Source organism: Stylophora pistillata, chromosome 7, assembly GCF_964205215.1.
Source record: "Stylophora pistillata chromosome 7, jaStyPist1.2, whole genome shotgun sequence".
NCBI lineage: Eukaryota > Metazoa > Cnidaria > Anthozoa > Scleractinia > Pocilloporidae > Stylophora > Stylophora pistillata.
Window position 1 is genome coordinate 6,793,333 of NC_142525.1, and position 144,179 is coordinate 6,937,511.

At 38.8% G+C, this 144,179-nt stretch overlaps 6 protein-coding genes, 1 long non-coding RNA gene and 2 pseudogenes across 14 annotated transcripts in view; 2 read left to right on the forward strand and 7 right to left on the reverse strand.

The window, feature by feature from the left end:
- Window positions 1-2,264, forward strand: part of LOC148726371 (uncharacterized) — a 447,217-nt gene extending 444,953 nt beyond the window's left edge. The window contains exons 1-3 of one of the 3 annotated variants that reach the window (XR_015989483.1): window positions 1-161; window positions 724-781; window positions 1,347-2,264. The exon at window positions 1-161 is cut by the window's left edge and continues 28 nt beyond it. This is a non-coding gene — a long non-coding RNA (uncharacterized LOC148726371). Of the gene's footprint in view, window positions 162-723 lie in introns of all 3 variants that reach the window. The other 2 variants (XR_015989484.1, XR_015989487.1) reach the window with 2 other exon arrangements.
- Window positions 2,265-11,957: 9,693 nt separating this feature from the next.
- Window positions 11,958-27,047, reverse strand: LOC148726399 (elongation factor G, mitochondrial-like; annotated as a pseudogene). The gene is made up of 18 exons (XR_015989944.1): window positions 26,937-27,047; window positions 26,453-26,485; window positions 25,637-25,813; window positions 25,302-25,412; window positions 23,732-23,806; window positions 23,031-23,088; window positions 22,686-22,774; window positions 22,423-22,499; window positions 21,472-21,510; window positions 20,630-20,746; window positions 20,318-20,391; window positions 19,630-19,706; window positions 17,876-17,956; window positions 17,056-17,129; window positions 16,421-16,496; window positions 15,740-15,877; window positions 14,566-14,667; window positions 11,958-12,111 (listed from the first exon to the last, which is right to left on the reverse strand). The product of XR_015989944.1 is annotated as an elongation factor G, mitochondrial-like (transcript).
- Window positions 27,048-30,073: 3,026 nt separating this feature from the next.
- LOC148726400 (uncharacterized) lies at window positions 30,074-40,528 on the reverse strand. Its single transcript, XM_088726317.1, has 6 exons — window positions 39,871-40,528; window positions 39,277-39,570; window positions 38,792-38,992; window positions 38,160-38,453; window positions 35,786-36,079; window positions 30,074-33,135 (listed from the first exon to the last, which is right to left on the reverse strand). Exons 1-6 carry the CDS (start codon window positions 40,526-40,528, stop codon window positions 30,476-30,478), a joined length of 4,401 nt encoding a protein of 1,466 aa, XP_088582443.1. The 3' UTR covers window positions 30,074-30,475.
- LOC148726401 (uncharacterized) lies at window positions 40,489-55,929 on the reverse strand. The gene is made up of 5 exons (XM_088727365.1): window positions 54,524-55,929; window positions 53,809-54,140; window positions 51,181-51,257; window positions 45,295-45,367; window positions 40,489-40,553 (listed from the first exon to the last, which is right to left on the reverse strand). Exons 1-3 carry the CDS (start codon window positions 55,887-55,889, stop codon window positions 51,225-51,227), a joined length of 1,731 nt encoding a protein of 576 aa, XP_088583491.1. The 5' UTR covers window positions 55,890-55,929; the 3' UTR covers window positions 40,489-40,553; window positions 45,295-45,367; window positions 51,181-51,224.
- Window positions 51,442-52,900, reverse strand: LOC148726402 (uncharacterized). Its single transcript, XM_088727401.1, has 2 exons — window positions 52,769-52,900; window positions 51,442-52,667 (listed from the first exon to the last, which is right to left on the reverse strand). Exons 1-2 carry the CDS (start codon window positions 52,877-52,879, stop codon window positions 51,603-51,605), a joined length of 1,176 nt encoding a protein of 391 aa, XP_088583527.1. The 5' UTR covers window positions 52,880-52,900; the 3' UTR covers window positions 51,442-51,602.
- A 1,717-nt stretch (window positions 55,930-57,646) lies between the features above and the next one.
- On the reverse strand, window positions 57,647-60,282 carry LOC148726403 (NACHT, LRR and PYD domains-containing protein 3-like). The gene has a single exon (XM_088727367.1). The coding sequence runs from the start codon at window positions 59,641-59,643 to the stop codon at window positions 58,060-58,062; it is 1,584 nt and encodes a 527-aa protein (XP_088583493.1). The 5' UTR covers window positions 59,644-60,282; the 3' UTR covers window positions 57,647-58,059.
- A 4,862-nt stretch (window positions 60,283-65,144) lies between these two features.
- On the reverse strand, window positions 65,145-76,513 carry LOC148726404 (fibronectin-like). Of its 3 annotated transcripts, none has more exons than XM_088727360.1 (8): window positions 76,177-76,511; window positions 75,106-75,246; window positions 73,245-73,927; window positions 72,611-72,904; window positions 71,355-71,648; window positions 70,130-70,423; window positions 68,925-69,218; window positions 65,145-65,808 (listed from the first exon to the last, which is right to left on the reverse strand). In XM_088727360.1, the coding sequence occupies exons 3-8, from the start codon at window positions 73,900-73,902 to the stop codon at window positions 65,462-65,464; spliced, it is 2,181 nt and encodes a 726-aa protein (XP_088583486.1). In that variant the 5' UTR covers window positions 73,903-73,927; window positions 75,106-75,246; window positions 76,177-76,511; the 3' UTR covers window positions 65,145-65,461. The 3 variants fall into 3 exon arrangements, with proteins under 3 accessions (XP_088583486.1, XP_088583485.1, XP_088583487.1); XM_088727359.1 differs by having other exon boundaries at window positions 75,106-75,283; XM_088727361.1 differs by lacking the exon at window positions 75,106-75,246 and having other exon boundaries at window positions 76,177-76,513.
- A 16,433-nt stretch (window positions 76,514-92,946) lies between these two features.
- On the reverse strand, window positions 92,947-115,876 carry LOC148726405 (uncharacterized; annotated as a pseudogene). The gene is made up of 9 exons (XR_015989495.1): window positions 115,730-115,876; window positions 114,596-115,317; window positions 107,318-107,974; window positions 106,340-106,528; window positions 105,043-105,066; window positions 103,913-104,206; window positions 100,707-101,000; window positions 97,479-98,056; window positions 92,947-95,632 (listed from the first exon to the last, which is right to left on the reverse strand). The product of XR_015989495.1 is annotated as an uncharacterized LOC148726405 (transcript).
- A 7,586-nt stretch (window positions 115,877-123,462) lies between these two features.
- On the forward strand, window positions 123,463-126,699 carry LOC148726406 (uncharacterized). Of its 2 annotated transcripts, XM_088727426.1 has the most exons (3): window positions 123,463-123,924; window positions 125,421-125,560; window positions 126,189-126,699. In XM_088727426.1, exons 1-3 carry the CDS (start codon window positions 123,582-123,584, stop codon window positions 126,231-126,233), a joined length of 528 nt encoding a protein of 175 aa, XP_088583552.1. In that variant the 5' UTR covers window positions 123,463-123,581; the 3' UTR covers window positions 126,234-126,699. The 2 variants fall into 2 exon arrangements, with proteins under 2 accessions (XP_088583552.1, XP_088583551.1); XM_088727425.1 differs by lacking the exon at window positions 126,189-126,699 and having other exon boundaries at window positions 125,421-126,149.
- The last annotated feature ends 17,480 nt before the right edge of the window (window positions 126,700-144,179 follow it).

Here is a 144,179-nt window from a genome sequence, read left to right on the forward strand (position 1 = left end):
TCAGAGTTTTAGCCTAGGTATGTCTAAGTTTCTACACTTGTTGTTTAGTCTTGTGATTTCTTACTTTAAGAAGTAACTAAAGGTAAAATTTTTTGAATTGTATTTTTATTACAGCCATGCAATTGAGTCTGTAAATGGAAAGTAAACACAAAATAATGATGGTAAGAAACGAATTGCTTGCACTATAAATTATTGAAAGTAATCTGCACTCTCCATATTTGTTATTTTTAATTGACATGCTTTGCACAGGTGTTGTGTGATAAGTGTGAATAAGACTGTGCAGCGAATTAGCTCGTGCTGCAGCATCCCATATCCAATAAATTCAATAGAAGAGCCTTCGGTCATTTCACGCCTTATTGGATCTTGACACGTCCTTAAAAGAAAAGTTGCTTGAGACATATTTTTATCGTAAACATTTATGAAGCTTTCTTCTGATATATAGTTTGCTAAGATTTTATTGAAACTACTGTAGTGTGCAAACAATTTTTTTCCTGAAGGACACCCGCAAAAGTGGGAAGTAACCTTGAGCTTGTCCCTTGCGATTAAGTCATATCATATAAATCTGCCCTAAAAACGAAAAATTTACATTACTTTTATATAATGAGGTGAATACTTTGACACACAGTGGCTTTAGCCTCTGCATATTTTCTATGTTTTTCTCTGAATACCTGGGAGCCGAGCAAACTGGTAACCACCCATATTCTCTCGTTCTCTTTAAAATAGGATTGTTGATCAATTTTTGCTGACTTGGCTACCATGGCTCAAGATGGAGGACCACGTGGTGAGATAAACTAATTTCTTCTCTGCCATCCTGAGAGGGTTTCTCATACTTTCAGAATAGAACAGAATTTTGGCTAACCTAACAACTCAACAGGAAATCGTCCCTTTTAAATTGAATGTTCTAAGGGAGTTCTAGAAGTTACTTTGAGGTTTATCGCCTATCATGAAATAAAACCAGTGAACAAGGCTGTTGTGAATTACACACAACTTCAGATGAGGGTGTCTGGCGTAGTTAAGTACTGGTGCATTTCATCCCTGAGAAGCAATCAAACTACTGTTTTCTGACCTATAACATTACTTAAGAATTATTAATCAGTGACTTAGGTATCAGGCATATCAAGGAATATTGGCACTCTCCCTAATGGTTCATGTGCACATTCTGGGGTGAACGTTATTGTATCTCTAGTATGAACATTGGTGGTGATATTTTTGACAAAGGCCATCACTGGACGGCCATGTTTACGGATTTTGAAGGAAGTATTAAACCACAGAGGCTCAGGGCTAAACAGCTTTGTAAAATGTCGTATATTGATATTACTAAGTGATACATATCTTATGTTTTGAAGAGCATGTGATTAACATGGACTGGCTGGAACAAGAAATAGTTATGGAAGAGCAGCTGGAAAGAGAAGAGAAGAACAAAGAAAAAGGGAGGAGCAAACGAAAAGAGAGAAACAAAGAAAGGGAGAAGATCATTTTTCCGACACATACCTATACTTAAGTTATCCCTTTTAAAATATTCAAGCTATATATCTATTTTACACAGTAATTCCTCTTTTTTTCAAATATGTGAAATCATAATCTCTTGGAAAACTACTCTATCAGGGATATAAATTTAATGTATATTGTTTCTATTTTTATTTTTAAGTGAGCTTAATGATCTTGTTTATAGGAAAGCCATATTAGTACGTCAATGTCATCGGAAGACATTAAATATTTGGAAGAGAAACTTAAAACTTGTCCTTTGCTTACATATATTTTTCTTTTGTGAAGCCCTACTAAGTGACTATTGATGTCATGTTAAGTTCTCCTTCGGTTCCACAAGTAAACAGGCAGCACGTTGGAATGGGACGACAGTAGTTCATCCTAAGTCACCAGGGGCTTCTTTTGCATGAACCCTTAAATTATTCTGTTACAATGTTTTATCTGGCGGTGAATAGTACCCGTGGGCCTCACGAAGACGTTCACTTTGCTTGTCAAGCAAAGATAAATCAAGAGTTTGCCGTCAATATATGCACATGCATAACTTTTGAACTTTAAACTTTTGAACTTTATTTTTTATTTAGACACGGTAAATCTATCAGATAAAATAATATGCACATGCATAACTTTTGAACTTTATTTTTTATTTAGACACGGTAAATCTATCAGATAAAATAATAAAACAATCTATTATTACAATTACAATCTACTTTAATCTATGTAAACATGATCTAAAATTCAAAAGTGAAATAGAAAAAAATAAAGAAATTCTGCTTTACATAGATGCCGTGTGCGTTTTGTCGATTCAGACGAAGAAATTGCGACAACCATTTGGAAAAGATTGAAGTGATTTTGCTTGCTGCAATTCAGGGGACAAGCTATTCCAGATAACCGCACCGTTATAGCTAAAGCTATTTTTTGGAAATTGGTGCGGGGCAATGGAACAGCTAGTTTGTTTTCAGAGTTCCTTAGATTATATGGAGGATCATATTTAGTGAAAAGAGAACCAAGATAGTCGGGCGCAAGACCATGTATAGATTTATAGACCATGGTGGCCACTTGTACTTGTCGCTGAGTGTCTAACCGTCTCCAGTTAAGTTGCACAAAAAGAGGATCAGCGCTTGTGTCATAACCGGAGAAGGTCAGAATACGGGCAACCCGGTTTTGCAACTTTTGGAGCTTATTCGAAAGACCCTTGTTACAATGCCCCCAGACCTCGCTGCAGTAATTAAAGTACGGTTGAACTAAGACACTGAAAATGGACTCAAGCGTTGTTCGATTAACTAAAGGCCTAAACGTTTAATTGCTCCAATGCCCGATGCGATTTTCTTGGCTATTTTTTCAATGTGCATATTCCATCAAAGGTTTTCGTCTATATGCACACCCAGAGATTTGACTGAGCTAACTTGTTTAATTATGTCACCACCTATGATTAGTTTAGGGGAAGTATCGTAGGTACCTATCCTTTGCCGCGATCCAATTAACATGAATTCAGTTTTAGATGAATTTAGAGTCAATTTAACATTGGATAGGTCGTGATTCATAACATCATTGATCATTTCTATGTTGTTAGTGGCAAAGGTCAGGTGAGTATCGTCGGCATACATACGTGCATCTGTGTATACAGCGACTTCTGGGAAAATTTCCCATTGCCTGAAGACTTTTTAACGCTAAATTGACTTAAATTCCAAGGGTGTGAATAATATGCAGACCCTTTTCAACAATCGGAACATCACAGTGGTGAAACATAACACCAAAACTTGCATACGATAAATCAATAATGGGGAAGGCTACATTCTCTTTTCCAGCAAAATAATCTCAAACTAAGTGATATTTGTCGAATAATCCTAAGGCTTTGTGGAGGGGATCCTACAAAGTACCGGCTAAAATTATTGACTTCACCCGGGGATAGCCTTCCGTCAACTACCCCCCGACCCAAAATTTTCTTACGCGAATAAAGGGTGCACTTCCAGCGATCTAACTTACAACTGCAATATAACTGTTTATCCCTATTTCCATGTTTTGATTGCATTCGAAAATCAAAACAATTTCACAGCTCGTACTCTGCATGTGCAATACATCCAAACTTGACATATCCATTCTTAACCCCTTTTTCCATTTGAAAAAAGAGAATCAAAACAATTTCACAGCTCGTACTCTGCATGTGCAATACATCCAAACTTGACAGATCCATTCTTAACCCCTTTTTCCATTTTTCACTGAATGTGGAAATTCTCGTAAAAAGGCAATAAATTCTGACAATTTATCCAGCAATTAGATTATATCCTAACATGCCAAATCCAATCTTCACCCCAACTTTCCACTTTCTCGATCAACTCTAGAAACACGGGGTTAATTATAACAATTCATCCGACAAGTGGATAATATCATAACTTTTCCATATCCAATCTTTACCCCGATTTGTTCAATTAACTGTAGAAAAACGGGAATCGTGAAAATTCGATTGGTTAACATCATGACTTGCCGTGTCCAATCGTTACCCCGATTTTCCATTTGTTCAACGAGTCCAGAGAAAGCCGTGATAAGTTCTGACAATTCATCACGCAAGTGGAATATAACCTTAGTTGCCATAGGAAATCTTTACCCTAATTTTCCATTTTTTTTTTCGTTTATTAGAGACAAATAAGGTAAAATCTGACAATTAATCCCACATGTGGGATATGCCAAAAATGGGGTAAAATCGGACAATTCATCCCGCAAATGAAACATATTGCAACTTGTTATGTGTAATGTTTATCCGACTTTTCATTATTTTCAGAGAATTCTAAAGAAAACACAATTCATGTCATAAAAAGAATATATTCCACCGCGCTGATTGAATTATAACTCTGTACATCCCTGATTTTCCGTTTTTTCTATAGTAAATTCGGAAAAAACGGGGTTAATTCTGAAAACTCACCTCTTAAGTAGAGTACATTTTAAGTCTCCATATCCAATCTTGAACCCGCTCTTCTATCTTTATTTCAAAGAATTCCAGAAAAAAAGGGGACGGTAAGTTATGAGAATTTATACCGTAAGCGGAGTATATCCTAAGTTGTCATATCCATTCTTTACCCCAATTTTCGAATTCCTTTTTTTTCAGTGAATCAATTCCAGAAAAACAGGACAAACTCTGACAATTCATGCTACAAGGAGATAATACCCAAAGTTCCCAAATGCCATCTTTGCTTCGATGTTGTTCCAATTTTTTTTTTTAAGTGAACTCTAGAGAACAGGGGTAAATTCTTAGAATTAATACCGCAAGTGGAATATAACCTACGTTGTCATGTCAAATCTTTCCTGATTTTCCTTTTTTTTAATGAATTAATTCTAGAAAAACGGGGTAAACTCTGAGAATTCATGCTACAAGCGGATAATACCAGTAGTTCCCTTATGCCATCTTGCTCTGATTTTGGAATTTTTTTTCAAGGAATTACAGAAAAACAGAGAAAATTCTAGTAACTCATTCTCCAAGTCGAATATATTCCATTGACTTGCCACATCTCATCTACCTTACCCCGATTTTCCATTTTTTTTCAATGAGTAGAAAAACGTGGCTCCCACTAACTCAATCTTTACCCGATTCAATCTTTACCCGATTTTCCATTTCTTTTTTCAGTAAATTCTGGAAAAACGGAGTAAATTCTGAGGATTCACGCTACAAGTGGATGACTCTAAGTTCCCATATGCCATCTTCAACCCGATTTTCCATTCTTTTTTTTCAATGAATTCTGGAGAAATGGGATTAATTCTACAAATTCATCCGCAAGTAGCTAACACGCTAAGTTCCCATATTATGATCTTTACCCCGATTTTTCATTTGATGAGCGAATTCGAGAAAAATGGGGTAAATTCTGAGCCTTCATGTTACAAGTGAATAATACCCGAGGTTCCCATATGCCCGAATTTCCATCTTATTCTTCAGTGAATTTTACAAAAACGGGGTAAAATCTAAGAGTTCATTCTCCTAATTAATAGATCCCAAGTTGCCATAGCCAATTTCCCATAAGTTCCCATATACCATCTTTACCCCGATTTCCCATTTGATCAGCTAATTCGAGGAAAACGGGGTGAATTCTGAGCCTTCATGTTACAAGTGAATAATATCCGAGGTTCCCATATGCTATCTTTACCCCGAATTTCCATGTTTTTTTTTCAGTGAATTTGACAAAAAACGGGGTGAAGTCTAAGAGTTTATCCTCCGAATTAAATAGATCCCAAGTTGCCATAGCCAATCGTTAACCCGACTTTCCATTTTTTCTTTCAATGAATTCTAGAAAAACGGGATGAATTTTGAGAATTCGGCCTCAAGTGGCTATACCGGCTAGTACCCTTAGTTCCCATGTGCCATCCTCACCCCAACTTTCCATTTGATCAGTGAATTTCAGAAAAACGAGGTAAATTCTGAGCATTCATGCCACAAGTGGATAATATCCGAAGTTCCCATACGATATCTGTCAATTTTCAATTTTTTTTCAACAAACTCTAGGAAAACGGGGTAAAATCTAAGAATCCATCCTCCCTGATGAAATAGATCCCAAGTTGCTATATCCAGTCTTCAACCTGATTTTCCATTTCTTTTTTCAAAGAATTCAGGAGAAACGGGATTAATTCTGCGAATTCATCCGCAAGTGGCTGACACGCTAAGTTCCCATATGCCATCTTTACCCCGATTTTCCATTTGATCAGCGATCGAATTCGAGAAAAACGGGGTAAATTCTGAGCCTTCATGTTACAGGTGAATAATACCCGAAGTGCCCACATGCTATCCTTATCCCGAATTTCCAATTTTTTTTTGAGTGAATTTGACAAAAAACGGGGTGAAGTCGAAGCGTTCATCCTCCCAATTAATTGGAACACAAGTTGCCATAGCCAATCTTTAACCCGATTCTCCATTTTTTTATGAATTCTAGAAAAACGGGATAGATTCTACGAATTCATCCGCAAGTGGCTAACACGCTAAGTTTCCATATGCCATCCGCTTTACCTGGTTTTTCCATTTGATCAGCGAATTCTAGATAAACAGGGTAAATTCTGTGAAATTCATCCTTAAGGTCCTTAAGGTGGAATGTATCCTAATGACTTGCCATATGCGCCATAGCCATCTTTACCCGATTTTCGATTTGATCATTATGTGAATTTGTCGTAAACGGGGTAAATTGTGACAAATCCGCCCAAAAGTGCAACAAATACGACAATAATTTAGAAACAGTACAAAAAAAGAGCAGCTCAAAACAGCGGAACCGGACCGTAATGAAATTTAGAGACAGAAGTAAAGAAAGTACAGCTAAAATCAGCGGAACCGTAATAAAATCACATCACAATCTACTATTTCAAATTTTCACAATCTACTACTTCAGATTTTTGCCATAGAGAAAAAACCTACGATATTGGAAATAAACAACTGAAGGCCAAACTTCTGTGATTGAAGGAAGACTTCGTGACGCAGACAAATTATCACAACTTTGACCTCTCAGTCGATCTCACCTCCGGCAGATCAGCGAAGCGTCAAAAATATACAATTTTATGTCGACGAACCATAATATATGATCTTCAACTATTAAAGAAAATGAAACAATTGTGAAAATGGTAAAATGTTTTCATTGAAGTCGCAAGTCGAACAATGACGTCTGTAAATAAAGCAAGACTGCAAATGAAGCGTGAACAATAACGCATCCTTTGGTCAAAAGTCGCTTTGTTATTTACGTAGCAAGTTGCTCTTCTACGTTTAGGACGTTTAGATTAGAAGAACGATACGATCACACGGCGTTAACGAAGGAGCGATAGAACTTCAAGGAAAGTAATGTGAGAGATTGCGAACAACATGTTTTCCTGAGATCAGTTGGAAGTTGCTCATACGTGTCAAATTTTCTACTTCTCCCGACCCCTTTGAATGAGCACTTTTGCTTGAAGACATAACTGCAACGGAGCCTCTTAACCAGTCCCAAGCCGCGTGTCGCTCTATAGATCACAGGATGTGATTGGCCATTGTATCACATTATGTCAGAGGACATATCTACAACAAGAGGACATAAGTGCAACGTACAACGCATCAGTAATAACTTCCCTAAGGCCCAGTCAAACGTCGAATTTCACATTCGCGATCGTCATCTTGACTTTTCTTCATGACACTAGTACTTTGACTTCAGTGGTTCAGTTTCCATCATTTCATTGAAATACGACTCACAGATTTTCGTTCTTTCCACCCTGAAGTGTCCTCTTCGTTTTCGAAAACTGAACACCTCATACAAAAGTAATTACCGCTCGACAAACAAGTACATTTTGTGTTTGCGAAGCAAGAACTACAGATTCCTTCGTCTCCCGCCATTTATTTGTGCAGTTTTGGCTGTTTTTCGCGCGGCCAAGAGCGGCCAAAGGATAAAGAAGAGCTGACAGAAAGAGAAGTCCATGCGCTGGATTTTAGCGCGGAAACTCGGATATTGTCATAGCAGCCTTGTTCCCAACGTCTCTCATCTTCCCGCCCCACCAAAGATGAGAGACACTGGGAATGAGGTTGGAGTCATGGTTGATTTTCTATCCTGTAGCTTCATGCTTCGAGGCGTTGTTTCCTTTGCCGCTTTGCTTTTGCATATCAACTTCCAAAAACTTTGAACATTCCCTAAATATTTTCGAAAATTATTTTTCTCCTTAAAAACTGTGGAAATAGGAAAATGTCTCTGACGAGAAAAAAATGCCTCGGTTTTAAATGCCGGCTCCTAGTTTTCGCAAATTTCGCAGAGTTTTAAGCCTCGCACGTTTGAGCCCGCGTTATTGACCGCATACCTTTGAAGTTATTCAGCTCCTTCGAACTGACATGGTCATGGTGAGCATTTGTGCTTTGTTCCAAATCATTCGGTACCCCTCCTCTGGATCCGCCACTGCTAAGGTACACCAAAAGGCTGCTACACCTGAATAAGATATTTTTAAAAAATGCTAAAATCCTGCCATTTCCGGCTCGTTCTTTTTTCGATCGTCTCCACCGAATAAAGGAGGTGATTTATGATTCAATATTTCACCCTAACAACAACTAAGTGGAAAAGGGAAAGGATACTGTTCCAAATTATGGGGTGCACTTAGCCCTCAGCAATTTGCCAAGCTTCCCCCTTGTAGTTTGCCGGTATCCATTCCTCCTCCCGGTTGGATAGAGGTGAGTGAAGGGTCCTCCTCAACAGAACAACGCAATGGCAGTACCAAGGATGGACACTCCACTTCTAGTAGTTTCACAGTCCAGCGCGCTAACCCATGGAGCACAATCTCGCTAGAGATTTACGTCCACCGCTCCCGGAAATAAGTAAGTTCGTGCCGGTATGAGGCGGCGTTCCATCTCAGCCCTGCAAGAGGCTTATCATCTACCTTTCAGAATCGTACTAGCAAACTCGTTGAGAATCATGATCGCACTCAAAGTAGTCCTTCGCAAATTCAATACATCAGGAAAATCCTAGTGGATCGGCGATTTTACTTTTCCTGACCGTACGAAGATGTTACCGATGCATGGAGAGATTGATTGACATCTCTCCCAAAATCTTTCACGCGCCATTCGTATTTACGAATCATGTTGCTGTAGCTAAGAAGTTAGTGGACTGGTACTGAGCTAAAGCTGTCTCGGACGTTGCCGAAGGTGAAAACTGTTTCCACATATCGCGAATGATCGCCGATCATCGCAGAATTACGGGATGCGTCGAGAAAATTAAAACGTTTCAGATGTATTGCCAACCAACTAAGACAATCAGGGATCTCGAGGTTTCGAGTTTTCTCTTGTCGTAAAAATATGGAACGTTCGCGAAACAATGAAGTAGCCAATAGTTTGGGAGTTTTCAGAAAAAAGAAAAGCACCCCTAAGTACTTTGGCCCTCTGTCACAGAAGTGCAGATTCTTACCACACGTTCGCGAGTGACAAAAGGTACAGAAAATTGTCAAATACTCGTAAAAAATTGTTCGTGGCCAATACAACGGAAAATTATGTAGAAGATGAAAATTGCCCCAGTGAGATGAAAAAGATAAACAACAAAAATGCCACATCTTTATTTTTTAAAACAAAGGTGAAACGGACACTGAGAGACGAAAAAAAAAAAGAAATCACAATCTTAGCGCTGATCTATCACGAGAACCACTTACATGTTAAAAAAGAAAAGATCAGGTTAAGACTTTTTTGAAGATCTCTGACAGAAGAACACAACTAAGACAAACAAAGAACCTATAGCAGAGTTGAACCGAGTGGGAACTGGGAGGGACATTTATGTCCCATCCGGGTCCTGCGTACCCCAGCTCTTTCCTCTGCTCCATCATCCATTTGTAAAGAGGCTCAAAGTATTCCGACAGAGCGCCAACATCTAGCGTTTCACTTCCGGTCAGCTTTTTGAGAGCTTCCGGCCAAGGTTTGCTTTTGCCCATCTTTAGCATATCCCTAAAGGTTGAAGGAAAGAGACGCCATTTAATACTAAACGTTGATATCTTCGTTCACGCGAGAGCTCTAAAATTCAGATTTGTGAAAAGCAATTCATTGCATAAATAGCGCTCTCTACTGCGTGGATCGTGCATCATACGTATCTAATACCGCAGTTCAAAAAAAATATATATGAACTTCATATATAAATTGCAGCAATTCATTTGTTACCAATGAACGATGTTTTTATGAATTCTCGGAAAAAGATTGAATCCTGTCCGTTCGTGACGTGCTATTAAGTGCACGTGGCACGTGCACCGTCATGACGTGACTCGCTTTGGGGTTTAGCTTCTCCCTCCTTCTTTTTCGGTGTTAACTCCTCCACCCCCAGATCTCATTAGTAATTCTCCTTACTGTCTGCCATACGATTCTTATGATTTAAGTTCAGAGAATTTTATGTGTGATCACCCAATAATCCCCTAATTGACACTTTTCCTTATCCTCACGACTTCTCTACTTGCCACTGAAAGGAGAAATTCTGTTTTTTCACTCATGGGAGTTAAAGAATTTCTTCGACAGCTTTCAAAATATTTCTACTTGGTTTTTTGGTGTCGTCTTATGCCCAGCAGTTCACATTTGCCGGATCTCTGATTAAAAGGACAGTTGGATAAAAGAAAATTAATTTTAAAAAATTAAATTTGGCATCTTGTATGTTTTCTAATAATGCGCGCCAAACACAAAATTTCTATTTGATTAAGATTCAGTCCGCGTTCATAGCTCTCGCACATCCAGCAAAAAAAAATTAGAAAAATATGAAACGCATTCATAAGAAATAAATGACTTGAAACTTCTCAGTACAGTACACCAATAACTGAAGGAAAAAGCACATTCATAAAAGAAACACATCTTTTGTTGTCTCAATTTACCCGATCTTCTTTCCTGCTGCTTTATACTTGTAGATGGAGCGGGTATGCAGAGGCCCCTTATGTCCGGCTGCCTTACAAGCGGCCTTGTGGAACTGGAATTGTAACACGTAGCTCATAAAGTACCTGAGGAATAATAATAATGATAGAAAGAAGTAAAAATTGACTGGCGACACATTCATTGGAGAAATGTTCTACCAAATACAAAGTCTCTAGGCTAGCTCTCTTCTCGCCCGACGTTCAATTAGGAAATAAGCAGTTCAGAAAGGCATGTGACTACTGCTGCCGCATTCCACATCTTTATGAGTACCCTGTTCCGCAAGAAAAAGATGATTCAGGAATATAGTGTCTAATTGACACTCAAAAAATAATCAAAGTAAATTGGGGCTATTTTCTTATTTCATTGCAATTTCATTTTTGTGAGACTTTTGTTTCAAACAAGAAAGCATTCCGTGTTGTAGGATAATCCTGGCACCCCACCCCCCTCCTGATGGTCCCCTCCCATCCCCCGAACGTCGACTGTGAAAGGGATAAGAAAAAACTCCTTTCCCACTTACAGCATTACCCACCTGATGTATGGTGTATTAGCAGGAATGTGATACTTGCATCCAGGATCAAAGGCTTTTTCTGTCCTTTCCACAGCAGGTTTTATTCCCTGGTACTTAGTCCTCAGTTCCCACCACGCGGCATTGTAATTCTCCTCAGTGATCTTACCACTGAAAACCTTCCATCTCCATTGGTCGATCAAGAATCCAAACGGCAGAAAAGCGACTTTGCGCAGAGCCATCTTCATCAAGGCGCTTATGTCAGATTCTAGGAAATGAAGTCAACGAAATACTTTGTGAGACGACTAGACTTACGCTTAAATTCATACTGTACAGAGCTATCAAACTATCTTTCGAGCAGGCCAATTAAAACCAAACAAGAGGTGGTAAGAAAAGAGAAAAGATCGTAAGAGTGGAAGCTCGGGTAAACGATGTTAAAATTGCTGTAATGATAGAACGGAAATTCACTGTAATTCGATTTTGATTCGTGTGTGGTTCGTTAAAGCGAGGAGTTAAGAGTCGATTATTCTTCCAAACAAGAATTGCCATCTCACCTGTATCATTGCTGACCTCCTCTAACAAACCGATGTTTTTCAAATGCTGTGGCGTATCAACGGACAAGGACATAGTGTTGCCAACGGCTTCATGGAAACCTGGGTTGGCCCCGGTGCGATAGACGATAGATTGGTTCCAGTACTGTAAGTAATACTGGATATGCCCCAGCTCATGGTGCGTGGTTACCAAGTAATTATGCGTTACACCAGTACACTGCTTGACTCTGCAAATAAAAGGAAAGTTTTGAAATTGAAGTATGCTCCAGAAAATTCGCAACTTTACCTCCGCCACCATAGAAGTATGTACTACAAGACACTACCCACTGCGTTTTGCATGAAATTTAAATATTAATCTGACCGTTCGAAGACTGTTTTAAAATATTCTTAATATCGATTGTGTAGGTCACCATTTTGAGAATAACATGGTAACCTGGCCGTTTCAAGTGTCAAGAGGAAACGATTTCGAAGAGATGGGAAAAACAGAGTTAGAAAGTTGGTACGTCACTGCTACCCGGCCAGGTTGCTGAGCCAAATCGAAGATGGCAGCTTTACGCGGCTTCCGAAGTGAAATTTCCGGCGCATTTGAAGTCATCTTCATTATGCGAATCTTTGTAAACTTAAAATGCAGTCAGGATCATAATTTCAAATCTACTTTATAATTGCGGGTACCAATATTAAACAATAGCATCGGAATCAAGTTGTGTTCACAACTTTTGGTGGTCCGAGTCCAATTTATTTCGCGAAATCTACGAAAATAACGTTTCAAAAAAAAAATTTCATTGAGAAGGTGGTCCATAAAAACTGTGACAGTACCCCCTCCCCCGTTTTCCTCAGTTTCTACTGACTGCAAGTTTTTTCAGGCGAAAAATGTTTGCTCGCCTTCATTGAAAAGTTGTCTTTCATGAGATGTCACGTTGTTTAGAAGCGCCCGTCGCATGAAGCTACATGGGAGATTTCCGTGAGCATAAGAGTTCATTTAACTTAAAGGATTGAGTTCGATTCGTGTTAGTTCTCCAAGTATAAGGTAGACGCGTATAATGCTTTTCCTACAACAACAAACATATGAAACATATGTATGAACTGCGGTTATGAAACGTATATATGCACGATCCTTCGCACTAAAGCACTATTTGAGCAATAGTGAAAATCAGACCTGAAAAAAAAAAAAAAAAAAATTTCAGGCCTGTACGGGATTCGAACCACTGACCTCTGCAATACTAGTGCAGCGCTCTACCAATTGAGCTAACAAGCCAACTGGGAGCAGGCCATCAAATTAATTCGACATAAACCCGTAGATGATAAATCAAACAACAACAAACATATGAAACATATGTATGAACTGCATTCATACATATGTTTGAGGCCTGAAATTTTTTTTTCAGGTCTGATTTTCACTATTGCTCAAATAGTGCTTTACTGCGAAGGATCGTGCATATATACGTTTCATAACCGCAGTTCATACATATGTTTCATATGTTTGTTGTTGTTTGATTTATCATCTACGGGTTTATGTCGAATTAATTTGATGGCCTGCTCCCAGTTGGCTTGTTAGCTCAATTGGTAGAGCGCTGCACTAGTATCGCAGAGGTCAGTGGTTCGAATCCCGTACAGGCCTGAAATTTTTTTTTTTTCAGGTCTGATTTTCACTATTGCTCAAATAGTGCTTTACTGCGAAGGATCGTGCATATATACGTTTCATAACCGCAGTTCATACATATGTTTCATATGTTTGTTGTTGTTTGATTTATCATCTACGGGTTTATGTCGAATTAATTTGATGGCCTGCTCCCAGTTGGCTTGTTAGCTCAATTGGTAGAGCGCTGCACTAGTATCGCAGAGGTCAGTGATTCGAATCCCGTACAGGCCTGAAATTTTTTTCAGGTGTGATTTTCACTATTGCTCAAATAGTGCTTTACTGCGAAGGATCGTGCATATATACAATGCTTTTCCTCTTATTGCGTGACGAGGGTACAAAAAACAAAATAAACAAGTTACGTAACTTCGGTAATCGCTTTCGTCGAAACTTTTACATCGTCTTTAAAAAAAGCAACAAATTTAAACCTTTTTCGTAGTCTGCATAGGGTAGCTGTGACGAAATTAATTCTCAAGCGAAAGTACGCAGTTCTAATAAAATAATTTGGATATATCAACAAAGTTAAAATGGTAAATTGGCCACCGTAACGATTACAAAAGCTGACGTTTCGAGCGTTAGCCCTTCGTCGGAGCGGATATAGGAATTGTGGGTTGTGTGTGCTTTTAAAGGCAGAAAATGGAGCTACGTTATTGGTGGGAACATGGCAACGAGAAAAACACGAATAAATTAGTGGAATAAAAAGCGTTCTTTGATCCATGTGGGATTTGGACTGCCGGTTTGAAAGATGAGCTTTTGTTCAAGAGTTTTACGGCTTTCCGTGCTATCTAAGTGTAAGGAAAGACCGCAGGGGATCGGAGGATTAAGGTTATGTCCAAATCAAATTTACCTGAGCCCCCCTATAAGGCTTTTTCATGTTGTTATGATCCCCCAACCTCATCATTGGCAGTCAAGTTTTAATAATCATGACTCTGTTAGCCACACCCTCCTGTACCCACTGAAAACCATGCCACCCCCCAAAAAACCAAATTTCCTCCAATTCCTTCCCCACCCCTCACAGGGCAATAAGTAATGACTGCTCCCTTACCATAGAGAGTAATTTAGCTCCTTCTACAGTAAATGTGTCTCCCGATGCACAGTCCACTCCAAATAAGGCACATATATCACCAGCACCGGCCTCTTGCACATCCTCCGAAGGAATAACAATAATGGTGAAAAAAGTGGGCTACTAGAATATGTGTTCTATGTGCCTACGAACAGGCCCCAACATTATCAGCACTTAAGGCATTTTACCTCCAATGTTTTAATCTACCGGGAAAATGTGAGGCGTTGAGGAAGCGAGTACACGAGAAGTCTGAAAGGTGTCCAGCGTTAATTATCATTAGTGCCAGACCCCAGGAGAACCTCTCCTAGACTCGTGTCAAATCTTCCCGGTAATAGCGATAACGAGGGAGGCTACTGTACCATTAACCAGGCCAATTTCCAGATGCAGAAATCCTCTGGTTAAAAAACGAGAGTAAGTGCTGAGATTTAGATACGAATATTAGTTTGTTACTTTCAAGCTATTATGACGCCTTTTTTCTCAAGAAATGTTTTTCAATTAACCTCAATTTGAAAGTGAGGCTCTTTAAAGCTCGGAAATGGTCTTTCTCTCCTGAGATTGTTAGGTTAGGGGGGAGGGGTAAGTGCACCATTGCCCTGATACTGCTAGCCTCCCGGTTAGCTCAATTGGTTAGAGCGCTGGACTGTTGTGTGGGAGGTCGAGGTCGATGGTTCGATCCCCAGCCGGACCAACACTCAAGCTCTTAAAATAACTGAGGAGAATGCGCTACCTTTCTATAATATCAAGAAATGGATAGACATTCTAGTCTTCTCGGATAAGGACGAACAAACCCTTGGTCCCATCTCCTGCATCTATTAAATAGTTAATTTGGTTAGGCAGGGGACGTCAAAGAACCCACTCACGAGATTACTGTGACGTGGTCTGGCCTGTTTACTGGGAATTGGGGCATCTTCAAATAAGTTTCCTTTGATTGTTAGTAAACTGCTGATTCAGTCCGGCCAAAGTCCCCCAAAAAGTATCGTGATGCGCATTCGATCATATCCACATGTTACTTTGCGCAATATGAATATTAAATTACTATTATTACTATTATACTGACATTAATTCGGCGTGTTTATCACCCTCTTTTCCTTGACTGCATCGTCAGGATTCAAAAACGACAAAAAAAAATTGTGTACCGTCTTTTCTTTTTGGTTACCTCCATTGTGTCTGAATGCACTCGGACGATCCTTGGCACCTTCAGACACTTCCCTGTCCGAGTATTTACGATATACGCCCCTCGCCTTAACATCCCTTGGTACATTCTGAGGTAAGTCAGCTGAACATACCTTCCGGCCTGCAAGATAATCAAACAGAAGAAAACACAACTACACTTCAGTGAAATGGGCTAGAAAATTCAGTATACTTGACTTTCACTGCAGTAAATCTCAAAATCTCTCCGCATCTTAGAATTGCAATGGTTTTGCTTTTTATCGCTCTGTGCTTGGTCCACTAAACTTGCGTCACCCTGTCAACCAATCAGGTGCAAGAGCACTAGAAATATCTAGGCGAGTGAGCGCTCAGTCTTTTCTCGATGAACTGATTATAGCTGCCATCTTTGTTTTTTTTTCAGCAGGGGAAGGGTGGGGAGAGAGAGAAATTTCCACCAAGGGGGTGAGCGACGGTCATAATTAGGAGAGGAGAGGGGGTGGAGCAAAAGAAATTTCCTCGCCCCCTCCCTCCACCGTCCACTCTTCCTCTAAATCGAACACGACCGGTCAAATAAACAGTCGCGCGCTTGTATAGTTCACTCACTCTCATAACACGCTTGCACTGCAGGCTGTAAATTATTTATTCCAAAGAAGTTGTTTATACACAAATATCTTCATTATCATCTTACCTCAAGCTTGAAAGCCAGACCTACAAAAGGGTGAGAAGAATTCCTATCATTGCTCATCTCCACTTGCTCCCCGACACTAAAATAAAAAATCTACTTTTTAGAGTTTATTCTAGAAATGGACCACTTTCATAAATGGCTGCCGGATTAATATTCTTTTGTTTAAATTTAAATTAGCCCTTCTGGCCTCGTTCTCCAGTACAAAATTCAATTCAAAAGAATACATTATCACAAGCAAGGCCAGAAGGGCTAATTTAAATTTATGAAAGTAGTCTCTAATGCCCCAATGTGGGACAAATAGGCCCCCTTCAATCATTTTAAGGAGGGGGTCATCACGCGAACACCCACCGCTAGAGCCTATCTATGACGTATCGCTATTATTTTCATCTGCATTATTTTCTGGTTTCCTGATCCTGACATAAACCCTTACTCCAAATTCCTTTGAATTTGCAGACACGTGAAACAGACTTGTTGAGAAACAAGAAGCATTCCTTTCATAGGAACCTGGGTCTTGAAAAATAATCATTTCTTCTAAATGCAGCTGTCCCAAATTTTCTTGACAAGTTTTACGTCATCTATACATCAACGTATACCTTAAAATGATATTTATATTGCAGTACATAATTTGAACTTCTTACTTTTCAGCATCCAAGGCAAAATTTGTCACCTCAAAAGGTTCAGGCAGGTAATCCACAACACCATCAAGGAGAGGCTGACGGACAGAAAAAGCATTTTTCGAATATTTACACCTTATTACATGGTTTAACATATAATACGCTCCGATATTTTACGAGTTGCTCAGTATTTTTCCTAGCCACAAAGGGGCGAGGAAAGATAAAAGCGATGGGCAAAACGTCCGCTGGTATTATAATATGTTAAACCATCGAATAAGGGATTTATTATTCCCCTGTTGTTTCCTTTTCTAGCATTTGGCTCCTTGTTTGCGAAATACATCCTTCGGCCTTATCTGTGCCTAGTATCGATCGCCTGCGTGAAAAACGCAAACAAAACGAACGAAACCATTAAAGTGTTCTTTATGACCGACAAAATAAAAAAAGCTTAAAAGTTCGTTTCTCTGAAAGTCAACACTAAAAAACGAAAGAGCCAAAATTAGTGTTTGGATTCTTCAGTGTGGCCAGTTTAACACGGTGGCATATTTTCTTCGTCCTCATGACTTTATTTGGCAAAACTAAATAGTGGTGGAATAAGAATAAGCAGGAACCTTTAGGGTCCTGCTTTTGTTTTGTGTGTTCTCTATGTGTGTTTTCAGTGTATTCCTTTCACCTTTGGTAGATGTAATTTGTTTGCTTCACTTTTCATGAGTATCAACACTGTTGGGTTTTGCCGAGTAACACTTTTTTCCCTGGCTAATCCCGGATTTACACGGAGGGGCTCTTCTTGTGAAAAAATAAAGGAATGACTCATCCTTTTTTAACCATTTATCTAGCACAGACTCACCTGGACCCCTTTGTTTTTCAGAGCAGATCCAACGAAAACTGGAGTAAAACTTCTCTTTATGGTCGCTCAGCGAATGGCAGCCTAGGACAGTAAAAAATCATTCAGAAGTGAAACTCTGATAGGGTGTTTGTTGTGTGAGTCTAAAGCTACCCTACAGTATCATCAAGCTAGATTCAGCTGAAGTTACAGGTACCTTAAGCAAGTACAGGTTGCCCTGAAAACAGACGAACCACTTTCAAAGCACTGTTAAAAATTCCAGTTTTAAAATTTCCAAAGACTGCCTCTGATCCATTCGGCACCGTTCTTTCCTTAACCATTGTAAGTTTTCAAAAGTTGGAAGGCAATCATTTAAAAGCAAGCAATGAAGTGAAAACAGAACCTGAAATTTTAGAGGTGTAGAGTTCTAAAAATTCTAACAATTAACTAGAACCAAGAGGTCATGTGTTAGCCCGGTTTCCATTCGCAAGTTATTTGCTCACATAGTACTAGTGCCCAGGAACAAAAACGGTTATCACGGTACTGTTTGGCATCTCACATCATCTAATGTTTTAATTAGAGTTTATAATAGCCTTATTCAACCACATTTTGATTATTGTAACGTAGTGTGGGGAAACTGTAACAAAGGCCTTTCTGAAAAACTGCAAAGGCTGAAAAATCGGGCAGCTCGCATCCTAATGTCAGCGAGCTATGATAGTGATGTAAAGTCTGTTTATGAGCCTAATGGCCCATTAGGCCAGTGCTTAAATCCGGTTTCTGTAGCATGAAACGACTAGGAGTATTTCTACTTCCCCCTAGATGGGATGCCAGTCCATCGCAGGGTTACCCCCCAGCATTAAATTGCAAGTACCCATTTATAAACCTAGGTGAAGAGAGGTACTGTTATAGTAAAGTGTCTTGCCTAAGAACACACTGGTAATTTGGATGATTTGTTACGGGCACTAGGGTTGCGAAGACTCTACTATCAAAGACTGGAACAGAAATCTATCCTAATGTATAAAACATTACATGGTATGACACCTGATTATCTGAGATCAAGATTTGTATATCGTGACAGTTGAAGTGCTTATCGTTTAAGGAATACAGAAAACAAATTAGTTCTTCCACAACCTCGAACTGACTATCTCAAGAGAAGTTTTTTATACAGCGGAGCTCAATTGTGGAACAACTTACCTGTAGACCTAAGACAAGCGTCTTCGCTGACTGATTTCAAATCTAAATTAAGTCGCCACAGTTTAAAGTAAGATCTTAATTCTAAGTAAATTTTAGACATGGCCTCCATGAAAAGCAGAATTTTCTTTATTTATTTCATTAATTTGAATTGTTATTATCAAATTATTATTGTAGTTGGATAGATAGATTTCTAGTATAGAATTAACTAAATCAACTGATGGAAAAACCATGTATAAATAAAGTTATCCTATCCTATCCTGTTAGGTAAACGTATTAAAATGATGGGGGGGGGGGGGGGGGCCCTTCCATGGCACAGCTCCTGAACCACGATAGGTACTAGCGATAATTAGTGGCTTTTTCTTCCAGAAAAATAATGTTGCATGTGTAACAGCACTACTGGTTTTCAAACAATTTATACAATTTCAACTTTGCATTTCAACATTTTTGCAAAAAATCTCCTAAAACCAATCAAAATGCGTGTATAACTCAGCTAATTATAAGAGAGAGGAAATCTGTCAAAATAAACAGCTTTATCCATCCATCCATCCATCCATACACCAGACATAATATTTTTTAATACCTACAATTAATTGTTCTTCTGTTGGTGGTATCTCCTCCAGAAACATCTCCCCAAGTGTGTCATCCACATCTGCCACAGTTTCTGATGAATACAAACCCCGGCATTTAAAAGACTGTAAAAACAGCATCATGCAGAATGCTACAAACTCTTTTTTTACAGCACTTTAGGTAAAAAACGGGGGCTGTAATGTTGCTATGGTAACCTTACACTACATAAGTAACAAAGAGAACTTGTTGAAAAATGATTTGGCCTGTTTTGATTCAATTTTAGAAGAAACAAAATGTATTGATCCATCAAAAAAATTTGTTACAAAATCATATAGAACCACCTTCGGCTCTCGCTTGTAGCTGAGGGCCTGGACATAAAGGACTATGAAAACCCACTAAAATCATTGGAGTTTTTTTTCTTTTTTTTTCAGTTCAGTGCTTTGAACCATGTACTAAGTATTCTCGAATTGTGTTGGCTCCACTTCATCTGACCAGCCCAGAAAATTTACCCTGTTCGCTCAAGCTCTCAATCCATCAAATTCAAAACTTGAAATAACTGAGACTTGATCACTGGCAATTTCCAACACCAGATGCAATTTATTCAATTTCACTTTGGGTTCTCATTGGCTCCCAGCAAAATTTTCCTTTGTTCTAATAGGTCATAAAAAGTGCTCTTATTTCAAAAAAAAAATCCTCAAGTTTTACCTATCAGCTCTTGTCTTCTTGTCGTACACTTATTAACCATGTCTTCAGGGATCACACCCTCTACCACTTTGGACCTGTTAGTTAATAATAATTATAATCAGCAACAGTTGTAAAACACTGTCAAAGATAATTACCATTTTTTGGATAAAGCTTTTTTTCTAGTAAGGGTAGATTTTAGCCTCAGTGTATTGTATCCCAATAATAACATCAGCAGGGTCATTGAATTTCTAGCATTGTGATTTGCTAAACAGAGTCATGTATAAAAAAAAAAAAAACAAACAAAATAAAACTTATGAGAATGAATAATCTTACCCATGATTTCCTTCAAAGTAATAAGCCTTCCATCGCACAAGATCAATGACTCCATTTACCTCTGATTCCAAACCAATCGGCAACTGAGTGAAGGCTGCAGTGTGTTGCAGCTTTGCTCTGTCATGAGTGAAATAATTTTTTTCACCTTTTAATAGGAAGTTTCTCTAATTAAAGACTTTGTGATAAAAAATTAGCAATTTACAAAATGGTTTTTCAAACTTCTCCCAAGGTCATTTTCAAGTTGTAATGAAATATAAAAAATTATCAAATAAATTTGATAGTTAAAAAACAGATGAAAATGTAACAAGCATCTGAAAAAAGACTTTCCTCTAAAATGGTGAGTGATCATTTCCATTTTTGGCTTTGGTCTGGTCTCTTACAAATGTCAAAGTCACCCAGGGTTTTGACACAGCTGTAGAAATTCCATTGCAGCCCAACCGTTTACATGTTGAATGCTACACTCTTCAAGTAATTTTTTTGCACTCATTTTGTCCAGTTTCTCTTTGTAAAATCCATAAAATTTTTTACCTCATTCCTTCTTTGCCACTAAGTTTTAACTTTAAATGGAAAAAAAATGTTTCCCCATACTTTTCCCTCCCTTCCCTAGACCTACCATTTTCATCTTGAGTATTTTATATTTTGAGGTACACAATCAGATAAGAAGTTTGTGAAGAACATTATGCATTGTAATGTTCCCACCAAGTTGTGTTATCATTAACATGAGAATATAAAGTAGAACATTATCAGTATTTTCAAAAAACCAAGATGCTATGCTTGTAACATGCCAATATTCAAACAAAAACAACCAAGAATAAAACAACAAACAGTTTGACCATGTTCACCTGATTTGACTTAAAACTCTGTTTGGATTTGCTCCCATTCTGAAAAAAATGATAGAAAAAAAATACGCATTACTTTAATTTGCACTCTCATATCATTCAAAAAATACAAATTAAACGCCTTTTATCATGGAAAATTCTGAGAGGACTTTTAAGTGACAACAAACTTTTTGCATGCCAGATGTTTATGGTAGCTAAATTAAATTTAGTTCTTATTGTCTACTGCCTACGGACAATGTTGGGATAGTCCAAACTAGGTTCAAATGCAAGATGTCAAGAAGGCAAAGTGCAGCAATTCTGACAGGTTAAGCTTTTAAATATAACAGACCCCCAGATCAGCAACCAGTGCATTCATTTCAAATTTAGGACAAGATGGAGGTGCTTCTTTAAAAGAGGGATAACCCTTGTTTTTTAAATTATGGCCTAATATGATCTTCTCATGGAAGAAATTTGGGTGTTAACAATACAACTTTGTATCAATAATTGATCATACAATACTATTTTTGATAATAGTACAGTGTACAATTATTTCAAACTGAAAATAAGTGCCATGAATGTTTAGGCTACTTTACAATTACACGGTAAAAAAATTTTGCAAACCTGATCACTCATCTGTAAAAGATATTGAAGAAGCAAAGGCACTTTTTTCCATTCAAAATCAAAATACTTTACTAACATTAGCCACATCACTTAGAATACTGACTGTGCTCAAAAAATTCTTTACAATTTAACAGCCACACATACTAAAGTTAATCTTACAAAATTGTTGCCCTACCTAAAAAACTAATTTTACTTGTTTAAGACAGAGAAAACTTAATTTGTGGGGACGGATGTTTGTAGAAATTTTTTGCATAGAGGAATTTTAAGGACACTTCTGTAAGGGGCACTTAGTGGAGGCTCTACTCCGAGGATTTACAGAAAACCAACATGTCCAATAAAAAATAGATTCCTCACCTGTCGAGTTTATTGATGAAGGCAATACAGGGTACATTGTAACGCTTCATCTGACGATTAACAGTTAGTGTCTGACTCTGGTAGCAAAACGAACAAAATGATAAGCAATGTAAAAGCCACCAATTCTCTAGTCTCTGACAGCATCTACTATCTTTTCAATAATGATACTTGGTTATATACAGAGTGGGAGATACAGCGCACGCTGTAGAAAGACAGCAAGATGCCTTACTCTTTACTTAGTCTAAGGATATAACAAAACCAACCTGCACCCCTCCAACAGCACATAACACCAGAATGGCACCATCAAGAGCTCTCAAGGCTCTCTCCACTTCTACTGTAAAATCCACATGTCCTGATAAATGAAAAAAGTGTCAGCAAAGTTATCAAAATTCAATACTCTAACTTAAAACTTCCACATCATAACTACAGGTACATTTGTATGTGATGACAGTTCAAAAGTTTATCCTTTCTGACCAAGGTAGGATTCTCTGTGATAAAGCTGCAACAAGTTCTGGAAAGCACCTTAGGAAATGGATAGAGTACAGGACATGTACTATTATGGGGAACTTGCAAACTGATGTTAGGGTGTAAAGCGTCAACAGACTCACCTGGTGTGTCAATGATGTTGATATTTGTATCTTTCCAGTTAACATATGTTGCTGCAGACTAAGATAAATATTTACAGATAAATGTACTCAGTTATATCAACAAGTAGATGAAAATATAAAAAATAATATCATTTCTATAAACAGATGGTAACAAAACAACAGAACTTGTGCTGTATCTAAAAAATATTATCTTCACTACGCTTTGCAAACATTCCAATCACAACAAAATTTAAGATGCTGCAATGTTGCTACCATAATCATGTATATCATCTCCAAATTGTACATTCATATGATTTTTGTTTCTAGAAGTCCTACAGCAAAATAAATGACCTTGAATTGAACATTCTTGGGAGTTGTAAAAAGATTAAAAAGGATCTCTCCATAGCCAGGCTCCATATTCGACTGTGATTCTGTGAAGATCAACTATTTGATGCCACGGTAATGAACATTACTTAGTCACCAATGAAAGTAATGCCTAAAAAAAATTCAGGACCATACAGGATTTGAACCCATAACCTTTGCAATACCGGTGCAGTGCTCTACCAAATGAGCTAACAACAAGCCAACTGGGAGCTGGTCATTTTGTTGGTTTCTAATAAACCCTTGAGTAATGAATGAATGACTGTGAATATATGAATATTATTATTTATTTCAATATATTTGAACTGCAGATTAATAATTAATAATTACTTAATATCTACCTGTATGGTTATTCCTCTCTGTCGTTCCAAATCCATGGAATCCATAGTGGCCCCTACATTGTCTTTATCTCGCACCTGGTAAGAAAATGAGGATTAATACTGATTCTTTTGATACATTAACATAATTATCTTTCTTGAGCAAAGAATCTGTTTCTCTTCAATAAATCATTAAAAACCTGAGATATACTGCATTACAGTTCATCAACTAGAGTAAGATTCTGTATCTTGCATTTTCACATTTGCTTGTCATAATTACGTAGTTTGATCATGAATGCTGGTGAGAGTTAAGCCCTGGGAAAGACTGTTGTTGGTAGTAATAATTCATGTTTTGAAAGCATCAGTGGAAGACATAATCATCTGACTCTGGTGATGACTTCCACAAGCTGTTGGAAACATGGAGACGCCCCACACCAGAGCAATTTTGTAATCCTTTGAAACCAGATACTGTTTTGACTGTACAGTTATTACTTGACTGATGGACACATGAATGTTTACTACAATAATTGCATGTACATTAGACTTTGATGAGTCTTTTTTCAAAGAGGAGACAAAGACAAGCTTGTGTTTACAAAGTTAGTCGGTTTACGATACTAGGTAAATTTTGTTATATGTTAGGATGATTCAATTAAGAGAACCAATCGCAAATCATACAAGACTTGAAGTTTTACAACACAGGGATGTGCCTAAAGTTTTTAACAGGCCGGAATCTAGGAATGATAGGCAGGTATTTGGGCTGAAGGCCCACTCTAGCCTGCCTTTGGCATGCTGTACCTGGGGGGGTCCAGGGGCATGTGCCCCGTGAAATTTTAAAAATGCGTACTCGCAGAGATCCATTTTCCTTGATTTTGGGGGCAAAATCAAGGGCATTCATTATTTCCGATACATGAACTACAAATGCCGCTGGCCATTGGGCCTGCAAAATAGACAATGTGATGCTAATGATGTGATTATCGCACTAAATGAAGTGTTTACAATCCTTTCAGTTCAAGTAAGACAGCAATAAAGGTGTAAAAAAACGAAATAAATAGATAAAAATCTTCTGACAACATCTAAAATGTTGTAAGAAGATTGTTATCTAACCCAAAGATCAGATAGAATGATCATATATCATACATGTAACTATAAGTCATAACACTTTTGCTACTAAGAAAACACAGGTGTTAGACTGCACCATCTGAGTCAAAAAAGTTTTGACCACTGATGCTAATGATGTGATTATCGCACTAAATGAAGTGTTTACAATCCTTTCAGTTCAAGTAAGACAGCAATAAAGGTGTAAAAAAACAAAATAAATAGATAAAAATCTTCTGACAACATCTAAAATGTTGTAAGAAGATTGTTATCTAACCCAAAGATCAGATAGAATGATCATATATCATACATGTAACTATAAGTCATAACACTTTTACTACTAAGAAAACACAGGTGTTAGACTGCACCATCTGAGTCAAAAAAGTTTTGACCACTGTGATGACAAAATATCGTTGGTGATAAGAGGACAGAGCACGCTACTCCTTATTGATTTGTTAAATTATGTTCAAGCAAACCAATTTTCTCAATTTATTCTCACCTCATGCCTTTGACTGATCCTTCCAGTGTAAAACAACAGTCTTTCTGTCAGTGTGGTTTTTCCAGAGTCAATATGGGCAGAGATACCAATATTTCTAATTTTTGACACATCCTTCAATCAAAATAAAGGAGAGATTGCTGTTTTTAAAGCACAAAGCCAAGGCCACGAATGTTAAAAAAAGCACCCATCCAGAAATAAATAATTCCAAAAGGGGCCTGCATGTATAAAAGTAATGAACACTGCAGAAAAATCAAGGCTTTCCCTAGGTAACCAGGGTTCTTGCTAAAGATTTTCATAAGAGGTAAAAAATAAGAAATAGTAGGTAACTTTGTTACCTTCCCCATGCTGGGGTGTGCGGGCTGCACAGGCCTCCACTAGGGTCTAGGGGTAGGTTTTCCATGTGTGGATGTCACGTTGCTAACTGCAACCTTTCTCCAAAAATGCTGGGCCTTTTCACTTGGCCATGAGAAGAATGGAATGGAAAACATGGTCAAGGTCATTTCATGAGGTGACTACGAGAGATGAATTTGGTCAAAAAAGCAGGATTTCTTTAACATAATTATGGTGTATTTTCAAACCAGTAACATGTGATAGATATCTTCACAAAATTGGTTGGAAGGAGGAAATAGATATTTTTCCAAAAAAATTAAAAACAAAAACATTTGATAACTTCAGTAGACATTTCAGTCCTGGGTCTCAGTGAAATAGCTGGTAACATTTACTTGAACAGCTAGTAAAAACAACCGGTTACCAGCTCTTAACATGAACCCTGAGTAACATAGTAGCAGAAAATACAGAGGTAAACTCAAGAGAACCACCAGGATTTCTTCAAAGGCAGTAGGAAGTCACACTGCATCAAACAGAGGGCACACAACAGAATGTTATGTTGACTGTGACCCTGTGTTTTACTCAGTGTAACAAAAAGAGGCTTACAGAGGTGGGGGGGGGAGTTCACAGGCACCCAGGGACCTCCCCCCCAGCTACATTCTTAAAAGTAATGGGATAATATCACTATTCACGTGGGAATAAAAGACAAGGTAGAAGAGGTGGAAAAAAATTAACATCGGTGGACATTTAACTTAGTTAAAAACTGTTTACATTCCCCGAGGAGGTTGTGTACCTCAAATAATATTAAAGTTATGGGCACTCACCGTTACTCCAGACGCGAAAAAACGAACCTTAACCTGCAAAAAAATAAGCATCTGTTTGTAAGATTCAAGATAAATTAATAACGAAAGATAAGTACAACAAGGTCAAATCAAGTACTGCAGTAGAAATAAATGCAGCTTTTACTCCTTCAAACTCGATCTGGAATTATTCTTTCCTTATAGATATCCAAATACAGGAATGACAATTCAAAATGATTGTATCAAACTCGATCTGGAATTATTCTTTCCTTATAGATATCCAAATACAGGAATGACAATTCAAAATGATATTACTCTTTTGATTTCTGATTCTATCGTTACTTCGATCTCAAAACTTCCAAAACCTTTGACGTAAAACAAATCGCAGTGTTCGAGAAAGACGTGCGATTATGTAAGCTTTTCACTTCTTCGCGATTGAGAATTCTTGTTTCGTTAAAATTCATTAAAACTAATATAACGGTTAAAACATCAAGGTTGAAAATCTTACATTACGAACAAGAAGGCGAAGTCCAGATCGCTGGATCAACAGTGTCGTTAAACCCATTTCTCAGCTAAAGCATTACAGTCCGTATGTTTCAGGGAATCCTTCAAAGTAGTTTTCACCAGGCGCACGTGAACCAGTTAGCGCATGACCAGACAATCCCTACTGCTGCTTACCAGTTTCGTGGAAAAATGAGAAAGCCATTTCCAGAGCTGAATAATGAAATGTCTACGTCAGAGCGAATCCGGTCAACACCGCGGGCTCAAATGTTCTTGGTCTAAAATTTAGCGATGAAAATAATAAGGGCTGACTTTTAAAACTGAGGAACTCTGTTTTCGTCGAAGGCATTTTCCTATTTCCAGAGGTCTTAAGGAGAAAATTAATTTTTGAAAATTTTTAGGGGGTGTACCAAGTTTTTGGAGGTTTTTCGGTTAATATAAAGAAAAGCGGCAAGGAAATGACGCCTCAAAGCAACAGAATAGGAAATCAGCATTATGAACGACTCAAATTCGTATCTCCGCGGCAAAATCCAGCGCATGCGTATACGTTATTCAGCTCTGTTATCTCCAAACACATGTTATGTGATTTTTGATTTTATATCTGTGTTATCAAAACTTTCATTTTAAAATTTCCTGTAATCTGCGTTTTTACATTGCCAATCGCCTTTTATGGGCCAAGAAATACGGTTTTAGGCGCCGCCGATTTTTAAAATAGCTGAGTAATCAGGCCTGACACCTGATGAATGGCGTGCGTGGAGCAGAATTAATGCACAGCTCGCCAATAGCTCCCTCTCTTGTCATCACAAAAAGACAGAAAAATCATAATTTGAATCAAGAATAGTTTTATTTGTGACTCCAACTTGTGCATACAGATATACAAATCGTCAAAAGATAGATCAAAATGAAACTATGATGAACTGGTGGATAACCTGTGCAGAATATGACAAGAATATACAGTAGTGGATTGAAATAAAAGCCAATGATCCTTTAATTTCAAGAAAAAGAAATTTGAATTGAGCCGTTATCCACACAAGAGTCTTAACCAATTCGTCTGCCATGTTCAAATGTATCATATGATCTCTCTAGCCCTGCTGGCGCAATCCCCTAGAAAACCGTACCCAGCTCCCCATTCTTAACCCCCCTCCCCTCCAGAAACACAACTTCTGTCTCATGCAAAGCCTCTCTCACATCAAGACTGACAACAGCCACTGCTCACCCTCCCAATATTTTCCTTTTTCTGTGTCATCTTTGTTAGTAAATTCTCCCTCTTTCTAACTGACAGCTTTTCCTAAAATACTCACCTGAGGGCTTCATGTATACCCAGTTCCCATAGAAAAACAGAAAGGAAAAAAAACGTGCCAACTGGCAAAGATAACATGGACACGATCAATCGGGAATGAATTCAAAGTGAGAATAATTGCATTAGGCCACTCTTGCGCCATTATCTATAGTCACATTAGTCACTCTCGTTCCCAAGGTCTTTTCTACGGAGGCCCATAAGGGTCACTACATAAAAAAGGTCAACTGTATATTAAACACTGCATCATATACACGCAAAAAAAAAATGTGGCTGCAAATAAAAAATATTATCTTGCTGCAACTAAAAAAAAGATGTTGCAAATAAAAAATGTTGCAGCAAATGAAAAAAAGATGGTACCCAGTCTTGCTCCTTTCAAGCCTCGTGCAAAAACACTTCACCGAGATCGCCCTGTTTTGTCCTAGTTGCGGGAAGGAAGCCAGCAAAGAATCAAGGTTTTTCTCAGCTTGTGGCTCTTCCCTACAGCAGTCGAGTGTTCCATGCCCCTCAGGGATCGGCTCTGAAGCGGAGCAACCTGCAGTAAAGAATCCAATAAAATTTCAGGAATTTTAAAAACGAAAGAGCGAGAGCAGATAGGAACATTTGAAGCCAAAATCTACCAGGAAAGTGGAAAGAGATGTTTCTGTAAGCATTGGCATCATGACTGCTAGATGGAAAAGCCACAAACTGAGCAAAACTTTGATTCTTTGCTGGCTTCTTTCCCACATCGAGGACAAAACATGACTATCACAGTGAAGTGTTTTTGCACGAGGCTTGAAGGGAGCAAGACTGGGTACCATCTTTTCTTATTTGCAGCAACATTTTTTATTTGCAGCAACATCTTTTTTTTATTTGCAGCAACATATTTTTTTTTATTTGCAGCAACATAATTTTTTTTATTTCAAGCAACATCTTTTTTATTTGCAGCAAGATAATATTTTTTATTTGCAGCCACATTTTTTGTGTGTATATGGTGCATTGTTTAATATGCAGTTGACCTTTTTCATGTAGTGACCCTTGTGGGCCACCGTACTTTTCCCTTAGTTGGGGGTGGAGTTGGGGTGGGAACTAAGGGAAGAGGCCCTGGGAACGATGCTGTCACATCAGTGACAAACGCCACTAAGCGAGTCCTGTGCCAAATTTCTTTTTTTTTTTCCACATTTTGACGTTATCTGCGATCTATAACGAAGCATATGCAGGGCAACGTGGAATCCGAAGTTCGTAAGTGTTACCATGGCCTAGAGAGCGATTTTTGTATTGAATAATTAAAACTACCCCTGTTAGCGCTCACTCCAACAACTTAACCGTGAGCTGAACTCTCCTTCGGTTTCACGTCACATAACGGTGCATGCAAAAACGAAAAACTACTGAAGGCGTAAATTATTGACCTGTGCGATAAATTGGCTTGGTTAACGCAATAAAAAATTTCATCCCGCAACCTATCTCTGCAATGATTGGCTCGGCTTAAGAATGGCTCAAGAATGAGTTCGAAATCGAGTAAGTGCAAGAAAAAAAGCTTCTTTTCATGTCTGAAACTCTGAAGTCAGAGCCCCTTTTTGATTCACAGTGGCCTCCTCTCAATTTATTCCCAGTCTCCTACTTGACAATGCCAGAAGTGATTAACATGTAACTTCTCCCTATGGTATCCATACATTATCTGGCAAACAGGTAATGAGAATTTAACACTTAGTACTACAAATCTAACACCAAATTCTCGTAACTAATTAACTAGGAAATGTGTATCAACTAGAGGGGAGAATTTACAGTCAGATCTTGAGAGAAAAAGGGTTCAGGCAATTAAACCCACAAACCAAAGGTATAGGAAGCAATATATTACCAGCGAGCAATCTATCAACAAAATCTTTATTCAATGCGATTCTATTTACAACAATCGTTTTATTTTACTCACATTGAGCTATAACAGTTCAAATACTTTGTAACTCTCGTTGACAAAGAAAAAAAGATCTACAAAAAGTTACTTTGAGTACCTATAATAATAAACTATCAAGTCCACAAAAACTATTAACGTTTTCAGGCTTCAAGCTGCTTTCACGACAGCGTTTTACCATAAAGTTCTACTATGGTCAGTAATGATTCAAAATATTTTGTTTCCAACCATTTCGTAACTGTTCCTTTTTCAAGATTTAGCTTAAAATTAAAATCATCAAAATAAGTTGGCGAGATCTCTTGTAAGCTGATGATGTGGATTAGTTTGACGCTGCTTCCCACTTTTACAGAAAGTGCTTTAACTAGCTATATTTCTCAATTATAAGTTCAAAACGTCTGTATTTCTCCACTATGGCTCGAAGAGATTTGTTTTTTAACTCACTAAAACTAAATTTACTCCGAATATCTAGTCTGGTTAGCGTACAGCTTGGATTCTGTAACGCTTCACATAGACTGGCAACACCGGTATCAGTGATATCACTATACGCCAGAACTAGAGAGGTTAGCTTACAGCTTGGATGCTGTAAAGCTTCACATAGACTAACAACACCGGTATCAGTGATATTAACACTCAACAGATCTAGTGTGGTTAGTTTACAGCTTGGATGCTGTAAAGCTTCACATAGACTGGCAACACCGGTATCAGTGATCTTATCACTCAACAGAGTTAGTGTGGTTAGCTTACAGCTTGGATGCTGTAAAGCTTCACATAGACTGGCAACACCGGTATCAGTGATCTTATTAGCCCTCAGATTTAGTGTGGTTAGCTTACAGCTTGGATGCTGTAAAGCTTCACATAGACTGGCAACACTGGTATCAGTGATCTTATTACTACTCAGATTTAGTGTGGTTAGCTTACAGCTTGGATGCTGTAAAGCTTCACATAGACTGGCAAAAGCGGTATCAGTGATCCCATTACGCAACAGAGTTAGTGTGGTTAGCTTACAGCTTGGATGCTGTAAAGGTTCACATAGACTGATAACACCGGTGTCAGTGATGTTATTACTACTCAGATCTAGTGCGGTTAGCTTACAGCTTGGATGCTGTAAAGCTTCACATAGACTGGCAACACCGGTATCAGTGATCTCATAGCCAATCAGATTTAGTGTGGTTAGCTTACAGCTTGAATGCTGTAAAGCTTCACATAGACTGGCAACACCGGTATTAACGACTGATCCTATTATAGTCAATTTAGACACAAGAGAGTGTTCATTGATCAGTGAATTAAGGACTCGTTGTATTCCAGACATTGTTAGGCGGGAAGCTAAAAGTCTCAAATCCTTAACTGGGACGAACTTAAGAGAACATTTGTGTTGTGCCTCTCCAGCTTCCTCTTCATTTAGTTCACTGATAATGTCCAATACAAATGATACTGCAATGCTGTCTATATCTGATAAACCAATCCATTGCATGACGCCGTCTGAACTACTGAACGCTTGCGGATGATTTCTGATCAACGTTTTGGCGAATTCTTTGTCTTGATACTCACTCAGACACTTTGCTCTGAGAAATCGAGTATCATTCCCTGAAACTTGATTACTCGTCAACAACTTTTCCATCAGTTCCTCTTTTCCCTCACTTGACAAAATGCCAGCCATGAATTGGAAAACCATTTCAGAGCATTTCTCGACTGGAATACAATTTTCCTTTACAAACCAATGGGCGGCTAAGAATTCTTGGACAGTGAGATGTGTGAAGCTGAAGTGTTTCGTAGTTCTGATCGAACCAGTCCTATAAGGCTCACCACAGTAAAGAAGACCACTACCTTTCAGTTTGTTGACTTCTTCCAACTCAAAACCCCCTTCTATCTCGCTTTCATCAAAAGTTGGCTTCCTTTCAAGCAGAAGTTTTGCCGCTAGTTTTGATAATTTCCCTAATGTGGTTTTAATGACCGGAGGAGGCTTAAATTTGTTAGGAATTTCTTTGTGTCTGTATTCTGACTCAGAGCAGTGCTTAAGTTCAAAAATCTCAATAAGTTTTGTGTAAATGTCGGTTGTTGAGACAGGAAGGTCGCGAGGATTTCTTGTTTCGTTTAGAGTATACTCCATCTCGAAGCACAACAGATAACAGAGCATAGGAATATGAGCAAAACTGACTAGGTTCTCATTCTTCATGACATGTTCAAGCACAGCGCTCTTCATATTTTCGTTTTTCTTGAAGTACTTTCCAATGTATTCTTTAACCTGTTGTGAAGAAAATCCCACAATTTCTACGTACCGTTTAAAACGGATTCCTCCCAGCTTATCCGATTCATCAGGCCGCGAGGTTACAACAACGACAGAACCTTTCAGTATCTCTCCCTTGATGAGTTTTGAACATAATGCGGCCACCGGCATTTCAGATCTAGCGTCATTCTGATATTCTTTCCCCGAGTTTCCAGTGATGTAATCTTGCTGGGAATACTCATCATAGCCGTCAAGGATAATCAAAACTTCTTCGGGATGGTTTACAATATACTCAAATGTAACGTCATCTAATATTGAAGAAAAGTTTAAGATTTCGCGTAAGGTCACACGCTTTTCCTCAAGCCAATTCAATTGACGGAAAGTAAGCAAATAAGCAAATTTGAAATTTGGAATTTTAATGTTTTCTCTTGCTCGGAATAATTTTTTGTTGGCCCAATCGCGAATCACCTTTTGGCAAAACAGAGATTTCCCAATCCCTGCTTTTCCAACGACAAGAATAGAATTAGGATTCTCCTTATCATTACTCGTGCCAAGAAATATTTCATCGCAGTGCTTAACTGGAGTACCGCTGACTTTTCCGTAACGCTTAAGCTCTTCACTCCTTGAATATGTCTCGTCATTCCTGGTGAGGCCTTTTCTTCCACGTTGTATGAGAAGATTAGTGAATATTTCATCTGTTTTTGCGTTGGAAATGTTGTGAAAGGCTAGCAGTTTGGGTTGGAACTCCGTTTGGTCTGTAATGGAAGTCTTTAAGGCTGTAGTGTAAGCAGTTATGGCTGAAGGATAAGAAAGAGACAATATTTAATAAATAACAAGAACGCGAGGAGGACAGTTTGTCTACTTTACTGAATTCTTACTCCACAGGGTTGAACTTTTAAAGCTGTTGTGTAGGGACTTACGGCTAAACAAAAGGGGAAGGAAAATATCTTATTAATTATGTGAACACGAGTAAATGCAGTTTAAATACTTTCTATCGAATTCAGCACAGGGAGATTAACTAGCAAAGAGCCGAGTGCTTGAAAAGTGTCTATTGTGTCTATCAGTTGAGGAATCCACCCCTATCCAAAGGATAGAAAAGGTTGTTTCGTTAAAGCGTTATTCCTCCCTTAAAAATCAAGTATATCATAGGGTAAACAAACCCTTTCGGGCGGCTGGTATATCAGCTGACAATGTCCACTACTGAGCGACTGTCTGAAAAGTGAATATATGCAGGGGTAATCGGATAGAGCCGAGTAAAATTAAGGATTAATTTCACGGGTGCTTTCAGAAATCTAATAAGAAGATCAATAACGCACGCTGTTACATGTAAGCACGTTCGTGGAAAGCCATTTCAGTTTTCACTTAGTTTTATTTTTGTACAACAACGTCAAAGAAATGAAAGCAATCCTGTTGAAAAACATTTGCCAGCAATGATATCAAAAGTTTTAGGCAAAGGTAACCTATGTTAACGTTTTCTAAATTTAAAAATGCCTTCTGTCTCAGCCAATCGGCATTTGGTAACTTTGCCCTCAGTCTATCTTACAAGGCCTAGAAGCGAAGTTTCGAGGGAAAATATAACATCATTAGGACAGTCTCCGAGCCACGAACATTATCAGTCAGCAAACCAGAAAACAGTTTATTTATTTTGTAGCTCTTAATTTTCATATCGCGCGAAAACCGCTTTTTAAAAAGCTAGAGTTGATCTGACGGCGGATGAGTATATGCGACCAGCATTTTAATACCACTATCACTGGACTCAACAAAACGAGTGTGTTTTTCTTGTGTGCAAAAAAAGAGAAAAAAAAAACAGAGATGAAAAGAGAAAACTTTGGAGCAGGCTTTTTTTCCACTAGCTTTGTTTCTCTCTGACGGAAACAATCAGAGGACAAATATCCACGCAGACGGGAGTTATTGCCTGATAACTTAGGTATCCAATAAAATAACACGAGAATTAATGGGAGGTTGCAATTCGTAATAATTGTTAACAAATCTCTCCCTCCCCCTTTCGCTTGATAAGGTTTGTAACAACAACAATGGATTTCGTGAAGAATTTATCCTTGAGAGGGGAGTGGAGTCTTGTCAGAATAGGTTGACAAGAGTTGCGTGACGTATCATTAAGGACGCTTGACCGGTCCTGTAAAGTCGCTTACAGCCATGAAAGATGGAAAAATCTACATTTCTCAAACTCCATCACACTTAACACCCCTCGTAACTAATTTCAGAAATAGATATTTTCGTCAATTTTGCAAAACCAGATTTTCCTAATTCTGAATCTCTGGTAAGAAGCACTCCCTTGAGTTTAAACATAAGTCAGTGAGGATCTCTCAAGTGCACGATATCTCTGACCTGGTTTATGCTTAAGCAGATTTCTTTTTCTGATTCGTGACCAATCTGGGGCCTTTAGGGAATGGGATACCCTTAACCTAAAAGACCAATTTGTAATTAGAACAGCGTTCCGACTTAGCCGCTACTTTGGAGATCAAGAAGGCCGCCGAGGTGGAGTTAAGAGAAGATTCCTGAATCTGAATACTTTAAAACCATTTTTGAAGTTTTGAAGTTTATCTAACTTCATGGGAAAGTCTAAATCTGCAATTGGCAACAAAATTGTCATCATATTAGTCTTTCTATTGCCCTGGTTAAGTTAACCTATTTGCCTGAATAGTCCCGGGCCCTTAGAGAAATATTTACATCATCAAACGACAGATATTGAAATAGATACTGTGACAATTGGTTCCGTTCTCATCTAGTTTGGGAGTACAGTCGAGGTGAAAAATCTGATTAAAAACCGTTTCAAGGCGGAGCGCTGCTACATTCAGCGATGTGCGTAATGAATTCGAATTCCTTAGCGACAGAGGCCTCCCCTTCCCCTCCCCCTTGAATAGATCAGAGGATGTTTCAGTTTTTTTAATTACTTCTCTGAAACCTTGCAACCAGCTGGTTTTTTTTTAAGTACGAGGAGAGAGGAGGTAGAGTTGAAAAGATCGAGAAGTAATTTGTATGGATTCCCAGGAAAGAACTAGGCAGGAGACATTACCTAGAGGAATGTTAAAGGAGTGCTAAAAATGGATATCATAGGCATAGTTGGCAAAGGAGGAACTATGCATGTGGAACTAACGATAGGGTTGTAGAATTTTTAGGGAAGATCAACTAATGTGACTTGCAGGTAGCCTATAAGTTCAGAAAACGTTTGGTATAGATTTGGCCTACAATCAGGTGGTACATAGTTGAAAAAATGTTTACCGTAAACATATATGCCAGAATATTAATCATTGTCTTTTCTTTAACAAGTGCTGCGGTATGAGTATTAAACGTATTGTCACAAAGTTTCTCAATTCTTTGTTTTACGAAAAGCAGTGTTACTCCTGGATTTAAAACCCAACTATTTATTTATTTATTTATTTATTTCATTTGCAACTATTCTACTCAAAGTTAAGGTACAGTACATACCACTCTTTGTCTTAAATGTTCTGACGTCTGGCTCACTGTCTCCTTGTTTGTTGACAGCAAACAGCTTCACTTCGTACTCTGCGTCATACTCGAGACCAGTTATCTCGCAGTGAGTCTCCACAATGTTTCCCCGTTGAACCAGTTCTGTGTATTGTGTCATGGGTTGTTTCGTCCATTCCAGACGGTATTTAATGCTGCAATTACTGCTATTAGCTTCTACTTCTGACCAGGTCACAGTGAAATCTTTGTCAACTTCACTTTCTACATTTGCGATGACGGGTTTCTCAGGTAAACCTGTTCAAAATAATAATTCTTTTGAGTTTTGTCTCTGATGAAAGTGAAATACTGTAACTAAATTCATCGCTGTGTGTAATGAATTTAAATTCCCTAGCAACACACCCCCCCCCCCCCACTTAAATAAACAAGTGGGTTTTTTAGTTTTTTTAATTACTTCTCTGAGATTAGGCAACTTCCTGATTTTCTTTTAAGTAAAGGAGAGAGGGGGGTGGGGCAGCAAAAACAGAGAAGTCATTCTTACCCCCTCTTGCAAATTCACTGAAAAGGTACAAACTTGGAAAAAATTTACTCAATAAACATCTACCCCAAAATATTAAATCATGACATAAAGTTCACAAAGTTATATCTAAGCTCAACATGTTACTTCAAAGTAAGACAACAAGTATAATGATTGGTACTCAAATGTACAAGTATAGTAAAGCAAATAATTTGGGTGTAATCTCTGAATAAAAATACTCAGACAAAAGATTTTTAATTCTATGCCATGATCATTGAGGTGTTTGCTTTCAGAGGCATACATTTTCAAAATCGTTGGGTGGTAATATAATCAATACCAACAAAAAGATTCAATTAATTGATGCAACAAGAAACATCAATAAAAGATTGATAAACTACTCTTTCCAGCATCAAAAATTAATCACAAGTCTAATATCAGTGTCATTTACAACCAAATCAAAGGTGACCATAGTGAAAAAATGTTGGGCAAATCATTCTCTTTTCTTATATGAGAGCCACAGCATGAGTATTAAGCCTGTTGTCACAAGGTTTCTCAGTTCTTTGTCTTTAAGAAAAAGCTGTGCTATTACTGGATTTAAGACCCAACACTATTAATTTATTTCATTTCAACAATTCCACCAAACATTAAGTGACAAGTTTAAATAAATGTACATGTACATACCACTCTTTGTCTTAAATGTTCTGACATCTGGCTCTCTCTCTCCTTGTCTGTTGACAGCAAACAGCCTCACTTCGTACTCTGCGTCACATTCGAGACCAATTATCTTGTACTGAGTTTCCACAATGTTTCCCTGTTGAACCAGCTCTGTGGATCCTATTATGAGTTCTTTCCTACATTCCAGACGGTATTCTATGCTGCCATTACTGCTGTTAGCCTCTACTTCTGACCAGGTCAGAGTGAAATCACTGTCAACTTCACTCTCTGCATTTGTGATGGTTGGTTTCTCAGGTAAACCTGGGCAAAATAATGTTTCTTTTAAATGTTGCCTATGAAAGCGAAACACTCATGGTAACTAATTAAAACACATAAACATGTAAATTAATCATTTCAACAAGTAATAAAAATGCAGAAGGTCTTCACAAAACAGTGGTTGGTTTGCCAGGTCAACCTATTCAAATGTATGTCTTTAAAATTTTTTTCTGATGAATGTCAAATAGTTCAATCATGTTATTCCTACTCTAAAACATGAGTAATTGTAAATCTGTTAAGGTTTCACAAATAGTATTGATAGAGGGGGATTTACACTGTCAGTGATTTTCATATTGTTTCCATGGCCCAGTTGTATTCAAACTTGTACTAAAAGTTCAAACTCTAAGTTTAATCTACTAATCAACTTAAGAGGTAATTGCAATCAAATGTCATTGAAAAGTAGAAAAAAATACATGCATGAGAATTGTAATTTTTTTCTTGACAAATGATATTACCCCTTCACACCCTGGTACTCTTTACATTTCCTACAGTGCTGACATTAGGAGAGTTTGTTGAACAAGGTTAGGGCTCCTATAGCTTGTGATCATTTCCCTTACTCTTGTGTGATTCAGGGATGATATTTTCAGGAGAAATCACATGTCAGATAATTTCTTTTCGCTGAATGTTAACATGCCCACTACCATTCATTCAAATTGCTTACCATTTTATGTTGCTTCAATTCTCCAAGAGCTCATTTAAAAACCAAAAAGCTACAAAACTCTGTTCTCTCAGTGTGCAATAGTCATGTTGGCATTTTTTTCAGACAGATTACTTGGTTTCCATTAGAAAGCATCCATGTGTTACAATAAACAAAGAGTTCTGAAATGAGGTGGCAAATGTTAAATCAAATGAAATAACTAGGGTACACACCAGTCTTTGTCTTAAATGTTGAGACCTCTGGCTCACTTTCTCCATGTCTGTTGAAGGCAAAGAGTTTCACTTCATACTCTGAGTTATACTCAAGATTGGTAATTTTGAAGTGAGTTTCATCAGTGTTTCCTTGTTGACAAAGTTTGCTGGCTCCTGTCAACGGTTTCTTCCTCCATTCCAGACGGTATTCAGGGCTGACATCGGTGCAGTTTGTATTTGATGTTGACCAAGTTAGAGTGAACTCTACATCCACCTCACCTTCCTCTTTTTGGATGGTTGGTTTGTCAGGTAAACCTTTGAAAATTATTGAATCAGGATTTTTAACTCCTGACAGATGCAACTGTTACCAACAATAGATCTTTGAGGTAATTAACCATATCTCTAAAACATTGAGTGTTCATCTTGTATAATGATCTCTTTCACAAATGATATCAATGCAAAACTATCCATCACAATTATGACATTATGACTGAACAAAAGAGTTACATCACGTGCATTTTCTATGCTCCTTGAACCCTTTGTATTACTTTGCTCTCATCTCATTTACCAATAATTTGTTTAGCAAAAAGATGATTCTTCTTTTCTTAACTCTGCACAATTCCCTGATCCATGTACACTACAATTTAACTCACCTAAGATGTCTTCTACTCTTGATTTCTTGAACCAAACTGGATCATATATAAGCTGCTGCTCATTAACCTCAAAGTTTAGAATTCCAACTGCTTTAGTGTTCCTCTCACCTTGTTCCAGTAAAACAGTCGAGCAACACTCTGCAGGGCTGGGTAGGCAACTACCATCTTTTTCAGGAACAAGTTTCCCATCAGTCACTGGCTCTCAAAATCACATGTCAGATAATTTCTTTTCGCTGAATATTAACATGCCCACTACCATTCATTCAATTTTTTTACCATTTTATGTTGCTTCGATTCTCCAAACGCTCATTTAAAAACAAAAAACCCACAAAACTCTGTTCTCTCAGTGTGCAGTAATCATGTTGGCATTTTTTTGAGACAGATTACATGGTTTCCATTAGAAAGCATCCATGTGTTACAATAAACAAAGAGTTCTGAGATGAGGTGGCAAATGTTATATCAAATGAAATTAATTAGGTACACACCAGTCTTTGTCTTGAATGTCATGACCTCTGGCTCACTTTCTCCATGTCTGTTGAAGGTGAAGAGTTTCACTTCATACTCTGAGTTAAACTCAAGATTGGTAATTTTGAAGTGGGTCTCAACAATGTTTCCTTGTTGACAAAGTTTGCTGGATCCTGTCAAGAGTTTCTTCCTCCATTCCAGACGGTATTTAGGGCTGTCATCGGTGCAGTTTGTATTTGGTGCTAGCCAAGTTAGAGTGAACTCCACATCCACCTCACCTTCTTCTTTTTGGATGGTTGGTTTGTCAGGTAGACCTTTGAAAATTATTGAATCAGGATTTTTAATTCCTGATAGATGCAACTGTTATTAACAATAGATCTTTGAGGTAATTAACCATATGTCTAAACACTGTGTGTTCATCTTGAATAATAATCTCTTTAAATTTAATTAACTAAACAAAAGAGTAACATCACGTGCATTTTCTATGCTCCTTGAAACCTTTGCATTACTTTGCTCTCATCTCATTAACCTTTAATTTGTTTAGCCAGAAGATGATTCTTCTTTTCTTAATTCTGCACAATTTCCTGATCAATGTACACTACAATTCAACTCACCTAAGATGTCTTCTACTCTTGATTTCTTGAACCAAACTGGATCACATATAAGCTGCTGCTCATTAACCTCAAAGTTTAAAATTCCAACTGCTTTAGTGTTCCTCTCACCTTCTTCCAGTAAAACAGTCGAGCAACACTCTGTAGGGCTGGGTAGGTGACTATCATCATTTTCGGGAACAAGTTTCCCTTGCATGTATTCGTATCTATTACTTCCAATATAAACAAACAGGGGTTTGCTTTCCTTTACACCTATCTTAGGTTCGAGATCCCTTAAGACACTGGAGTGCTTGCGTCTAAATCGGTTGTGGTTTAGTTCTGAACACTCAGAATCAACAAAAATCACCACCAATCCAGAACAGACATAAAGTGGACTTTTTTTTATGATACTCTCCAATGGGTAACATTTCAGTTTTGAGTTTGGTTTAGTAAACTCCACTTGGTATTTCTCAGCTTCAAAGTTCTCTTTTGGAATGAGTTTGGAACTTGTTATGATAAAGTACTCACTCCAATCAGGGTTTCGGACCTTAGGCTCATAAAATAAACACCCCCAGCCAACAGCTCCATCTTGACATGTTATTTTGCAGAGTGCCTTGCGTCTCTTCCTTTCAAGTACATCATATGATGACTGAAACATGAACGCTATGAAAGATTCTGCCATTTCACTGGAAAGAAGCCAGGATTACCTTGATGGTGAGAGAAAAAAAAACTTATTAACATCATATCCAAGTTACAACCATAAAGATGTACGTACAGTCGTACTGGATTTGTTTGGTTGAAAGAGTCCTCGCAAGCTACAATTACTACATAAGATCCATGTAATAGCCCTTGCCAAAGGAGTAGTGTCTTGTTAATTATCTTTAAGTTGGTCACTAGATTATGATAGCCATGATGCGATAATGTATTCTCATACTTAAAATGTTCATCATATGTTACTGTTGTGATTCCCCTAACAACCAACCGACCGATCCACAGAGATACAAATGGCCACTGAAACCAAAATGCACTCTACAGTCAGAGGTTTTAATAAATTTTTCCATCAGAAGCTGCCAATGGTGTATTAATAGGTAGATGTGACCAGAAAGGGGCCGTAAAGGCCAAACCCAAACACAAGAGCCTCAGAATAAATCCTTAGAAACCTTTACAGGTATGTTAAAGTATGGATGGTAAACTTTATCGCCCCCGCAAATTAATACTAAACAATTGGTTCATGCTTAACTTTCAACTGGGGGTAAATTGAGGTAATGATAGAAAACTTTTTTGCCCTGCATGCAAATACTCTACAATTGGTTCATGCTTTCAACTGTGGGTAACTATTTAGGGCGACCCTAAAAGCCAGAACGATGGAATGCTAGAGCAACAGAATGCTGGAATGACAGAATGCTGGAACAATGAAATGCTGGAACGACAGAATACCGGAATGCTGGAATGACGAAATATGATCCCAAATGCTAAAACGCGGAACGACGGTATATGACCCCGAATCCTAAAACCCAGAAAGACGGAATATGACCCCAAATCCTAAAACCTGGAACGGATGTCAGGACATGTTGACAAAGACAATAACGCACGTGACTAAAACTAAGTGTTGATTTTTCATTCCTTTGCTGTGTTATGAATAATTATGAACCATTATACATGAAAGGTAGCTGCATTGTAAACCTGTTTATTTATCTTTTGTTCTGCTAAGGAGATGGCTCAGGAGATTTCGTGGTCAGTTTCATTGCATACCGCGAGCATTTTTGGCACATTTGTTTGAAGTACTAACGAATCCATTCTAGAGCAGCTGTAGGTGCACTTAAAAAAAAAATCATATTTTACTTTTAAGGAAAGGTCATGAGTTGGTTCTGCTGCCAATCAATTGCAGAAGTATCAGAAGATTAGGATTAATGTGAAACTAATTGAAGACTTGTGATGAACTGACTCGACAGCGCCACGAATTAGGCCAATTTTGAAGGTTTTGTTAAAGAAAATGCCGTAAGCCGTTTCAATTAGATTTCTCCTATACGAGGGAGAATTTTAACAAACGAAGGTTGCTGTCATATGTATTGGACTAAAGCCTACCAGTGGACAAAGTATGGATGAAATTGAATTTTGAGCTGTTTCCGCGATTTCTTTGATTTTTACTGGCATTTAATCTTAAGTTGTTTATTGGAAAAAGGCATTTCCCCTCAAAAAGTCTATTGATTCACATTAACGAGTATGAAGAGTGAACACTAAATGTAGTGTGCAAGTAAACACAATATTTCATTCATAGAGAACAATCCCTTTCTTTCCTTCAAATTTAAGGCTAAATGAGTGTATAAGTCATAAAAAAAATGCCTATGTATGCCCTATCTGAGAGCTTGATTATGGTACAAGTCTGTTAAGATTGACCCCCTTTCGGTTTATCAAGTAACTAAACTGTTAACAGAAGAGAGCACCTTATAGCATAGTTTTTTCAACTCTTGGCAAATCTCCTTAACTGACATTATTTGCCATTCTATATCTCTTTGCACAGTTAATAGAACACTGCAAATATCACCTTTAGTCTTCTAAGTTTCCTGGGTAGTCTTCAGCATACTCGATTAGTGCTGGTGAGTTAATTTCAGAATATCATCCAAAATGTCGAAGTAATGGCAAGTATGATAGACATTGTAAGAAATATACAACTTTTTTGAGAGACATGTTTGGGCATGCATATGACATCTTCAGTCAATGAGTACTCATTGACTGAGTGAGTACTCATTTACTCATTGACTGAGTGAGTACTCATTTACTCATTGACTGAGTGAGTACTCATTTACTCATTGACTGAGTGAGTACTCATTTACTCATTGACTGAGTGAGTACTCATTTACTCATTGACTGAGTGAGTACTCATTTACTCATTGACTGAGTGAGTACTCATTTACTCATTGACTGAGTGAGTTCTCATTTACTCATTGACTGAGTGAGTACTCATTTACTCATTGACTGAGTGAGTACTCATTTACTCATTGACTGAGTGAGTACTCATTTACTCATTGACTGAGTGAGTACTCATTTACTCATTGACTGAGTGAGTACTCATTTACTCATTGACTGAGTGAGTACTCATTTACTCATTGACTGAGTGAGTACTCATTTACTCATTGACTGAGTGAGTTCTCATTTACTCATTGACTGAGTACTCATTTACTCATTGACTGAGTGAGTACTCATTTACTCATTGACTGAAGATGGCATATGCATGCCCAAACATGTCTCTCAAAAAAGTTGTATATTTCTTACAATGAATATCATCCAACTTGACATGTATGGATTGGAATAAACTTTGCGTGTTCTGCATGGAGATGTACAAACACACTTATAGCAACCAACACCGGCTGTAGGCAAATTATCCTGCTGTTAATTTGTTTCTTTTTTAGGTTAGTTGAAATGCCTTATGGCTGTAAAAATATCTTATGTAATTAATGCAGCCTGCAAGAAGAACAAGGTGTGAAACTGACTTTCTTGACATTCCTACACTCGATTCCCATTCTAAACTCCATATTCCAGATTCCTTATCTTACATTTCGCCAAAACGTGCTCAAACATGGCAAAAAAGTTCTCAAATAGTGCTCGATAGCTACAGAAACTGCTTTATATCTAGAAATAGCGCACAAAAGTTGCTCGCAGTAGCGTTTTTGTTTTTTTATTATTTCCGAGCAGAGATATATACATATCCTAGTTTAATCAAACTTTTAACTCTCGATTTTCAGTCAAGTATAGCAGCGCGTGTCGTAAAAAACTCTTTATCAGTCATGCATAGTTTCTAAAAGCAGTCATAGCATCACAGAACCGTATAAAATCAACCTTATTAAGCTACCACTGTTATTAGTCTTTCTTCGATCTATTGTATCGAGGCATCACAGAAACTTCAATTCAAGAGCGCTAAAAGTTTTGATGAAGACGAAGTCGCGAACCAATCAACTTGGACTGTCCCACGCTTGGAAGGACCTTAGCTCGTGCAGTTCCATGACAACAGTTAGCTAAATAGGTGACAAAGTGGAATTATTCATAATTCAGCTTCATGATAATAGAATTACTCGGCGTTACTTAATTAAAACGTTTCGAAGACAAAACATTGCATTTGACAAAGGGAAAGTTGTGAAAATTGTGCTGAAATTTTTTCCAAACAGCGCAAAAATGCTCAAACTCTGATAAAAAGTCATTGTGATCAAGACTGCTGGGAATGTAAAATAGTGCTCCAAATTCGAAAAAATGCCAAAAAACGCCCAGCGCAATCGGGACAGGCCTACTTACATACCTAATTAAAAATTCCACTTTTGTCATGGAACTCCACGAGCTAAGGTCCTTCCAAGCGTGGGAACAGTCCAATTTGACTGGTTCGCGACTTCGCGTTCATCAAAACTTTTAGCGCTCTTGAATTGAAGTTTCGAGAATATTCCATGGCTGTAATCACAACAGACACTTGTATCCTTACGCTTATTGCTTCTTTAAATTGTGCAAGAAAATCTCTTATAACAACAAACATATGAAACATATGTGTGAACTGCGGTTATGAGACGTATATGAGCACGATCCTTCGCAGTAAAGCACTATTTGAGCAATAGTGAAAATCAGACCTGAAAAAAATTTCAGGCCTGTACGGGATTCGAACCACTGACCTCTGCGATACTAGTGCAGCGCTCTACCAATTGAGCTAACAAGCCAACTGGGAGCAGGTCATCAAATTAATTCGACATAAACCCGTAGATGATAAATCAAACAACAACAAACATATGAAACATATGTGTGAACTGCGGTTATGAGACGTATATGAGCACGATCCTTCGCAGTAAAGCACTATTTGAGCAATAGTGAAAATCAGACCTGAAAAAAAATTTCAGGCCTGTACGGGATTCGAACCACTGACCTCTGCGGTACTAGTGCAGCGCTCTACCAATTGAGCTAACAAGCCAACTGGGAGCAGGCCAGTTGGCTTGTTAGCTCAATTGGTAGAGCGCTGCACTAGTATCGCAGAGGTCAGTGGTTCGAATCCCGTACAGGCCTGAAATTTTTTTCAAGTCTGATTTTCACTATTGCTCAAAAAAATCTCTTATGTTTTGAACAACGCAGCAAAGAATGTAAATTGAGTTATTTAACAACTCAGTTTGAGGAATATTTTCCAAGTCTTTTATCTATTTGACTTTCGACTGCCGTTCGGCTTTAGTGAATTTTGAGTTCTTGCATGTTGTTCTATACGTTGGCAGAAAAAAAAACCTTCGAAATTCAAAGGTTACCCACTGTAGAATCGAGCTTACACATACCCATAAGCTTGCTGAGTTAAGGAACTGAGAAGGATTTTACAATATGTGTTTCTTAGGCGTCGTTTCCTCATGTGCGATACACCGACGTACATAATGATCATTAATGTCACTTCATCATTATTTCACGTTGGTTTGTTAAAAGCATTTTTCTTACCTTTGGCCTTGAGCTTCTCTCCTGGTGTAGGCACAATCTGTTACACAACGCAAGAAGTGGATTCAATCAACAGCTGTTGGAAGAAATTGATGTGACTTCAACACACAGTATTATGTAGCCCACTCAAATGGGTGCGCTCGCTTTCGATTCTCTATGAAATGCCTCAAATTGAAGGTTGTTCGTCAAATCATCTTTTTTAACCATTTTTTGGTCCTAAACTGCTTTTTCTGTATAATAACACGTGGGTTGCCCTTTGCGAAATTTTAAAAAAGGATCGAAGATGCAAACAATAATTTTCCTGTCTCAGCATTGAGAGAATTTACATTACGGAATCGCGCTCATTGAAAAGCGTCGCCCGTGAAAAGTGAGGTATCCATGATGCTTTGCAGGTTGAATGGGGTTGCAAAAGCTCACCGCCAGCTTCGGTCTCTTAAGATCTAAATTTAAGAATTCCCAAACGGGAGTTGTAAAATTTCGCTTTGCGTCCGTTCAGAAACAATGGCGATACAATTGAAGCAATTAGTATTGTTTGAAGGTGATGAAACGAAGTGTGGTTATGGCAAAGCTGAGTTGGAACTGAGCGTGTACATACGTGGAGTAGGAATTTACAACGTATACTTAAGCTTTTCGAAAAGTAAATAGACTTTCCCGACGTGTTAAGTGAAACTGACAGCAATAACGGGCTAAAAAGAAATATTTATGTAATGTTATTTTGTTTTCATGGCGAAATTGATGGTCGAGCCTTGTAAATCTGTTGCATTTCCGTCGTAACATATTTATTCGTCTATGAGCCGTGAACTCAGCTATAAGCCGAACTCAGCTATAAGCCGAGACCCTAAACTTCGGTCTGTTTTAATTGGGTTGTTAAAACATGTGAACTGAAAATACTCGGCTAAAAGCCGAGACCATATTCAGAGAATTCCATTCTCGAAAAAACTGAAATGAACGCAGAAGTTTCGAAACAGAAAAGTGTTTCAGTGCAGTATTGCCGTCGAAAACAATTCCGAGATAACCAGAGAGTACGTCATCAGTAAGTCTATGGTCCGAGATTTTGGTAGTTTTATGAAAAGATCGCTCAGCTTGAATAAATAATTTTACATTTGATCGATTTTTAAACAATATCGCCTAATCGAGATTACGGCTATTCTTCTTCGATGAATAGCGCTCTGTTTCGGTTGTCTGAGCAAGAAACAATACTTGTGAACACCGGCAATACTTGAAACAACACTTACCAAAACAGTCCTGCATGAAGTTACGCATGCTCTCTTTTTCTTTTCTAGCTTATTTGCATTTTCCCGTGCGACGTTTTCAATAGACCGGTTCACGCTCTTGAGTGCATGCTGGGTAATTAGGGCAAGCAAATCCAAAATGGCGGATACGAACAACACTCTTTTGCTCGATCTGAATACTTATAGTTCAATATAGAAGTCACAGCTACATTTTGAGCTCTTTATGTTATTGCCATCTCGCTCAAAAGTCGTTGACAGTTCAATATCCCAACAACACGATCATGGCCACGCACCTCGAAGATTTTTTGGAACTTTCATGTGGGGAATTGCAGTTTTATCTTAAACAGCGAGGTTTGCCCTCTGGAGGGACACACTCGGATCTTGCTGCTCGTGCTTTGGTAGCTTTTGAACATAAAACGCCTATTCGAGATTCGGCCGAAAGCCAAGCCAAGTCACTACAAAATGAACATGTAGAACTACTACGCACATGCGGTATAAAGGATCCGTTATCCATGGTCGATTGGGAGGACTGTGTAACAAAGTGGCCGCATACAAACATTGGTCAAATATTCTCGTTTATACTTGGAAAAAAAGCTTTCGACACTGACTATATTGGTCAATATAAAATCAGAAAAGCGTATTCATACTTTAAAAGTGGTTTTGTGCACACTGTATACTCAAAAACAATTCATGGACAAGACAAAGTTCTGTTGTTTGCATCTGTCACTCCATCTCAAAGAATTCGCGAAGAACCTCATAAAGTGTGGATAATTTGTAAATCTCCCGGTGAAATTCTTGGGGCATATTGTAGCTGTACAGCTGGATACAGTCAGTGCTGTAATCATGTCATAGCCCTTTTATATAAAGTTGAGTTTGCCAACCAGAAAGGTTTCACAGATCCTTCCTGCACAGATAAGGCATGTGTGTGGAATAATACTAGCAAGAAAGACATCCAACCCATGAAATTAAAGGACATGGTGTTCCAAAGCCACAAGGTAGTCAAAGAAAACCCAAGTTATGCTATTAATAGCAAGGAAAAACAGAACTTTGATCCTCGGCCAGAATCCTTGAGGGTTGTTACCGAAGAAAGCAAGCAAAAGTTTCTAGCTTCTCTTCGAAACATAAATCCTGATGCTGTCATCCATATTTCATATGCACCACCAACTTCTGATGATGTTCCCCCATCACTACAAATTATAGCTGATGATATATCCTCTAAAAACAATGGTGTAGATGCTGATGAATTAGTGAGACAATTTCTGGAACAATTATCTTTCAATGACAGTAGCATTAAAGAATTAGAAAAGGCCACAAGGGATCAGGCTAACTCCAGTATATGGAAAGAGCAAAGAAAAGGTAGAATAACTGCATCTCATTTTCATGAAGTATACACAAAGACAAAAACAATTCTTAGAAAAAGAAAGCCAAATTGCAAAGTAACACCTCTTCTTGAGCGAATTTTAGATTGTACCGATCTGTCAATGATACCTGCCATTAAATGGGGAAGAGAACATGAGAGAGATGCTGCTGCATCATTCTTTGCACAAGAATCCAAAAAACACAAAAATGCAAAGCTTCAGACTTGTGGCTTGTTTATATCTAAAACTTACCCTTTTGTGGGAGCTACCCCAGATGGTATTTTTCACTGCGATTGCTGTGGTCATTCTTGTATTGAGTATAAATGTCCATACTCACTTGCAGACATGAAATTTGATGAGCATTGGAACAATACAACTTATCTAGAATTAGTGAATGGGAATATCATGCTCAAGAGAACCCACAGTTATTATTACCAGATACAAGGACAAATGGCCCTAACAGGATGTCCTAAAACCTTTTTTGTTGTTTGGACTCCACTTAGTGGTGCTCATATTGAAATGATTGAGTTTGATTTAAAACTGTGGCAAGATATCATACCAAATCTAACAATTTTTTTCAAGACTTATGTTGCTAGGGTGTTGCTAGGTACTAGGCCTATTTATTATTGTGCTGTCTGTGAAAAACCCTGTCTTGAGCCAGATGAAATTGAATGTGATGATGAAAACAGTGTTCAGTGTGAATGTTGTATGCTATGGTTTCACTGGGCCTGCTCAAATTTTGAACAAGAATCAACATTCATTTGCAGATTTTGCAATGTACAAGCAATAGATAATGATTAAAATTATAGAGTGGAAGCAATATGACCTCAACAAACTACTAAATAGTACAAAATAGTGCGGATGAAACCAAAACATTATAGTATTTAGTATTACTAAAGTTTCAAAGTTATTGTTTGAACATTGTTGTAGCTATATACAAACATGTTTGTGTAATTCCATAAAGGAATTGTATTCTAGAAGATGTGTAAATAAACTTGACTACCATAGCTTATAACCTGTGAGAAAATTGAATGGGAACATTTTGGACTGGTACAAAATGCAAACATAATTGATGAAATGAAATCTATGTACTCAAAGGCTTTTTCATATTACATATTGCTGCACAAATGATGATTATGTCATCCAAATGGGAAAGAATGCTAATGGGAATTTCTTGCTTTAACATAGCAAAGTCTTTAATTCGCTTGATAGCCTGCTCGACATAAATCCGTACATTAGCAATAAGTGATGTGTTCCTAACATCAGCACCTGACATCTGGAGATTGGAATGCTTGGAGGGTGGAATTGTTAGAGAACATTGGTAGTATGCTAACAGGTCATGAATCTTGAATCCCCTGTCTGCCATAACTTGGTCATGTGGCTGAAGATAGTTTAAGAAACCACTGTTTTCTACAATAAAAACATCAGATGACCTCCCACTGAAGGTCTCAGAGACAAATGATATGTGGCCATTTGGTGTTATCCCTATCAAAAACTTTAACGTGTAGTGTTGTTTGTAATTTGACCAACACATTGCCGCATTCTCTAAGCTTGATGGGGTTTCAGAGAATAGTTCTGTGCAGTCAATGATGACTCTACACTTTCTGTAATATCGTCGAAACATATCAGGCATATTTCTTTGAATTAAATACCTATCTGGCCAGGAAATCATCCACTTTAATTCTTTAGACATCAGCTTAACCCAAGTGGTAAAGACAGAGCTGACAGTCGCCTCGGAAACTTTGAACCTTAAAGCCAGATCAAATACAAAGAGTCCTAGCTTGATTCGCATCATGGTTAGCAAAAACTCTTGCTCCAAGGTTAGAGCTCTCTGTACATTATTTGACCTGGGCTTGGTGGTGTCCTTCAAAGCACTTTCTTTGTCTCCTTTCCAGTAGTGCATACACATGGCTTTTTCAAAGAGTGTATTAAACATCAATTGAAATGTTTCTACGTTAGGGAATCCAGTGAAACGCTGGACATCTTGCTCTGTTGTTAAATCAGCAAACTTCATACTTCCGTATGTTAGCGGATTTATTATCAAGCATTGAGTTCCTTCTTCTTTGAAGCTTGAGTTATTGGATGCCTCAGCAGTAGAGACAACTTCGTGTCTTGCCACAAGCTTTCTTTTCTTGGGTGAAGGTTTGTTAGAGTCACTTGGCACCATATACAAAGTTGGAGTTGGTGAGGAGTACGTTGGCTTTCCATATTGAAAGTGATTCGAACAAACAGTCTTGTAGTTGCCGGGTTCGAATCCAACAAGTCCTTTGGATATGCTGGCAATCCATTGGGCTCTTTTCTTTGGATCCTTCGGAATAAAATGCCAGCGAAGATTTTCGACATGTGACCGTTTCACTATCTTTTTTGGATATCTTGAGTCGTTGTTACAACCTCCAACACAACATCGGTAGTTAACCATTATATATCTTATTTTTTGACGCATTAAAATCGAAAATACAGAGCTCAAAATGTAGCTGTGACTTTTATCTTGAACTGTGAATACTAAAAATTGCGACCAGTTCTGAAACAAAGCCGATATTCATTAAGTATTCAGATCAAGCAAAAGAGTGTAGCCGAGCGTGTCCGCCATTTTGGATTTGCTTGCCCTAATTACCCAGCATGCACTCAAGAGCGTGAACCGGTCTACTTTAAATTGACAAGTGGAAGGACCAGCTAGACGAAAACCCTCTCTAAGATCTGCAGTACTCACAACAGTATGCCTTTCGGTTGTACTCCTATACTAAATGTAACTATTATAGCCTGCATGAAGAACAAGCTGGAAAACTTGGACTTTCTAGACACCGCTATCCTCAATTCCTTCTTGTGTTTTCGCAGTCAAGATATTATATGGTTGTTATCAGAACAGACGCTTTTATCCTTATACTTGTTGCTGCTTCAAATTAAGCAAGTATATCACGTAAACTTTTAACAAAAGAGCAAGGAACATAAATTGATTTCCAAAATAACTCAGCTGGAGGAATAATATTTCCCAAGTATTCGCATTTTACTTTCGATTTCTGCTTTCAGTTTAGAGATCAATTTGATTCTATCATGTTGCGTTCCACGGCCCAAAAAACTCAAAATTCAGATGCTACCCGTAATATAATCTAACCTACACACATCAGAAAGCTTCCTGAGAGGAAAGGACTGAGAAACTGTAGTCACGATTTGACGACGTAGGTGCGGCGTTCCGTTAGTTTCTTACTGAGCGCCGATTCTGCTCGAGGCATGTGCAATTAATAATGTCATACCGTACATCAATATCTATACATTGATTTATTAAAAAGCATTGTTCTTACCTTTAACTTAGAGATTCTCTACTGATTTAGACACAATCTGTTAGTTACACAACCCTTGAAATCGATTCCACAAACATCTGTCAAAAGAAATTGATTTGAATTCAACCATAGTATTCAGTGGTTTGTTTAACTTGAATGGTCAATGCCTCTTTGTAATTGTTAAAGAAACAAGCATGCCAGTTGCATTATATGGTAGCAGTAATAACTGTTAAATATATATATATATATATTATTGAAGATTCAGAATAAAATATCCAAAGCTTGAAACCTGTGTTTGTCATATTAAATTATTTTGGTGCTTGATCAGTCCATAGTTATTGACTATGTTATACATCATGATAGGGTATTTACATTCAACACATGCCGTGTAAGATAACAGCAACTTTAACAATTCAATATTATTCAAAAATTTTAAAACTGATCTAAGGTTGTCTTTCTTTTCCACAATCGTTACTGGCTCTCGTGATTTCCTTGCGAAGTGCTTTAGCCTTAACTTGCTTTGCTTTCATTTTATGTTTCTGTATCACATCTTTGGCAAAAGAAAAGGAACGTACTCTCACAAATAAGCTAACAATATTTTGTAATACGTCCTTGCCAACATTCTTACAGATGACCAGTTCAGAATCAGACACCAATGTGTTGTATGCTGAAACTGTTGCAACATCATTAATAGACTTCATTATGATACTGTTGATGTCAATACTCTGTAAGCCAGACTTTGCTGTGGCAGCCCTAAAATAGTTTTCTGTTCTTAAAAATATTGTTTGAGCACTTTTTGTGATACTCCACAAACCCCCACGATTCAAACAGTTAATGAGTTTCTGAGTGTCTTTAACATTTTCAGCCTCATCTTTACATTTCCCAGCCTTCAGTAAAGAAATCGCTTGTTCACTTTCTGCTGATTTAGAGATCTTTGAATTGACATGCTTGTTATGTAACTTATGAAGCACATAACCTCCAAGGTATTGCAGCCCAGCCATTTCTTGCTCTAATAATGGAACATTTGTAGCTTCTAAATTAGGAGTACTCGTAGCAGCCTTCTCTTTACTGTATGATAACATACGATCAGCAACTTTGGTAGATAGCAGTGTAGCTGCATTTCGTGACAATCCCTCGAAATACTTCATGGCATTCAGTGGCACAGCTGAGTAGAACTTTGTGTAGAACTTTTCAGCATCTCCATTTTTAACTAAACCTTCATAAGTCTTTCGGAGTTCACAGAATTCCAATGTTTGTTCCCCAAGTTTTACAAAAACATACGATCTAAGCTCGTCCCTTAAGCCTTCTGGGAAAACCTTGTTATCAGCGAGTTTGAGCTTCACTTCGTCGACCATATTTGCCAAGATTTCAGCCGTAAAAGTCTCGCTTTTTTCTTCATCCTGTCTCGCAGAGTCTTCTTGGTTCTTTAGGGATGTGTGCCTTTTCAGACCTCCCTTGCTCTTGTACGTTTTCTTGCAAAGGTCGCAGATTAGTCGGCTGTTTTGGACCTATTCACGAAAGCACATATATTTCGAGATTAGATTACTGACCCGCTTTATAAGTCCAAAGTTGCCCTTATAAAGAATTATCAAACACTGTTATATCTTACCTCATTTACTGCTTCACTAAATTGCTCTTGCACAACTTCTTCAGCCTCTAGTATATCAATAATGGCATCGAAATCTTCTCCGAATAAAAAGAGATCGTTCACGTCCGCCATGTTGTTTTGGAATGTGCACGGTCAATGTCTACTGTACATTTTTTGTCGCTGTCATCAACCAAGATTCGAACACTGAGCCAACAAAGAAAAATGATTTCTATAAGAAAGTGTCCTTTTAAAGGCCCATGTTCACCCAAAATGCATTGCACACCCTGTGCTCCAGAAAAATGTTTTCGGGTAGTTGAAAATTGCTGTCTTCAGTATGTGTAGAGTCACACTTTGGCCAAGCATGAAAACAAGTGAACACCCCATCAAATGTGTCAGCCAATCAAAACACTGCATTGGACAAAAAAGTGTTTCAAAACAACAACACAAATGTGCAAAGCCACTTGGGTGTACATGGGCCCTTAAAGCATGATTTGTTATGTCTTTCATTAACCTGGACCCACTCCAGAAAAAGAATTGTAAAAAAGTAAAGATGCTTATAAGTCCAAGAAAAGTTAAAATATTCTCAAAGATTTTTCATTTTAAACTTAGGCTTTTGTCGTCAAATTTTAAAGTAAGGGCAATAGTCTGACTATAACCAGGGCTAAAGAGAATTCCAAAATAAAATACAAAATTATACGAGTAGCAATCAATGTCAGATTTATGCTCTCTTTACCTTGGACCTAGCTAAAATATATTAAAAAACTTAAAGAAAATCCCCATGGTTCATGAAACATACATGAAGAAGACCAGAGCCCAGAGCCCTTTTGTCTATATTCACTCAAACCATCATACATGTACCACATATTATTATAATAAAAGGTACAAATGTAGTGACCCCCATTCCACAGTGTTGCCCCATACAGTGTACAGCATTTCCCAAACAAAAACATTGATTGTGACGTGTTTGACAATCTAAGATTACCTCCTCTGCTAAGTAAATCAACTGAAAAAACAAGAAATGATTTCAAATTCAACATAACACGACGGCTGCTAACCCTCACCCCCGCGCAATGCCATGAGGTGTCTGCATGTCCATGTTCATCAAAAGTCACATCCTCATTGAAAGGGATTTCTTCTGCTGGCTTGTTAGAAAAGTTCCTTCCACACTGGGAATCAGGTGATTGCTGCCAGTCTTCAAGGGCATCCAGAAAAATACTGCTTGTAAGCTTGGAGGGCTGTGCAAGGATGACTGACAGAGACTGCACTGAGTGTACTTGCAGCGGGCAAGTTGTAAGGCAACAGGTTGTTGTAATGGTGCTTGTCAGGTATGGACGAAGGAGCATCAAGAAATAGTCATTCTCATTGCCATACAAGTCCAGGGTACCAGCAACAACTTTAAAATAAAAAATATAACACAAAAATTGAATTGAATATAATATTTTTATTATTACATAATCATTATTAATATACATTTTTCTTCTTATCTGACCAATCATTGCCAACATTTTTATTACTGAAAATAGTTAGCTCTATTATAAAAATACTCAATGACAAATTGTTTATGTCAGAGGTAAAAATAAAATCCAGGTAAGTTTTTTACCTTCAAATTCTTTTCTCTCATAGCCCTAACCCATGAATAATAAGGTTACGAGACAAAGGAAAATATAGAGAATTGACCAAAGTTACAATTCTAACCTGTGTTGAAATGTGACCTTGAAGTCTGTGTAAGATTAAATGATAATTTTTAAAAGGAAAAAGAAAACAGTTTATGCGTACCTCTTAGTTGCTGCCATTGTGGAATAGACTGCAAGATAAGCAACTTTGCATCTGCATATAGGCCATCATCTATGAGCTTAAGAGATGTCCCTATTATGTGAGCTGACTCTGGAAGGTCACTGAGCTCCACCTTGTGTGATTTGGTCAGAGCCTGAAAAATCATTAACCAATTATCCAAGGGACAAGTATTGGTAAGTGATATCCCAGTACTCGTCAGGCCACCCCAAGGAAAGACAGTCAGCTCCTGGTCTTGTTCAGAAGCACATTTTTTAGCACTGAAAACAACACTGGAGGCTGAGAGTAGAGCCTCTGCAGCATCAATTTCTTCTTGGCAGTATAAGCTCGGCTGGATAGACTCTTCAACCAATTCAGATTCTATGGTTCTGCACAAGTCAGGATATGACGGAGGTGACACAGGTGAACATGCAGCAGGTGTTACAGGATCCATAGTAGTGGGCGATGTGCATTCAGCGGCTGCAAATTGATCTACAGACTCAAAAGAAGAAGTACATGTGGTAGGGTCTCCAGGTATTACACCACATTCAGGTGATTCCAAAGGAAACTGTTTGGAGGAATGCAAGCTCTCTGAAGGCTCATCTAAAACAAATGGCAAGAGATTCCTAGGGACATGCATTTCAAAGAACTCAGGGGCAATAACAAGCATCCACAATGCTGTCAGACAACACAAAATCTTCTTAATGAGAGGCTCATCTCTTGGAATCCTTTCTACTGAATCAGGACCACTTGCTGCATGTAGAATAAAATCACAGTACTTTCTTCCTGTCACAAGAAGGATGTGTTGACACTGGTAATAATACGCATGGGTGCGCTTCAGGACACACTTCCCATCTTCTACTTTAAAGCATTGCCTACCGAGAATTTTCTTAGGCACTGGAGAGTTTTTGCACGTAACTGTCTCTACACTGTACTGTTTAAAGATTTTCAATGCCTTGATCTCTACAACAGTGTCATTTCCAACAAGGCCGTCTGGAGAACAACCAAGAAATGGGAACTCAGGGTTCACCCAAAATCCTGTAGGGGATACTCTTGTCTTGGTGGCATACTTCACTATAGCTTTTGGTTCACTTTCAAGGCCATAACGCATCCAGTATGTCTGAAAATGATCAGATGCAAGGCCCCAAATCTGGTTGGCAATAAACTTATTCGATTCAATGGCAGCATTTGGCTGGGACTCACTAACAAGCTTCCCAACTTTAAAAGCACCGAGACGCCTGGACGCTGTCAGCCTGCACCAGCGTTCACAGAACCATCTCTCGGATTTGCTCTGCTCCTGTGTTGCAGGCATTTCCATAAGAGCTTCCGGCTTTAAATTATTGTACAATAGTTTAACTTGCTTTAACAACATTTCTTTCCTCTCACAATCAAGTACGTAATCACAGTTAAGGTAAACTGTAGCTGAGTTTCCCACATTGAAACTCCTGTATCTTCAGCTTGAGACAAAGCTTGAATGTTTCTCAAAAATTTATTAATATGCTGCTCGTTTACCTCCCTATATCTGGCAGGCCTCGGATCAAACTCAATGACGGACAAAGTTTGCTTGGACCTCTTGCTTGGATATGTCGCATCGGTTACTCTTCTGGGATTTTTGTTTCTCCGTTAAGACCCAATAAACCTACTCTTTGTCGCAATTTGCTCATAACCACGTTGGCGTAAGACATAACGGGGCGAATAATGCTATTATAAAACTGAAGTCGCTGTTTAAGAGGCAAACAGGCTCGAATCTTACGCAGTATTGCGATTCTAGAGGCCATCTTTTTACATACTTTCTCAATATGTTCATTAAATGACAATTTGCTGTCAATTTCTACTCCTAATAAGGTAGCACAATCCACATTATTGAGCTGTTTTCCGTTTACAGTAACAACTATGTCACTTCCATTTATGTCAGCAACACAGCTTTTCCCAGTGACCGTGAGTACTTTAGTCTTGTCTTCATTTAGGGGGAGCTTATTTGGTGAGGCCCAAAATTGAATTTCAGAGACAGACTTATTTAGTGAGGAACTTAAGTTGGCTAAGTTTTTCACATCCGCAAAAGCGTTAACAGCCATATCGTCTGCGTAAAGGTCCAACTGAGCACTTGTGTACAAGGGAAAATCGTTAATTAACAAAATGAAAAATAAAGGATCTAAAATACCGCCCTGAGGGACTCCATGCAACATCAAAGCTTCGCTTGACTCACTCCCATTTACACGGACAATTTGCTTCCGATCCGACAAATAAGAGTGACACCAGGCAAGCTCCCGTGTGACTATACCGTACAGCTCCAACTTGCGCAACAATAGCTTATGGTCCACCATGTCGAAAGCCTTTCGATAATCGACCAGGACCATGCCGCATACTTGATTGTTATCTAAGCCGAACAAAAGCTCGTCACTAACTTCATTAAGTGGAGGGGTGGAGCTCGAGGAGGGAACTAAGGGCAAAGGCCTGTCGAACGCGGTTCTCACATCCGCTAGTGACACACTCGACTGAGCCTCGTGTGCTAACCTTTTTTCCTTTCCAAATTTTGACGTAATCTGCAATCTATTACGTAGTATATACAGGACAACGTGGAATCTGAAGTCTGTGTCACCATGGCCTAGAGAGCGATTTTTGTATTAAATAATTAAAACTTCCCTGTTAGCGCTCACTTCAACAACTTAACCGTGATCTGCACTCTCCTTCGCTTTTACTTCATATAACGGTGCATGCAAAAACGAAAAACTACTGAAGGCATAACCCTGTACGATAAATTGGCTTGGTTCACGCAATAAAAAATTTAATGCCGCAACCTATCTTTGCAATAATTGGCTTGGTTCAAGTATGGCTCAAGAATGAGTTCGAAATCGAGTAAGTGCAAGAAAACAAGCCTTTTTTCAGAAATGCCAGAAGTGATTAACATGTAACTTCTCCCTGTGATATCCATATATTATCTGGCAAACAGGTAGTGAGAATTTAACACTTAGTACTACAAATCTAACACCGAATTCGTGTAACTAATTAACTAGGAAATATGTATCATCTAGAGGGGAGAATTTACAATCAGATCTTGAGAGTAAAAGGGTTCAGGCAATTAAACCCACAAACCAAAGGTATAGGAAGCAATGTATTACCAGCGAGCAATCTATCAACAAAATCTTTATTCAATGCGATTCTAGTTACAACAATCGTTTTATTTCACTTGCATTGAGCTATAACAGTTCAAGTACTTTGTAACTCTCGTTGACCAAGAAAAAAAGATCTACAAAAGTTACTTTGAGTGCCTATAATAATAAACTATCAAGTCCACAAACACTATTAACGTCTAAAGGCTTGAAGCTGCTTTCACGACAGCCTTTTACCATAAAGTTTTACCATGATTCGTAATGATTCAAAATATTTTGTTTCCAACCATTTCGTAACTGTTCCTTTTTCAAGATTTAGCTTAAAATTAAGATCATTAAAATAAATTGGCGAGATCTCTTGTAAGCTAATGATGTAGATTAGTTTGACGCTGCCTCCCTCTTTTACAGAAAGTGCTTTAAATAGCTATATTTCTAAATTCTAAGTTGAAAACCTGGTCTGTATTTCTGCACTATGGCTTGAATAGATTTTTTATTTAACTCACTAATACTAAAATTAAACCGAATATCTAGTCTGGTTAGCGTACAGCTTGGATTCTGTAACGCTTCACATAGACTGGCAACACCGGTATCAGTGATCTTATTTCTCCTCAGATTTAGTGTGGTTAGCTTACAGCTTGGATGCTGTAAAGCTTCACATAGACTGGCAACACCGGTATCAGTGATCCTATTATAACTCAGATTTAGTGTGGTTAGCTTACAGCTTGGATGCTGTAAAGCTTCACATAGACTGGCAACACCGGTATCAGTGATGTCTGCATGAGACAGATCTAGTGTGGTTAGCTTACAGCTTGGATGCTGTAAAGCTTCACATAGACTGGCAACAACGGTATCACTTACGACTAATCCTCCTATAATCAAATCAGACACAAGAGAGTGTTCATTGATCAGTGAATCACAGACTCGTTGCATTCCAGACATTGTTAGGAGGGAATATGAAAGGTTCAACTTCTTAACTGGGACGAACTTATCAGAACATTTGTGTTGTGCCTCTCCAGCTCTCTCTTTGTTTAGTTCACTGATAATGTCCAATACAAATGATACTGCAATGCAGTCTATATCTAATAAAAAATCAAAAGACATCACGCCGTCTGAACTACTGAACGCTTGCGGATGATTCCTGATAAACGTTTTAGCGAATTCTTTGTCTTGATACTCACTCAGACACTTTGCTCTAAGACGTAATCTAGTAACTTGACTACTGGTCAACAACTTTTCCATCAGTTCCTCTTTTCCCTCACTCGACAAAATGCCAGCCATGAATTGGAAAACCATTTCAGAGCATTTCACGGGTGGAATACAATTTTTCATTACGAACCAATGGGCGGCTAAGAATTCTTGGACAGTCAGATGTGTGAAGCTGAAGTGTTTGGTGGTTCTAATCGAACCGGTCCTATAAGGCTGACCACAGTAAAGAAGACCGCTACCTTTCAGTTTGTTGACTTCTTCCAACTCAAAACCGCCTTCTATCTCGCTTTCATCAAAAGTTGGCTTCCTTTCAAGCAGAAGTTTTGCCGCAAGTTTTGATAATTTCTCTAATGTGGTTTTGATGACCGGAGGAGGCTTAAATTTGTTAGGAATTTCTTTGTGTCTGTATTCTGACTCAGAGCAGTGCTTAAGTTCAATAATATAAATAAGTTTTGTGTAAATGTCGGTTGTTGAGACAGGAAGGTCACGAGGATTTCTTGTTTCGTTTAGAGTATACTCCATCTCGAAGCACAACAGATAACAGAGCATAGGAATATGAGCAAAACTGACTAGGTTCTCATTCTTCATGACATGTTCAAGCACAGCGCTCTTCATATTTTCGTTTTTCTTGAAGTAGTTTTCAATGTATTCTTTAACTTGTTGTGAAGAAAATCCCACAATTTCTACGTACCGTTTAAAACGGATTCCTCCCAGCTTATCCGATTCATCAGGCCGCGAGGTTACAACAACGACAGAACCTTTCAGTATCTCTCCCTTGATGAGTTTTGAACATAATGCCGCCACCGGCATTTTACATCTAGCGTCATTCTGATATTCTTTCCCCGAGTTTCCAGCGATGTAATCTTGCTGGGAATACTCATCATAGCCGTCAAGGATAATCAAAACTTCTTCGGGATGGTTTATAATATACTCAAATGTAAGGTCATGTAATATTAAAGAAGAGTTTAAGATTTCTCGCAAGGTCACAGGCTCTTCTTCAAGCAAATTCAATTGACGGAAAGTAAGCAAATAAGCAAATTTAAATTTTGGGATTTTAATGTTTTCTCTTGCTTGGAATAATTTGTTGTTGGCCCAATCGCGAATCACCTTTTGGCAAAACAGAGATTTTCCAATCCCTGCTTTTCCAACGACAAGAATAGAATTAGGATCCTTCTGATCATTACTCGTGCCAAAAAATATTTCATCGCAATGCTTAACTGGAGTACCGCTGACTTTTCCGAAATACTTAAGGTCTTCACTCCTTGAATATGTCTCGTCATTCCTAGTGAGGCCTTTTCTTCCATGTTGTATGAGAAGATTAGTGAATATTTCATCCGTTTTCGCGTTGGAAATGGTGTGAGAGGCTAGCAGTTTGGGTTGGAACTCCGTTTGGTCTGTAATGGAAGTCTTTAAAGCTGTAGTGTAAGCAGTTATGGCTGAAGGATAAGAAAGAGAAAATATTTAATAAACAACAAGAACGCGAGGAGAACAGTTTGTGTACTTTACTGAATTCTTACTCCATAGGGTTTAACTTTTAACATGAGTTGTTGTGTAGGGACTTACGGCTAAACAAAAGGTAAAGGAAAATATCTTATTAATAATACGAACACGAGTAAAGGCATTTTAAATACTTTCTATCGAATTCAGCACAGGGAGATTAACTAGCAAAGAGCTGAGTGCGTGAAAAGTGTCTATTGCGTCTTTCAGTTGAGAAATCGATCCGTTTCCCACGGATAGAAAAGGTTGTTTCGTTAAAGCGTTATTCCTCCCTTAAAAATCAAGTATATCATAGGGTAAATAAACCCTTTCGGGCGGCTGGTATATCTGCTGACAATGTCCACTACTGAAAGACTGTCTGAAAAGTGAATATTTGCAGGGGTAATCGCATAGAGCCGAGTAAAATTAAGGATTAATTTCACGCGTGCTTTCAGAAATCTAATAAGAAGATCAATAACGCACGCTGTTCAGCACGTTCGTGGAAAGCCATTTCAGTTTTCACTTAGTTTTATTTTTGTGCAACAACGTCGAAGAAATGAAAGCAGCCCTGTTGAAAAACATTTGCCAGCAATGATATCAAAAGTTTAAGGCAAAGGTAACCTATTTTAACGTTTTCTAAATTTTGGTACTTGCCTGGGGCAACTACCAAAATTAATTTAAAAATGCCTTCTGTCTCAGCCAATCGACATTTGGTAACTTTGCCCTCAGTCTATCTTACAAGGCCTAGAAGCGAAGTTTCGAGGGAGAATGTAACATCATTGGGACAGTCTCCGAGCCATTAAACATTATCAGTCAGCAAACCAGAAAAGAGTTTATTTATTTTGTAACTCTTAATTTTCATATCGCGCGAAAACCGCTCTTTAAAAAGTCAGAGTTGATCTGACGGCGGATGAGTATATGCGACCAGCTTTTTAATACCACTATCACTGGACTCAACAAAACGAGTTTGTTTTTCTTGTGTGCCAAAAAAAAAAATAATAATAGAGATGAAAAGAGAAAACTTTGGAGCAGGCTTTTCTTCCACAAGCTTTGTTTCTTTCTGACGGAAACAATCAGAGGACAAATATCGACGCAGACGGGAGTTATTGCCTGATAACTTAGGTATCCAATAAAATCGAACGAAAAGTAATGGTAGGTTGTAATTCGTAATAATTGTTAACAAATCTTTCCCTCCCCCCTTCGCTTGATAAGGTTCGTAGCAACAACAATGAATTTCATGAAAAAGTTATCCTTGAGAGGGGAGTGGAGTGTTGTCAGAATAGCTTGACAAGGACGCTTGACCGGTCCTGTCAAGTCGCTTACAGCCATGAAAGATGGAAAAAATCTACATTTCTCAAACTCCATCACCACTTAAGACCCCTCGAAACTAATTTCAGAAATAGATATCTCCGTCAATTTTGCAAAACTAGATTTTCCTAATTGTGAATCTCTGGTGAGAAGCACTCCCTTGAGTTTAAATATAAGTCAGTGAGGATCTCTCAAGTGCACGATATCTCTGACCTGGTTTACGCTTAAGCAGATTTCTTTTTCTGATTCGTGACCAATCTGGGACCTTTAGGTAATGTATACACTTTACATAAAACACCAATTTGTAATTAAAACAGCGTACCGACTTAGCCGCTACTTTGGAGATCAAGAAGGCCGGCGAGGTAGAGTTAAGAGAAGAGTTTTGAATCTGAATACTTTAAAACCATTTTTGAAGTTTTGAAGTTTATCTAACTTCATGGAAAAGTCTAAATCTGCAATTGGCAACAAAATTGTCAACATATTAGTCTTTTTATTGCCCTGGTAAAGTTAACGTATTTGCTTGAATAGTCCCAGGCTCTTAGAGAAAATAATGTATATTTTACATCATCAAACGACAATGTTGTGAAAATTGTTTCCGTTCTTATCTAGTTTGGGAGGGCAGTCGAGGTGAAAAATCTGGTTAAAACCCGTTTCAAGGCGGAGCATTGCTACATTTATCGATGTGCGTAATGAAATCGAATTCCCTGGCGACATGTATGTCTTAGTTTTTTTAATTACTTCTCTGAAACCTTGCAACCAGCTGTTTTTTTTTTAATAGGAGGAGAGTGGAGGTGGAGTTGAAAAGATCGAGAAGTAGTCTCTATGGATTCCCAGGTAGGAACTGGGCAGGGAACATTTCCTAAACAAATGTTGAAGGAGTGCTAAAAATGGATATCATAGGCATAGTTGGCAGATGAGGAACTATGCATGTGGAACTAACGATGGGGTTATGGAATTTTAGGAGAAATCAACTAATGTGACTTGCAGGTAACACATAAGTTCAGAAAACGTTTGGTATGGACTTGGCCTACAATGAGGTGGTACATAATTGGAAAAAATGTTTTCAGTAAACATATATGCCAGAATATTAGTTCAAGACTTAAAGTTCGCAATATGGGCCTCAGCGTGTTCGAAAACTGTTTGGGCAAACCATTCTCTTTTCTTTTGCGAAAACTGCGACAGGAGTATTAAACCTATTGTTACAAAGTTTCTCAATTCTTTGTCTTACGAAAAGCAGTGTTAGTCCTGAATTCAGGACCCAACAATATTTATTTATTTCATTTGCAGTTATTCTACTTAAAGTCAAAGTGCACCTAAACCCAAAAACTTTTTTTCGCTTTACGAAATAAGCGTAATTTTTGGAGTGTTTCTTTGCAAAAACTTTTAGATCTGGTCAAATCTTCGATTTGAGGAAAATCAGCTGCCATCTTGGCTCACGACCGAGTTTAAAGAGGAAGGGTTCTAGCGGGTAATGTGACGTCAAATCGAGAACACGAAAGTTTACTTTTCGCACATTTTTACTTGTTTGAGAAGGTTGTAGCCTATACTGTCGAAAATATGCCGACAAAGTGTGTTGTAGGAGGATGTAGCAACGTGCGAAATTTTTAAGAGGGTATCGCGCTTCATACATTCCTCATACAACACACCTAGTCGGCATATTTCGGACAATATCGACGACAACCTTCAAAACATGTGAAAATGTGTGAAATGCTGACTTTCGTGTTCTCGATTTCACGTCACATTACCCGCAAGAACCATTCCTCTTTAAGGTGGCTCGTACCGGTTTCCATCTTTTTGATGGTTTGTAACTTTGAAAGAATACAACAGAAAGGCTGACCAAGGCCAGCTGAACACTTTTACGGGGTTGAATTATATAATCATTGTTTATCCAAAAATGGGTGTCAATTCGTCACTAGCAGTTTCCATGGCAACGCTTTCATAGCCTTATTCAGACGCATTTTTTAGCTAGTGGCTTAAATAATTTGAAAACTAACCCAGTGACCCCCTGATTTTTTTTCAGTGATTGCTTTTGGCCCTTGAAAAGGAAAATGCACAAAGATTTTTAAAAATTTCTACGGAGCGGAATTTCAGAAAACCTACAAAAAAAGCAATTTTCACACATTGCAAATTTCCTTCCGTAGAATTTTCTATTTTTTTTTTCTGATGATTCCTTTCGACGTTAGTATCATATTGGAACAATAAAAAGAAGGGGTCACCGGACTTGTTTTCATGCAATACCTTTCGTGAGTTTAGCAGTTTCCACGCGCGTTCTCGCGCATGTAAAAATCTGGATCCTATAAGATCGACATTTGCTCATGATCTGTTATAGCTAAATTATCCTTGAGAGGGGAGTGGAGTGTTGTCAGAATAGCGTGACAAGGGTTGCGTGACGTATCGTTAAGGACGCTTGACCGGTACTGTTAAGTCACTTGCAGCCATGAAAGGTGGAAAAATCTACATTTCTCAAACTCCATCACGCTTAAGACCCCTCGTAACTAATTTCAGAAACAGATATTTCCGTGTATGTTGAAAAACCAGATTTTCCTAATTCTGAATCTCTAGTAAGAACTCCCTTTAGTTTAAATATAAGTCAGTGAGAATCCCTTAAGAGCAGGATATCTCAGACCTGGCTTACACTTAAGCAGATTTCGCGATCAATCCGGGACCTTTAGGTAATGGACGCGCTTAACCTTTAAAAAACACCAATTTGTAATTAGAACAACGTTCCGACTTAGCCGCTACTTTGGAGATAAAGAAGGCCGCCGAGGTGGAGTTAAGAGAGGACTTTCGAATCCGAATACTTTAAAAACATTTTTAATTTTTAATGTTTACTTCATTTTATGGGAAAGTCTAAATCTGCAATTTGCGATAAAATTGTGGACATACTAGTTTTTGGATACAATGTTTATATGAAGTTCATATATACGATCATACTAATATACGTATGATCATATATACGATCATACTAATATACGTATGATATGATCGTGCATCATACGTATACTAGTCTTTCTTTTGCCCCTGTTAAGTTAACCTATTTGCCTGAATAGTCCTAAGCTCTTAGAGAAATATTTACATCATCAAATGATAGATGTTGAAACAGATGTTGTGACAATTGGTTCCGTTCTCATCTAGTTTGGGAGGACACTGGTGGTGAAAAATCTGGTTAAAAACCGTTTCAAGGCGGAGCGTTGCTACTTTCATCGATGTGCGTAATGAATTCGAATTCCCTAGCGGCATAGGCCTCCCCCCCACCCCCACCCCTTGAATAAACCAGAGGATGTTTCAGTTTTTTTAATTACTTCTCTGAAACCTTGCAGCCTGCTGCTTTTTTTCAAGAAGGAGGAGAGTGGAGGTGGAGTAGAAAAAAGCGAGAAGTAATTTGTATGGATTTCCAGGTCGGGAAGAACTGGCCAGGAGACATTACCTAAAGGAATGTTGAAGGAGTGCTAAAAATGGATATTATAGGCATAGTTGGCAAAGAAGGAACTATGCATGTGGAGCTAACGATAGGGTTGTACAATTTTTAGGGGAGATCAACTAATGTGACTTGCAGGTAGCCTATAAGTTCAGAAAACGTTTGGTATAGATTTGGCCTACAATGAGGTGGTACATAGTTGAAAAAATGTTTACAGTAAACATATATGCCAGAATATTAAATCATGACTTCAAGTTCACAATTTGGGCCTCAGCGTGTTCGAAAAAGTTTGGGAAATCATTGTCTTTTCTTTTACAAGTGCTGCGGTATGAGTATTAAACCTATTGTCACAAAGTTTCTCAGTTCTTTGTTTTACGAAAAGCAGCGTTACTCCTGGATTTAGGACCCAACTATTTATTTATTTATTCATTTCATTAATTTTGCAACTATTCTACTCAAAGTTAAGGTGCAGTACATACCACTCTTTGTCTTAAATGTTCTGACGTCTGGCTCACTGTCTCCTTGTTTGTTGACAGCAAACAGCTTCACTTCGTACTCTGCGTCATACTCGAGACCAGTTATCTCGTAGTGAGTTTTCACAATGTTTCCCCTTTGAACCAGTTCTGTGGATTGTGCCATGGGTTGTTTCGTCCATTCCAGACGGTATTTAATGCTGCAATTACTGCCGTTGGCCTCTACTTCTGACCAGGTCACAGTGAAATCTAAGTCAACTTCACCTTCTGCATTTGTGATGATTGGTTTCTCAGGTAGACCTGTTCAAAATAATGATTCTTTTAAGCTTTGTCTCTGCTGAAAGAGAAATACTTATGACTTGATTCATTGGCGTGCGTAATGAATTCGAAATTCAGGAACATTAGCAACATAGCCCCCCCCCCTTAAATAAACTAGTGGATTTTTTTTTTTTAATACTTGTCACATACTTTGCCACCTGCTGATTTTCCTATCAGTGGGGAAAGGGGTGGAGGGGTTGAAAGAATCGAGAAGTAATTTAACCCCTTCCCCCAGTAAATTCCCTGAAAAGAGTGCAAAACTATTCAAAACAATGATTCTTTTAAATTTTGTCTCTGATAAAAGTGAAATACTGACTATATTAGTAGATTCTTTGACCTGTGTAATGAATTTGAATTCCCTAGCAACACAGCCCTCCCTCCTTAACTTCACTAGCAGATTTTTTAGCTTTTTTAATTACTTTGGTGACACTCTGCCACCTGCTGATTTTTCTTTTAAGTAGGGGAGAGAGAGAGGGGGTGGGGTTTAAAAAATTGAGAACTTTGTTTTACCCCCCTTGCAAATTCACTGAAAATGTACAAAGTTGGAATAAATGTTCTCAGTAAACATACATGCCAAAATATTAAATCATGATTTAAAATTCACAATATGGGCCTCAGCAGTTTTAAGTTAAATCCAAACTCAACTTGTTATTTCAAAGTAAGACAGCAAGTATAATAATTGGAACTGAAATGTAAGAGTAGAATAAAGCACATTTGGCGCAGTTTGCAAATCAAGATCCACAGACAAAAGATTCTCAATTCTGTACCATGATCATTGAATTGTGTACCTTCAGAGGCATACATTTCCAAATGGTTGGCTGGCAATCAACACCAAATTAAAAAAAAATTTAAACAAATTGACATAATGAGATACATTAAAACAAGATTCATGAACTACTTGTCCAAGCATAAAAAAAATCAATCACAAGTCTAACAAGTGTGATTAACAACCAAATCAAAATTAGTGATAGTTAAAGAGATGCTGGGCAAATCATTCTCTTATCTTATAGGAGAGCTGAAGTATGAGTATTAATCCTGTTGTCACAAAGTTTCTCAATTCTTTGTTTCACAAAAAGCGGTCTTACACCTGGATTCAGGACCCAACAATATTCATTATTTTCATTTCCAACTATTCTACTTAAATTTTAGGCAGAGTAAAGGATATGTTAAAGTGACACTATTTATAGTGCGATGAGTATGGATATCATAGTATTCAAGGTCGCTAAGGAGTAACTATGCAGGGGAAACTATACCTCTGATGTGATGTGTATGGAGATCCTTGAATGGGTTGCCATGGAGGAAATATGAAGTGTGAATGGGACACTAACTATTGGGGTGTGGAACTTTAGGGACGATCAACTTTATATGTGACTTGGAGGTAATACAGAAGTTCAAGAAACATTTGGTATGAATTCACTTGCAACCTATAATTGTACAGTATGATACAAAGTTGGAAAAATGTTGCAGTAAATATGCTAGAAAACCAAATGATAATTTAAGGCTCACAATGTGATTTTTAGCAGTTTCTAGTTTCATGCAAACTCAACTTGTAATTTCAAAGTAAGAAAAGAACTATAATAATAATGATTGGTATTGAAATTTGAGAGTATAAAATGATGCAAATTTGGATGCAGTTTGTGAATCAGAATGCACAAACTCAAATTATTTTTATCACTCTTCTTATGAGAGCTGCAACACGAGTATTAAACCTGACGCCACAAATGTCCTCAATTCTTTGTCATCTGAAAAGCAGTGTTACTCCTGGAGTTAAAAATGGCCAAAGAATAGGGAAAGGAAAATATCTTATTAAAATGTGAACACCAGGAAATCCAGTTGAAATACTTTCTATCAGTTTCAGTCCAAGGAGATTAGCTAGCACGAAGCTGAGAGCTTGTAAAATGTCTATCGTGTCTATAAGATAACAAATTGATCCCCATTTATGCTTAAGCAGATTTCTTTTTCTGATTCATGACCAATCCGGGACCTTTAGGCAATGGATGCGCTTAACCCCAAAACACCAATTTGTAATTAGAACAGCATTCCGACTTAGCCACTACTTTGGAGATCAAGAAGGCCGCCGAGGTGGAGTTAAGACAAGATTCTTGAATCTGAATACTTTAAAACCATTTTTGAAGTTTTGAAGTTTACCTAACCTCATGGGAAGGTCTAAATCTGCAATTGGCAACAAAATTGTCAACATATTAGTCTTTCTATTGCCCTGGTTAAGTTAACCTATTTGCCTGAATAGTTCCAAGCTCTAAGAGAAATATTTACATCATCAAACGACAGATGTTGAAACAGATGCTGTGACAATTGGTTCCATTCTCATCTAGTTTTGGAGTACAGTCGAGGTGAAAAATCTGGTTAAAAACCATTTCAAGGCGGTGCGTTGCTACATTCAGCGATGTGCATAATGAATTCGAATTCCCTAGCGGCAGAGGCCTCCCTCCCCCTCCCCCACCCCCTTGAATAGACCAGAGGATGTTTTAGTTTTTTTTAATTTCTTCTCTGAAACCTTGCAACCTGCTGCTTTTTTTCAAGTAGGAGGAGAGTGGAGGTGAAGTAGAAAAAATAGAGAAGTAATTTGTATGGATTCCCAGGTCAGGAAGAATTGGCCAGGAGACATTACCTAAAGGAATGTTGAAGGAGTGCTAAAAATGGATATCATAGGCATAGTTGGCAAAGGAGGAACTATGCATGTGGAACTAACGATAGGGTTGTACAATTTTTAGGGGAGATCAACTAATGTGACTTGCAGGTAGCCTGTAAGTCCAGAAAACGTTTGGTATAGATTTGGTCTACAATGAGGTGGTACATAGTTGAAAAAATGTTTACAGTAAACATATATGCCAGAATATTAAATCATGACTTCAAGTTCACAAAATGGGCCTCAGCGTGTTCGAGAAAGTTTGGGAAATCATTGTCTTTTCTTTTACAAGTGCTGCGGTATGAGTGTTAAACCTATTGTCACAAAGTTTCTCAGTTCTTTGTTTTACGAAAAGCAGCGTTACTCCTGGATTTAGGCCCCAACTATTTATTTATCTATTTGTTTATTTCATTTGCAACTATTCTACTCAAAGTTAAGGTGCAGTACATACCACTCTTTGTCTTAAATGTTCTGACGTCTGGCTCACTGTCTCCTTGTTTGTTGACAGCAAACAGCTTCACTTCATACTCTGCGTCATACTCGAGACCAGTTATCTCGTAGTGAGTTTCCACAATGTTTCCCCGTTGAACCAGTTCTGTGGATTGTGTCATGGGCTGTTTCGTCCATTCCAGACGGTATTTAATGCTGAAATTACTGCTATTAGCCTCTACTTCTGACCAGGTCACAGTGAAATCTTTGTCAACTTCACTTTCTACATTTGTGATGGTGGGTTTCTCAGGTAAACCTGTTCAAAATAATAATTCTTTTGAGTTTTGTCTCTGATGAAAGTGAAAAACTTACTGTAACTACATTCATTGCTGTGTGTAGTGAATTTAAACTCCCTAGCAACACACCCACCCTTAAATAAACAAGTGGGTTTTTTAGTGTTTTCAATTACTTCTCTGAGATTTGGCAACCTCCTGATTTTCTTTTAAGTAGAGGAGAGAGGGGGGTGGGGCAGCAAAAACGGAGAAGTAATTCTTACCCCCCTTGCAAATTCACTGAAAAGGTACAAAGTTGGAAAAAATTTACTCAATAAACATCTATCCCTAAATATAAAATCATGACATAAAGTTCACAAGGTTATATCTATAAAACTCAACATGTTACTTCAAAGGAAGACAACAAGTGTAATGATTGGTACCAAAATGTACAAGTATATTAAAGCAAATAATTTGGGTGTAATCTCTGAATAAAAATACTCAGACAAAAGATTTTTAATTCTATGCCATGCATGATCATTGAGGTGTTTGCTTTCAGAGGCATACATTTTCAAAATCGTTGGCTGCATGGTAATATAATCAATACCAACAAAAAGACTCAATTAATTGATGCAACAAGAAACATCAATAAAAGATTGATAAATTACTCTTTCCAGCATCAAAAATTAGATACAAGTCTAATCAGTGCAATTTACAAATAAGTATAGGTGACAATGGCGAAAAAATGTAAAAATGTTGAGCAAATCATTCTTTGTTTTTTATACGAGAGCTGCAGTATGAATACTAAGTCTGTTGTCACAAAGTTTCTCATTTCTTTGTCTTTAATTAAAAGCTGCGCTGTCACTGGATTTTAGACCCAACAGTATTTATTTGATATTTCATTTCAACAATTCTGTCAAATGTTAAGTGAGAAGTCTTAAATAAAGGTACATACCACACTTTGTCTTAAACGTTCTGACATCTGGCTCACTGTTTCCTTGTTGGTTGACAGCAAACAGTTTCACTTCATACTCTGTGCCATACTCAAGACCAATCATCTTGTACTGAGTTTCCATAATGTTGTCCTGTGCAACTGATTTTGTGCATTCTGTTATGGGTAGTTTTGTCCATACCAGATGGTATTTTATGCTGCAATTAATGTTGTTAGCCTCTACTTCTGACCAGGTCACACTAAAATCTTTGTAAACTTCACTTTCTGCATTTGTGATGATTGGCTTCTCAGGTAAACCTGTTTGAAACAATGATTCTTTTCAATGTGTCTCTAATGAAAGTGAAATATGTACTATGACTAGATTCATTGGTGTGTGTAATGAATTTGAATTCCCTAACAACATAGCACCCCCCTTAAATAAATCAGTGGGTTGTATTTTTGAATAACTTCTGACACTTTGCCACCCGCTGATTTTCTTTTGTATAGGGGAGAGAAGGGGTGGGATTGAAAAAAATCGAGAAGTACTTTTACCCCCCCCCCCCCTAGGCAATTCACTGAAAAGGGTGCAAAGTTAGAAAAAAATTATGTACTCAGCAAACATATGTTGGAATATTAAATAATGACATAAAGTTCACAATAAGGCCCTCAGCAGTTTTTAATTATATCCAAACTCAACATGTTACCGTATTTCAAAGTAAGACAACAAGTATAATGATTGGTATTGAAATGTAGGAGTATAATAAAGCAAATTGGGTGTAATCTGTGAATCAAAATACTCAGACAAAAGAGTTTTAATTCTATGCCATGATCATTGAGGTGTTTGCTTTCAGAGGCATACATTTTCAAAATCATTGGCTGGTAATCAATACCAACAAAAAAATTCAACTAATTGATGCAACAAGAAACATCAATAAAAGATTGATAAGCTACTCTTTCCAGCATCAAACATTAATCACAAGTCTAATATCAGTGTCATTTACAACCAAATTAAAGGTGACCATAGTGAAAAAATGTAAAAATGTTGGGCAAATCATTCTCTTTTCTTATAGTCGAGAGCCACAGCATGAGCATTAAGCCTGTTGTCACAGGGTTTCTCAGTTCTTTGTCTTTAAGTAAAAGCTGTGCTATTACTGGATTTAAGACCCAACACTATTAAAATATTTCATTTCAACGATTCCACCAAACATTAAGTGACAAGTTTAAATAAATGTACATGTACAGTACATACCACTCTTTGTCTTAAATTTTCTGACATCTGGCTCACTCTCTCCTTGTCTATTGACAGCAAACAGTTTCATTTCGTACTCTGCGCCATACTCAAGACCAATTATCTTGTACTGAGTTTCCACAATGTTTCCCTGTTGAGCCAGTTCTGTGGATCCTATCATGGGTTGTTTCCTCCATTCCAGACGGTATTTAATGCTGCCATTACTGCTGTTAGCCTTTACTTCTGACCAGGTAACAGTGAAATCATTGTCAACTTCACTCTCTGTATTTGCGATTGTTGGTTTCTCAGGTAAACCTGGGCAAAATAATGTTTCTTTTAAATGTTGCCTCTGATGAAAGCGAAACACTCATGGTAACTAATTAAAATACATAAACATGTAAATTAATCATTTCAACAAGTAATTAAATGCAGAAGGTCTTCACAAAACAGTGGTTGGTTTGCCAGGTCAACTTATTCAAATGTATGTCTTTAAAATTTTTTTCTGATGAATGCCAAATAGTTCAATCATGTTATTCCTACTCTAAAACATGAGTAATTGAAAATCTGTTAAGGTTTCACAAATAGTATTGATAGAAGGGGATTTACAGTCTGTCAATGATTTTCATATTGTTTCCATGGCCCAGTTGTATTCAAACTTGTACTAAAAGTTCAAAGTCTAAGTTTAATCTACCAATCAACATAAGAGGTGATTGTAATCAAATGTCATTAAAAAGTAGAAAAAAACACATGTATGGAAATTGTCATTTTTTTTTTGACAAATGATATTACCCCTTTGAACCCTGACATTCTCTGTATACATATTCTCCATACTGTACTCTTTACATTTCCTACAGTGCTGACATTAGGAGAGTTCGTTTAACAAGGTTAGGGCTCCTATAGCTTGTGATCATTTCACTTACTCTTGTGTGATTCAGGGATGATATTTTAAGGAGAAATTTGATGATAGTTAGGGGTTAAAAAGTTTAAATGCAAACGCTCTCAAAATCACTTGTCAGAACATTTCTTTTCGCTGACTGTTAACATGCATGCCCACTACCATTCATTCAAATTTTTTACCATTTTCTGTTGCTTCGATTCTCCAATCGTTCATTTAAAAACAAAAAACCCAAAAAAATCTGTTTTCTCAGTGTGCAATAATCATGTTTTCAAACAGATTACATGGTTTCCATTAAAAAGCATCCATGTGTTACAATAAACAAAGAGTTCTGAAATGAAGTGGCAAATGTTAAATCCAATGAAATTAATTAGGTACACACCAGTCTTTGTCTTAAATGTTGAGACCTCCGGCTCACTTTCTCCATGTCTGTTGAAGGCAAAGAGTTTCACTTCATACTCTGAGTTATACTCAAGATTGGTAATTTTGAAGTGAGTTTCATCAGTGTTTCCTTGTTGACAAAGTTTGCTGGCTCCTGTCAATGGTTTCTTCCTCCAGTCCAGACGGTATTCAGGGCTGACATCAGTGCAGTTTGTATTTGATGCTGACCAAGTTAGAGTGAACTCTACATCCACCTCACCTTCCTCTTTTTGGATAGTTGGTTTGTCAGGTAAACCTTTGAAAATTATTGAATCAGGATTTTTAATTCCTGACAGATGCAACTGTTACTAACAATAAATCTTGAGGTAATTAACCATATCTCTAAAACATTGAGTGTTCATCTTGTATAATGATCTCTTTCACAAATGCAGATATCAATGCAAAACTATCCATTAGAATTATGACATTATGACTGAACAAAAGAGTAACATCAAGTGCATTTTCTATGCTCCTTGAACCCTTTGCATTACTTTGCTCTCATCTCATTCAACTTTAATTTGTTTAGCTAGAAGATGATTCTTCTTTTCTTAATTCTGTACAATTCCCTGATCAATGTACACTACAATTCAACTCACCTAAGATGTCTTCTACTCTTGATTTCTTGAACCAAACTGGATCACATATAAGCTGCTGCTCATTAATCTCAAAGTTTAGAACTCCAACTACTTTACTGTTCCTCTCACCTTGTTCCAGTAAAACAGTCGAACAACACTCTGCAGGGCTGGGTAGGTGACTATCATCATTTTCAGGAACAAGTTTCCCATCAGTGTATTTGTATCGATTACTTTCAATATAACAGAACAGAGGTTTGCTTTCCTTTACACCTATCTTAGGTTCAAGATCCTTTAAGATACTGCAATGCTTGCGTCTAAATCGGTCATGGTTTAGCTCTGAACACTCTGAATCAACAAAAATTACAACCAATCCAGATGTGTTATAGAATGGACTTTTCTTGATGATACTCCCCAAATGAAAACATTTTGATTTTGAATTTGGTTTTGAAAACTCCACTTGATATTTCTCAGCATCAAAGTTCTCTTTTGGAATAAGTCTGCAACTTGTTATGATAAAGTACTCACTCCAATCAGGGTTTTGGACCTTATGCTCATAAATCAAACATCCCCAGCCAACAGCTCCATCTTGACGTGTTATTTTGCAGAGTGCCTTGCGTCTCTCCCTTTCAAGTACATCATATGAGGGCTGACGCATGTGCTCCCAGAAAGAATTTGCCATTTCACTGGAAAGAAGCCAGGATTACCTTGATGTAAGAGAAAAAAAAATACTTATTAACATGATATTCAAGTTACAACCATAAAGATGCACATACAGTCATACTGTATTTGTTTGGTTCAAAGACCTTGCAAGCAGGCTGGTCATTTACCAAATAAGATCCATGTAATTGACTTTGCCACAGGAGTAGTCCTGTTAATGGTCTTAGTCCGTCACTAGATTATGATAGCCAGGATGTAATAATATTCTCATACTTAAAATGTTCATCATGTTACTGTTGTGATTCCCCTAAAAACCAACTCTGATCCACAGGGATACAATTGGCCACTGAAACCAGAATGCTCTCTACAATCGGTGGTTTTAATAAATTTTTCCATCTGAAGCTGCCAATGGTGTATTAGGTAAATGTGGCCAGAAGGAGGCTGTAGGACCAATTAAACCCAAACACAAGAGCCTCAAAATAAATCCTTACAAAACCTTACAGATGTGTTAAGGTATGGATGGAAAACTTTATTGCCCCTGCAAATTAAGACTAAACAATTGGTTCATGCTTTCTACTATGGGTAAATTAAGGTATTGATGGAAAACTTTTTAGCCCTGCAAGCAAATACCCAACAATTGGTTCATGCTTTCAACTGTGGGTAACTATTTATGAGGTTTGGTGAGTAAATCTTACTGCCAGGCAAGTATTGAACAATTAGTTAATGCTCTCAACTGAAGGCATTTTGAGGTATGGATGGAAAATGTTATTGCCCATGCAAATACTCAGTTACAATTGGTTCATGCTTTTGACTGTGGATATGGTAAGCAATTGGATGAGGTTGAGCTGGTTATTATGAATTATTAAAACCAAGGTCAGAGTTACACAGACACAAAGATTGATATTCTTAGTAGCATGCAAAAACTCAATTCAATAATTGTATTTTTATACATTTTTTTAAAAATATCTGCTAAAAAAGACTTTTCTCTCTGAGTTATCAAAAGTTTGAGAACAATATACTGATTAACTAGGTTTGGAAACAAGGCAAACCATGAACTTGACTTGATAACCCAATATCTCCAGCAGGTGAGTCAGTGAAGCTCAAAAGAAAATTGATCAGCAGTGTTTAAATATCCTATGTATGTGTACAAAAAGTTTCAGGTTTTCCTTTTTCTTCCATTTGTTTCGTTTTACAGATTTACATGAGCATTTCAGTGCTTTCTTACCTTTGATGCAAAAGCAGCAGTTTTTATGTTTTCCCTCAAAATGTTGTGAAAGAAATATGCATGTCCACCCAAAATTGATACCTCTAGCAATTGCTCCTTGTTTCAATCTCTTCGTTTGACCACTGTATCACTACAGAGACACTAAAGCAGCAAAGGAGCAGAGTAAAGGCTTCCATATCTGGTTCATAATTAAAAGTAAATTTATATTCCATCAAAAGCTGATCCAAAGATGAAGATTAAAAAAAATATTAAAAACTGTTTAAACAACTATCAATTATCATCTATAATTTATACTGTCAGTAGTATTTTTCCTTCCATCTTATATTGTTTATTTATTTCTCTCTACTTTTGTGAGTAACTTAAAGCATGGTAAAATTAAAAACTTTGTACAGCACATGTACTCCAAATCTATTGAAAGCTCTCCAAATAATCAAACTCTTCATGCATCAATTCTCTAGTTATCAGTTGTCCAAAATTGACTCAATATCCAATATGTAAATGACAACAGTTCTGCATGTATAACAAACAAAGAAACTAAGGTAAGTATTTTACACATTGTCTTGAAGACTTTTTCGTTTTATGCTTCATTAGAGCAAGAATTTACTGATTTTCAAAGAAATCCATATTAATAGGAAGACTGCAATCGTTTTAACAAAGCAATGATTGCTGTTTTCCTGACAGTAAACAAGTCTCCAATTAAATGTTTGCGCTGCCACTCTTCGAGCTTACTTTTAAGTAGATAATCAAAGCAGCGTAAACTACCTCAAATTAATTCCACATACAAAAACAAATACCGCAAAAACAAATCCCTCAAAACTTGAATAAGTTTAAAGAAAATAGAATATTAACCAGATCCAAGAACATTCCAGAAGTCTCCCATACCCAACCAGTGAACCGAAAGCGAAACGAAGGTTGATGTTTGGTTCCCCATTAATCAAAGCTTACATTAATTGTTTACAACTCATTGCTTGGCTTTAGTGAACGATTATGGCCAAATTTCGCAATAGAGAAGAGAAACGAAAACAGTTTTACCCAAACTCGAAAGTAAAGCAGCGTCAAAATAGAACTTACCTTTTATTCAGTCTTTCCTTGCTGATGCGGAACTCGTAAACCGCTGCATTTTATGACCTCACACAGCTAGTGTTTTGGCAAAACACATGATAACTCGACAATATACAATTTGGCTGACACAGTGAATAATACTGCTAATAATAAGACGAGAGTCCTACTGTAAGTTGCTCTTTTCCTCAGAGCTTACACCGAAGGCTTGATCAAGAAGTCAGCAACATGGATTCGAAGAAACTGCCTCGTTTCCGCGTAGGGACAAAGGATTGCATGACCAGCCTATTTTAAGCGGCACGCTATCACGCGAGGAACTCAATGAAGAGCAAGTCTCTTACTCTCCAGGTGTGCGTGACATTTGAGTAATATTCATAAAAAAAAAATTAAAAACAGACACCGACACGGCTGTTCCGAAAACGAGGAGTGTGGAGTGTGGAGTGTGTTCATTCACTCCAAATAGCATATTCAACTCACGATTTTCATACCTAACAGTTCACTTTTAGCAAAGTAAGGTAAAAAACAGTCCAGTTTTGACCATGTCTAGAAATTGTGAAGAATTACACCTTCGGTTTCCTTGGAAAGCCGTGTTACCCCGAAACAAACTCAAGCTTTGCTTTCCAAAAATAAACTGCCTATTGAACCATTCAACAACTTAAATGTCAACTTCGCGTCCTAAAGTGCTCGCAATTTGCGGATTAATGAAGTTCAAACTAAAACCTTGAAAGCTTTTCAGGGCTGAAAGATAGTAAGATGGAGAAATGCAGATTGACAAATAAAGAAATAATTAATTGCACAAGTAAAGTTGCACTTTGAGTAAACAAATTCTAAAAATAAAATATTTTCCTAAAGAAGCCATTTAACTGCACCGCGTCGCTTGCCTCGCCAATCCCACGTGCAACTGCGGCCATCATTTTTTTCTGTTTGAATTTAGTATCTTCTCCGGTAGAAAATTATTCATTTAGATTTGGAAATAAAGTAACGTTGGTACACACGACTTGGAGACTTTAAAGCAAAACAAAGAAGAAATATCCTGAAAGATGCTATTCACGCCCTGAAAATTATTTGGGTGTGAAAATAATTGAAACAATTAAGGGGAACTAGGAATAAGTTAGCCTCTTCCAGGCGTTCAGTTAGTTGAGGAGCGGCTGTTCCGAAAGCGTGGAGTGCGGAGTGCGGAGTCTAAAAAAAAAGGCAAAATTAAAAGAATAATTAAATACATAGATAGACTAGAAATAGAAATTTAAGAAATAGAAATAATAATTATTAAAAATTTCACGCCGCCTGAAGTGGACTGTTCGTATGGTATACTAAACTCAAGATTTTCACAGTTAGCAGTTCACTTTTACGGAAAAAAAAGTAAAAAACAGTCCAGTTTTGACCATGTCTAGAAAATGAGAGAAATTACACCTTTGGTTTTGCTGGAAAGCCGTACTGCCTCGAAACAATCTCAAGCTTTGCTTTCCAAAAATAAACTGCCCTTGTGAATTAACCCATGAACCATTCTCACAACTTGTCAACTGCGCGTCCTAAAGTTCTTGCTAAGCTTAAACTAAAACGTTGAAAGATATTCAGCGCTGAAAAATAGTAAGATGAAAAATGTAGATTGACAAATAGAGAAACAAGTCAATACACAGGTAAAGTTGCACTCTGAGAAATCAAATTATAAAAATAAAATGTTTTCCCAAAAAAAGCCACTTAACGGCACAGGGTTGCTTGTCTCGTCCATTCCACGTGCAACTACCGTGACTGCGGCCATGTATTTTTTTTTTTCTGGTAGAATCTAATATCTTCTCTGGAAGAAAATTACTGATTTCAAGGTGGAAATAAAGTTAAATGGATACACAGTACTTGAAGGCTTTTAACGCAAAACAGAGTAAAAAAGCACTTTTTCCCGATTTTTTCGCTCACCGTTTTTCGAGCTATGACTCAACTAACCGAACGCCCGGAAGAGGCTGAGGGATAAGTTGTCTCTTCTAGCCCAGGCATTCAATCAATAGTTGACATGGAAAGGCATGTGACGGGGATAAACGTACTTAATATATTCATTTAAAGCTGGTAATAAGCGGTAAAAGTGAACTGCTAGTTATGAAAATCTTGAGTTTAATATACCATATGAACAGTCCACTTCAGGGGGCGTGAATTTTTTAATAACTATTATTTTTATCTCTTAAATTTCTATTTCTAGTGTATTTATGTTTTTCATTATTCTTTTAAATGTTTTATTTTATTTTTAATTTTTTTAATTTTTTTTTAAACTCCGCACTCCGCACTCCGCACTCCGCACTCGGCACTCGGCACTCCGCACTCCGCACTCCGCACTCCGCACTCCGCACTCCGCACTCCGCACTCCGCACTCCGCACTCCGCACTCCGCACTCCGCACTCCGCACTCCGCACTCCGCACTCCGCACTCCGCACTCCGCACTCCGCACTCCGCACTCCGCACTCCGCACTCCGCACTCCGCACTCCGCACTCCGCACTCCGCACTCCGCACTCCGCACTCCGCACTCCGCACTCCGCACTCCGCACTCCGCACTCCGCACTCCGCACTCCGCACTCCGCACTCCGCACTCTGCGTTTTCGGAACAGCCAACAAACTCGCTTGCCGCTTCCCCCAAAAAATTGAAAACAAACACGCAGATCAATTATTTGCCTCAGCCTTCGGCTTCGGCAAATAATTCATCTGCCCGCCACGGACAAATCACGATATTTTGCTCAACCTCCTCCGATATTTGTTAAATATTTGTACTCGATTCGCGCGTTATTTTTACTTGGTATGGTGCAGTTGGGTAAAATCTTTAGCACAATGACTCCTTCTCGGCGAGAACATTTTAAAAGTTCACAAAAGAATAAGGCATTTAATTTTTCCAAGGGATGATATAGGTTTTGACTACTTTGTTCACATTTGGAAAAAAAGTGATACACGTATTTTGATGAACCTCGTTTCGAGGTCCAATACGCTAGAGAGAAATAGCTGATGCAGAATGTGCAACCAAATTTGGCAAAACAACATTGCCGCTTGCTTATGATGCTGGAGGTAAAAAGGCAAAAAAATATCAATAATTAAGAAAAAAAGGTAATCTCCAGGACTGCTAGAAACTATAGCGGCTCTTAAACAGCTGAGTCTTTTTGTTTTTTTGATATTGTACTCAAAAGCCGAGTGGAGGCGTGGTGGCCTCATGGTTAGTGCGCTCGACTCCGAATCGAGTGGTCCGGGTTCGAGCCCCGGCCGGGACATTGTGTTGTGTTCTTAGGCAAGACACTTTACTCTCACAGTGCCTCTCTTCACCCAGGTGTATAAATGGGTACCGGCAATTTAATGCTGGGGGGTAACCCTGCGATGGACTGGTATTCCATCCAGGGGGGAGTAGAAATACTCCTAGTCGCTTCATGCTACAGAAACCAGTTAAGTACCGGCGTAATGGGCCACTAGGCTCGTAAACAGACTTTACTTTACTGCGAAATTACTTATGCCAACCAGTCTGGGTTAATCGTCTGCAATTAGAGTCGGGATACAGGTGGACACTGTCAACGGCAACAGGGAGGAAATGGAGTTGGATTGGTGGCTGAAAACTGTCAACAGGGAGGAAATGGAGTTGGATTGGTGGCTGAAAACTGTCGAGAGAGACGGTAGGAAAAGCACAAATGTTACCAGAAGTATTGGACAAATATTAACATTACTCCATAATACTCACCCAAAGACATATGGGAGGAAGAGTGAATGTAAATTGAATTCCCCTTATCTACGCTTAATTATAGGCCGCTTAGAATATTATTTCATTTCCCAATCCGGACAGAAAAGAGTGTTGTATAAATAAGGAGAATTCAGAATTAAGAATGTTTGCTCTTACTCTAACAAGCGGGAGAATGTGTAATCGCTTTGATAATTTAAATCCACCATTTCCTCAAATTTTCTAGCTTAATATCAGCTTACTGAGGTCCAAAGCATTGTACTTAAACCACTTGCTGTTATGTTAAAAGGTTTTCTAGCTTCTTACAAGAATGATATAATATCAAAGGCGTAGGACCTTGAAGCGTTTAACTTCCCTTATATTGCCTAAAACCGAGCTGAGGTTAATTAACCGGCCAATCAAAAGCGAGAGTGCAAATTTTTCCCAAATATGGAATTAGAGGTTCAAGCAGTGTTTTCTTTCATAAATACTCACAAATAATAGTACAAAGAGGCATTGAAAATCTTACAAGAATGAGATAGTACGCCGTAATCTTCATTGGGAAGCACTAGATGAATTATGATAATTGATTTTCCTTCGGGGAGCCTGGGTTAACATTTTCTGAAAAACGATTTGAGTTGAACTTCGCATTTAAATGTGGCGGTCAGTGATAGTGCGGTGGATGCAAATGAATCAAGAGGATTGATTTGTAAACTTAGCTGCCGTGAAAATGAGACGAAAGGATATTTCGACATTTCAATCCATGTGCTTTCAAGACAGCAAGAAGGTGAAAGATATGCGCGGCGAACCTACCGGCCCCGGCCGGACCAACACTCAAGGTCTTAAAATAATTGAGAAGAGTTTGCTACCTTTCTATAACATCAAGAAATGGTTAGATATTCTAGTCTTCTCGGATAGGGACGAATAAATGGAGGTCCCGTCTCCTGCAGGGTTGGGGCAGGAGACGTTAATTTCCCACACACGAGATTACTGTGTGATGGATGTCCTCCCCTGGGGTTGGATAGGTGGGTTAGGACAGCAGGTCCACATCAGCTATTACAGCTGCCAAATTAATCAACCTGCTAAAACAAATAAATGAACTTCAACTTCAACTTCACTGGCCGATTGTAAAAGTTGTGATAAGTTAGCTAGACTGAGGTAAATGATATTTTCAAGAACTGATTTATTTTCTAACTTTTGTTTGACTGAATATTTGAAGCTGACTGAGAGCAGTTTCCAAATTTCAGACGAAACGCTACACAATATTTAGTTGATGAGTGATCGAGGAGGTGAGAATGCGGCTGAGTACGTTAAAATAACACTTGCAGCGAAGTTTATGGTGTACACAGAACTGTAGTTTATTAACTAAATATTACACCAAATTTTCTTTCAAAGACAGACGTTGTTTCTTTGAATAATGTGTTTCTACCCTTATAGTCAACTTTAGTTCACTGCCATGTTGTCGGTTCGTTTAGTAGACGAATTTGTGTAAATCAATCATCGGGCCGGAAGAGGCTGTATCCTTTTGTGTGTCAGTGTATAGGTTTCCTCTTGCATTTACTCTCTTGTGAGACTGAAACCGAGTTGTCTCCTACTTCTGTAAAATTAGTTAGAATGGCGACTTTTTGGGAGAAAAAGTCTATTTGTACACAAAAGAAGTGAGTTGTTTGCGTCCTCGTACGTTCGCTAAAAAATGAATAGTTTACCTGTTAAAATATTGCTTGCATCTCCACTTAGACTAACAGGGTTGCAGTAGTTCATTGACAGAGCTCTAAAATGTTGAGTTTCACTAGTTGGCTGCAAATTAGGTGTTCAGCTCTGCTCTGACCCGCTTGCAGAGTAAAATATTCTTTGTTTGAATATGTAGCCTAGTCGTCATTCAGACACAAAGAGACTGTATCTCCCTCATTGCCATGGCTAACTGAACTTTATTAACAAACAAGTTACACATATAGAAGTAGAAGAGTTTAATGAAGTAGAGTAATTTTACAGCATGCAGGTATTTTACAGCATGCAGGTATGTCACAGCATGCAGGCATGTCACAGCATGCAGGCATGTCACAGCATGCAGGTATGTCACAGCATGCAGGTATGTCACAGCATGCAGGTATGTCACAGCATGCAGGTATGTCACAGCATGCAGGTATGTCACAGCATGCAGGTATGTCACAGCATGCAGGTATGTCACAGCATGCAGGTATGTCACAGCATGCAGGTATGTCACAGCATGCAGGTATGTCACAGCATGCAGGTATGTCACAGCATGCAGGTATGTCACAGCATGCAGGTATGTCACAGCATGCAGGTATGTTACAGCATGCAGGTATGTTACAGCATGCAGGTATGTTACAGCATGCAGGTATGTTACAGCATGCAGGTATGTTACAGCATGCAGGTATGTTACAGCATGCAGGTATGTTACAGCATGCAGGTATGTTACAGCATGCAGGTATGTTACAGCATGCAGGTATGTTACAGCATGCAGGTATGTTACAGCATGCAGGTATGTTACAGCATGCAGGTATGTTACAGCATGCAGGTATGTTACAGCATGCAGGTATGTTACAGCATGCAGGTATGTTACAGCATGCAGGTATGTTACAGCATGCAGGTATGTTACAGCATGCAGGTATGTTACAGCATGCAGGTATGTTACAGCATGCAGGTATGTTACAGCATGCAGGTATGTTACAGCATGCAGGTATGTTACAGCATGCAGGTATTTTACAGCATGCAGGTATTTCAGTGCAGTAGGATTACCGTGAGTAGTAACATTTACTGAATTAAAGTACGACGTGTTCACCTTAGAATCCATACTAAACTTGTTGTCAATAATCATAAGATAGCTGCACGTATAATCAGTACGCTAATTCCTTCCCAGCCAACGTTGAGAAATTATTTTATCAATGAATGTATTTAATTAGTAGTAAATAAAATTTTGATTATCCTTTGTTGATTTACCTACTCGTCCTGACCTAGTGGTAACAACATTGCCCTCATTATTCTGCGAGGCTTGCCCTACCTGACCTGCTGACTCACTGCTTTTACAAGCATCAGGGCTGGTTATACCTTTATCGTTAGAACCTGAAGCTTCGTTCCTATTCTCTAGTTAGACAGGGACAGGACCTCACATATCCTTCAACATCTTCAACAATCCCAAGCATGCCGCAATTCCTGCTCTGCTGAATGCTTTAAAGTATAGATCATGCGACCACAAGATTCCAGGTCAAGATAAAATACATATTTCCTGGGAGCAACCTTCTTTAAACAAGCAATTATATCACGTTAGTTTAACTCTTTCGCTCTAATTAACACGTCATATTACACACTCTTTTGTTACCTTTGGGTATTCTGTTAGTTTCAATGGCTTTTGTTTAGTACTACATTATAAATTCAAATGTAACTTCAAATCAGTTCTACTCTAATAATAATAATAATAATAATAATAATAAAAGTCTTTATTAAGCACTCTAAACAACAAACGTGTTTAGTTACAAGGATATGAACTCAGCAAGTATAAAACTAATGAACTAACTAAATTATTAACTGACTAACTAATAAGAGAACAAACATCTATTAACAAAAGTCCTCTTGAAACGTTCAGTGCTGACAAGCTGGAGAATACAATTATGGCGCCTCCTACGTAGCGTAACGATTGGTCGCTCTGGTGGCAAAAGGTCATCTAAAGCTGTTGTAAAATCGCTGTCGGTGATCTTGGCCCACAACTTCTTATCTGGGATAGAATAAATATATGAAGCTCATATATTTTGAACTGCGGTATTAGATACGTATGATGCACGATCCTCGCAGTACATAGCGCTATTTATGCAATAGCGAAAATTTTCGCTATTGCATAAATAGCGCTATCTACTGCGAGGATCGTGCATCATACGTAACCTCTTATCTTTTAGAATAATAATATTTTCAATCGAAAAAAGCTCTTTACAGTAGCCAAGCTTAAAAGCTCTCTTGAACAGCCTGTCTATGCGACTCAGATACTTATGATAATACGCGCAGCCCCATACTTCTACAGCATATGTAAATATAGATAGAGTAAGACTGATAAAAAGAAGATGAAGATGATCCAGCGGCGGTCCATAGAATTTACAAAAACGTAAGATGTACAGACGACTACTGGCTTTCGATATAATATTATCAATGATAGTAAATTTAAATATAAAGGATAATTCACTTATCCTAGATTAAGACACTGTGTGTATTGTAAGAAACATATGCCCAGTCCAGCCTTTATGAAAATTAACAATGCGTAGGTCATATCGTATTTCCCGCGAAGAAGCCCCTCGGCGCTTATTTAAAGTTTCGGCTAAAAGGAGAGGCCATGATTGTTCTCCTGTACTGATTCTTAAAAAGTTAAAACTTGAAAATTTATCGATAAAGAGGCAAAATTAAAACAAGTTTTTCCTTACATCTCTATTATCTAAAAAATTGAGGGAGGAGGGGGTGCGGCTTATTTGAGAGGGGCGTTTACTGACATTATGGCCAAGGAAGTGGGTTGGGTGCTCATTCGAGTTAGGGCGCTTACAGAGGATGTACGGTATTTGCCTTAGCCAGAACACTGAGATTCAAGTTCAAACTTCGCGCGATACTAGACACATTTCATCACATTTCGAAAACTTGTTATATATTTGTATCGTGACTTTTAGCCATTTGAGAAGTAAAAGTAAAAGCATTAGGGGACGTGTTTTGAGGCAAATGTTGGGTTGTTGACAAGAAAAGAGAAAACGGTGGTTTAGATAACCAAGGAAGTCTCCAGAAGATCGATCCGTCGCAGTTGTTTGATTTTCTTCAACGTCTGTGAAAAGAGATTGATATCGTTTCGAGATTCATCGTTGAACTTGCAGCTGACGAAAACCCTCCAGATACGAATCGTAATCCTCACACTTGGTTCTTGGCGGCCTTTGGGTTATTTCTCCATGCAGTTTGAGTCAAATTTGTAATCTTCAACAAATCAGATATTTTTACCCATGTTGCCTCGATATAAATAACACGCAAACAGAAATGTCACTGAGAAGTCTTTAATGTATCACCGTCGCCGAGAGAGAGAGATTTAAGTATCCATTGGATAATTAAACCTTATTCTATCAGCGCTTCCTTCAGTAATGAATATATGAAGTTCATATATCGTAGGATCGTGCATCATACGTAAGTAACTTTATTGTTCTTTGAACAATCATGGCCTAATGTTGTTAAAAGCTGCCTTATATACTGACTCCCATCAGTTTTGATTGGCCACTGAGGCACATAAATAACTGGGCCCTATAAAGTTTGGGCGGAAAATTTGGATAGATATCAGGATTTTACTTCCACATTTCTTCAATTCTTTTGTTTTGACTCGAAGGTCTTTTGTAAGGCTCCACAGGATGTCCTCCGAGCTGTTCCTTGAAGAGGTTTGGAAAGTTATAGTGAAGCGAAGGTTCTGCTCTGATTCCGTAATAAAATTCAAAACATCCTTACACCCCATTGATGGGCTGAACACGCAGAGTGCAAAAGAAAAATTATATTTTCCGTTAGGCGTAGACTTCGTCCCTAATCTATCCGCTGTGTAAACACGATTTAAGGCGAACGACAGTTACAATAGTTAGTCCTTTCTGTTAATATGAATTTCATTTTCTCTGTTTTATAGATTTTCTTTTATCGTGGATCTCAAAGAGGAATGAAACTGTCCAATCGTGCCGCACAGCTATGACGGAGGTTTCCGGTTCATTTCACACCTGCACACTTTCAGAATTAGTTTTGAAGGAAAAAAACCAACAAACAACTCAACAATTTAACCTTGTACACCCTAATATCAGTATGCATATTCTCCATACTGTTCTCGATACAGCTTCTTTAGTTGATGATCATTTCCTTTATTCTCCTGACCTTAATGTTTGCTTCAGAGGTGATGTTGTAAGGAGAAATTACATGCTGGTCACTCTTAGTGCTCAAAGGGTTAGGAAATGTATGAGCGAGAGCTGTAAAGTTAAAACAAAACGACGGAAAATTTCGTCAAAAAATGACTTGGCGTTCTAAAAGGAAGCGGCATGGTTGGTACCAAACACTGTTGTTGGGGTGAGTGTAAGACAGACTCAAGATATGCAGATAAATGGCCAAAATCACTCGAAGAGTGAAAGGAATCAGGGAAGAAAGTATTCATTCCTTCCCCAAAACCTTCGCGAGACATGGCAAAGTGCAAGCGTTGGCTTGCTCGCGTGAGTTTTTTACGGAGAAAAACACGACAAGAAACACTTAAGTTATATTTGTGCTCTTCACTGGCCCGGCGAAAAAGGTCTAACAGAATTTCCCGATCTACTGAAGGCAAATCTAAGACCAGCGCAAGTAAGTTGAGCACATGCTCCTAAGAGGAAAGCACCGAAAGAAAGAGAAAATTCAGCGTCAAAGAAACAGAAATTATTCAATGACAACTGCATGAACATTAACTACATAAACTACATGAACTGGCATTTAATAGAAACACAACCAGTATTGAGCGAAATGTACAAAAATCCGCCGCTCGTATCTTACAAAAGAAGGCGATCGCTCAAAGACATACTCGTGAGGGCCAAACTTTGAATAGGATATTCTAAACACGCGCTGGGGAGTCGTGTAGGCCCCTCAACCCCCTTTTTACATTGTTTACATCAGAATTTTCTTGAAAAACTTTGGCAGCAAACCATTTTCCATGATCGATTGCCGGATCAAGGGTGTGATAATTCTCGCATCTCACACAGTCTGTACAAGATCTTCTCGTTTACCGCTTAATTTTAAGCCCCTACATTTTAACCACCGTTTTAGCTGGTCTACAATGTATTCTTTCGGTTCTCTTTCAAATTTGGAGCCAGGAACGCCGTCCTCTTCGGTCAGAACTGTAAGAGAGTAAGCGAACTGCTCGCCATTTCCCTTGTAGCTCTCAAAGAAGTGGAGTTTGTTTGTCTGAGTCATGCGGGGGGGTCTAAAATTTCATGACGTCATTAGTATAAAGCGCTATTGACATTATGGCCAAGGAAGTAGGCGCTTATTCGAGGAAGAGCGCTTATATAGGATGTACGGTATTTGCCTTAGCCAGAACACTGAGATTCAAGTTCAGACTTCGCGCGATACTAGACATATCATCACATGTCGGAAACATGTTATATATTCATATCGTGACTTTTAGGCATTTGAGAAGTTAAAGTATTAGGGGACGTGTTTGAGGCAAATGTTCGATTGTTGAGTGGAAAAGAAAAAACGGTGGTTTAGATAACCAAGGAAGTTTCCAGAAGACCGATCCGTCGCAGTTGTTTGATTTTCTTTAAAGTCTGTGAAAAGAGATTGTTATCGTCTCGAAATTCATCGTTGAACTTGCCAGCCGACGAAAACCCTCCAGATACAAATTATAATCCTTACACTAGGTTCTTGGTGGTCTTCGGGATTCTTTCTCCGTGCAATCTGAGTCAAATTTGTAATCTTCAACAGATCATGTTGTCTCGATATAAATAACACGAAATGTCACTGAGAAGTCTTAATGTATGACCACTATGTATCTATTGGATAATTAAACCTTATTCTATCAGCGCTTCCTTCAGTAACTGAACTGTTCTTTGAACAATCGCGGGCTGACGATTTTAAGTATGTTGTACTGTAGCAGCTTGGTTGCTAAGGGACCGGTCATTATTTATCCCCGAGGGGGGTGGGGCGGGGAGGATTTTGGTTGTTTCAAGTTCAAATTGACTTAATCCCACCATAAGAAAGTCTGTACTCGAACTTAGTACCCCACACAGCCGAAGCTTGTCCCGGTTTTCCTGAGCATGAAGTGACTAGGAGTATTACTACTCCCCCCCGATGGGATGCTAGTCAATCATAAGGTTACCCACCCCACTCCCCAGCATTTTATCAGGTTTTCTCAATTGCAATAGTTAGACGGTACTCATTTATACTCCAAGGAGAAGGGGGAGAGGCACTGTAACTGAAGTCACGTGCAATTGTGCTCATCCCTATACTTAAAATATCCACACGCCTGGGGTACCAAACATGAGTAGGAAAATACGTATTGGAAAAATAAATAAACTCACTGTGAAGAAAGCAGGCATTTAAAAAAAGCCATGACCGTGTTTCTTATAAAGTAGACATGAAAGTTGATCCTCAGGACTACATTTTTACAGAAAACCCAACAAATGACTCGACATATTTACGTAACATTACGGAACGATATACTGCCAGAGTAAAGGACCACGTCTTCAATACGACACATTGACTCGGGTGGGCCTAGAACCCAGACTTCTCGATGAGTGTTGTGTGGATGTTACAAAAGAAGGGACAATATTATCTCTTCCAAAAACTCGAACCAGAAAACAGTGAGTGAACATCCTACGCCGTAAACGACAAGTAGTTCGTAAATGTGCATTAGTTTTTTGCAGTAATTCCCGTTCCCGCCAGCCCCACTACTTGTTGGTACTTCTCTGATAGAAAAGGTTTACGTTTACAAACTGTTAGGGGTTCACTTATTAGATAATTTAACATGGAACGAACATGTCTTTCATATTGTAAAGAAAGGGAACAAGCGGTTATGTGTAATACGTGCTCTTAAGAAGTGCGGATTAACTGATAGGAAGCTTATTCTAGTCCATGATTAGCATCATCAGATCTGTTTTAGAGTATGCGAGCCCCGCTTGAGCTGGACTCACGCAATACTTAAGTGATCACATTGAATCAGTACAAAAGAGGGCACTAAACATTATCTTTCCATCTTCGAGTTATGAGGAGGCGCTAAAGAAATGAGGCTTAATTTTTCTGCCTCAGAGGATGGAGGATGCGTGCATAACATTCCTCAAGCGAAGTCACTCTTCTTCTGACCTTCTACGAAAGTAAGTGCCGCGTTGTACATTTACAAGACCATATGCCCTGAGCACAGGAGAAACTGTGTCTGTACCTGCCTCTCCAAGAACTTATTCGGAAATTTTTTGCACCGTCAAATACCAGAACCACGTTTAAAGTACCGAATTACGATTCGTTTTAATACTCATAGCATTTAATATTTACATAATATTCAATATTTCCATTTAATTGATATCTATAATAGTTATACATAGGTGTAACGTAGAAGTATTTGTACTTAATGACCCGCCTTGTAATTCAGCGTTTACTGCAAAAAGGTTTAATAAACGATCATTATTATTATTATTATTATTATTATTATTAATAAACATTTTTCACGCGCGTTGAATAATATTTGAAGGATACTAAACTCAAGAGCCTCCGCTTGGTGCGAAAATGTGCTCGTATACTCCTCGAAGCTCAGTTTCCTCGAGCTTCGGTCTTGAAAAACTGTTCTCGTATCAAAACAATGTTTGCGAACAAATATTCGTGCAAATTTTAGCGCTAAATGGAGGCTATTGTATAGGCAGCTCCCTTACTTTATCGCTTGCACTGCCTTGAATTTGCAGTGTTTTAGTTTTTAAATAAAACAAGTTAATGTCATAAGGAGTAACTTCAATACCGCAAAGGAGCTACTGCAGGATGCTGAGCTGTTTACCAACGATCACTACAATCCTTATCTTCCACGGTTTAAACGAATTTAGATTCGATGAATTCTTTGAGCTGTTCGTAAGAAACATTCCATTTGAGTCGTTTTTAAACTCGATTGAATGATAGGATCATATTGAAATTCAAGTTTTCTTCTGTGGAAGAGAAATAGCAACTTTTGAGCGGGACTTAGCAGAAGTTAGTGTTTGTACGTCCGTCCGCCATTACTGATGGTGACCTCGATGCGTCACGCGGCAAGTGACTGGCACCTTAGTTGTGAATTAGACTGTTAAGTAGTTACTAAAACAGTGGATGGCGTTGTAGGCGCGCTCTGATTTGCAGCTCTCGCCTGATTTGCAACCAAAAATATTGTAATTGTCGCAGGTTAAAATAATCTTTTTGTGCTGTATTATCACACTGTTTTAGTATATTCTGAAACAACTATCTGCTTCAGTGTCGACGGCTAGCGATGGGTATTTACCTCGCCGTCTCACCACTGGCCACCTCCACTTCTCTGAATAGTTTTTAATTATCTACTCAAGTGCAGTATTGCATATTGCAGTGTTGCACATCGTCCCCATGTGGTATCTTTTTAAAAAGCAAATGATTAACTAATTTGAAGAAAGCAACGAAATTTTCCTCATCCAAGGACAAATAATGTGATCAACAATTATTCTAAAGTGCTGACTCAATTAGAATTTCTGATCTGTCAATCATGAAGCAGCATTTAACCCTTTCACTCCCGGAAGTGATTAACATGTAACTTCTCCCTATGATATCCACACATTATCCACCAAACAGGTTAGGAGAATACTCGAACTTATCGGGTTCAAGCTATCCTGATCTAACACCAAATTCTCCCAACTAATTACAAGGAAATGTGTAGCAGCTGGAGGGGAGGATTTACAATCAGATCTTGGGAGTTAAAGAGTTAAGAGACAAGAGGAACAAGCTTGTTGAAACCCTCACCACAATACAAGGGCAGGGGGGAAGGGGGTGGGGTGATCTCAACTTTTTAATGGAGAGAGAAAAACTCCAGGTTAAAGGATATGTTTGCATGTGCCACGGTTCTCAGTCAAAGGAAACGAACAGAAAGCCAGGTGCGCAAAATAGAAAAAAACGGGAACCAGTGGTTCACCTGACAAACACCGTTTTTCAATCACCGTTAGGGATATGTATTTCAAAGACAATGCTGGGCGTCTTTGATTTTCTCTGCACTCCCCGGGTAGGCAAGTCCAAAACAAGTGACTCCTTACAAAAGAAGTACTCTCCTCTCCAGGAACACTCCGTCAAACAACGGTGTTTACGGCAAAACAGAAACAAATTCTCAAAAGCCTATTATCTTGTCTTGTACACTAAATTAGCCGTGAAAATTTACATTCGCCGTCAACTGTCGAGAATAAGTTCGGAATCGAGCATGTGCAAGTTTGACATATTTTTTCATCATGTCAGGAACTTTGACGTTAGAGCCCCTTTTCAGCTCGCAGTGGCGTCACCTCAATTCATTCCCATTCTCATACTAGATAGATAGATATAGATAGTTAGATTACTCTATTTATACACGGTAAATTCCACTCAGTCGTATACAAGCGATATACCTACAAATGTAAAACTTACAACTATATAATCATTCTAAAATATATAAAAAAATTAAAAGCCTAATCTAAACGAACTGAGCTAACTTCTTATTAGAATGTAAATAAATGAAAATAAAAGTATTCCTTACAAGGACGCCGTGTCATTAGTTCACTCAAAACTAGTTACTTAGCTTCGTCTTAACCTCACCTAATGTCACGGTTTTAGATACTCTAATAGCAGTCGGAAGGCTATTCCACAACGCGGCACCGCTATAAGAGAAACTTTTACGAACATAATGGATACGAGGGTGCGGAAGAGCCAGCCTCATTTCACTATTCCGCAATCTATAACTAGTAGTATAATTACGTAAGATGAATTTATTTGATAAATAATCAGGTGTTTGTCCATTTAGAATTTTGAACATCATAACGGCTTTAGCAAAAAGCCTCTGATTCCTTAGATTTGGTAAGGTCCCAATTGAAATACTGTACTATTGTCTGGTCACCCTTCACGGCTAGAAACATTAATAAATTGGAAAGGATTCAGCGAAGAGCCACCAAGTTTATTCTAAAAACTGATGATGATTACAACACTCGTAAAGACAAACTGAACCTGTTATCCCTAGAGGACAGACGCTTCTTTTTTGACGTACTATTTTTTTATAGAGTTCTTAATGGGTATATTAATATAGATATATCCTCTTATATCCAATTTTATTCACATTCGGAAAGATACTCGTTGAGGGGTAAGGACGATCTTAAATTAAAAAAGAACTACGCGAGGACTGATACTTTTAGGTTTTGCTATTTTAATAGGATTGTCCACATGTGGAATGGGCTGCCACTATCGGTCCGTCAGGCTCCAAGTGTTTCTTGTTTTAAAAGGGGTGTAAGGGATTATTTGACTGCAAGATTTGATTGATTTTAGTTTGGATTTGTTTTTTTGTTAAAGGTGGTCTGCCGTGCATGGGGATTTATCTCTTTTGCGGACCATCCTTATGGCACCTTTCTTTTTACTCTTTTGTATTATTATCTATTAATGTAAGTAAGTAAGTAAGTAAGTAAGTAAGTTGTATGTGTCATTAAATTGTAATAAATAAAATAAAAAAATAAATTTTTCCAATGAAGTCTACGGAACAGGTCTAGAGCACTAGAATCATAAGGGGCGGACAACGATATACGAGCCGCACGGTTCTGCAGCTTCTGAAGTTTTTCGGCCAGACTTGAACTTGAAAACGGTAGGAGTGATTAACTCCCCATAGAATCTTATCATTGAACAAAATCTCGCATTCTGATTGGTTAACGTAGCGAAGTAGTTAGCGTGGAATTGCGAGTTGAAAACGAGGCTAAGTGATATTGTTTCGCATCTACGTAAACAGAACAATTTTAAGTAATGCTCTTTCCTTTTCTTCTCATTTTCATTCCGTTATGCGATTCAAGGAAAATCCATGACAAAGCAAAGTATAAGTTTGTTAAAAGGCCGATAGTTTCGAAAGAAACTGTTTGGGGCTGCGTCGGTGGGAGTAACGAAACAATTTGGCTATATCTACAAAGTTGAAGTGGTAAATTGGCCACCGTAACGATCACAAAAGGTGACGTTTCGAGCGTTAGCCCTTCCTTAGCCCTTTGTTAAGCCTTTCACGTCATGATGCCGTTTTCTGCTGTACAATTGCGGGCTCGGCTGGAACATATTTTCAGCGATGGCAGACGATTTTTGCACGACTTTGAAGCGTTAAAAATTGGTCATGGAAGGTTTCTTTTGAGTTTTTAGCGGCAAAAAGGGTTCTAACTTGACCCAATTCAACATTCTGTGAAAAAATTAGTCCAAAATAAAATGGTCAATTTTCGTCTCTCTCAGGGGCACTTCAACATCTGGTACGAATACAACACCAAATTCTCATAACTAATTAACAAGGAAATGTGTAGCAACTAGAGGGGAGAATTTACAATCAGATCTTAAGAGTAAAAGGTTTCACGCAATTACACCCACAAACAAAAGGTATAGGAAGCAATATATTCTGAGCGAGTAATGTATCAACAAAATCTTTATTCAACGCGGTTCTATTTACAACGGGTGTTTTATCTTACTCACATTGATCTATAATACTTCAAGTACTTGGTAGCTCTCGTTGACCCAGAAAAAAGACCAAAACTTGAAAATAATTATTTTGGGTACCTATAGTAATAAGCTATCATGTCCACAGAAACTATTGACATTTTCAGGCTTCAAGTTGCTTTCACGACAGTCTTTTATCATAAAGTTATACAATGATCACTAATGACTCAAAATATTTTGTTTCCAACAATTTCGTAACTTTCTCTATATCAAAAGTTAGCTTAATATTAATACAATTAAAACCAATTGGTTAAATATCTTGTTGGCAGCGTTGAAGAGTTTGATGCTTCTACCTACTTCTACAGAAAGTGCTTCACATAACTACGTTCTTAAATCAGATGAAAAACCTGGTCTGTTATTCTCTAATATGGCTCTAAGAAATTTTTTACTTGACTCACTAATACTATCATTATTATTCAGACTTAGTGTGGTTAGCTTACAGCTTGGATGCTGTAAAGCTTCACATAGACTGGCAACACCGGTATCAGTGATCTTATTACTACACAGATTTAGTGTGGTTAGCTTACAGCTTGGATGCTGTAAAGCTTCACATAGACTGGCAACACCGGTATCAGTGATCTCATTAAGCCCCAGAATTAGTGTGGTTAGCTTACAGCTTGGATGCTGTAAAGCTTCACATAGACTGGCAACACCGGTATCAGTGATCTTAGTAAAACTCAGATTTAGTTTGGTTAGCTTACAGCTTGGATGCTGTAAAGCTTCACATAGACTGGCAACACCGGTATCAGTGATCTTATTACCAATCAGATCTAGTGTGGTTAGCTTACAGCTTGGATGCTGTAAAGCTTCACATAGACTGGCAACACCGGTGTCAGTGATCTCATTATCCCCCAGACTTAGCGTGGTTAGCTTACAGCTTGGATGCTGTAAAGCTTCACATAGACTGGCAACACCGGTATCAGCGATATTATTACCATACAGATTTAGTTTGGTTAGCTTACAGCTTGGATGCTGTAAAGCTTCACATAGACTGGCAACACCGGTATCAGTGATATTATTACGATACAGATTTAGTGTGGTTAGCTTACAGCTTGGATGCTGTAAAGCTTCACATAGACTGGCAACACCGGTATCAGTGATCTTATCTTTCAGATCTAGTGTGGTTAGCTTACAGCTTGGATGCTGTAAAGCTTCACATAGACTGGCAACACCGGTGTCAGTGATCTCATTACCCCTCAGATTTAGTGTGGTTAGCTTACAGCTTGGATGCTGTAAAGCTTCACATAGACTGGCAACACCGGTATCAGTGATCTTATTACCCAACAGATTTAGTGTGGTTAGCTTACAGCTTGGATGCTGTAAAGCTTCACATAGACTGGCAACACCGGTATCAGTGACTGATCCTCCTATCATCAATGTTCCTCCTATAAATATTCCTCCTATACTCAATTCAGACACAAGAGAGTGTTCATTGATCAGTGAATTACAGACTCGTTGTATTCCAGACATTGTTAGGTGGGATTCTATAAGCTCCAACTTCCTGAGACGAACTTATCAGAACATTTGTGTTGTGTTTCTCCAGCTTCCTCTTTATTTAGTTCACTGATAATGTCCAATACAAATGATAATGCAATGCTGTCTATATCTGATAAACCATAAGGACGCATGACGCCGTCTGAACTACTGAACGCTTGCGGATGATTCCTGATAAACGTTTTAGCGAATTCTTTGTCTTGATACTCACTCAGACACTTTGCTCTGAGAAATCCAGTATGATCCCGTGAAACTTGACTACTGGTCAACAACTTTTCCATCAGTTCCTCTTTTCCCTCACTTGACAAAATGCCAGCCATGAATTGGAAAACCATTTCAGAGCATTTCTCGTTTGGAAGACGATTTTCCCTTACAAACCAATGGGCGGCTAAGAATTCTTGGACAGTGAGATGTGTGAAGCTGAAGTGTTTCGTGGTTCTGATCGAACCAGTCCTATAAGGCTGACCACAGTAAAGAAGACCACTACTTTTCAGTTTGTTGACTTCTTCCGACTCAAAACCGCCTTCTATCTCGCTTTCATCAAAAGTTGCCTTCCTTTCAAGCAGAAGTTTTGCCGCTAGTTTTGATAATTTCTCTAATGTGGTTTTGATGACCGGAGGAGGCTTGAATTTGTTAGGAATTTCTTTGTGTCTGTATTCTGACTCAGAGCAGTGCTTAAGTTCAAAAATTTCAATAAGTTTTGTGTAAATGTGGGTTGTTGAGACAGGAAGGTCACGAGGATTTCTTGTTTCGTTTAGAGTATACTCCATCTCGAAGCACAACAGATAACAGAGCATAGGAATATGAGCAAAACTGACTAGGTTCTCATTCTTCATGACATGTTCAAGCACAGCGCTCTTCATATTTTCGTTTTCCTTGAAGTACTTTCCAATGTATTCTGTAACCTGTTGTGGAGAAAATCCCACAATTTCTACGTACCGTTTAAAACGGATTCCTCCCAGCTTATCCGATTCATCAGGCCGCGAGGTTACAACAACGACAGAACCTTTCAGTATCTCTCCCTTGATGAGTTTTGAACATAATGCGGCCACCGGCATTTTACATCTAGCGTCATTCTGATATTCTTTCCCCGAGTCTCCAGTGATGTAATCTTGCAGTAAATGGTTTGAACCCGGGGGTAACATGTGAAGGTGTAGTCTGATCGTCCGGGTGAGCGTAGTCCTGAGAAGGACTGTTGTCGGTGGCAGTGACTGACGTTTCGACAACCTGTGCGGAAGTCATCATCAGAGTCAAGTGAGTGATTGTTGTCAGTAGAATGTTCTTATTCCAGTTCGTGTGAAATGATCGGTTGGTTTTGCCGTGATGTTTCTTTCTGTGGCTCTCCCACATACCAACTATCCAAGTACCTGACGACAATACTACAACCGCTAACCGACAAATCCAGACATAAACTACAATCCACTGAAGACTTCATTAACGCTACCAAGACTGTTCAGATACCTGACGACTACAAACTAGTGTCATTTGATGTGAAATCACTGTTCACAAGTATTCCACTTCAATTAGCATTACAATGCACTGAAACTGCAATCCGAAAATCTACCGAACCACTACCGCTACCGACAGACGACATCATGGACTTGCTAAACATTTGCCTAACGTCTACTTACTTTCAGTACAACGGTAAACACTACAAACAGTTACACGGCACTGCCATGGGGTCTCCAGTTTCTGTTGTTATAGCAGAAATTGTGATGCAGAACATCGAGGAACGCGTCCTTTCGACTTGCCGACAAACGATACCGCTTTGGTTACGTTACGTTGACGACACATTCACCGCCGTTCGACACGACGAAATTGACGCATTCCACAACCACCTTAACGAACAAAACACTGACATACAGTTTACCAGAGAAGTCGAAGAAAATGGCAAACTTCCTTTTCTAGACTGCCTGGTAAGCCACAACGACAACTCATTACGAACGACAGTTTACAGGAAACCGACACACACCGACAGATTACTAGACGAGTCATCCTACAACCCTACATCACACAAAGCCACAACTATCAGAACTCTAACACGACGCGCACAACTAGTATGTGACTCGACAGACAGCTTATCCGACGAGAACAAATACCTTCACCGTGTTTTTACGAAGAACAACTACAACAACGACTTCATCCGACGAAACACTCACCGACCCACTACCACTACCGAAACAAACGACACCGCAACCCCTACGACTACAGCAACCATACCGTACATAAAAGGTATGTCTGAAAACATCTCGCGCATCTTACTACCCTTCAATATCCGCGTCGCCCACAGACCCATCACCACACTACGTCAGTTACTAACCAACGTTAAAGACAAAGACGAACCGAGGAACAGACAGGGAACGATTTATAAGATCAATTGTTCCGACTGCCAAGCCTCCTACATCGGTGAGACTGGCAGAAACCTCACAACAAGACTGACTGAACACAGACGGGCGACGAGGAAAGGTGATGTCAGCAATCACATTGCTGAACACCATCGACTTACCAACCACAACATTGACTGGGACTCTGCGCAATGCCTAACCTACAGCACTGACTATTTTCAACGACTGACTCTGGAAAGCTGGTTTACTAACTTAGAACAGACTCCCCTAAACAGATGTCAACAACTACCCGCCCCATACAAACGACTCATTCACGACATAAACATCACAAACGACCGAAAAAGAACAACCTAGCCTTACCGACAGACCGAAACAGACCAATCACGAACGACTTACGTCACTTGAGTCTTACAGCCAATAACATCACGGCAAAACCAACCGATCATTTCACACGAACTGGAATAAGAACATTCTACTGACAACAATCACTCACTTGACTCTGATGATGACTTCCGCACAGGTTGTCGAAACGTCAGTCACTGCCACCGACAACAGTCCTTCTCAGGACTACACTCACCCGGACGATCAGATTACACCTTCACATGATGTAATCTTGCTGAGAATACTCATCATAGCCGTCAAGGATAATCAAAACTTCTTCGGGATGGTTTACAATATACTCAAATGTAACGTCATCTAATATTGAAGAAAAGTTTAAGATTTCGCGTAGGGTCACACGCTTTTCCTGAAGGAAATTCAATTGACGGAAAGTAAGCAAATAAGCAAATTTGAAATTTGGAATTTTAATATCTTCTCTTGCTCGGAATAATTTCTTGTTGACCCAATCGCGAATCACCTTTTGGCAAAACAAAGATTTTCCAATCCCTGCTTTTCCAACGACAAGAATAGAATTAGGATTCTCCTGATCACTACTCGTGCCGAGGAATATTTCATCGCAGTGCTTTACTGAAGTACTGCTGGCTTTTCCGTAGTAATCGAGCACTGATCTTCTTGAATATCTCTGGTCAATCCTGGTGAGGCCTTTTCTTCCATGTTGTATGAGAAGATTAGTGAATATATCATCTGTTTTCGCGTTGGAGATGGTGTGAGACGCCAACAGTTTGGGTTGGAACTCCGTTTGGTCTGTAATGGAATCCTTTAAAGCTGTAGTGTAAGCAGTTATGGCTGAAGGATAAGAAAGAGAAAATATTTAATAAATAACAAGAACTCGAGGAGAACAGTTTCTGTACTTTACTGAATTCTTGCTCCACAGGGTTGAACTTTTAGTTTAAAGCCGTTGTGTAGGGACTTACGGCTAAACAAAAGGGAAAGGGAAAGGAAAATATCTTATTAGTTATGTGAACACGAGTAAATGCAGTTTAAATACTTCATATCGAATTCAGCACAGGGAGATCAGTTGAGAAATCCTTCCCTATCCAAAGGATAGAAAAGGTTGTTTCGTCAAAGCGTTATTCCTCCCTTAAAAATCAAGTATATCATAGGGTAAACAAACCCTTTCGGGCGGCTAGTATATCAGCTGACAATGTCCACTACTGAGAGACTGTCTGAAAAGTGAATATTTGCAGGGGTAATCGCATAGAGCCGAGTAAAATTAAGGATTAATTTCATGGGTGCCTTCAGAAATCTAATAAGATGATCAAAAACGCACGCTTTTAAGCACGTTCGTGGAAAGCCATTTCAGTTTTCACTTAGTTTTATTTTTGTACAACAACGTCAAAGAAATGAAAGCAATCCTCTTGAAAAACATTTGCCAGCAATGATATCAAAAGTTTTAGGCAAAAGGTAACCTATGTTAACGTTTTCTAAATTTAAAAATGCCTTCTGTCTCAGCCAATCGGCATTTGGTAACTTTGCCCTCAGTCTATCTTACAAGGCCAAGAAAAGAAGTTTCGAGGGAAAATGTAATATCATTAGGACAGTCTCCGAGCCACGAACATTATCAGTCAGCAAACCAGAAAAGAGTTTATTTATTTTGTAACTCTTAATTTTCATATCGCGCCAAAACCGCTCTTTAAAAAGCCACAGTTGATCTGACGGCGGATGAGTATATGCGACCAGCTTTTTAATACAACTATCACTGACTCAACAAAACGAGTGTGTTTTCTTGTGTGCGAAAAAAAAAAAAAAAAAAAACCAGCGATGAAAAGAGAAAACTTTGGAGCAGGCTTTTTTCCACTAGCTTTGTTTCTCTCTGACGGAAACAATCAGAGGACAAATATCCACGCAGACGGGAGTTATTGCCTGATAACTTAGGTATCCAATAAAATCGAACAAAAATTAATGGTAGGTTGCAATTCGTAATAATTGTTAACAAATCTCTCCCTCCCCCTTTCGCATGATAAGGTTGGTAATAACAGCAATGGATTTCATGAAAAAGTTATCCTTGAGAGGGGAGTGGAGTGTTGTCAGAATAGCGTGACAAGGGTTGCGTGACGTATCATTAACGACCCTTGACCGGTACTGTTAAGTCAGTTACAGCCATGAAAGATGAAAAAAATCTACATTTCTCAAACTCCATCACGCTTAAGACCCCTCGTAACTAATTTCAGAGACAGATATTTCCGTGAATGTTGAAAAACCAGATTTTCGTAATCCTTAATCTCTAGTAAGGACTCCCTTTAGTTTAAATATAAGTCAGTGAGAATCCCTGAAGAGCAGGATATCTCAGACCTGGTTTACACTTAAGCAGATTTCGTGACCAATCCGGAACCTTTAGGTAATGGACGTGCTTAACCTTTAAAAAACACCAATTTATAACTAGAACAGCGTTCCGACTTAGCCGCTGCTTTGGAGATAAAGAAGGCCGCCGAGGTGGAGTTAAGAGAGGACTTCCGAATCCGAGTACTTTAAAAACATTTTTAAGTTTTGAAGTTTACCTCATTTTATGGGAAAGTCTAAATCTGCAATTTGCGATAAAATTGTGGACATATTGGTCTTTATTTTACCCCGTTAACCTATTTGCCTGAATAGTCCCAAGCTCTTAGAGAAACATTTACATCATCAAATAATAGATGTTGAAAAAGATGTTGTGACAATTGGTTCCGTTCTCATTTAGTTTGGGAGGACAGTGGTGGTGAAAAATCTGATTAAAAACTGTTTCAAGGCGGAGCGTTGCTACATTCATCGATGTGCGTAATGAATTCGAATTCCCTTACGACATAGGCCTCCCCTCCCCCTCCCCCTTGAATAGACCAGAGGATGTTTTAGTTGTTTGAATTACTTCTCTGAAACCTTGCAACCTGCTGTTTTTTTCTTTCTTTTTTTTTTAAGTACGACGAGAGTGGAGGTGGGGTTGAAAAGATCGAGAAGTAATTTGTATGGATTCCCAGGGAAGAACTGACCAGGAGACATTACCTAAAGGAATGTTGAAGGAGTGCTAAAAATGGATATCATAGGCATAGTTGGAAAAGGAGGAACTATGCATGTGGAACTAGCGATAGGGTTGTAGAATTTTTAGGGGAGATCAACTAATGTGACTTGCAGGTAGTCTATACGTTCAGAAAACGTTTGGTATAGATTTGGTCTACAATGAGGTGGTACATAGTTGAAAAAATGTATACAGTAAACATATATGTCAGAATATTAAATCATGACTTCAAGTTCACAATATGGGCCTCGGCGTGTTCGAAAAAGTTTGAGAAATCATTGTCCTTTCTTTTACAAGTGCTGCGGTATGAGTATTAAACCTATTCTCACAAAGTTTCTCAATTCCTTGTGTTAGAAAAGCAGTGTTACTCCCGGATTTAGGACCCAACTATTTATTTATTTATTGCATTTGCAATTATTCTACTCAAAGTTAAGGTACAGTACATACCACTCTTTGTCTTAAATGTTCTGACGTCTGGCTCACTTTCTCCTTGTTTGTTGACAGCAAACAGCTTCACTTCGTACTCTGCGTCATACTCGAGACCAGTTATCTCGTAGTGAGTTTTCACAATGTTTCCCCGTTGAACCAGTTGTGTGGATTGTGTCATGGGTTGTTTCGTCCATTCCAGACGGTATTTAATGCTGCAACTACTGCTGTTGGCCTCTACTTCTGACCAGGTCACAGTGAAATCTATGTCAACTTCACCTTCTGCGTTTGTGATGATTGGTTTCTCAGGTACACCTGTTCAAAAGAATGATTCTTTTAAATTTTGTTTCTGCAGAAAGTGAAATAGTTACTATGACTTGATTCATTGGCGTGCGTAATGAATTTGAATTTCAGCAACATTAGCTACTAGCAACATAGCCCCCCCCCCCCCCCTTAAATAAACTAGTGGATTTTTTGGAGATTTTTAATACTTCTCACACACTCTGCCACCTGCTGATTTTCCTTTCAGTGGGGAAAGGGGGGAGGGGTTGAAAGAATGGAGAAGTAATTTAACCCCCCCCCCCCACCAGTAAATTCGCTGATAAAGAGTGTAAAACTGTTCAAAACAATGATTCTTTTAAATTTTGTCTCTGATAAAAGTGAAATACTGACCTTATGACTACATTCTTTGACATGTATAATGAATTTAAATTCTCTAGCAACACAGCCTTCCCTCCTTAACTTCACTAGCAGATTTTTAGCTTTTTTAATTACTTCGCTGACACTCTGCCACCTGCTGATTTTTCTTTTAAGTAGGGGAGAGAGGGGGGTTGGGGTTGAAAGAATCGAGAAGTAATTTTATCCCCCTCGTAAATTCACTGAAAAGAGTACAAAGTTGGAAAAATCTACTCAGTAAACATATACGCCAGTATATTAAATCATGACTTAAAGTTCACAATGTGGGCCTGATCAGTTTTTAGTTATATCCAAACTCAACATGTTATTTCAAAGTAATTAAGACAACAAGTAAAATGATTGGCACTAAAATACAAGAGTACAAGAAAGCAAATTGGGTGCAACCTGTGAGTCAAAATACTCAGAAAGAAGATTTTTCATTCGATGGCATGATCGATGATTTCAAAAGTTTTAGGGAAAGGTAACCTATTTTAGCGTTTTTTAAATTTTGGTACTTACCTGGGGCAACTACCAAAATTAGCTTAAAAATGGCCAATCAGCGTTTGGTAACTTTACCCTCAGTCTATGTTACAAGGCCTAGAAGCGAAGTTTCGAGGAAAAATGTAACATCATTAGGACAGTCTCCGAGCCCCGAACATTATCAGTCAGCAAACCAGAAAAGAGTTTATTTATTTTGTAACTCTTAATTTTCATATCGCGCGAAAACCGCTCTTTAAAAAGTCAGAGTTCATCTGACGGCGGATGAGTATATGCGACCAGCTTTTTAATACCAGTATCACTGGACTCAACAAAACGAGTTTGTTCTTCTTATGTGCCAAAAAAAAAAAAAAAAAAATAGAGATGAGAAGAGAAAACTTTGGAGCAGGCTTTTCTTCCACAAGCTTTGTTTCTTTCTGACGGAAACAATCAGAGGACAAATATCGACGCAGACAGAAGTTATCGCCTGCTAACTTAGGTATCCCATAAAATAGAACGAAAAGTAATGGTAGGTTGTAATTCGTAATAATTGTTAACATTCTTTCCCTCCCCCTTCGCTTGATAAGGTTGGTAAAAACAACAATGTATTTCATGAAAAAGTTATTCTTGAGAGGGGAGTGGACTGTTGTCAGAATAGCTTGACAAAGGTTGCGTGACGTATCATTAAGGACGCTTGACCGGTCCTGTTAAGTCGCTTACAGCCATGAAAGATGGAAAAATCTACATTTCTCAAACTCCATCACCACTTAAGACCCCTAGTAACTAATTTCAGAAATAGATATTTCCGTCAATTTTGAAAAACCAGATTTTTCTAATTCTGAATCTCTAGTAAGAAGGACTCCATTGAGTTTAAATATAAGTCAGTGAGGATCTCTCAAGTGCTCGATATCTCAGATCTGGTTTACACTTAAGCAGATTTCTTTTTCTGATTCGTGACCAATTCGGAACATTTAGGTAATGGATGTCCCTAAAACACCAATTTGTAATTAAAACAGCGGTCCGACTTAGCCGCTACTTTGGAGATCAAGAAGGCCGCCGAGGTGGAGTTAAGAGAAGATTTTTGAATTTGAATACTTTGAAACCATTTTTGAAGTTTTGAAGTGTACCTAACTTCATGAGAAAGTCTAAATCTGCAATTGACGACAAAATTGTCAACACATTAGTCTTTCGTTTGCCCCCGTCAAGTTAACCTATTTGCCTGAATAGTCCCAGGCTCTTAAAGAAATATTTACATCATCAAACGACAGATGTTGAAAAAGATGCTTTGACAATTGGTTCCGTTCTAATCTACATTGGTAGGACAGTCAAGGTGAAAGATCTGGTTAAAAACCGTTTCAATGCGGAGCGTTGCTACATTCATCGATGTACGTAATGAATTCGAATTCCCTAGCGACATGGGCCTCCCTCCTCCCCCACCCCCTTCAATAAACCAGAGGATGTCTTAGTTTTTTAATTACTTCCCTGAAACCTTGCAACCTGGTGGGTTTTTTTCTTTTTTTTTTTTTAAAGTACGAGGAGAGTGGAGGTGGAGTTCAAGAGATCCAGAAGTAATTTGTATGGATTCCCAGGGAGGAACTGGGTAGGAGACATTACCCAAAGGAATGTTGAAGGAGTGCTAAAAATGGATATCATAGGCATAGTTAGTAGAAGAGGAACTATGCATGTGGAACTAACGATAGGGTTGTAGAATTTTTAGGGGAGATCAACTAATGTGACTTGCAGGTAGCCTATAAGTTCAGAAAAAGTTTCGTATAGATTTGGCCTACAATGAGGTGGTACATAGTTGAAAAAATTTTTGCAGTAAACACATATGCCAGAATATTAAATCATGACTTCAAGTTCACATTATGGGACTCAGCGTTTTCTAAAAAGTTTGGCAAATCATTGTCTTTTCTTTTACAAGTGCTGCGGTATGAGTATTAAACCTATTGTCACAAAGTTTCTAAATTCTTTGTTTTACGAAAAGCAGTGTTACCCCTGGATTTAGGACCCAACTATTTATTTATTTATTTCATTTGCAACTATTCTACTCAAAGTTAAGGTACAGTACATACCACTCTTTGTCTTAAATGTTCTGACGTCTGGCTCACTTTCTCCTTGTTTGTTGACAGCAAACAGCTTCACTTCGTACTCTGCGTCATACTCGAGACCAGTTATCTCGTGGTGAGTTTCCACAATGTTTCCCCGTTGAACCAGTTGTGTGGATTGTGTCATGGGTTGTTTCGTCCATTCCAGACGGTATTTAATGCTGCAATTACTGCTGTTAGCCTCTACTTCTGCCCAGGTCACAGTTAAATCTTTGTCAACTTCACTTTCTACATTTGTGATGATGGGTTTCTCAGGTAAACCTGTTCAAAATAATAATTCTTTTGAGTTCTGTCTCTGATGAAAGTGAAATACTTACTGCAACTAGATTCATTGCTGTGTGTAAAGAATTTAAATTCCCTAGCAACACCCCCCCTTAAATAAACAAGTGGGCTTTTTAGTTTTTTTCAATTACTTCTCTGACATTTGGCAACTTCCTGATTTTCTTTTAAGTAGAGGAGAGAGAGGGTGTGGGGCAGCAAAAACGGAGAAGTAATTCTTACCCCCCTTGCAAATTCACTGAAAAGGTACAAAGTTGGAAAAAATGTACTCAATAAACTCTATCCCAAAATATTAAATCATGACATAAAGTTCACAAAGTTATAGCTAACCTCAACATGTTACTTCAAAGTAAGACAACAAGTATAATGATTGGTACTGAAATGTACAAGTATAGTAAAGCAAGTACAAGTATAGAAAATAGCACAGATGGTTTGGGTACGTGTTGAGTAAATTGACGGCATGTTTGTTTTTCACAATCCTTGGGCACGCACTCAATTGCATCAGCAAAAGCGCGTGCGAAAACTGTGTTCAACCACCTTAACATCACCAAGGAAAGTAGGCAGTGAAAAATTACGTACTAGTTTGTGCAAACCTTTCAGAGTGGCAAAATGTGATGAAATGAAGTCTGTTCAATAGAAAGGGCTGCTAAGGCTAATCTACAAATTAATTAAAGTCTGAGACAGTAGGAAGGAAGCAATTCTAAAAGTCTGACGCATTCTATGATTCACTAATCATTATATAACTACTGTATGTAGTGAGCAATAAACATAACAAAGGCTACATTAGTATTTCAATCATGAGAACACGTGGAACTTACCTTGAGCAGGTAATTCATTGGCACCTAAATTATTCAAGAAACAAAAACAATGTTGTCAGTTTAACCCATTAACTCCCACAAGTGACCAAGACAGAATTTCTCTTTACAATATCACTACAATATCAAGTAGACAAGTGATGAGAATTAAGAAATATATCAATGTTCAAGGGGATTGTTGGTTGACCCAACACAAAGTTTTTCAAATTAACATCATAAGAATTATGTGGCAGACAGTGACGACAATAATTACTAACGAAATCATAGGTTGAGTGAAAATGTTAAACCAATTTATTCTTAAGACATTCACTTAAAATGGTCTAAAACCAATGTGATATCAATTTCAGGTTCCAAGAAAAAGGTTTAACAAAAAAACATAAATATGTGAGCTGGCATCCATCACTTTCCTTCCCATTCCAAAAAGTTCCAACATCAAAATACAGTTGTACACATATCACTCAATAAGTCTTCTTTATTAGTTTAATCCTTTAAAAAATGTCACGGGTGACCAAGACTGAACTTCTTCTTACAATATCAATACAGTATCAACCAGACAAGTGATGAGAACGAAAATAAATATCAATATGGGATTAAAAATTCATCTCATACCAATTTATTTAAAGGAACATCATAAGAATTAATGGCAGACAGTAGGGAGAATTTCTAATGAGATCAGGGGAGTAAAACGTATGAAAACAATTTGATGTGTTGCAAATTGGCCCTGGAGTATATTTCAAATCACATCAAATCTCTTTTGTAGATGTCATTAGCCTCTGTCAGCTCTCCATATTTTGGCTGTGTTCTATAAGCTAACTAAAGAATACAGGTTTTCTCCTCACTCACAGAATGAACTGTTATCCATTGTTACATCCCTCAATGTAACCAAAAGTTTCTCATTAACACTTACAGTAACCATTTAAATCCTTTGAGTGGCCTGCATCTATTTTTTCATTACAGTAATACTGCTGAGTCATTCATAAAGATGACGGGAAGAGAGGAAATTATTGCCAAACTAGGAAGGTTTGATTGTTGAATCAATTCTCCTTGTCAGTTCCCAAGTAAATGTATAGAGAAAAGTATGGAGAATATGAATACGGATATCAGGGTGTAAAGGTTTAAAGAAACCATGTTCAACTTATGGGAATCAAAATTAGTGTAACTTGATTGATTTCCTATTTTGTAAACTGTTACTGAATGGCTCATTCTGATTGCAATACATACAAGTTTATGCTGTAGGAACTAATAGATCTAAATCCCATCTATCCCTTAAAAAAAAAAACTAAGATTAAGACAGAAATACCTGCATTATAGTGAGGCCAATCTTGGAATATGACTGGATCACTCAAAATGTTGGCCACAACAGATGCCGCCATCACACAAGCAATTTGTTTCCATTTCTCACTTGAAGACTGCCTTTCATTTGCAAAGTCTTTGATGCCCTTGACTACCACCCATTCTGTCTTAAAATCATGGGCTGCTGCAAACACTCCTGAAAAAAAAGACATTCATGAATGTCTCTTAACACTGACATGTCTCTTAACCATTATAAGCTTATTTCTTTGCCTCCTTGTGATAATTATTGTTCAATTGAAGTTCACACAGTTTCAAACTCTAGCTTCTGGTAAACATCCACATCACAGAAAGAGGTTAGTGTAAGTCCCTACACGTGCAACCAATCTTTACAAGAAAACTTGTACACCAAGACTGTAATATTAATTTTCAGTTTACATTTCTTAAGAGACGAAATTTTATCAATTAGAGTTAAACTCTTTCACTCCCTAGATCTAATTATCCTATAATGTTGGTTGGGAGAATTGGGTTTTGGATCCACTAATAATCCCTTTCTTGATATTTGTTCTATTCTTATTACTTGTCTGCTTGATATCATATTGATCTTGGAAGGAGAAATTCTGTCTTGGTCAGTCTGGGGAGTTAAGGGGTTAATAAGGACTGTGATTCTACTCCCCAGGCCTCAAACAATTCAGCAAGATACTTTCTACATTTTTAAAAGACACAACTCTCACAATTCATGACATCCTGAAGGGCAAATCAATTTTAAATTAATTAACTTGTCACCTTCACCCTTACAAAAACATCTTCCTACCAAACCCTAGCCTACATTTAAAAGAAAATCAAATTTGCATATACAATTCCTGCAAAGTTTCTTGAGCCAGCAGGGACAATTCTAGCACAGCTTCTCTAAAAACACTTGCTACATGTACAAATACTGTTACTGTATCTTTGACTCATAAATCATCACAATTAACATGATTCTCACCTCCACCTTCCATTTCAACTGCAATTGCGTCAGGATGTTGACCAATCATGTCCTTGTTTGCCTCTGAGATACTCAGAAACACTCCATCACAGTGCACTTTGGCATTATAATCATCAGCATTTTGTAAAGGTGCCTTCCACCCATCAGCCACATGTTTGATCAGGTTACCAATATCTCTGCTGGGGGGAGTTTTGTGTGCAGCTGTTATCAGCTTTGCTGAAACAACCACATCTCCTAGGTTGACCTCTTTGCTGTCCAAACCACTGCAGGCACCAACAGAAATAACAGCCTTGGGTCTCAAGAGTAAGATGGCACCTTTTGACACAGACAAAGAGCCCCCAGGAACATTAGGACCTTTAGAGCACCTCATCAATGCAATTTTCATTTTCTTTCCTTGACCATCACCCATGCAGCCAAAGTATACATAGCCAATACTGTTGTGGTAACTCTTAAAGGGTTTCTTCAGGTAGGCAAAACAGCTTAAGAACTCACAGTCCTCCACTGTTAATAACAGAATATCAACAGGGAGTTCAACATTGATCCAAGGAGAAGAGGTTTCTGGAAGGTCCCTCATCAGTGGAAGTGTAATACTAAGCTTTGGTGGGCTGGCATTACTATTCAGTGCTGATCTACTCTCGCCTGGCATTATTATTGTCTCTGAAAAGGAAAAATGTAGTTTTCACTTTTCTACTTGTTATTAGCCTGATCCAAATGAAGATCAGAAGAAAACAAAGCAAAGGAAAAGAAACCAGTGATTGATCATGGTCAGTAAGTCCTTGACCCACATAAAATAGTTTACATTCACTTCAATCGATAAAACGGTACAACATTACAAATGCATAATTAAAGAAAAAAAACTGACCGCTCTCTGTTTTTTCTCCTAGTAAGCATGCCTCAGTGTCATTTACTGAGTAACAACATCTTTCACTCACATTATCAGGCTTCAAATTTTTCATCTTCAGTACAAAATTATGTATCAGCTATTAATTGTTTTCAAAGAACAGCACTAACTCACATCATCAAGAAGAAAAACACAAGACTTTACAACAACATAGTAAACAACACACCTTGTTACCCACCAATGCAGCACCACAGTTTCTTTAGAAACTTTCAGCCTTTACTACAACATAGCTTGTAAACTCATGCAATCAAATTCAATTAAGTTCGCATGCTTCAATTTACCAATGTGCACACTGGTAACTTCAGCAAACAAATGCCTCATGAAAAAATTTTTTCTTGCGAGTGACTTCAGCATTTTTCATTAAAAAACGGGAAGAACTTCTTCAAAAACGTTAAACTAGACATGGCGATAAGAAAACAAGCTGATGAAGATCTGCCTACTTTTTCTTTGGGAATGGATGTTTAAACTCCCGAGAAAGAACCCAGAGAAAGGGAAAACAAAACAATCAACACCAGTTTCATCTCGTTTTCCAACTCTAAGTTCACTTTCACGCATGAATTCACCTGTCAGTTTTTGACCAATCTGAGACGAGATCATTAAAGCATAGCAAAATACTTTTCCCAAACAAAATAAACAACACATTGAAGCACAATAGAGGGAATTTCTGCCCTTTATACATAAACTACAGCCTTTAAAATATTATAAAATAATTGGTTCATGTGTCATCTGCGTGTTCATCAAGACTTGAAGCACTTGAGGAGTTTGGAGAGCACTTAAAGAGCTAGAGTTGCTCTCTGCTGTGCCCAAAGCAACTCTTTCGCATCTTTTGTGCTCTTCAAACTTCCTGCGTCCTTCAATTCTTGATGAACGCATGCTGATGCATGAACCAATTGTTAACTTACAGGTAACTTTGAGTTTTAAACACAAATTTTGGAGCAAATTGCTTTCATTTCACAACCCCAGTATATGTAACATTTTTGACATGAAAATGTTCATTTAAAACTTAAATAACAGAAAAATCACCCAGTGCAACCTTTCAGGTCACCTTCCTTCCTTGCCTTTTTTACCATTTCATCTTCATGTGATTTTTATATCTTTGCTATGAATTTTTTCACAAAACAATAAAATATCACATCATCCAAAAAACCATAAAACTTTACTTGTTGTGTTATTTATCGGCGAGCGTAAAAGATCCGAACGACGCCATTCATTCAAGAACTTCGAGTGCCTCTTTACTGCCCGTCACGTGACTCGGTACAAAGTACAAACTATAACAATTTTGACAACACAACATCTCCCCCTTTAAAAACTACGGGGAGAAGCCAAAACTACTAAACATGAAGGTAATAAAGTTTGATTTAACTTATAACATGAACTGTGTAAACTTAGAGATCGGACTGTTCAATTCATAAATTTATCCCGCACAGTCACAAGTCCAATCTTCTGGGGGCACTGACTACTCGCCCAGATCTAGTTGTGGTTGCACCAGCTGCACAAGCAGCTGCCGGAACATCCAACTTGATCGCCTCTGGAATTTGCTTGCTCGAATCAGGAAAGCTAGGACCTTGCTTGCTCAAATCAGGACTGCTAGGGTACAGCGGAGTAAGGTCCTTCCGGTTCCTTCTGATAGTTCCTCTGGGGCTGCTAACAATGTATGAACGAGGTGTCTCAGCCTCTTGAGTCACGGTCGCTGGGACTTTCATGTCTCGAATCCAAACCTCGGTTCCCACAGGAATCTTCTTTTGATCTCTTGCGCCATGATGAGAATCAAAGTAAGCCTTTTGCTCTTGCTTTCGAACTTCCTCTCTACCTCGGACTATAGACAAATCAGGCCAACCGGGTTTCAGCTCCACCGCAGCAAGTGGAACTCTGGATCTTATCTTTCGACCAAACAGAAGCTCAGCTGGACTGTAACCATTCTCTAATGGTGTTGAGCGATATGCAAGCAACGCCTTAGCAGGATCATCCTCCTTCTTCAGGACATACTTTGCGGTCTGCACCGCCCGTTCAGCCATCCCATTTGATTGGGGGTACTTTGGACTGCTTGTCACACTTGAAAATCCCCATTCCTTTGCAAATTTAATGAATTCAGCTGAACTATACTGAGGACCATTGTCAGATCTGACAGAGTCTGGAATTCCATGTCTCGCAAACATAGATTTCAGCGCCTGAATGACATCTTGCGAAGTCTGGGATGATGAAAGCAAGGCCACCTCAATGTATCGGCTGAAGTAATCCACGACCAGCAAATAGGTGCGGCCCTTTAGCTGAAGCAAATCTGTTCCGATGATCTGCCATGGCCTGTTTGGAACCACTGAAGGAATAAGGGGTTCTGCTCGGGAAGATCGGTGTTCTGCGCATTTGCGGCATCCCTGAACCATATCCTCAATCTGCCTACTAAGGCCTGGCCACCACACAGACATCTTGGCACGGCTGCGACATTTTGTGATGCCCTGATGGCCTTCATGCAAGCGATCAAGAATCTCTATCCTCATGCAGGACGGTATGATGACTCTGGAAGCCTTCAGAAGTAATCCCCGAACTAAGGTAATTTCTCCTCTCTCACTCCAGTACCCTTTTAGTGCCTCCGGAACTCTATCTTTTTCTGGCCAGCCAAGTTGGCAGTAGGCTGTAAGTTGTCGGCATACTTCATCCTCCTCTTGTCGTTCCCTTATCTCTTCCAGACGTCTGTCGCTGGCTGGAATTTCACTCAAAACACTGTGCGCATACAGGGCTATTTCTTCTTCTTGTAAGCCTGACTGCTGCTCCTGGTTTATCGGAGCTCTTGAGAGAGCATCTGCTGTTGTCAAACTCTTGCCTGGAACGTGTGAGATGGAATACTGGAATCTGAGCAGCCTCATTCGTAAACGCTGAATTCTTGGTGGCATTTCATTTAAGTTCTTTGACCCCAGGAGAGGAACTAATGGTTTGTGGTCCGTTTCAATATGAAATGGCTTACCGATGAGGTAGTCCGATAACCTTTCGCATGCCCATGTCACTGCTAGAGCCTCCTTTTCTACTTGGGCGTACCTCTGTTCTGTTGGCGTCAGTGCCCTGGATATGAATGTAACGGGTTTCCAACCGCCATCCTCTTGGGCTTGGGTGAGAACCGTTCCAAGACCAAACGAGGAAGCGTCCGATGATACCCTTGTCTCTTTGGCTGGATCATAGAGGGCTAGTGTTGGCGTAGAGACTAGGGCCTTCTTTACGGCATTGAATGCTTCCCGCTGAGCCCCAGTCCAGAGCCATGCATTGTTCTTACTCAGAAGATCCCTCAGTGGCTTTGTCATGTCCGCCAGGTTAGGAATGTACTTCCCTACTTGATTGACCATGCCCAGGAACCGCCTTAATTGTGCAATGTCAGTTGGTTCCCCCATCTGTGCGACAGCTTCCACCTTAGTGGGGTCGATTTGCACTCCATCTTTGCCGATCACGTGCCCCAGAAATTCCACTTTATCTGTTGAGAACTTGCACTTCTCCAGGTTAAGGGTAACATTAGCATCTGCTAACCGCTCCAGTACTGCAATCAACCTCTTATCATGCTGCTCTTGGGTCTCTCCAAATACTAAGATGTCATCAACTTGACACTCCACCCCATCGAGACCTTCTAGGATCCTCTGCATCGCTTTCTGGAAGTGTTCGGGTGCTGAAGAAATACCGAAGGGTAGTCTTGTGAAACAGTACCTTCCCCATGGTGTGATAAAAGTGGTAAACAGCTTTGAATTCTCACCTAACTTCCTCTGCCAAAATCCACTATTTGCATCCAGCTTAGACATAATCTTTGCGCCAGACAGTTTGGCTAGAGTTTGTTCAGTTGTTGGCATTTGGTGGACCTCTCTCTGAACAGCCTTATTTAACTGGACAAAGTCACCACAAATTCTGACACTGCCATTCCTTTTGGGTACAACAACAATCGGGGAACACCACTGGGTAGGTTGATCGACCTGTTCTATCACTCCCATTTGCTCCATTCGCTCAAGCTCCTTCTTCACTTGAGGTAGTAAAGGAATAGGAATACGCCTTGGGGTACACAGATTAAATGGAGTGACTGATTCATCCAGCTTGATCTCGTAAACACCATCCATGCATCCTAACCCCTGAAACAAGCTGGGGAATCTCTTCTCATAGTTGCTGTCCTTTGAGTCAACACCAGAGATTCTAGCAATTGTCCCGAGCCGGCTACACGCGCTTCTTCCCAACAAGGACTGTTCAAGGCCAGGAACCACATAAATTTCGTCAGCACAGCATTGCAGGTTATGCGTAAGGGATGCTGTAAATTTACCTTTGCAAAACAGTGGTACTTTGCATGGGCCATACAATTTCTTATCAGGTGGAAGGAGCTTTTCCTGAATTGACAAAAGACCAAAAGTCTTTTCTGATATGACAGAAACATCAGCCCCACTATCAAGCTTGAAATTAACTGGGCAACCATTTACCAGGATTTCAGCTTTCCACGGATGTGCCTGCATGCTGTCAACACCGATCTCTCCAAGAAACACACTGGTATCTGGATCCTCAGAAAACTGATCCTCGGTTACAACTTCTTCAACCTGTTGGGACATGCATACTCGGGCATAATGACCTTTCTTGGAACATTTATGACAAACAGAATTAAGTGCAGGGCAATTCCCTCTGGTGTGATTTGCAGATAATCCACATCGTAAACAGCCACTGGGGTTTGACTTATCTCTAGCGCCAACGACACCTCCACGTTTCTTTGGTGGAAACTTCTGCAACTTTGCTCTGAATTTGGCTCCAATCTCATCGATTTCGGTAGATGTCGACCGCTGACCACTCCTAATGACTTCTTGTTGTTTCTTGACTGACTCGCTTTCCCTGGCCATTTTCACAGCTTTTTCAAGAGTCAAAGTCGATTCCAACTGCATCTTTTCACTTAGTGTAGCATCTTTAACTCCCACCACAATACGATCCCGAATCATCTCTTCTTTCAGGGCGCCAAAATTGCAATGCTCGGCCAAGCAATGAAGCGATGTGATGAATTCCTCGGCGGTTTCGTCAGCCTGGGTTCGCTGGTTGAATTTCGCTCGTTCGTAAATGACATTTCTCCTGACTAGGAAATACTGGTCGAACTTTTCCTTTACTTTGTCGTATTTTAGCCGGTCTCCCTCATCGCCAAACACAAATGTAGTCATAACATCGTCGGCGGCATCGCCCATCGCGTATAGCAATGTGTTTACTTGAATTTCTTCGCTTTTTCTGTGTAGATCACACGCCATCCGATATCGACCGAACCGACGAATCCATTTTTCCCACTCGTCTGGCTTTTTGAAATCGAACATTTCGGGTGCAGTAATCTTGTTAGCCATGATTCCTCCAGAACAGTAGTACGCTTACTTCCCGGGTTTCTTCTGCTGTCGCGGCGAACAATTTCTCTTTTGTCAATATTTAGCTCCGCTCGAGTAACCTCAAAGAACTCTCCTGTATTTTCCTCTAAGGGCCTCGACTATCCAGTTATTCTTCTCGTCAAGGGACTCAAAATCCCACTTCTGACACCATGTTGTGTTATTTATCGGCGAGCGTAAAAGATCCGAACGACGCCATTCATTCAAGAACTTCGAGTGCCTCTTTACTGCCCGTCACGTGACTCGGTACAAAGTACAAACTATAACAATTTTGACAACACAACATTACTAACATGATCATGAACATGTTACTATGACTTCTCAAACAGAAATTTTGGGAGAAACCCTTTTTATTTCACAATCTACTATATCTAACATTGAGATACAATGAAATATATGAAGTTCATATATTTTGTACTGCGGTATTAGATACATATGATGCACGATCCTTGCAGTAGATAGCGACATTTAAGCAATAGCGAAAATCAGACCTGAAAAAAATCAGGCCTGTACGGGATTCGAACCACTGACCTCTGCGATACTAGTGTAGCGCTCTACCAATTGAGCTCACGAGCCAACTGGGAGCAGGCCGTTAAGTTGACTCGTACTAGTATCACAGAGGTCAGTGGTTCGAATCCCGTACAGGCCTGATTTTTTTCAGGTCTGATTTTCGCTATTGCTTAAATAGCACTATCTACTGCGAGGATCGTGCATCACATGTATCTAATACCGCAATACAAAAGATAAGAACTTCATATATTTCATTGTATCTCATTTATCACTTTCACGGGTTTATTACGAATCAACTTAACGGCCTGCTCCCAGTTGGCTTGTTAGCTCAATTGGTAGAGCGCTGCACTAGTATTGCAGAGGTCAGTGGTTCGAATCCCGTACAGGCCTGATTTTTTTCAGGTCTGATTTTCGCTATAGCGCTATCTACTGCGAGGATTGTGCATCATATATATCTAACATTCTTAAAAAAACTTAAAATCAACAGAAGTAAATCAAACAAACCTTCCTTCCCTGAACTTTGTTCAGAAGTCTCAATGAAATCCTCCAGGTCATCTTCCTTTCTGGCCTTTTTTACCACTTTATCTTCATGTGATTTGTCTGTAATGCACTCTTCATCCTTCAACCACTCTTTCAAAAGCTCTTGATAGCCTTCCTCAAGTTCGGCATCCATACAATCAATTTTAAGTTCATCGATAGCATCCTGATAGCGGACCCCTCCGATACGCTGAAAGGTGTCTTGGATATCATTCCAGTAGGAACTGAAAGTTGGATCATCAACTGAACCACTGGTAACATGGCTGTTATAAACTCTGTCTCTGAGGATCTTGATACGAGTGATATCAGCTGCTGGAGTGGTGTCTGTTACCAGAGGAAGGTCATCCTGGCCAGAGGCAGGAAGGGTCAGACCCCAGATATTCCTCAGAAGAAGCACCAGTAGGGAAGTGTCAAAGTCCCTTGAGGAGACTGAAAATTTGAAAGCAGGATACAGTTTGCGCCACTGGGAGGTAACCAGGACTCTCTTCTTTCTCAGGGTTTGCAATTTTGCATGATTTCTGGGATTAGTCAGAACATTGTGAAGGTTTCCTGGTGGACAGACCCTGTCAAAGATCTCCCTTACCACACATGATCCAACATCGACAAGGAGGCGACACAACTTAGCATAATTAGAGGTTTCTTTGGTATAAGGATTTTCTGGAGTGACAGAAGCCATGAAGACATGCCTCCTAGGTGGAAATGCGTCTAATTACTATAGGTGAGATTAAAAAATACAAACTGTAACAAAGCTGTTATGATTGTAAATCGAAAATGGTAAAATACTAAACGTCATTCAGCAAATGCTTAGAGTATCACTATTTGATGACAAACGAGAAATTTTCGATAGTTTTCCAGCACTGGAATGTGGCCGATTGAATTCTTTAAAACGGAATATAACCAGTAAATCAACGTTGAAAAATAAAGAGAAATCAAGTCTATAACTCAGGGCAACAAATTATACGAACACGTCTCCAACATACAGGAAGTGCTGACCGAAGCACTAAGCCATGGGTTTATACGATTTTGTTTAAAAACACAAATTTCCTCGCTTGTAGTTCCAGGAATCAAGCTGGAAAATGAATGATTCATGAATTACTTTACCTTGACAAGAATCAACTGCCCAGAAACGTTTTATAGGTCTCACAAAGTAGAGATCAACCATAGCCGACTCCCACAACAGCCATGTTTACACTTAGCAAACAGGCTAGTTACCAGTCCTAGTTGGCAAATGTGAAGAAGACACTGGGAGATATGACTCCCGTGCACACTTTGATTGCGTTGCATCATGGTTGTAAACCAAAGATTGAGTTAATTATTTGCATCTTGACGCTTTGGAGTTAACTTCTTTGGTGGCAGCGAGATAGCGTGAATATACGTGGATTGTAATGAGGATTCACTGTCTGTTGCCGTTCCTTCGAAAGTTAAAACGTTTGACGGGCCAGCGCGACTTCCGTCATTCCTCCGTGACGATTTCGTTCTCAATCTGCCTAAGAATCTCGACACAAATGGCAACAGTTACACTCGCAACCGATGGCGGGATGAACAATTTTAAAGTCAGAAATCATATTCCTAAACGCGAGTTATTTAACAGAGAAGTACCAATGACATGCAAACGCATATTAAAGAGATAGGGACCTTGTAACACACGAACTTTTTCCACTAGGGGAAAATACGGGATTTGTAAAAGGAGAAGCCCCACGCCTTCGAAGAACGAAGTTGTCTCGCTCCACGTTTAGTAAAGACGTACAGAGTTTCAAAATACCCTTCGAGAGTAGAGGAGACCTAGATGAGGGTTTTGAGAAACGTATCTCTGGAGCTATTTCTACTGGAGAAAAGTATACTTTAAAACAAAGAAAATAACGCGCACACAGAAGAAAATATTGCCTTTTGTAGCACAATCTCATCCGACTTTGCCAAACCTCAAGAACCTACAGACGAGGAAATGACACCTCAAAACCGACTCTTATTATCACATCGCAAAGGAGTGTCATCAAGAGTTATCCTAATAAGAGCTAAACTTTGAGGGTAGAAGATTTAAAAGTGCTAGCGAATGGTGGGCGACGTACAGGCCTATCAACACCTTTCAACAGTCGATTGTCTTTTGCTTTCTAGCTTTCTAGGGTGTCGCCTCACGAAAGGTAAACGTTTTCATGGATTAAGTTGACCCCAGAATATGATTTAATACGTATGATGCACGATCCTCGCAGTAGATAGCGCTATTTATGCAATAGCGAAAATCAGATCTGAAAAAAATCAGGCCTGTACGAGACTCGAACCACTGACCTCTGCGATACTAGTGCAGCGCTCTACCAATTGAGCTAACAAGCCAACTGGGAGCAGGCCGTTAAGTTGATTCGTAATAAACCCGTGAAAGTGATAAATGAGATACAATGAATATAAGAAGTTCTTATATTTTGAACTGCGGTATTAGATACGCATGATGCACGATCCTCGCAGTAGATAGCGCTATATATGCAATAGCGAAAATCAGACTTGAAAAAAATCAGGCCTGTACGGGACTCGAGCCATTGACCTCTGCGATACTAGTGCAGCGCTCTACCAATTGAGCTAACAAGCCAACTGGGAGCAGGCCGTTAAGTTGATTCGTAATAAACCCGTGAAAGTGATAAATGAGATACAATGAATAGAAGAAGTTCTTATATTTATATTTATTAAATCTTATATCTAATATGATTTACAGCAGTTTGTAAAAGACCCGTCCAGGCGTCAGGGAAACTCAAGTAATACCTTAGACCTGCGATCACGACATAGTGCTGTTCAAACTGAAGTCACCCTGCCACAAAAAACGTCATGTTAAGCGCAAAGTGTACATCAGGAAGCGATCTGACGATCAGCGCATTAAATTGGAATTAAAAGATATTGCCACGAAACTCAGCACCCAATATGATAAAACTCGCGAGACGCAAAACGGAATGACGTTGAAAACAGTGTTGCAGCATAGTGGACTCTTCTATCCTGCATAAGATGAAGAGTTCGAGGAACAACTTACCATGGTTCAATCCAGGGTGAAACAAAGACTATATAACAAGGTAAAGAAAACGGGGTCTGATGATCACTGGAATAAGTTGTTTGCTGCCAGGAAACGCGTTCATAGAAATCTTAAGTCTGCAAGGGAAGAGCATCTTGGTAATGCAATCAAAGAAAACCCAAAAGCGTTTTTGGTACTACGTAAAGCGACTTAACCATGAAAATCCGGGGGGGTTGCAGACTTTAAAGAAAGTCTTAAGTCAGAAATCCTAAACAGCCAATTTTCAAGTGTGTTTACTAAAGAAGACCTTGAGAGCATTCCAGAAATGGGATCTTATTCCACACCTGGCCTGGGTCCTTTGATTATCTCAGAGTAGGGAGTCTTAAAATTTGTGTGTATTTCTCTACTATGGCTTGAACAGATTTTTTTTTCACTCACTAATAATCAACATATTCTGAATATCTAGTCTGGTTAGCGTACAGCTTGGATTCTGTAACGCTTCACATAGACTGGCAACACCGGTATCAGTGATCTCATTATCACTCAGATTTAGTGTGGTTAGCTTACAGCTTGGATGCTGTAAAGCTTCACATAGACTGGCAACACCGGTATCAGTGATCTCATTAAAACTCAGATTTAGTGTGGTTAGCTTACAGCTTGGATGCTGTAAAGCTTCACATAGACTAGCAACACCAGCTGTATGAGAAGATAAGTGAATATTTCATCCGTTTTTGGGTTGGAAATGTTGTGAGAGGCTAGTAGTTTGGGTTGGAACTCCGTTTGGTCTGTAATGGAAGTCTTTAAGGCTGTAGTGTAAGCAGTTATGGCTGAAGGATAAGAAAGAGAAAATATTTAATAAATAACAAGAACGCGAGGAGAACAGTTTGTGTACTTTACTGGATTCTTACTCCACAGGGTTGATTTTTTAAAGCTGTTGTGTAGGGACTTACGGCTAAACAAAAGGGGAAGGAAAATATCTTATTAATTATGTGAACACGAGTAAATGCAGTTTAAATACTTTCTATCGAATTCAGCACAGGGAGATTAACTAGCAAAGAGCCGAGTGCTTGAAAAGTGTCTATTGTGTCGATCAGTTGAAAAATCCACCCCTATCCAAAGGATAGAAAAGGTTGTTTCGTTAAAGCGTTATTCCTCCCCTAAAAATCAAGTATATGATAGGGTAAACAAACCCTTTCGGACGGCTAGTATATCGGCTGACAATGTCCACTACTGAGCGACTGTCTGAAAAGTGAATATTTGCAGGGGTAATCGCATAGAGCCGAGTAAAATTAAGGATTAATTTCACGGGTGCCTTCAGAAATCTAATAAGAGGATAAATAACGCACGCTGTTAAGCACGTTCGTGGAATGCCATTTCAGTTTTCACTTAGTTTTATTTTTGTACAACAACGTCAAAGAAATGAAAACAATCCTGTTGAAAAACATTTGCGAGCAATGATATCAAAAGTTTTAGGCAAAGGTCACCTATTTTAAAGTTTTCTAAATTTTGGTACTTGCCTGGGGCAACTACCAAAATTAATTTCAAAATGCCTTCTGTCTCAGCCAATCGGTATTTGGTAACTTTGCCCTCAGTCTATCTTACAAGGCCTAGAAGCGAACTTTCGAGGGAAAATGTAACATCATTAGGACAGTCTCTGAGCCACGAACATTATCAGCCAGCAAACCAGAAAAGAGTTTATTTATTTTGTGACTCTTAATTTTCATATCGCGCGAAAACCACTCCATCGCGCAGAATGCTATTGTTTTCCGTGACATTTACTTGCAGTGCGAAATACGTAATAAGTCCGGCATAAAGAAATGCACATCCAGCACTGCTGGGATACCATTGGTCAACTGATAAAGTTCAGGGAATACTAGAGTCCCTTCGCCGAATTCCGCAACTGTCAATCAAACGTCAAGATGAGCAGAGTAAATTTTCAAGGTGTGATAAGGGAACAATAACACTTATGATTAAAGAGTTGTCCGCTCTATTCATTGTAAGTGCATGGCAAGCAAATTCTTTTGATGACATTTTTCAATTAGAAGTATTTTAGAGAAGGGCATGGGATGTTTTTTTTTTAGCCGTTACTTAGGAAAATCTTGGAATAACGAAGCACAAATAGCCGATCGATGTTAATTTTTTAAAAGCAGACATAAAGAGTGAGTTCACTATACACTTTTTCCGTTCATTGCCAGTTATCTACTCGGCCCGATCTGAGAAAAAGCCGCTTTTATTGTGTGTTATTTTTGTCTGTGATTTCCCAGTGTCCCAGTGGGAACGTCTCTTGTTTGCTGAAAATAGTTATTCAATTTTCCATCCGTTCGAATGGAGTAAAACATAAAGAAAAGATCTGTTACACTTAGACCCATTCAGTTGCTGAAAACTACCTTCGAAACAACAATGTTGAAACGAGCGACACATCCGCCAGGCTTTTACGCGTCGTTATTTGAGGAACCTCGCGATCGTGGTTGTAACTTAAAATACCGACCGAGATCAAAGCCCATTACCTTGGGTGTTTACCAAGTGGAGCGAATTGTCCCGAAACGAATCCAGGGTGGTAAATGCGAGTTCTTCGTTCAATGGAAAGACTACTCTGCGGCTGAGAACACGTGGGAACCGAGCGAACACATACCGGAGGGGCTTATCGCTGCCTTCGAAAGCAGATGTATCGATTCAGTTCGCATAGATGAATGCAAAGAGAGACTCGCTCTTGTATTTGAGAGGGGTTTAAAATATTTACCGCCATTCCACAGCTACTACTGATTTCGTATATAGATATAAATGAGGTAAAACATTGCCGTTGTTCATAATTGCTCAATTGTTCATGGAGGCGGAGCTTAGAGTTTTTAATATGCACGCGCGAAGTTCAAAATAAATCCGTTCAACTCCCAAAGGCCCTTAGGACGGGGAGGAATTGAAGAGAGAAAATATATGTTCCAGAAATGCTAGATTTGATACTATTTCCAGACATCGGATTTCCTTCAATTGTTGCATGAGCCCTTTATACTTTTTACGAAAACATATCCATATGCAACCCAACGTGCTCATATCTTCATTTAGAAGAAATTCGACCTCAAAGTTATCATACAGCTATTTCCCACACTGAAATTTACTCAAAGTAGGTCAAGTTGAATATAGAATTGATAAAGGTTAAAGACATGGTACCGCCTCAATATTGGTTGTTATTTTTTTACGAAAATCTTTTCTTTAAAAGCCATATGCAACCCTTTTGATATTTTAGATAGTTAAGCTGTGAAAACATGAAACGCAGGAGGACCTTTGCCTATTCCGGCCATTTTCTTTATTGTATCATGCTATTTGTCGTCTCGGTCTTTTAAATTTAGCGCCCTCGCACCCGTAAATGTCCCGGATGTGTCATACAATTCTGCCCGATGCTATAAAAAGGCAGAGTTGATGTGACGGCGGATGAGTATATGCGACCAGCTTTTTAATACCACTATCACTGGACTCAACAAAACGAGTTTTTCTTGTGTGCCAAATTTAAAGAAAAATAATAGAGATAAGAAGAGAAAACTTTGGAGCAGGCTTTTTTTCCCCAAGCTTTGTTTCTTTCTGACGGAAACAATCAGAGGAAAAATATCGACGCAGACGGGAGTTATTGCCTGATAACTTAGGTATGCAATAAAATCAGAGTTAATAGAGGGAGTTAGTAGAGGGAGTTATCAGAGGGAGTAGAGGGTCCCCTCTACTAACTATGATAAAATCGCACGAAAATTAATGGTAGGTTGTAATTCGTAATAATTGTACCAAATCTCTCCCTACCTCTTTCGCTTGATAAGGTTGGTAACAACAACAATGGATTTCATGAAAAAATTATTCTTGAGAGGGGAGTGGAGTGTTGTCAGAATAGCGTGACAAGGGTTGCGTGACGTATCATTAAGGACACTTGACCGGTACTGTTAAGTCACTTACAGCCATGAAAGATGGAAAAATCTCCCTCACGCTTAAGACCCCTCGTAACTAATTTCAGAAACAGATTTTTCCGTGAATGTTGAAAAACTAGCACTCGCCATGGCGACCAACTTTTCACTCGCCATGGCGACCAAAATGGTCGCAGCTTAGAGCGCTGACGAGGCCTAACAGATACATTTTCCAGTTACAAGAATCAAATAGAAATGTGTATGGTGCTTGAATTACTTTACCTTGACAAGAATCGTTCGCTCAGAAACAGCAAATAAATCTTTCAATGTTGAGATCAACCGCAGACGACTCTTACATCCGCCATGTTTCAAGACTTCACTGAGCAGACAGACTGGTAACCAGTCAATGATGCCTGTGACATTCTCAACTGTTAAAGACAAAAATAACCAAAACACTGGAATAAGGTATTCAAAGACAAGCTTACTGATTCTCTTTTTTTTCGGTTTTTCCTTATTTGATTTTTCCCTTTTCTTGGTTATTACAATTTTCCAATGGAATAAAGAGGGTTATATTTCTGAAGATGTGGTCCAGTGTCGTTGGGGTCCAAGGCCATTTTAGATTGTGCTTGTAAATTTAGCATATTATGCTACAAGAATTGCTCGATTTTCTTCCATATCAGTATGGTAATAACTTTATTTCGAATGCAATTTGGTGTTGATAAGCAGAAATAAGTTTTCAAAGACAACAAAATAGTACACGGGGTGTGTGCAATTTGTGGTCTTTGAACAATTTACAAGTGCCTATTTACACCAAATTGCACGAGATATCATGTTGTTACTTGTTGATAATTTACATGAGAGATCGAGCGGAGGAAATTTTGACCGCGCATACTATTTGTAATTTGCACTCGTGCTACAACTTTGCACTTGTGTTACATGAAAAATGTACTCGTTTTCAGCCAATCAGACGAGCGCAATTTTTCATGTATATTTATATGCTGGAAATTATGCTCCTATTTGAAAATTATGCCGCTTTTTCTCAAAGTAAGCTTTCACAAATAAACTTAACACTAGTCTAAAGTATATTTTTATTGTTAATAAAACATAATGTCCTCTTTAATTATTTTGAGATACATACTTGCTCTGATAAAACAAAATTAATTACCCTACCTAATTCCACACTATTAGCGGTGTACGTGCCAAAATGTACAATGTTGGCATCACGTTTCTCTTCAACGCCATCTCGTAGCCCGTGTAAATTAAACGGTAACTGGAACTAACGCAATCTTCACTTCCGGTGTGCACAGTCCTCTGGGCCTCTACGAACGATGCAGTTGTGCCAGTAGCCTTCTTTTCCCAAGCTAGACGTTAAAAGTAGAGTGAACCGGACCATGGACCGAGCTTGAAGATAATCAATATTAGAGATCAAGCGGGTTATGGCTCTGCTAATGTTCCCTTAAAAAAAACCTAAAAATACACTGATTATGTCAGCAGTGCTACTTTTCATGGAAAGAAATGCAAACATTATGCCAAAAATGTTGCCAGCACAATTTTTAAGGGCCCTTCTCCTCCTTGGTTTTATCAACTGAATTGAATTGGTCAAACTTTAAAGGTTCTCCAGCTGATGTTTCGAGCGTTACTGAGCCCTTCGTCAGAGCAAATCATCCACAGAATTATAAGGCAATTCTATAGGAAAATTCATTGCTGAGGGGCCGTAAGGGGGTTTCACGTGAAACGTGATCGGACTAATTTATTTTCTGTGATCCGTAATCTAAAAGTTTTAAAATTCGTGAACCGTGAATGATACGATTGTCGTGATACGTGAAACAGAGAAATAATTTTCCGATACCCGTGATAACAAACACGAAAACGACCCCTTTTTCCGTGAACGGCTACGAAGACCCCACAAAGGACCTCTCCAGGGGATCGCCGTGTCTGTTTTCTTCAGCTTGCGTGGCCAAACAATAGGGTTTCGCATGACCCATTGATCCAAAAATAAAGCTGATGCGACCTTTGACACCAACGATCAGGTCTTCAGATTATTCATTGTCTGACGTCTTGTCTTCATTTCTCACGACCCACAATGTCGAGGAGCGAAGTCAGTGAAGAGCCGTTTCGTGTTTTAGAAGGGGTTGTCTACTTCGTTGATCCCAAATCTCCTGGATCTTTGAGTTTTCTTGGGGGAAAGGAAAGGATCAGAATTCCCCTGAAAAGAGAACATAATTCCCTTGATGCCCTGAAAAGGCATATTGTTGCACACGCGGGCCTCAAGGCCGAAGCTGAGAAGCGGGGAATAGGGTCGTCTATTGATCTTAAGCTGTGCAGACTAGCCAAAGGCGCAGAAGGCAGTAAAGCTTTCTCAATCAATACACAAGCGCAGTGGAACATGAGAAGGCCGCTTTTTGTCGATTCTGCAGTTTTACAAGGTTAGCGTTTTCATCATGGAAATTTGATAAGAGATCGTAATTTTTGACACGCGTTACTTGAAAGTCACGTGTGAAAGGTATCTGATATCCATACTTTCGTACATCTCTTAGGGTCTGTTTACATGGAGATAGGGTGACCCCCTTAGGAGGGTCACCCTTCTAGAAGGAGCAAAAGATAGCCCCCTTTTACATGCAAAGTCTTGTCCGCAGGGCTATCGCGATTATTGAATTTGGCACCGAGGGAGATAACTGCGCGGTCGCTAAGTACAAAACAACTAAAATGGCGGACAAACGAAGTATTTTGGCGGTAAATTCAATATTCCTTGCGCTTGCCTCTTTGGCTGCGGTTTTTCAGTGCTGTGGGTTCTTGATGTCGTATCCCCTAATAGAGAAACGCCGTCAAGAGCGAATGGCGCTACAGGTAGCCGCCCAGTACAATGTTGCAATGCGACGAATGAGGCATGTACGAAGGAGAGCCATTTTGTCGCCGAGGGAGAATTTGGCGGAGTCCTGGTCGCACAGAGCAGTGGCGAAGGACGCTTTTCGTTTTCCCTGTGAATTCTTTGATTTTTCACGTGGCAAGCCTTCTTCCATATCTTTCCGAGTCGAGCGGCTTTCTTTGGTACTCTCGTCGACCACTAATTCATGATCATCTATGTCTTTTTTCGAAATGTGGACACTGTTGTCCTCCGACTGTTTCGAACTCTGTTCAAACAATTTGGCCACCACAGAACGGCGAAAATATTCCTCGGGCTTATACGCGCGCGAAGCCATTACAGAGTTTCGCGGCAATCTGACAGTAAACTGAACCCACAAAAGTTGACCCTTCTAGGAGGGTGACCCTACCTCAAGTGTTTACATGGCAAAAAGTTGGCCCTCGCAGGAGGGTTACCCCACCAAGCAGATAGGGTGACCCTACCTCTTATGTAAACCAAGCCGGAAAATACAATAGGCAAGGGTTACCCTTCTAAGAGGGTACCCCTTCTAGAAGGTCACCCTATCTCCATGTAAACAGGCCCTTACAATACTAGAAGTCTAGAAAAGTTTTATTCAGTCTCCCCTACATATTTTATTTGAAGTTTGCTTAAGAATCGACAATTTTCTCAGAAATTATACAGAAAGTGAGTCATTGATGAGAGCCGTGATTTCGGTTAGGGTCGTTAGAGGCGATATTCAACACACCTCCTGAGATATTTCTTGATGATCCTTGATCGCTCGCTTTGCAAAAAGGGCGTGTTGACAATAATGAGAAGACCTGAGAATAAGAACAACCTAGGAAGACTAGGAAGAGAATATTCGGACAGATTTTTTTCTCGACTAAACGCAACTTAAATTTAATTTTTATGGACTACAAAAGAGACTGGAGTGAGGTTTGAAACTGCCCAGAAAAAATGACACCAATATAAATCTCAAAGTAGATAGACAAAAGATAAAAAGGAGGTAGTCAAAAGATTATTATTTGATTAATTAATTTTATTGTCATTATTTTCTTTCAGTCAATGTTCTTAAAAAGGAAATCGCCTTTTCGAAAGATTCCCCGGTGATAAATATCACAGTTGCTGGTGGCGAAGAACAGCAAAAGAGCAAAGTCATCAAACGAAAGCCAAGAGGTGGAAGGAAAAGGTCAGCTTCAAAGGTAGAGGACGACCACCTTGTAAAGCGCCTAAAACAGGGCGAAATTCAGTGTTGAGCGAAATGAACGACAGACCAACATGTTGGATGATCTAAATTTGGCTATGTGCGACTAAAAGAGATCGTTAAGAATTTTTGTTATTATTAACAGTCATGATTTTTCCTCAAATTTTATCATTTTATTACTATGATGGAGACGATGATGATAACGATGATTATTTAAATCGTCTTTACGGTATTTAGTTAATTAGCCTTTCAATGTGTTTGTAGCTCTGGCAAGTATGTTCAATAGCATAGCGGTCAATGAATTTACTATGAGGTGTGGTCGTTGCCAGAAATTAAAGATTGTACCAACAGACAGGACTCCGCAGACTAAAGCTCGATACTTTAAAAAAGTACGTAAAATGTTGAGCATTATCCTTCAAGCTTGTCTGCAGAAACATTTCTATTTAAAGCTTCGGAAGTTTCACTTTGAAGTATCATCATCAATTTTCCTTTAAAAGAAAACCACTGGAGAAGATCATCCAGAGAACTTCTGTGTTGTCAAAGAATAAAGCAGGTGTTTAAAATTAATCGTTTTCTTAAAAAAAGTAAAGATCATTGGAGGTCATTTTTTAGTTGCTGCCTTACAGAACACTTTAATACAGCTTGTCAAAACGTCGAAACGAGGAAGATAATGCCAAGAAACACAATGCAACAATAGATGGAATGAAAAGAAATATGGAAGCCTTCCTGAAGAAGAGTGGAAGCCGCGGAGGAGATCAAGAAAGTCAAAGGGATGGAAGTGTAATGTAAAACGTCGGCTCACCTAAAGGAATATCAGTGGGAAATGACAGTGATCGTGATTTAGAGTTAGACAACATGTAAGGGTCTTTCACATTATTTGTAAGATTGTGATATTATACTAACCAATCTGTCACCATCAGCCTAAGTAAAACATTTCTTTTACTTTCTTATTGTTAAAGATCCTCTGATCTATTTACTTCCCGATGTATCTTAAGGTCTTTTGCAAAACGACGTATTTAGTTGTTGTTACACCGATAGTCATAAGACAAGATGAATCCACATTTATAATATCAGTTCCAATTGCTAACTTTCAAGATTGAATGATATCAGTTATTAAAACTTTTAAGACTTCAGTAGTCAAGTGGATCGTGTATTTTTTATACTACCTTGCAATTACAGAATTCAAGACAATTGCCCTGAGGCAGCGGCGTCAGTGACAGAGAGATTGAAGAATTCAACGAGAGACTAAAATCTTAAGCGACTGCCTGTCTGCTGCGGAGCAAAGCTGTGAAACCGAATCTGACATTACCAATCACGACACAATCACGAGTTCAGCGCTTTCTGAAATACATTAAAACGACTGTCAACAATATTATATATATATATAGGGTAAGGCGACAAGTCTTTCTCATGCGTAAGTTTATTTTCCGTGAACCGCGAAACTCGAAAATTAATCGTGTTTCGTGATTTGCGTTTTTTAATTGCCGTGAACTGTGCGCGTGACCCCCCCTTACGGCCCCTCATTGCTTGACGAAAGAATCCGCGTCAAGTAATGCAATTCGTATTGCACGCGAAAATCGATATCGCACGAGTCGGGAAGCGAATAAAAATGAGTAAAAAATTAAAGGAAACAGCATTACTTAAAATTGTTATGTTTACATAGATGCGAAACAATATCACTTAGCCTCGTTTTCAACTCGCAATTCTAAAGGAAAATTCATTACCTGACTCGCGAATTCCGCGTTAAATTGCACGCGAAAACCGATGTGCATTTTAACGCGGAATTCACGAGTCAGGTAATGAATTTTCCTTGAATCGCATCACTGAATAAAAATAGGAAAACAAGAAAAGAGCAATAATATTGTTTGTTTTCATCCTGAGCGCACGCCCCAGAAAGCCATTTTGAAGTCAACTTGTCAGAACTGTCATTGCGTTAGCGAATAGGAAGCAAGGTCACTCGTGCACGTTAGAACCTTCGACATCTTTTATTTGAACCTCGTTTTTAGATTCGGTTTCAAATTAAACTTTTTAAAGAAGCTTCACACTATTTAAGGATAATGGTGGTAGTTTACTGAATTTACAAGCCGTTTATTTCTAACATCTTTTTTTCAAATTTCCACTGAATTTGCTCGAGAAGGAAAATAATTTACACCTTTTATCTCTTTGGTGGCAAAACGGAAAGAAATGAAGTTTGCATGAGAACACACTGAAATTTTAACATTGCTATTAATAAAAGTCACGTTGATCTTGCTCCAAATTCTTATAATTCATTTACAGATAAAATGTATAGCAGCTAGAGGGAAGAATTAACAATCAGGCTCCGGTTGTTCAAAGGGCGGATAACGCTATCCAACGAATAAATCGCTATCCAGCGGATAAGTGTTACCAAAACGTACTGCGCTATCCACCGGATAGAGATTTATCCAGTGTATAGCGTTATCCATCTTTTGAACAACCGGGGCCAGATGTTTTGATCTTGCACCAAATTCTTATAATTCATTTACAGATAAAATGTATAGCAGCTAGAGGGAAGAATTAACAATCAGATGTTTAGTGTTAAAGGGTTAAGTCAAACTGTTGGGAGTCGATTCTCTCACGTGGTTTTGCGCAGGGCTTACCCAGCCAAGAATAAATGCTGCCTTCGAAATGGTCGACATGCTTAGTACAAGTTTCATCCATTTTTGGTTTATTTAATTCCTTTTTATCCAATTTCCCATCTTGAATTTTCGATATATTTTCATGGTCGATAGCCATGTTTTGTAAACCGAGGTCAGCAGCTGGAAAACTTTTGTATTTTGGCATTAGCTACTCGAGGGCCATCATGTTCAATCGACAGCAAAGGTGCGGCATTTCTCACAATATTCAACAATTACTATCCATCAGATATAATTGCTCGCGTGCGACTGCTCCAAATACATCACGTGACCGAACATGCCCCAGCTAAAACTGGGGATTATCCGAGGATATACCCCAGGTTAGTGATATTCCCCGATTTGTAAACCTCCCGTCTAAAAAGTATTCGTCTAAAATTTAATTCAAAATAAGAGAGTGTTGTGTGGAAGTGACATTTTGTTTTCTTTTCAAAGAGTCGAACCAGGGAACACTTAAAAGCGAACTTCCCATGCCATAAACGATAGGCTGTTCGTTGAGATTATTTGCGCGCGTTGAAAAATATTTGAAGGATAATAAACACAATAGCCTCTGTTTGGCGCGAAAATATGCTTATATATTCCTCGAAGCTCAGTTTCCTCGAACTGTGCTCTTAGAAAACTGTTCTCGTTTCGAAACAGATTATGTCTGCGAACAAATATCCCTGCATATTTTCGCGCAAATGGAGGCTATCGTTTAGACAACTCTCTTACTTCACCGCTTCTACTGCTTTTAATTTGCAGTGTTTTAGTTTTTAAATGGAAGTTAAATGTCACGAGAAGTAACTTCAATACCGCGAAGGAGCTACTGCCCGACGCAGTTTACTAACAGTCACTACCATCCTCAACTATGGACAGTATAAACGAATTTAGATTCGATAAATTCTTCGAGTTCTTCGCGAGAACGATTCCATTGAAATCGTTTCTAAACTCGATTGAATGATAGAATCATATCCAAATTCAAGGTTTCCTTCTGTGGAAGAGAAATAGCCAATGAAATACGTCATTGGGCTGACTCAAATAATTAATATAAATTCCCAATCATTAAGTCAAAGTCCAACGTCTTAACGATCACCGGAAAGCGGCTGGCGTCTAAGATCAATGATGAACTCGTTGTCACAGTTGAGGACAATAGGCTCGTAAATGTAAAAGGTGCAACACTTCGGTTTAGCAATCGAAAGTTCACTCTCATTTGATTGTCATGTTGAAAAGCTCTGCAATGAGCTTGCCTCGAGCATAGGTGTTTTAATTTGAGTAAAATCAGAGCCTTTCTGTCACTTACACAGCGGTTGTTGTTCTATAATGCCCAGTAAGGAGGTAAGCTGACGTCATTTGGTCATCATGTGATAAGGAATCACTTTAGAGAATCGTGAAATTACAGAAGCGCGCAGCTAGAATAATTTTAGATGCCGACCGCCTAGCACCATCTGTAACACTTTCTAATAAGCTGGGATGGATACCTTTTTATGAACAGAGTAAAATTAACAAATGTGCAATTTTTTGTAAGCGCGTAAATGGCTTTCCTCCAAACTATCTCAATGAACACTTAACAATTAACAATACACCACATGACAGAAGCACGCTGTATGCTAGCTATAATTCTATCTGTCCTTCATCAGCTGATGAAGGTCTCGGACCCAAACGTTTTTTATTAAACTTTTTAGACTATTTATTGAGTATATGTCTTCCTTCGCTCGAAGTTGTCCCCGTCCTCGTGTGCCACATTACTTCTTCTATTATTTGTCGAGGTTTGGACTGCGAATCCTTTTGGATCCTTCTGGCGCGGCGTCTCTGTTGGCTCGAAGACTCTTAAATTGCGATATATGTATATATTCATATATGTAAATTTATAAAACTATACTCGGACCTAGTTACACATTTAGCCGAAGCTCCTCCCGGTTTCCACAGCATGAAGTGACTAAGAGTAATCCTAGTCCCCCCGGATCGGATGCTAGTTCATCGCAGAGTTATCCCCCCGGCATTTTATTAGCTTTTGCTAACAGTTAGCTGGTATGTTCATGTATTCAACTTGATCATATCCAAATCATAGGCCCCCGATATCTCCTTTCATTAATTCCTTTGTGAGAAGGAATGGAGAGGTGACAAGACATTAATCTCCTCCTAAACAACTCGATTCGAAGCTCTTCTTCATACCGGCGGTTTTGGGACTTTGCAAACTCAAGCTCCCTGACTGATTCATTTCATTCCTTATCGTAGTCATTACAACTAAATTAATCCAAGTAAAATAATTCATCCGTTTCTGTAACATGGTAAACCCTTTCACTCCTAGGATCTTCTTGGTAATTCTCCTCACTGTCTGTTTTACAATTCTTATCTTGTAAGTTTGGAGAATTAGGGATTGGATCAAGTTAAAATACCCTTGTTGATAGTTTTCTTTATTCTCAACACTTGTCTGCTCGCCATTTTACTGCTGCCATTGAAAAGAGAGTATCTGTCCTGGTCATTCATGGGAGTTGAAGGGTTATCGTTTACAACTAAAAGTGATTAACAGGTAACTTCTCCCTATAATATCCCTACATTATCCAGCAAACAAGTAATGAGAATACTCAAACTTATCAGGTAGAAATTGTCGTCTGATCTTACACCAAAATCTTATAACTAATGTGCAAGGAAATTACGTAGCAACTAGAGGGAAGAATTAACAATCAGTGGACCTTTGGTGTTAAAGGAAGTTAACTTAAGAGAATTGATTCTATCAAACAGTTTTGCGCACGGCTTACCCAGACAAGAATAAATGCTGCCTTCTACATTGTCAGAATGGCTGGTAGAAGTTTCATATCCGTTTTTGGTGTATTTGATTCTTTTCATTTAATTTCGCATCTTGAATTTTCGACGACTTTTCATGTTCAATAGTCATACTTTGTAAACCAAGATAACCACCTGGTAGATTGTTGTTTTTGGCATTGGCTACGCGGGCGCCATCATGCTCAATCGAAACCAAAGTGGCGGCATTGCTCACAATAATATTTAACAGTCATGATACATAAAACGTTTTTTCTTCGCGTGCGACTGATCTAAATGCATCACGAACATGCCTTAACTTTATCTGGGGAATATCCACGGATATACTCCAAGTTAATTAATTCCCAGACTTTTAAACCCTCCTCCAATACAGAAAAAATCGTTTAAAATTTTATTCAAGGTGAGAGGGCGTTATGTGGATGTTACAAAAGGAGGGATATACTCTTCTTTTTCAGTAAGTCGGACCAGACAAGGTGAGAGGGCGTTATGTGGATGTTACAAAAGGAGGGATATACTCTTCTTTTTCAGTAAGTCGGACCAGACAAGGTGAGAGGGCGTTATGTGGATGTTACAAAAGGAGGGATATACTCTTCTTTTTCACTAAGTCGGACCAGACAAGGTGAGAGGGCGTTATGTGGATGTTACAAAAGGAGGGATATACTCTTCTTTTTCACTAAGTCGGACCAGACAAGGTGAGAGGGCGTTATGTGGATGTTACAAAAGGAGGGATATACTCTTCTTTTTCACTAAGTCGGACCAGACAAGGTGAGAGGGCGTTATGTGGATGTTACAAAAGGAGGGATATACTCTTCTTTTTCAGTAAGTCGGACCAGACAAGGTGAGAGGGCGTTATGTGGATGTTACAAAAGCAGGGATATACTATTCTTTTTCAGTAAGTCGGACCACACAAGGTGAGAGAGCGTTATGTGGATGTTACAAAAGGAGGGATATACTCTTCTTTTTCACTAAGTCGCACCAGACAAGGTGAGAGGGCGTTATGTGGATGTTACAAAAGGAGGGATATACTCTTCTTTTTCAGTAAGTCGGACCAGACAAGGTGAGAGAGCGTTATGTGGATGTTACAAAAGGAGGGATATACTCTCCTTTTTCACTAAGTCGCACCAGACAAGGTGAGAGGGCGTTATGTGGATGTTACAAAAGGAGGGATATACTCTTCTTTTTCAGTAAGTCGGACCAGACAAGGTGAGAGGGCGTTATGTGGATGTTACAAAAGGAGGGATATACTCTTCTTTTTCAGTAAGTCGAACCAGACAAGGTGAGAGGGCGTTACGTGGATGTTACAAAAGGAGGGATATACTCTTCTTTTTCAGTAAGTCGGACCAGACAAGGTGAGAGGGCGTTATGTGGATGTTACAAAAGGAGGGATATACTCTTCTCTTTCAGTAAGTCGGACCAGACAAGGTGAGAGAGCGTTATGTGGATGTTACAAAAGGAGGGATATACTCTTCTTTTTCACTAAGTCGCACCAGACAAGGTGAGAGGGCGTTATGTGGATGTTACAAAAGGAGGGATATACTCTTCTTTTTCAGTAAGTCGGACCAGACAAGGTGAGAGGGCGTTATGTGGATGTTACAAAAGGAGGGATATACTCTTCTTTTTCAGTAAGTCGGACCAGACAAGGTGAGAGGGCGTTTTGTGGATGTTACAAAAGGAGGGATATACTCTTCTTTTTCACTAAGTCGCACCAGACAAGGTGAGAGGGCGTTATGTGGATGTTACAAAAGGAGGGATATACTCTTCTTTTTCAGTAAGTCGGACCAGACAAGGTGAGAGGGCGTTATGTGGATGTTACAAAAGGAGGGATATACTCTTCTTTTTCACTAAGTCGCACCAGACAAGATGAGAGGGCGTTATGTGGATGTTACAAAAGGAGGGATATACTCTTCTTTTTCAGTAAGTCGGACCAGACAAGGTGAGAGGGCGTTATGTGGATGTTACAAAAGGAGGGATATACTCTTCTTTTTCACTAAGTCGGACCAGACAAGGTGAGAGGGCGTTATGTGGATGTTACAAAAGGAGGGATATACTCTTCTTTTTCACTAAGTCGGACCAGACAGGAATGAAAAGTGAACACCCCACGCCTTAAACGTAAACGTTACCTTGTTGAAACATTTCTGTGGACCCTGTAATCGGTTTCTTTCTCCACTCCAAACGGTATTTTGAGCTGAAATCACTACAACTGCTGATGACCAGGTCAAAATGATCTGCTTGTCAATTTCCCTGTCTGCATTTTCAATGGTTGGTTTGCCAGGTAAACCTATTGAAATGTGATTTTTTTAATTTTTTTTTATCTGAAAAATTATAGAAAATAGAAAATATTATCGAAATAATTTTTTTATTTAAAACATGAACACTTGTTAATCTGTTTCGATTAGCAGAAAATTATTGATACAAGGGGATTTACATTGTAAATCATTACCATTATTTTCATGGCTCAGTTGCATTCAAACTTGTAGGGAAAGTTTAAAGTCTGAGAGTATTCGCCTAATTAGCTTGAAGGTAGTTTTAATCAGCCGTCATCGAAAAAAAGAAAAAAAACACATGTATAGGAATTTTCATTTCTTTTTTACAAATGCTATGAACCCTTTTACCCTAACATCATTATACATATTCTCCATACGGTTCTCTATACACTTCCTTAAAGATGCAAATAGCAAGAATTTTTTTTAAGAATCGAAAGCTTCTATAGCTTGTGATCATTACTCTAACTCTTGTGTGATTTAGGGATGATATTGTAAGGAGAATTTTAATGCTAGTCACCTTTAGGGGTTGAAGGGCTAATCCTGAGGGTTCCAGAATCACATAGATAATAGGTTTCTTTTTTGCTGCCAATCAAGATTCCCCCCTCTCCTTTATTGAAATTGTTTACCATTTAAGGTTGCTTTTGCAAAAGCCCATTTAAAAGTTGGTATTTTTTCAAAGACATATTACAGGTTTTCCTTTAGAAAGCATCCATGTATTGCAATATACAAAAAGTTCTGAAATTAAGTGGCAATAAAAATAATTAGGTACACACCAGTCTTTGTCTTAAATGTTAAGATCTCTGGCTCACTTTCTCCATGTTTATTTATTTATTTTATTTTTTCTTTGAGGATTTCTACCAAATACTGGAGCAGAAACAATAGGACATGGGTCCCCTACGAGGTTTAAGCTCCAACAAACCCACCCATCCCGCACCAGGGGAGGACATCCATCACACAGTAATCTCGCGCATGGGAAATTAACGTCTCCTACCCCTAACTCTGCAGGAGACGGGACCTCCATTTATTCGTTCCTATCCGAGAAGACTAGAATATCTAACCATTTCTTGATGTTATAGAAAGGTAGCATATTCTTCTCAATTATTTTAAGACCTTGAGTGTTGGTCCGGCCGGGGCTCGAACCCTCGACCCTCCGCACGACAGTCCAGCGCTCTATCCATTGAGTTAACCGGGAGGTGGTTAAAGCTATTGAAGGAAAAGAGTTTCACCTCATTCTCTGAGTTATACTCAACATTGGTTATTTTGAAGTGAGTTTTATCAGTGTTTCCTTGATGGAAAAGTTTGCTGATCCCGTCCTGGGTTTCATCCTCCATTCCAGACGGTAATTAGGGCTGCAATCAATGTAGTTCGTATTTGGTGCTAACCAAGTCAGAGTAAACTCCACATCGACCTCACCTTCTTCTTTTTGGATGGTTGGTTTTTCAGGTAAACTATTGAAAATTATTGACAGAGTCAAGATTTGTAATTCCCCTTCTGATGGCCGGGATGCCACTGTTGCAATATATCTTTGAGGTCGTTAACCACATATCTAAAACATTGAGTATTTATCTTGAATAATCTCTCTAAAAGTTCTACCAATGCAAAACTATGACATTCAGAATGAACAAGAGAGGTACACACGCATTTGCTATGCCCCCTGAACCCTTCCCATTACTTTGCTCTCATCTCATACATCACCTGGTAAATGATTCTTCTCTTTTTATTTTGCACAATTCCTTGTGTCTGGGCTAGAAATGATCATTGTGCAGTACAATTCAACTCGCCTAAGATGTCTTCTACTCTTGATTTCTTGAACCAAACTGGATCAAATATAAGCTGCTGCTTATTGACCTCAAAGTTCAGAATTGCAACTGCTTTAGTGTTCCTCTCACCCTCTTCTAGCAAGACAGTTGACCAAAACTCTGCAGGGCTGGGTGGGTGACTACCATCATTTTCGGGGACAAGTTTTCCATAAATGTATTTGTATCGATTACTTTCAATATAACAGAACAGGGGTTTGCTTTCCTTTAGACCTATCTTAGGTTCAAGATCCTTTAAGACGTTACAATGCTTGTGTCTAAATCGGTCATGATTTAACACAGAAGACTCTGAATCAACAAAAATTACAACCAATCCAGAAGTAACATGAAATGGACTTTTCTTGATGGTACTCCACAGTTGAAAAAATTTTGATTTTGAATTTGGTTTGGTAAACTCTACTTGATATTTCTCAGTATCAAAGTTCTCTTTGGAATAAGTTTGCAACTTGTTATGATAAAGTACTCACTCCAATCAGGGTTTTGGACCTTAGGCTCATAAATTAAACACCCCCAGCCGACAGCTCCATCTTGACGTGTTATTTTGCAGAGTGCCTTGCGTCTTTTCCTTTCAAGCACATCATGTGATGGCTGAAACATGTAATCCAGGAAAGAATTTTCCATTTCAATGGTAGGAATCCAGAATTACCTTGATTTAAGTGAACAAAAAAAAAAAAAGGTTCACTTAATAACATAATATAAAAGTTATAACCATAAAAATGTGCATACAGTAATAATGGATTTGGTCGGTTGAAAGACCTGAGGCATGTTACATTTACTAGGTCGATCATGAAATAAACCTTTCTACAGAAGTGTTCCTGTTAATTACCTTAGCTCTTTACTAGATAATGATATACTAGATAATGATACCATGATGTAATAATATATGTCACCCTCCAAGAGGTTTTAGAAAATGAGGCAAAGGCACACACACAGCGCGCTTCAACACGCTCGCACGTGTGAGCAGACAAGTGCGGGTAGACATGCGCTCAAAAACAACTGATTTTGGAAAGCGTGTTCGTTACCATTTTTCAGCTGGCTAAAACGGTAGAGCTTTATTTCTATAACACGCTAGTTTTTAATTTTTTTAACACGCAAAGTTCCTTTGTTCCTCAACACGCTACTTTATCTTATGAATGTACAACCCAGCGTACTTTGTTACTTACGTTCTCAGCTTCTTAATTGTGAGATTTATCTATTGATTCTCCCTTTATTTTATCTGATCATGCTGCTATTCACTTTCATCTGAAGCTCAAAAAGCCAGCGTTTGACAAGAAGCTTATTACCTTTAGAAAGCTTCGTTCAATAGACTTTAATAAGTTTGGTTCTGATGTCTTGAATTCTAATCTTCCGAGTCTTTTTGCTGAGCCGCTTCCGTGCCTTGATACTCTAATTACTCAGTACAACGACGTTCTAAGTTCTATACTTGACATTCATGCTCTTCTTGGGACAAAGACTGTTACTCTGCGTCCTGCTGCAGTTTGGTATTCTGGGGAAATAAGTAGTTTGAAAAAACATCGTAGAAGATTGGAACGGCGATGGCGAAGGACTAAACTTCCAGCCGATCGCCAATTGCTTATTGATCAATGCCGCACCGTCAACAACTTACTTTGTTTTTCCAATAAATCTTATTACACTACTCTAATCAACGATAATCAGTCGGACTATAAACTTCTTTTGAAGACTATTGATAATCTACTACACAGAAAGTGTGATACATCTTATCCGCCATCCAACTCGCCGTCATAGCTCGCAAATACGTTTGTGGAGTTTTTTTCGGATAAGATTACTATAAATACGTGTTGACCTTGGTGCTGCAGCTGCTATTCACTCGGTTCCAGAAGTTAATTGGGTCTGTCCTTATAAGTTTGATGAGTTTAATATGGTAACCATCGATGACGTCCGTGAATGTGTTGGGAAACTTTCCTCCAAATCATGTGAACTAGAACCACTTCCAGGCTTTGAGACAAGTAACGCTCTAGACACATTGCTGCCATTTATCTCCAAGATTGTTAATACGTCACTGCAATCTGGCCAAATGCCTTCTCATTTAAAATTTGCCAAGTTACGCCCTCGGCTCTTCTTAGGAAGCCTTTGCTTGATCATACGCACTGAGTTTTCAAACTATCGCCCCGTTTCAAATCTTACCTTTATCAGCAAAGCAATTGAAAAGTCTATTGCTAACCAACTGATTACCTATTTTAACAAAAACAAGTTGAACGAGACATTTCAGTCAGCCTATAAGCAGTATCATAGCACAGAAACAGCTCTCATTCGCGTGCATAATGACATCCTCACAGCCATTGATAACCGTAGGACAGTAATTCTATTACTTTTAGATCTCTCTGCTGCCTTTGATACGGTTGATCACGATATTCTTCTTTCTCGTCTACATGAACGCTTTGGAGTTACTGGCAAGCCATTTTTATGGTTCCAATCTTATTTGTCCGATCGCACGCAGTATGTGTTTGTAGATGGCAGAACCTCCGTGAAACGTGTTCTTCAACGTGTTGTTCCACAGTGTTCTGTTTTGGGACCCATTTTGTACCTTCTCTACACTTCACCGTTCTCTGACATTGTTAAGAGATTTAACTTAGGTTATCATTTTTATGCTGATGATTCGCAACTTTATTTATCCTTTCAGCCAACTATACCTGGAGACAAGGATTTAGCTGTGTCTAACATTGAGCGTTGTGTACATGAGATTGATCACTGGATGATGGCTAACCGTCTTAAACTAAACAAGGATAAGACTGAATTACTAGTGATCTCTGCTAAACATCTACCCATGCCAACTGTTCAAGAAATCTCTGTCGTCAGTGAGACCATCCACCCCCCCACCCCTCACAGAAAGATCTAGTGAATTACTAGTGATCACTGCTAAACATCTACCCATGCCAACTGTTCAAGAAATCTCTGTCGTCAGTGAGACCATTCACCCCACCCCCCCTCACAGAAAGATCTAGTGAATTACTAGTGATCTCTGCTAAACATCTACCCATGCCAACTGTTCAAGAAATCTCTGTCGTCAGTGAGACCATCCACCCCCCACCCCCCCCCTCACAGAAAGATCTAGTTAATTACTAGTGATCTCTGCTAAACATCTACCCATGCCAACTGTTCAAGAAATCTCTGTCGTCAGTGAGACCATCCACCCCACCCCCCTCACAGAAAGATCTAGTGAATTACTAGTGATCTCTGCTAAACATCTACCTATGCCAACTGTTCAAGAAATCTCTGTCGTCAGTGAGACCATCCACCCCACCCCCCTCACAGAAAGATCTAATGAATTACTAGTGATCTCTGCTAAACATCTACCCATGCCAACTGTTCAAGAAATCTCTGTCGTCAGTGAGACCATCCACCCCCCCCCCACCCCTCACAGAAAGATCTAGTGAATTACTAGTGATCTCTGCTAAACATCTACCCATGCCAACTGTTCAAGAAATCTCTGTCGTCAGTGAGACCATCCACCCCACCCCCCTCACAGAAAGATCTAATGAATTACTAGTGATCTCTGCTAAACATCTACCCATGCCAACTGTTCAAGAAATCTCTGTCGTCAGTGAGACCATCCACCCCCCCCCCACCCCTCACAGAAAGATCTAGTGAATTACTAGTGATCTCTGCTAAACATCTACCCATGCCAACTGTTCAAGAAATCTCTGTCGTCAGTGAGACCATCCACCCCCCCCACCCCTCACAGAAAGATCTAGTGAATTACTAGTGATCTCTGCTAAACATCTACCCATGCCAACTGTTCAAGAAATCTCTGTCGTCAGTGAGACCATTCACCCCACCCCCCCCTCACAGAAAGATCTAGTGAATTACTAGTGATCTCTGCTAAACATCTACCCATGCCAACTGTTCAAGAAATCTCTGTCGTCAGTGAGACCATCCACCCCCACTCCCCCTCACAGAAAGATCTAGTGAATTACTAGTGATCTCTGCTAAACATCTACCCATGCCAACTGTTCAAGAAATCTCTGTCGTCAGTGAGACCATCCACCCCACCCCCCTCCCCACAGAAAGATCTAGTGAATTACTAGTGATCTCTGCTAAACATCTGCCCATGCCAACTGTTCAAGAAATCTCTGTCGTCAGTGAGACCATCCACCCCCCACCCCCCCTCACAGAAAGATCTAGTGAATTACTAGTGATCTCTGCTAAACATCTACCCATGCCAACTGTTCAAGAAATCTCTGTCGTCAGTGAGACCATCCACCCCACCCCCCCCTCACAGAAAGATCTAGTGAATTACTAGTGATCTCTGCTAAACATCTACCCATGCCAACTGTTCAAGAAATCTCTGTCGTCAGTGAGACCATCCACCCCACCCCCCTCCCCACAGAAAGATCTAGTGAATTACTAGTGATCTCTGCTAAACATCTACCCATGCCAACTGTTCAAGAAATCTCTGTCGTCAGTGAGACCATCCACCCCCCACCCCCCCCCCTCACAGAAAGATCTAGTGAATTACTAGTGATCTCTCCTAAACATCTACCCATGCCAACTGTTCAAGAAATCTCTGTCGTCAGTGAGACCATCCACCCCACCCCCCCCCTCACAGAAAGATCTAGTGAATTACTAGTGATCTCTGCTAAACATCTACCCATGCCAACTGTTCAAGAAATCTCTGTCGTCATTGAGACCATCCACCCCACCCCCCTCCCCACAGAAAGATCTAGTGAATTACTAGTGATCTCTGCTAAACATCTACCCATGCCAACTGTTCAAGAAATCTCTGTCGTCAGTGAGACCATCCACCCCTCCCCCCTCTCACAGAAAGATCTAGTGAATTACTAGTGATCTCTGCTAAACATCTACCCATGCCAACTGTTCAAGAAATCTCTGTCGTCAGTGAGACCATCCACCCCTCCCCCCTCTCACAGAAAGATCTAGTGAATTACTAGTGATCTCTGCTAAACATCTACCTATGCCAACTGTTCAAGAAATCTCTGTCGTCAGTGAGACCATCCACCCCTCCCCCCCCTCACAGAAAGATCTAGTGAATTACTAGTGATCTCTGCTAAACATCTACCCATGCCAACTGTTCAAGAAATCTCTGTCGTCAGTGAGACCATCCACCCCTCCCCCCCCTCACAGAAAGATCTAGTGAATTACTAGTGATCTCTGCTAAACATCTACCCATGCCAACTGTTCAAGAAATCTCTGTCGTCAGTGAGACCATCCACCCCCCCCCCACCCCTCACAGAAAGCTACAAATATTGGTGTTACGATCATGTTGCAAGTATCAGCAAATCATCTTTTTTACCATCTCCGTAATATGAGCTATTTAAGAAAGTACTTGTCATCAACCACCACTGAAATACTAGTTCATGCATTTGTATCTTCAAAATTGGATTATTGTAATTCATTATTCTATGGACTACCGAACTACCAAGTAAAAAAGTTACAGCACGTCCAGAACATCGCTGCTCGTCTCATCTCTCTTTCAAGAAAACATGAACACATTACTCCAATTCTAATAAATCTTCACTGGCTTCCGATACATTATCGCATTGTGTTTAAAATTCTACTCATCACGTACAAAGCTCTTAACAATCTTGCACCATCGTACATTCGTGATCTACTCACACCTTACGTTCCAGCTCGTCAACTGCGTTCATCATCTAAGAATCTCCTTGTGATTCCTCATTTTAATTTGAAGACATACGGTGCAAGATCTTTTTCTGTAGCTGCCTTCACACTCTGGAACACTTTGCCATCCGATATAATGAACAGCCCCTCAGTGTCCGTTTTTAAAAACAAACTTAAAACTTTTCTTTTTAAAAAAGCGTTTTTCTAATTTTACAATTGTGTCACTCTTGTTAAGCGCTTTTGAACTTTGAGGAAACTAGTGCTATAAAAATACTCTATTATTATTATTATGAATATTATTATCATTAAGAGGCGTGTTATAAAATTTCCGGGCACGATTACCGTGTAATACCGTGCAAAGTTGCAAGCAAGATTTTAACACGTTCCTCTGTTTCTGCCGTGCGAAGCAAGACAATGGCTGCGAAGTTCATGAGGCAGGTAATTAACACGCAGCTAACGTGTTAAAAGCTCGTTCTTTTGTTTTAGCTTGCGAGCGTACCGTGTACTTGCGTTCACCTTAATCCCTAAACTCCCATGGAGGGTCGCACATTGTACACTAGAATATTTATGATATTTCAATTGAGATCTCTCTATAACAACCAACTTTGATCCACAGTGATTCAATTGGCCACTGAAACCAGAATGTTCTCTACGATCGAGTGCTTTAATAATGAAAATCTTTCCATCCTGAGAAGCTGCCCGTGATGTATTAGGTAGCTGGGAACAGAAAGAGGCCGTAAGGCCAAACCCAAACAAAATATCCTGAATAAATCCCTACAAAACCTTACAGGTAATATTAAGGATGGATGGAAAACTTTCTTGCCCATGCAAATTAAGACTTTACAATTGGTGTGTTTTCAACTTTTGGTAAATTGAGGGATGGATAAAAAATTTTATTGACAACTGCATACAAATACCTAGCAATTGGTTCGTGCTTTCAACTGCGGCTATATACTAAGGTATGGATGAAAACTTTTATTGCCCTGATGCAAATACTATTTCATGCTTTTACTGTGCGTGTAGTAAGCAATTGCATGAGGTTGGGCCTGATATTAGGAATTATCAAAATCAAGGTCTGAGTTACAAAGACATAACGTCGGATGATTATTAATATCATGCAAAAACTGAACTCAATAATTTTATTATTATACATTTTAAAAAATCTGCAAGACTTTTCTCTCTGAGTTCACAAACGTTCTCGAACACTTAACATCGATGAACTGGGCTTGGAAACTGGATAGAATTTGAACTTCACCTGATAACACAATCTCTGCAACGAGTAAGTTAATAAAGCCCAAATGAAAATGGTAAATCAGTAGAACAACAGAATTAAAAAATGTTATGTGTGCCAAAAGTCTCATGCTTTCCTTTTCCTTCCGTTTGTTTAGTTTTCCAGATTCACACGAGCATTTCAGCGCTTTCGTACCTTTGGCCGTGCAAAAGAAGTTGTTTTTGTGTTTTCCCTCAAAATTTTGTGCAAGAAATGTGCATGGCCACCCAAAATTGATAACCTGTCGTAATTGCCTGTCGTTGGACCACTAGTTGTATCGCTACAGCAGCAAAGGGGCAGAGTTGAGGCTTCCTTATCTATTTAGTAAAGTAAATTATATTCCATCAAAAGCCAATTCAAAGAAGCAGATTTAAAAAATGAACTAAAACTGTCAATTATCATCTATAATTTATACTACGGTCAGTAGCTTTTTCCTTTCATCTAGTATAGTTTATTTATTATTCTGGCCGTAAACAGGCCAGAATCAGAAATTCGGTTTGGTTTTTCCTGTACAGGAAAATGTAAATTCGGTGCTATGTGGTAGTTTTTAATTGGCGTTGTTATTGTGTTTTGGGTATCCCCGAGTTTTGGGTATTCCCCTCTGGCGATATCCAGAACGCTGCAAGTGAATCAAACAAGAGACGGAGACAAGTAACATGGCATCCTCTTTTATTTGTCGTGGACAAAAAATAATTTGCTTGTAGACGTCAGAAACTCGTTATCCAGGGTTAATTCTCGTACTTGAGATACTGTTTGGTAATAAAGTGTTCATTTGTGATGAAACATCTTGTAAAGAGCGATCGGTCAGCAGTTTTTTAAAAGCACAAACCCAGTGCTAGGAATCGCTTCAATTTATGAAAAATAACAGCCGTGGGGAAAGTTAAAGTTTATTTGCTGATTGATTTTAAAAATTCGATTAATTAACTCAATTATCTTATGTAAACAATGGCGATTGGCTCTCTCAGTAGATAACTTTAGCGGACGAAACAACCATACTTCTCTTACAAAAAAAAAAATTGTGGGAAGTCACCGCCAGATATCTTTACTTTCAAAATGCCTTGCGTGGTATATCGTTCCGAGGTTTGTTATCAGATGTAAGTAAGAGAAAACCTTGTAGACAAATATCATTTCTTTCAAATACCATGATCTTTGTTTACTAGAAACTAGACCCAGGAGAAATAGGCTCGTGGAGAACGAGAAAGATTTGAATCGCATCGTCAGTTTTAATGAATTTTGATAAACCCAGAATTTATCGATAGGACTGTTTCGTTTATCAAAAGCCAATAATATTTTAATTTATTAATCCCTTTGTTGACATTTAATTACTAATTGACCACGTAATTTACAGCCCATTGCGTAATCGCTTAAGGCTGACCTTTGAGTTAATGTGACATTCTGGCCGTAACAGGCGCTCGAGAGCGATCAGTCCTTTTTCTACCTCGCTACCTGAAGTGTCCTGAGAGAATTTTGCTAACCTGTTTCTTGGTACTGGAGTTTTGATTGGATTGCGCCACAGAAGTGAGTAGTGTGTTTGTAATCAGTTGGTATTTCAGTATCATCATCTCGTTTTCCAGCATGAAATTATCAGGTATCGCTTGCTATTAGATCGCTCAGAAGTTATGTATTATTTTTTTGTAGATCGTATAAAAACCAATTAAAAAGATTATACGATTCCGTGTCCAATCAATTACTCGCGGGCCATTTTCCTCCACGATCTAAGTATTGGTTTTGTAGAACACTTGAGGTATGCGTTATTATTTTGCGGAGGTGGACGGTCACCATCATTCTGGATTTCTCTGTGACTTGAGTTACATCACCAAGTGACTTATTCCTTTCTTTTTCACTTTGCCGCAGAACTTACGTAAGTCCTCGCATTTCATGCAACGATTTTTATGATCTTTCCAAGTTATCATGGCATCAACTTGTTCAAAAGTCTTAATCTCCATAACTCTCAAATGTTAACAAACAACGAAAAGTACTCAAAAGCGATTTTGCTAAGAAAAGCTAGACCTTTAATTCGTTCTCTCTGAACCGCAAATCCGGCCCTAATCTAGGCTTCGGCTGTGTAGCCTCCTGTTTATTTCTACTTTTGTGAGCGTAAGTTACAGCTTTCATGTCCTACGTGTATCTTAGAATTATAAAATTTTTACAACAAAAATTTCAAATCTTATTAAAAGCACTGCAAATAATCAAATATTTCATGCACCACTTCATTCATTATCACTTGTCCAAAATTAACTTAAGGGCCAATATGTAA

Excerpts from the sequence above, each read along its gene's own strand:
- LOC148726400 (XM_088726317.1), bottom strand. The coding sequence starts at position 40,528 with ATGGCAGAATCTTTCATAGCGTTCATGTTTCAGTCATCATATGATGTA. Across the intron at positions 39,571-39,870 it reads AAGAGTAGAAGACATCTTAG|GTCTACCTGACAAACCAACC; the intron begins GTGAGTTGAATT and ends TAATTTTCAAAG. Across the intron at positions 38,993-39,276 it reads GACATTCAAGACAAAGACTG|AGCCAGTGACTGATGGGAAA; the intron begins GTGTGTACCTAA and ends TGTGATTTTGAG.
- LOC148726402 (XM_088727401.1), bottom strand. The coding sequence starts at position 52,879 with ATGGCGGACGTGAACGATCTCTTTTTATTCGGAGAAGATTTCGATGCC. Across the intron at positions 52,668-52,768 it reads TTAGTGAAGCAGTAAATGAG|GTCCAAAACAGCCGACTAAT; the intron begins GTAAGATATAAC and ends TTTCGTGAATAG.
- LOC148726401 (XM_088727365.1), bottom strand. The coding sequence starts at position 55,889 with ATGTTGTTAAAGCAAGTTAAACTATTGTACAATAATTTAAAGCCGGAA. Across the intron at positions 54,141-54,523 it reads ACAATGGCAGCAACTAAGAG|TTGTTGCTGGTACCCTGGAC; the intron begins GTACGCATAAAC and ends TTTATTTTAAAG. Across the intron at positions 51,258-53,808 it reads CCTCATGGCATTGCGCGGGG|ATGTTTGTGGAATCGATTTC; the intron begins GTGAGGGTTAGC and ends TTCTTTTGACAG.
- LOC148726403 (XM_088727367.1), bottom strand. The coding sequence starts at position 59,643 with ATGCCGGTGGCGGCATTATGTTCAAAACTCATCAAGGGAGAGATACTG.
- LOC148726404 (XM_088727361.1), bottom strand. The coding sequence starts at position 73,902 with ATGGCAAATTCTTTCTGGGAGCACATGCGTCAGCCCTCATATGATGTA. Across the intron at positions 71,649-72,610 it reads AACATTTAAGACAAAGACTG|GTTTACCTGAGAAACCAACA; the intron begins GTGTGTACCTAA and ends TATTTTGCCCAG. Across the intron at positions 70,424-71,354 it reads AAAATTTAAGACAAAGAGTG|GTTTACCTGAGAAGCCAATC; the intron begins GTATGTACTGTA and ends TGTTTCAAACAG.
- LOC148726406 (XM_088727425.1), top strand. The coding sequence starts at position 123,582 with ATGTCGAGGAGCGAAGTCAGTGAAGAGCCGTTTCGTGTTTTAGAAGGG. Across the intron at positions 123,925-125,420 it reads CGATTCTGCAGTTTTACAAG|TCAATGTTCTTAAAAAGGAA; the intron begins GTTAGCGTTTTC and ends ATTTTCTTTCAG.